This window comes from Lycium ferocissimum, chromosome 1 (genome assembly GCF_029784015.1).
Source record: "Lycium ferocissimum isolate CSIRO_LF1 chromosome 1, AGI_CSIRO_Lferr_CH_V1, whole genome shotgun sequence".
In the NCBI taxonomy this organism is placed as follows: Eukaryota; Viridiplantae; Streptophyta; class Magnoliopsida; order Solanales; family Solanaceae; genus Lycium; species Lycium ferocissimum.
The window spans coordinates 7,196,122-7,334,175 of record NC_081342.1 but is presented as its reverse complement, the minus strand read 5'-3'; the positions used below and the strand labels follow the sequence as shown (position 1 = coordinate 7,334,175).

General features: G+C 34.8%; 8 protein-coding genes, 1 long non-coding RNA gene and 1 pseudogene across 18 annotated transcripts; 2 read left to right on the top strand and 8 right to left on the bottom strand.

Annotated features, from left to right (window-relative positions):
• Positions 1-22,545: 22,545 nt before the first annotated feature.
• LOC132041538 (uncharacterized) lies at positions 22,546-25,839 on the bottom strand. The gene is made up of 3 exons (XM_059432264.1): positions 23,924-25,839; positions 23,377-23,420; positions 22,546-23,112 (listed from the first exon to the last, which is right to left on the bottom strand). Exon 1 carries the CDS (start codon positions 25,837-25,839, stop codon positions 24,928-24,930), a length of 912 nt encoding a protein of 303 aa, XP_059288247.1. The 3' UTR covers positions 22,546-23,112; positions 23,377-23,420; positions 23,924-24,927.
• LOC132041458 (uncharacterized) lies at positions 25,490-27,782 on the bottom strand. The gene is made up of 2 exons (XM_059432192.1): positions 26,417-27,782; positions 25,490-26,312 (listed from the first exon to the last, which is right to left on the bottom strand). The coding sequence occupies exon 1, from the start codon at positions 27,601-27,603 to the stop codon at positions 26,560-26,562; it is 1,044 nt and encodes a 347-aa protein (XP_059288175.1). The 5' UTR covers positions 27,604-27,782; the 3' UTR covers positions 25,490-26,312; positions 26,417-26,559.
• A 7,191-nt stretch (positions 27,783-34,973) lies between these two features.
• Positions 34,974-38,351, bottom strand: LOC132041385 (membrane protein PM19L-like). The gene is made up of 3 exons (XM_059432127.1): positions 38,090-38,351; positions 36,104-36,281; positions 34,974-35,353 (listed from the first exon to the last, which is right to left on the bottom strand). The coding sequence occupies exons 1-3, from the start codon at positions 38,217-38,219 to the stop codon at positions 35,116-35,118; spliced, it is 546 nt and encodes a 181-aa protein (XP_059288110.1). The 5' UTR covers positions 38,220-38,351; the 3' UTR covers positions 34,974-35,115.
• Positions 38,352-61,362: 23,011 nt separating this feature from the next.
• On the top strand, positions 61,363-67,078 carry LOC132041191 (histone-lysine N-methyltransferase family member SUVH9-like). 2 transcript variants are annotated; one of them, XM_059432074.1, is made up of 3 exons: positions 61,363-61,962; positions 62,055-63,734; positions 66,654-67,078. In XM_059432074.1, the coding sequence occupies exons 1-2, from the start codon at positions 61,516-61,518 to the stop codon at positions 63,663-63,665; spliced, it is 2,058 nt and encodes a 685-aa protein (XP_059288057.1). In that variant the 5' UTR covers positions 61,363-61,515; the 3' UTR covers positions 63,666-63,734; positions 66,654-67,078. The 2 variants fall into 2 exon arrangements, with proteins under 2 accessions (XP_059288057.1, XP_059288033.1); XM_059432050.1 differs by having other exon boundaries at positions 66,577-67,078.
• A 1,841-nt stretch (positions 67,079-68,919) lies between these two features.
• On the bottom strand, positions 68,920-98,130 carry LOC132061558 (uncharacterized; the record flags this gene model as incomplete). The annotated part of the gene is made up of 4 exons (XM_059454347.1): positions 68,920-69,331; positions 96,092-96,227; positions 96,339-96,406; positions 97,962-98,130. Coding segments are annotated over 4 exons (450 nt in total), but the record flags the coding sequence as incomplete, so codon positions are not given.
• LOC132040529 (histone-lysine N-methyltransferase family member SUVH9-like) lies at positions 74,233-82,057 on the bottom strand (annotated as a pseudogene).
• LOC132040625 (histone-lysine N-methyltransferase family member SUVH2-like) lies at positions 85,248-93,271 on the bottom strand. Its single transcript, XM_059431309.1, is given in 4 exon segments — positions 85,248-85,426; positions 85,549-85,690; positions 91,766-92,648; positions 92,651-93,271. Coding segments are annotated over 2 exon segments (1,314 nt in total). The 5' UTR covers positions 93,120-93,271; the 3' UTR covers positions 85,248-85,426; positions 85,549-85,690; positions 91,766-91,803.
• LOC132041140 (uncharacterized) lies at positions 93,337-93,775 on the top strand. Its single transcript, XR_009410920.1, has 2 exons — positions 93,337-93,473; positions 93,587-93,775. It is a non-coding gene; the product is annotated as an uncharacterized LOC132041140 (long non-coding RNA).
• A 5,127-nt stretch (positions 98,131-103,257) lies between the features above and the next one.
• On the bottom strand, positions 103,258-104,530 carry LOC132061547 (uncharacterized). The gene is made up of 3 exons (XM_059454342.1): positions 104,499-104,530; positions 103,711-103,848; positions 103,258-103,519 (listed from the first exon to the last, which is right to left on the bottom strand). Exons 1-3 carry the CDS (start codon positions 104,528-104,530, stop codon positions 103,258-103,260), a joined length of 432 nt encoding a protein of 143 aa, XP_059310325.1.
• Positions 104,531-123,657: 19,127 nt separating this feature from the next.
• Positions 123,658-131,424, bottom strand: LOC132040712 (uncharacterized). 9 transcript variants are annotated; one of them, XR_009410903.1, is made up of 5 exons: positions 129,361-131,424; positions 129,128-129,248; positions 126,327-126,601; positions 126,162-126,217; positions 124,712-125,233 (listed from the first exon to the last, which is right to left on the bottom strand). XR_009410903.1 is itself a non-coding variant. In XM_059431541.1 (5 exons), the coding sequence occupies exons 1-5, from the start codon at positions 129,415-129,417 to the stop codon at positions 125,189-125,191; spliced, it is 558 nt and encodes a 185-aa protein (XP_059287524.1). In that variant the 5' UTR covers positions 129,418-131,424; the 3' UTR covers positions 124,712-125,188. The 9 variants fall into 9 exon arrangements, 7 of the variants coding, with proteins under 7 accessions (XP_059287584.1, XP_059287524.1, XP_059287457.1 ...); XR_009410908.1 differs by having other exon boundaries at positions 124,712-124,980; XM_059431541.1 differs by having other exon boundaries at positions 126,162-126,221.
• Between the last annotated feature and the right edge of the window lie 6,630 nt (positions 131,425-138,054).

Below are 138,054 nucleotides of genomic sequence, written 5' to 3'. Positions count from 1 at the left end.
AATGCGGGAGGAAAAAGGAATTCCTTAAAAAAAATTAAGGATAAATTTGCCGATACCCTTCCCCGGTTTTACCAAATTGGGATAGGGAAAAAAATTTCCAGTATTATCCCCCTTTTCCCCCTTTTTTGGGAAAATTTTGTTGAAATTTTGGGAAGTAGACAAGATTAAGAAGAAAGCTATTTTTTTAATCACAAAAGAACAAAAGAAATTCGCTTAAACTCTACCGATTAACATTCAAATAGTATTGTCTCCATACGACCAATCAATCAAGTATCCCGGAGTCTCCCAACAAGGCAACAAGTAGAAAACCGAATTAGAAAAACCGAAACCGAACCGAACCGAACTTCAAAAAACCGAACCGAAACGAATTAATTCGGTGTGTTCGGTGTCCACTTTCAAAAACTCGAAAACCGAAAACCCGAACTAAGTTTGAAAACCGAACGGAAAGGCAATCAACGCCCACCCTAGTCGCCCCGCCCGCCTCGGCTTCTACGAAATAAGAAGTTTCTTGGGTCTGGCAGGCTATTATAAACGCTTCGTAGAAGGATTTTCTTCTATCTCTGCTCCTTTGACTAAGTTGACTCAAAAGAAGATTAAGTTCCAATGATCAGATGCTTGTGAGCGAAGCTTTGAAGAGTTGAAGAAGAGAGATTGACTTGCTCGCTCCGGTTTGATGCGCGGGGAGGAGGGGCGGTTCATGTTGGTGATGCTTTGGGAGCGGGCCTCGGATGTGTCTTAATACAGCATGGTAAGGTTGTCGCTTATCGTCTGCGTCGGCTGCTGTTCACGAAAAAGAATTATCCGACTCATGACACAGAATTGACAAAAATTTGAAGTTTTTTCACTTAAGATATGGCGTCATTATTTGTATGGAGCGCGTAAGGATATTTTCCATCATAAAAGTCGCAAGATATCTTCAAGCAAGAGAGAGAGCTGAATCTTAGGCGAGGGGAGATGGCTCGAACCGCTAAGGATTATGATGTGGATATTCTCTATCATCCGAGGAAAGCGAATGTTGTAGTTGATGATCTTAGTCGGCGTTCCATGGGGAGTTTAGCCCACATCGATGCAGATAAGAGAGTTATGACCAAGGAAGTTCACCGTTTGGCTAGTTTTGGAGTTCGATTTTTGGACTCCGAGAATGGCGGCGTGGTTGTCGTCATGAGAAACAGGTTTAGTGATCCTTGTTGTTGTCTGTCGAAGGAGGGGATTCTGACGTAAGACGTGACTTTTCAAGGCGGGAGATGATGGTACTCGAAAGTACCGAGTGAGATTATGTGTTCCGGATGTAGATGGGCTCGGCCGAATCATGTCGAAGCTCACAACTCCGGGTATTCCATTCACCCGGTGTTCTACTAAGATGTACCATGATCTTAAGGAGATTTATTGGTGGAATGATATGAAAGAGAATGTAGCGTATTTGTAGCTAAGTGTCCGAATTGTCGGCAAGTGGCGAACCTTTGAGACTCCTCAGGGCTTGGCTCGGAATATTGATATTCTGTCCGAAAATGGAAAATGATTAATATGGACTTTGTATCAGGTCTACCTCGTTCAACGAGGAGACATGACTCTATTTGGGTGATCGTTGATAGGCTTACTAAGTCGGCGCACTTTTTGCCAATCAAGACCATAGATTCAGCAAAAGATTACGCCAAGTTGTATGTTAATGAAATTGTCAGATTGCATGGGACCCCAATTTCTATTATTTCAAATCGTGGTGCTCAGTTTACAGCGAGCTTCTAGAAATCCTTTCAGAAAGGATTGGGTACCAAAGTGAACCTCAGCACGACTTTTCATCCGTAGACAGATGGCGAGGTAGAGCGTAATATTCAGACTCTTGAAGACATGTTGAGAGCATGTGTCCTAGATTTCAAAGGTAATTGGGATGATCACTTACCTCTTATTGAGTATTCTTATAATAACAGTTATCATGCTAGCATTGGGATGGCACCGTTTGAAGCTCTGTATGGGCGAAGGTGTAGGTCACCGATTGGTTGGTTTAAAGTCGGTGAAGCAGAATTGTTAGGGCCAGATTTGGTCTATCAGGCGATGGAGAAAGTCAAGTTGATTTAAGAGCATTTGAAAACGGCTCAGAGTCGCCAGAAGTCTTACACAGATGTAAGGCGAAGGGACTTAAAATTTTAAGTTAATGATTGGGTGTTCCTTAAAATTTCACCCATGAAGGGTGTTATGAGATTTGGGAAGAAAGGGAAGCTTAGTCCTAGATATATTGGACCTTACAGAATTTCACGAAAGGTCTGTCTAGTAGCTTATGAACTTGAGTTGCCCCAAGAGTTGGTTGCTGTACATCCAGTGTTTCATGTATCCAAGTTGAGGAAGTGTGTAAGAGACCCATCGTTGGTTGTTCCTGCTAATACTATAACGGTTAAGGACGGTTTGACTTATGAGGAGATTCCCGTAGCCATTCTTGACCGTCAGGTTCGCAAGTTGAGAACTAAGGAAGTAACCTCAGTGAAAGTCCTGTGGAGGAGTCAGAAAGTTGAAGAGGCTACATGGGAAGCAGAAGAGGATATGAAATCGAGATACCTTTATTTGTTCGAAGAGCAAGCAGAGGACGCTCAAGGTAAATTCCCATAGTCCATATTATGCCATGTCTCATATTTCACGCTCATGTCATGTATCCAGCACTCGTATTTCATGTCTCATGCTTCAGTATCCATGTTTTCATGTAATCACGTCATTTCATATCTCATGTTTCATGTCATGTTCCTTCATATTCATGTATTCAAGCCATGCCCAGCCATATCCTTAACCATGACCCATCATTCGAGGACGAATGATCCTAAGGGGGGGGGGGGGGGATATTGTAACACCTCCTACCTTTAACCTAAGCTTTGACCATGATCCTAGACTTAGAAAACCAGATAAAGAATGTGAGAATTGGAATTTCCTCTTCAATTGTAAGATGGTGGTTTATGCCCATGAACAGTGATCGTATTTCAGTATATGGACCGTATTTCAAGTCGTAAACTAGTACCAAAGATTTCTGAGCATTCTGGAATTTGACATTTGGAGGCTACATTGTTAAATACGGACCGTATTTTGAAATACGGCCCGTATTTAAACGTGTCTGGAATTTGGGAAAACTTCCTTGATTAAAGTTGTAGAGCTTTGAAATACCTTTTCAACGGTATATTGTGGGGGTCAAACGGACATCTGTGCAAAGAGTTATGGCCATTTTATTGAAGAGTCGCAGTGCAGTCCATGCAGAATACGGACCGTATTTCAAAATACGGTCCGTCTTTCAAAAATACGGCCGCATTTTTCTTTGGACGTGAAATTCAATTTCCGAACAGTATATATTCGTCCATATCAATCCAAATCATTATTTTTCATTCCTTCAAGGCCTAGAACGACCTCCTACCCTCTCCCATCATCAAAGACACCAAGGTAAGCCTACTCTAATTATTCCAAGTCAATTCTAATACATATCCTTGTAATCTAAACAAGAAATCATCATTCCTAACCTAGGGTTTTCAAGAAAACCCATCTTAAGGTTCAGGATTCAAGATTTTGGAAATCTTCTTCAAAGTTCAAGTCATTAATTCAAGTTTTGGAGCATTACCAGGTATGTAGGGTTTCTATCCACGTGTGGGAACATCTTTGTTCTTCCCCATGCCATGTTCTTTCATGATCATACAAGTTACACCAAAACTAGGGTTTTAGCTATGTTCATGATAACCCTAAGTACATGCACCATGATATACTATAATTGTGTGATTACTTCGTTATTGTATTCTTAATAGTCCCTTTTGGTTATTGAGAATCTGTCTGTAATCCATGAAGACCCATACTTTGCATTCCATGGGTTCCTATATGCAAGTTATTAAATGTAATGTTTATTTTCATGAATATCCTACCTGTCTACAAGTTTTGATGCAATTATATTGTATTATTATATCCATGCTATGATACAAGATACTCATGTTTAATATCAGTCATGTTTTATGAAATTCATGGACTTCTTAGCCAACTATATCATGTTCATGTTTTTGGGAGTTGCACAGATTACTGTGAAGGTTTAATACCTGAAACTACGTATGCCAATGTAGGATAAGGATCGCTCCGCCCGCCGGACGTTCCTTCATATTTTCCCCATTGTAGGATTTGGATCCATTCATGTGCCATGTTCATGTGTACACGCGGCGAGGTAAGATGGCTTAGCCGATCGGGCGCAGATCGACGCCCGTATTAACGTGGTGGTTACATGTCGGTTATATTAATGCTCTCCCAACTTAAAATACTTTTACTCATGTTATATATGCATTCATGTTCATGTCAGATACTCATGTTCATTACCAGGTTTCAGTTTCAGTTTTCGCTCTTAACATGTTACGTTCATGTGCCACGTTTATTTCATTCAGTTGCTTTACATACCAGTACATTCAATGTGTTGACGCCCCTTTTATTGCACGGGGGCCTGCATTTCACGATGCAAGTACGGCATTTACGGACGACGCCTCGCTCGGTCAGGATGCCGCACGTACCAGCTTATTGGTGAGCCCCATCTCATTCGGGGTTCAGATATTGTCTTTCTTTATTTAGTTTTGCATCTCAAGGTATGCTGGGGGCTTTGTCCCATCAAATATGTTACGTATTTCAGACTCATGTTAGAGGTTTCATAGACAAGACAAGTGTCATGTTAGACTTCCAGAGTTGGTTAGCCGGTTTGGCTCATTTATGATATTGTCCGCATTCATGACTTAACCAAGTACTTATGTTTAATATTATGACTTACTATGTTTTTTACAAAAAGCTCATCATGCATTTCACGTTATATTTCTGCTCATGTATGCCTCATGATGATTCAGCAAGCCATGTGGTTCGCTTGGTCACATGCAGTAAGGCACCGAGTGTCGTGTTACACCCAGGCCATGGTTCGGGGCGTGACACATTTCACCAATGAAAAGTGCTTTTCAAAGAACATAAAAGTTCAAATTTGACACCAATGGAAAAATGATTTTCAAAGACACACAAAATTTTAAAATTTCATATCAATGGCAGAGGGAATGAAAATGTGAGAAACACTTGTTTTGAGTGAAGACTATTCTTTGCTAAATGAAAGAACACACCAATAAATGTTTTAAAGACATTAGAAATCTTCAATTGCAGAGAAAGGAAAAATGTTTTTTCAAGAGAGATTTGGTAAGAGTGTATTCCTATAATTAAGGCTAAATTAATGGGGATGAAATGCTAATGACTTTAGTTAAAACTTTCTTTTTTTACTAGGCTTACTGAAGCGGCTATAAATTTTAAGGCTATTTATTGTGAATAAAATTTTAAGGTTAGGAGGTGTAATCACAAGTAACGGGTGGCTATTTATGTTTTTCCCCCATACATTTTTTGGGGTTTTGTGAGTGTCATGTCTCTCTCTTCTGTAACTAATTATTAATAATGAGTATAACTAATTATATCAATAATTTTGTGAGTATAATCATAATATGAGATGTATATTACTAATTCTATTAGTAGTTAGTTATTAATAATGAGTATAACTAAATATACCAATAATACTCGTTATTAATAATGAGTATAACTAAATATACCAATAGTATTAGTTATTAATAATGAGTATAATTGAATATACCAGTAATATTAAGAGTATAATAATTATAATAAGAGTTGTATATTACTAATTATACTAGTATATATATATTTGGTATAATTTATATATATTTTACAGAAAAAATATATATCATATGTATTGTCTATATAGTTAAAAGGTATATTGGCTATATACATTTAATATTTTAGTAAAATCATTATTTATTGAAAGTTTGCCATCATAATTGAAAGAGAGAGAAAGCAAGGTTATATTTATTAATGATTTACTATTATTTATGGCAAAGTCATACTTTGGAAGAGAGATAAACGGTGAGGAAAACTCATTTGTTGAGTGTCAAATTAACCTAACATTCCCTATTAGAGCAGGAATTCTCTTATAAAATGCAACTGTTACGAAATGTTAAACAAATAATACTGCTACAATTTTCTAAATATTGTCCATTTATGTTATTTCCCATTATTTTAATGAAAATGGTGGCGTAACATGGGTGCTAATTATTTACATGTCCCCGACAACTATTCCCTCCATCCAATTTTAGTTATCAACTATACTAAAAATAGTTGACCAATTTTACTTGTCCACTTTAAAAATCAAGAAATAATATACTATTTTTTTTCTATTTTACCCTTAATATTAATAAGTCAAACTTTCCAATTTCTTTTTCCAACACTTGAAATTATACTAGTCAAACGTGACATTTTTCAAAACTATTTTTTTATGGGGAATATGTGTATCGTTGAAAACCATTATTTAATTAGTTGGCTGCACTTTTTTTTTTTTTTTTGCTTTAATAAAGTTTATTATTAGTTAATTAACAATAATTAGCAGTAACATGATAAACATTCTATTGTATTTTTAGCTCGTACCAAATCAATATGTGACAAGTAAAACTGGAACAATGGTGCAAATTATTTACAACGATTTTACCGGTATAAAATTTACCGACACATTTTTGTACTTTAACATTCGATCCAAAAACAAAATGTTTCATCTCTAGAGCTCTTCTGCAAAATTCCCACATTATGATTAAAAGATTAACTTACCAATCCCGTATATCGGGTAAAAACTACCAGCAAATTGACTAAATTAAATCAATTATATGCCTGACATGTCATGCATGAAAAAGGACTCACAAAGTCTTAATTATGACATAATGTCTTTATGTAGGAAAATAACTTGACTCCAAATTAAAAAGCAAACCAACCACACAGACATTTAAAAGTCTTTATGTAGGAAAATAACTTGACTCCAAATTAAAAAGCAAACCTACCACACATCACAATGTTTACATTTAATAGCACAATATAACATCCAAATAAACGCTTTAACAAACATAGTTCAGTACTCAAAAGAGCCCAAATCTAAACACTATAATATCCAGCTTACAAACATGAACTTAAACTAGAACCAAACTACACCCTAGCTCCGGTGTAACCGGTACCCTTCTCTCCTACTCCGGCTCCGCCATGTGGTGCACTGACGCCGTACTCGTTATCCCTGTACACTACAAAAAATTGGGTAATTTGTAGAGGTTAAAAGTTGCAATTCGCAGGGGTTTTAGCCTCCTTCAGTGATTAGCGGAGGCTAAAAATCCCCCAAGTTGCAACTTTCAACCTCCGTAAATTACCCATTTATTTGTAGTGGTAGCCTGGACCGCAGGTGCTGTTGAACCATTCAGCATGAAGCATGAGAACATAGAGTATATCGCCTTTAACGATCCCAGCATTGTATATTCTGGGCGAACACTGTTTAAGTTTTGTTAAGACTTATAAACAACTACTTCAAACTAGAAGTTTCGCTGGTTAATATTTTATATTTTGCTATAATAAATAGGTAATTTTTTAAAGTATAATAAGTTAATACTTCTCAAGCTTCTTGTAATCACTCTTGATGATTATGATACGTGGCCGGAGTTCCAATGGAGTTGATTAGATTCATGATTGCTAGCTACACCTACAAGACGCTAATGTCAACAAATAATACTTTACTAAATATTAAAAATACAAGAACACCAAAATGCTTAACCAATTATAATTGGAATTAATCAGCAAGTCGATAACACGTCTCTTGACACTTCTTTTGTCTTTTGGTACGAACAAAAAAAAAATGATATAAGCAATAATGCCTCATTGAACCATCTTTTTCTGTTCGACAGAGACATACTCCAAGATAGTAACACATAAGGTCACTCAATTATGGGTAAGAATCTCCCAAAGTCATATTTCTTTTTTCGTAACAAGATAATTGAATTTTCCCTATATCACTTCAGAAATTACTCAATTAAAATTTGAATAACAAAATATGGCATGACATTTAATTTAGTCCACATGGACTTTGTTTTTTTTTTTTTTCAATACTCTTTACGGTCTCAAATTATTAGTCGTTTAGACCAACGGAATGGAGCAAAATATTTGATGTTTTAAAAGACAAAAACTCACTTACTTTCTTATTCAATTCGGGCAATTCGCAGGATTGCTCTTCGCTAGGGGTGGCCTTTAATTTTTGTCCCTCAAATTGGTGGTCTTTAATTTTTGCCGTTCGCCTAAAATTCATGGGTTCCGGGTTTGAATCCCCGCTCAGTCAAAAATTTAAAATAAATTCGCAAGACAGAGTTTGGTAGCAAAAGTATGCCTATTCGGGCAAAAGTCTGCCTTATAATTTAGAGGTTAGCCTTAATGCAAAATGCTGTAGCCAAGAGGCACGATCCAAGGCATAGGTTGCCTTAAGGCATAACTTTGTCTTGTAAGGCAACCTATGCCGGATCAGGCATAAGGCAACCTATTCCTCATAAGGGCAGACTTTTCCTAAAGCCTTGCCTTGCGAAATTATTTTGTTTTTTTGACTGAGTTGGGATTCGAACCCAGAACCTCGAGGTATTAATGCGAAGGGCAAAAATTAAAGACCACCCTAATAGAAGGTCAATCCGTGTAAAAGATTGATTCAAATCCATGTCTTTACTATGAAAGGTAATTTAGATAAAATATTCTTGTGATTAAAGTTGTTAGATATTCTTCTCAATGTACCCTTTTAAAAGACGGACAATATAAATTGAAGTATCAATTTGCAACTGCAAAGTGGAAAACATTATTCCTGCTTTGGGAATTATCGAATGATGTTCATATAATTCGTAAATTTTTACGGCTAATAAATGAAGTAACTGGTACTAATTTCTTATTTTATTAAAATTGAATTACTGACCATTTTACTTAATCATGCAATAGTTATTTAACACCTCAATTTGTTTGGACTTGCTCGTGTTTAAGAAGAAACATGCTAATAATCAAAAGTACTTCAATGGTCACTACGTTTAAGCAATTTGGAAGTTTGAGTACTGTGGTCCTGCTTTCATCAAGAGTTAAGAGTAGATCAGTGTTCAAAGAAAACAGATTTCAAACCAAAAACTTACCAAACCTTACTTTTTGGTTTGATTTTTAAAAGATAAGAAATTGAAAATAATCAAATCAAACGCACAAATATATGCTTAAAATCTATAACTCCTATAGGCTATAGTCTGAATCTTTACATCAAAATACTGCTCTTTAAGCTATGAAAGATCCCAACTGTGAATGTTTAAAGAGATTTAACACTTAGTCTGAAGGGAAAATAAAGAAAATTATAGCGAAATACAAGACACGGAAAGTGACAGCTAAAACCGATAAATTTGAATAAAATAGTCAAACCGATAAGAAATGACAGTTAAAACCAATAAATTTGTATTGTATTTGATTTGATTCAAACATTTTGAAAACCAGCAATCCTTGGCCACAGAATCTGTTACATTCTATATATTAGTATACGTACCCGTGCGATACGCAGTCATTATTAATTAAACTTTAATCATTTAAAGTTAAAGACAAAAAACCATATGAAAAACTTATGGTTTATATGAAAATGTACTTCATATATACGAATGAAATTATGTTTTTGAGTTGAGATGAGTCTTAAGTATTATTTACTGGAAAAATCTTTAATGTGTTAATTTTACCTTTGTCATTTTCAAACTTGTGAGTATTGAAGAAATAAATTTTAAAAAAAAAAATTCAAGCATAACAGATACATTACAAAGCAAGATTCGTACTAATATAGGGAAAGGAAAATTGTTAGGGAAAGTAAACTTTGTTGAGTACGGAACTATAATTTCGTAAAATTTGTTATTATTTTATTTTTGTTATAAAATAATAAAGCAAGCAAGAACAATATTGTAGAGAAAAAGAGAAGAGAGGAGATATCTTTATTTCTCTTGTTAGGATGTATTTACAATGAAGGAAAACCTCTATATTTATAGGGGAAAACTGACTTGATCCCAAAGTCACTAACCCTACTTTTTCTCCTAAAGCTAGACATTCACAATATATAGATAACTATTCATAACATTCCCCCTTGGATGTCTATTTGATAGATGATGTGTCTCGTTAAAACCTTACTAGAAAAACCCAGTGGGAAAAAAATCTAGTGAAGGAAAAAGAGTACACATTTATAATAATACGCTATTTGATTGCCTCATTAAAAACCTTACAAGGAAAAACCTAGTGGGAGAAAAACCTCGAAAGGGAAAAAGAGTACAATGCGTATTAACTCCCCCTGATGAGAACTTCAATCCAAAAACTTGAATCTTCACATCTTCACTCGAAAGTTGCAATTGGTATAGACTTGGTGAATATATCAGCCATATTGTACCAAAGATATCGTCGACGATATATCATTTGTATCGGTTCGCAATGTGACATAACTTATTGAGATCTCATCACTGTCATTATTTTAGGTACCTAAACCTCTCATGAGGTTTCATGAAGTGTTATGTCGTATGCTCTTCAAGAGCACATTGCCTCCTTATTATGACCATTTTGATCATTTGCTCCTCTCCCTTTTCGAGGGTTATTTCATTTGGAACCGATTGATCTCTCATGCTTCATGCATGTTGTATACTTTGTCCTTCAGGGACATTAATATTAATAGGAGCATTTTATAGCTGAAATATGAAATTAGTTTTGGGTCAGCAAATGCTTCTAGCATTTAACTTGAATTACTTTTTGAATGAGAATCATACTAATGATAATTCACAACATATTTTCCAGCTAATTATTCTCTCCCCCTTATGTTAGAAAAACTAACATATATCCCATCTTCTTTGGGGGAATCCATCTTTGTGCATCATGGTAGATTAATTAATCATATACCACACATAAAAAATTGTTAGATGGAAATATATGGTTCCTAACCCTGAACCAATTGTGAGGAGAGAATTTATCACAATTTATTGGTCTGAAGCATACAAGTGATGTTGTATACAACACATCATATCTTAGACCAAAGATATGAAGCTTTGTTCTCATAAGCAATGGTTTAGCTATTTATCGCAGGCATTCAACGCCAAACCAAACTTTGATATAAACCAACATTAACAAGATGAATTATCTTGATTGCATAATCTGAAAATTGTGCTCTCAACTCAATTATTTTGAGCAAGTAACTTTGCATATGTCAAACTGCGGGTTGACAATAAACACACATGTGACCGTCTTATCGATGCATCTATTTAAGACATCACATAACAGGTGAACGGGCCCATATTCACCTTTTATATTTTTTTTCAGAATTTAGGGAATTCAATCCCAACATTAGCCAGTATAATCAACTTATGATCATGAGAACAAGCAACAAAGATAAATTCTTCAAGAATCTTCTAGTTCTTCAATATATGTCAAATACTCAATCATATTTGAATCGGGATGGCCGAACAGCTCATGCCGACTAATAGAATTACTTATACTAGTAAACTCCAAGTTTACCATGCCATGTGCTATTTGTTTTAGTAAACTTCTGGTTTACTATGACATAAATTATTTTTTGTATCAATAAACTTCTGGTTTACCGTAACATATGATTTCATCATGGTTATATTAGTGTAGTACAATTTGGAGAATAAAGAGGGTAACCATTCACAAACATATTTCTTACCTACTATGATTTTGAATATATTTAATCCTCCAATCATTTATAGCTTCAATATGATAGCCATTTACTTTAGTAAACTCGGTTTACTACAACTTGCGTTTCGGTCATAACACCTTCATATATTTCAATTTAGAACGAATGACATGTAGGCTCTTCCGGAACCTTTAATTTATTCTCCATGATCACATTTTCTTTGAACACTACTAGTATCATGATCTTGTAGATGAGTAGTTAACTCTTCTGGAGCCTTTAATTGATTTTGCACTATATATATATATATATATATATATATATATATATATATATATATATATATATATATATATATATATATATATATTTCATAATAAGCATGAAGACATGAAATAAATTACCACTTTTGGTGGTTATAGACATAAATAAATTTAATCATATATAATGAAACTCACAAAATCACTACTGATGGCAATATATTTCTTGCAACTCGTTGGAGGTCCATTGGACCTAATTGAGATTATCATCATGAAGATAAACACCAAAAATAGCTACTGCATATTAATATATATATATATATATATATATATATATATATATATATATATATATATATATATATATTGCACGTAACCTAGCAAGTGATGGTTAAGATATCTAAACCAAGAGTATGCGAAAGATTCAAATCGCTTAATTACCTGTGATGATCACCTTAGTAGTTTGCCATTATTATTATAATATAACTTACTACATACACAAACCTCGTGAAGAGGTGTAAACATACTTGATTTATATACACCGCCGTGCACCGTTCTCCATTAGAGGATTTATCGTTGCAGCAACCATAAAATAATAATTATTTTGTCCCTTGTCACGTTCACGTTTATTCATACGGACACAATAATTATTTTGTCATCTTTCAGACTTATCATGTATTGCTACCACATTCACTTCAGGGAATGGAGCAAATTCAATGAGACGGATTTCATAATTTATTTTTTTCAAAAGCACTTTTATTTGCTTAGTCATCATTGTATCATCAATATAGTGCATCAGGATTTAAACCCAACCTCTTATTCATATAAAGGCGTTTTAGGCCGCAATGCAATGGGACTTGAACCCAATATCTTATATTATCATCATAGTGCACCGAGACTCCCCGGATGTCTTACCCTCTTGGTGCGGGGGACTTGAATCCACCAATTTATGTTCAACCAGTGGCATAATAGGCCAAAGGGCATAAGTGAATTAAATTTCAGCAAGATATATAAAATATAATCATTCCAGGAGACTTTTATTTATTCTTCATATATTTATAAAAACTCTATGAGAGTTCAAGTGAGCCAATCAATGTCCAACATCTTTAATGGTAATTATATCAAGCCTATGAAAATATTACTAATCTCTTATAATCATAGGTCAAAATCCATCCAAGTTATTACATCAAACTTTTGTGACATAAGATATATAATGGGAGGAGTAGTCCTTGAAATAGCTCAAACTAATGTCAGTTTTATATTTCAGCATGCTCGTACAATAACAAAATTGCAAGACACTGTATTATGACAGAAAAATTAGTAATTATCAAGTTAAGGTAATAATTACACTTCATAAAGTAAGATCAATATGTCATAAAATATGTCTAACTCCAAAATAGATTCTCTAGTGAAGTTTGTCATCTAAAAATACTCCCTTACAATCCATACTTAGTTTTAACAAATTGAGATACTTAACTTGAACCTCAAAATATCATTACTGTTGCTTATTTTTTTTCTTTCTATGTTATCAAACAATACTCCCAACAAATAAAATAAAGAACTATTCCATTTGTCCCATTTAATATTTTGCTTTGAAATCCAAACTTGCGATTCTCGCGATAGCAAATAAAAATATTTTTCCGCCTACACCATACCATCGGTTAAAATCATAATTTTACCCATAAATCTTAACACGCAAGGAAAACAATTAATCAACGTTCATAAACCAACAAGAGTCGTGATAACTTCACAATCAAACATGCGTCCGTCTTTTATCAAAAGGATGTTGCTACTTCGAGCATATCAAATTACGAGCAAATCAAGGTATCCACATAACGTAGAGTATTTTTCTCTAACATATCTTCAATTGTAATCACAATATGCTTATGATAATATTATCACTTCATGTGACATAGGCATAAATTAAAAATTATCATAAAAAACATGATTAATGTTATAAAATAATAAAGCAAGAACAAGAATATTTGTAGAAGAAGAGAGAAGAGAGGAATTCTTATTTCTCTTATGAGGGATTAAATACAATGAAGAGAACCTCTCTATTTATAGGAGAGAATTGACTTGGTGCCAAAGTCACAAACCCTAGCAAACCCTAAAATTCCTCCTAAAGATAGACATCACAATATTATAATAATATTTATAACACTCTCCCTTGATGTCTATTTCGATGGATAATATGCCTCATTAAAACCTTACTAGAAAAAACCAGGTGGGAAAAAATCTAGTGAAGAAAAAAGAGTACACATTTCTAATAATACGCTATTTGGTTGCCTCATTAAAAACCTTACAAGGAAAAACCCAGTGGGACAAAAACCTTGAAAGGGAAAAAGAGTACAACGCGTATTAACTCCCCCTGAATCTTCACATCTTCACTTGAGAGTTGCAGTTGCTATAGACTTGGTTGCAGTTGGTATAGACTTGGTGAATAAATCAGTCATATTAACGCTCGAACAAATCTCTTGCACGTTGATATCACCATTCTTCTAGAGCTCGTGTGTGAAGAACAACTTTGATGAAGCATGACTTGTGCTTTTATGAATCCTCTCTTTAGTTGGGCTATGTATCTTCGCATCTTCGTCTTTGGATAGAGTTGCAATGATATGTGATATTATTGAAATCACTTTGCAAGTGTATTCCGACTTGCTTTATAAACAAGATGCTATCTTTACATGACTAGACTCTCATGTAGAACAACATCGTATGACTATAATCCTCCATAGTCATAGCAAAATATATAAATGAATCAATTGCATAAAGATATGGCACTTCAGGACCAAAAATTCGCAAGTTTCTCATTTCAACTTCTTTCAAAAGATAATCTATTTCTTTGAAAACTCTTCAAGAGTTTCAATAATTCTCAAGTCATCAACTTGCACTAACCAATATGACAGTTTTTTACTTTCACAAAGACGTAAGGATAAATAGAGTCATTTGTGCCCTTAGTCAGTAAATATTCATTAAGATGATAAAATCGCGTTCACCTTGCTTAACTTAATTCATATAAGAATTATGAATAAATTTCTACAACTTGTATATGCTTCAGGCATTTAAAATTCTTCAGAATTTTCATATAATTTTGTCAAGTAATTCATATAGCCGTGACAACATCTATTTCTATTTAAATATGTGACATCTTCCGGTGACGAATAACAAAGTCCAATAAGCTTTACGCTTACCAAGATGCGTCATTTCACTTGATAATAATTTGCGTGAGCATGCTTTAATAGACGTAGAATTTAGATCCTCACAATCTTTTACAATATTGCGCTATATTGTACCAAATATATCATCGATGATATATCATTTGTATCGGTTCGCAATGTGACATAACTTATTGAGATCTCATCACTTCCATTATTTTTTAGGTACCTAAACCTCTCATGAGGTTTCATGAAGTGTTATGTCGTAGGCTCTTCAAGAGCACATTGCCTCCTTATAATGATCATTGATCATTTGCTCCTCTTTCTTTTCCATGATTATTGCGTTTGGAACCGATTAGTCTACCACACTTCATGTATGCTATAGACTCGTCCTTCGGGGACATAAATTTAATAGAGCATTTTGCGGTGAAGTTAGAAATTAATTTTGGGTCAGCAAATGCTTCTAGCATTTGAGTAGAATTATCTTTTGAATGAGGGTCATACTAATGATATATAATTTATCACATATTCCTCAGCTGCTTATTCTCTCTCCCTTATGTTAGAAAAACTAACATACACCCCATTCTTTGGGGAATCCATCTTTATGCATCATGGTAGATTAATTAATCGTATACCACATATAAAAAAGCGTTAGATGGAAATATCGGGTTCCTAACCGAACCAATTGTGAGGGGAAAATTTATCATAATTTAGCACATGAAGCATTGTTCTCATAAGCAATGGTTTAGCTTTTATCGGAGGCATTCAATGCCAAACCAACTTGGTACAAACTAGCATTAACAAGATGAATTATCTTGATTACATAATCTGAAAAATTACGTTCTCAACTCAATCGTTTTTGAGAAAGTAACTTTGCATATGTCAAACTGCGCAGTTGACAATAAACGCACATGTGACTCTCTTATCGATGCATCTATTTAAGACATCACATAATAGGTGAATGGGCCCATATTCACCTTTTATATTTTTTCAGAATTTAAGGAACTCAATCTCAACTTTAGCTTAAAAGATAATCAACTTATCATGAGAACAAGCAACAACAATAAATTTTTGAAGAATCTTCTAGTTCTTCAATACATATCGAATACTCAATTTGCACATCATATTTGAATCAGGATGATAAAATTGTTCATGTCAATTTTCAAAATTATCTCTACTAGTAAACTTCAATTTTACCATGACATGTGCTATTTGTTTTAGTAATATTTTGATTTACTATGACATGAATTTTATATCAATACAAACTTCGGTTTATTGTTCATGTGATTCATCATGCTTATATTTGTAGTACAAATCGGGCAAACTTTCATAAATATATTTCTTACCCGTAGTAACTTGAAGATATTCAATCTTCCAATCCTTTGTAGTATTGATCATTTTTATCAGTAAACTTCGGGTTTACTACAACTTGTATTTCGATCATAACAACTTTTTATATTGCGATACAAGAAGAATGACATAATAATAGATAAACTCTTCAGGAGCTTTCAATTTGCTTTCCATAATCATATATTGTTTGGACACTACTGGGTCATGATTCTTGCACAAATAATTAAGCTCTTACGGAGACCTTGGTCACTAATTTTGCACTACCAAATATTGCTTAGACACGCTTTGGTGTCACGAAAGAGAATTTGATGATCTTTCTGATGTCATGTAAGAATACAGTAAACAAATTTACTTTTAAAGATAATAAATTCATAAATAACTAACAATAAACATTATGCTCTAAACTTCAGTATTTCAAACATCTCCTTCAGGGAGATTCGCTATTAACATCTAAATATTTTGTATCTTAACGGTGACCACATAAAATTACATCCTTGATCAAGAAAAATATATGAATTTGTTATTTCCTTCAGGAAAATAAATAACAACTAACCAATGCTATATCAATGTGGTTATAATAGAAAATATTCTACAAAATCCCATGGAATGACACGTTATAAAGGTATCCAAGATAATTTGACATACGACAGGTACGTGCAGCAATGACCTTCATACCACAAAATAACATCTATATCCTTTGTTATTTTATCTCTTCAGGAGGTGTGTTGTGGTATTTCTTCATTCACTTCGGGGAATGAAACTTGGTCATTTAGATGAGCTTTATACATAATTTTTAGCGGCTCATTATTTTACTCAAGCACAATAAACATATGAAAATATTATGAGCATATAATTAACACCATCGTCTATAAGAAAATTCATAATAACAATTGTGGATAAGCAAATTATAATAAACTTCAAGCATATCCATAGTAATAAAATTGCACAAGCATATTTTGATCTCATCAATAAACTTATATATATGCTACTGTTTGTTGAAAATAAGAATTTCCGTATGTAATATCCGTTTTTTTTTTTTTCAATTCTTAAAAGTCTGTTATCCATAGTAGCTGTTATCCATAGTAGCTTTAACCTATACAGTTAGTGCCACAAAATAGTAGACTTAAGTTAATCATATGCCTCATATCAACTCAAAATTAACTAGAAATAGGCAGAAAATACGTCGCAAAAGATTTGCATCAAATTGAAACTGGTCTAACAACTTTAAATAGACTTTCCGTTAGTATATGAATGGTCATGTGAAGTGTTATACTTGCTATAGGAAAAAGCACATGTCATATTTATACAAGTCCAGAAACTAACAAAACGTTTTAACTAGGATTAAAATAATATGAAATTACAGAAGGGCTTCGGATGGTAAGCACGTATAGGCAAACAAGAAGTCAGTGGTTAATCATACCTTGCGGATAGAAGGGATTGAAACGTAACTTTGGCGGAGATAATATACTACTTCTGGAGTAAATTTCAGAGTTTTGCTACTTCGAGTAAATTTCAGATTTACTATGTCAAGCAAAGTTTAATGTTTTACTGCTTCAGGAGTAAAGTCCAAAATTAGCTACTTCCGGAGAAGATTTTAGAGTTTGCTACTTCGGGAGCAGATTTGTTTACTTCAGGAATAAAACATAGAATATTTAGAATATCTTTTCTAATTATTCCACCTCTTCTGGAGGTGGGGCGTAATATTTTCATAACCAAGAGCACGTCTGTATTTATAATCTTTACTAAACATCATCACATTCACTTCAGGGAATGGATCTGTATTTGTAATATTTATCAATAGTTCTATTCTCTAGGAATGGAACATAATCATCTGAACGTGTCTTAACCATATCAATTTGTGAAAGTTCAAAATCTCTTTTAAGATATTGCTACTTCAGGAGCAAATCGAGACACATATAATGTTAAGATTTTTTTTTTCTTTCTCTAACATATCTTCAGTTTTAATCATAAGCTTATATAAATATTATCACTTCCGGTGGTTAAAAAATTTAATTACAATGAAGCACGTGAATTATAATCACTTCAGATGTCATATCACACATAAAAATCTGATTTATAGACAGTTACAAACATATGAGAAAAATAACACATATAATAAGGACGATGTCGCAGTAAGCCCTTGAACAGTGTTATTGTATAAAACCTGACGCCCATGTAATAGTACAATTTTAATATTATTAATTATTAATAATAAATAATAAAAGTAGGTCAAGACCCACTGCTAAATTTGCAACTTTCATTAGCCACCGACGATGAATTGCATCAGTGGGTCTTTTTATCCAAAGTTTGATCTAATCAATGGCGTAATTTTCTATGCTCGGGTAAAATAAACTTAATAGCCAAACTACACCCATTTACCGTTTTTTCGTGGATAATTGATTAACATAAACAATTAAAAAAATCCATGAAGCCTTAAATTTGTTTTTGTTCTAGACTATAACGTCGAACAATTCAAAAGGTTTTATTTTGCGTAATTACATGTATGCATATTTTAGATTATCTATTTAGATGCAAGCATTGCTCATGATGTTAATTATTCAAAAATATGCACATCAAAATCATTTTACAAAAATTAGTGCTTACAAGAACAATGGACAATGCATATAAACGTTCTAGAATATAGTTCAAGAAATACCTGTCGAAACGTGAATATCCTCTAACAAATCGTTCTCTAGTTCTGTCTTCCATTAGTTAGAGACTCGTGCGATAACGTGTGTTATAAAATAATAAAGCAAGAACAAGAATATTTGTAGAAGAAGAGAGAAAGAGAGGAATTCTTATTTCTCTTGAGGGATTAAATACAATGAAGAGAACCTCTCTATTTATAGGAGAGAATTGACTTGGTGCAAAGTCACAAGCCTATGCAAACCCTAAAATTCCTCCTAAAGATAGACATCACAATATTATAATAATATTTATAACAATTAAGATAATTTAAATATTACATATCTGGATCATTACAAACTAAACTTCCGTGTTGTCCAGTAGTTAAAATTCCATGATTAACAAGAATAGATACAGATAGTAGCTATATTCAAAAAGCATTTGTGCAACTTATTGTAATAAGAAAATATTGAAGTCCTTGACATATATAATAACATAATCAATAAATCTACCAGACTTATTTGAGGTATATATAGCCATAAATTTACGTGACAGAAAAGTACTTACATCTCAATTACTTACCTTTGAGGTTGAGTAATAAAGCTACGAATTCAAAGTGCAAACCTTCCTCATCAAAGGTTTTCGTAGACAGAGTGTTCGCATCAGTAGCATACCCCAATCAAAAGAGCAACTCGTCAATCTATTGGAATCCAATTAATAGTGGTAGAGTCCCGTGCTGATAACGTGTTATAAAATAATAAAGCAAGCAAGAACAATATTGTAGAGAAAAAGAGAAGAGAGAAGATATCTTAATTTCTCTTGTTCGGATGTATTTACAATGAAGGAGGACCTCTGTATTTATAGGGGAAAACTGACTTGATCCCAAAATCACTAACCCTACTTTTTCTCCTAAAGATAAACATCCACAATATATAGATAACTATTCATAACAATTTTAAGAAATAGGGGATGGAATATTAGAATAAGATCCTTTAATTGGTGAAGGATCTTATTTATTACATTTGATCTTGTTCAAATATATTCATTCAAAGATGTAACAATCTATTTATAGTTTTCTGATTTCTTTATTACATTTGTTTTTCCGTTTGGGGTAATCTTATTATATTTTGCTAATCTGGTAAAGAAAGTGAATCTGTCGGGTATCAGTAACCATGCTACTATTCAAATATGAATATTGAAATAACCAAAAAGGATAAGTCTCATCATAGTTCCAATATTTCTTACATTTTGTAGAAAAAAAACAATATTACATGTTGATTTAATACAATTTCTGACTTTTCTCGTAAGCATCCAACTCTTTTTCCACATTTTCTTTCATTGAATCCTCTCCGATCTTTCTGTCTTATGAACATCTCTTTCTAATGGGCCTTTTGTTTTGTAAGATACCTAGTTAAAGTAAAAAAAAAATTGCACGGTTTGTCCTTCAAATGGGGGTTGGTCTTTAATTTTTGGCCTGTAAATGGAACTTATGCCTTTTGGGACATAAGTTGTTTAAGGAATCTGGTACAATTTGTGTTGTATCCTTAAAGAACTTATGCCTCTTTCCTTTTGAGGGACAAAAATTAAAGACCAGCACAAAATAGGGCCAAAAGTGCAAATGACCCAATTGGCCTTAACATACTGGTTCAATTTACTTCAATTTCTTCACCAGCCAAGTGTACTTCAATAACCTATAAAATTAGGACATGTATAGAGAATATATGAGCAAATATGTATCAATATTATGAAAAAAGAGCTAAAAAAAAATCTTATAAGTTTACCAAGTTAAAGTCGACCTTAACATACTATTTTACTTCAATTTCTTCACCAACCATATGTGGGCAATTCGCCAAATTGCTGCACTTCTTTTTGGGTGGTCTTTAAATTTCTTCATATATGAAATTTTTAAATTTTGCCCTTCGCTAAATCCCATGGGTTTGGTTCGAACCCCCACACAGTCAAAATTTTAAAAAAATTCGCAAAGGCGAGTTTAAATTTCGCTATGCCCCAGGCATACGAACGTGAAGGAATTAGCAAGTTATGCGGACCGGCATACTTATGCCTTATGGGCGGACTTGGCATAACATAACTTTGATAATTCCTTCACAAGTTTATGACGGATCGGCATAAAAGTTTGCCCTTTAAAAGTATGCCCCCATCGGCATAAACTTGTTAAGGATTTACCAAACTTATGCCCGATGGGGGCATACTTATGCCTTATGGGCAAACTTTGCCTTGAAGCATATATATGTATTTTTCAAGCATATAAACCAAAGTTACATGGAAAAGTATTATCTTTGCAACCAAATGTCCATCCCGGATACAAATTCACACTTTGCTGGCAATACAAAGTAGTTAGCAATTGTTGATAGACTTCGAAATTTGGCATTCAAGTGCCACCGATTGCATCTTCGTAGGCGGAGACCAAGAAACATTTTCCCATCTTTATTTTGAATGCTCCATCACAAAATTTTTGTGGTACAGTTGTTGGTAAGGGTACACTAGAAGAATAGGAGGTGGCAAAATGAAATCAAACGGATCTCGCACATTGCTAGACACAAATCGGCCTTTGCTCCATTACTTTCGCATTTTGGTATGCTAGTGGCATTGGTTTGGAAGAAAAGGAACCTACTCGGATTTCAAAATACTCGGTTTCTTCCACGATAGACTTTGCAGAGAGATTGCACAACATATTCACATCCAAGGCGGGAACAACTTCAAATGGCAGAGAGCTCTTTGCTGTATGAATTGCTATCCCTAGCTAAGTGTAGTTGATTGCACATTTTTTTTTTTAATGTAATAGTTGCTCCTAGTTTGACTTATACAAGTTAGTGAGTAGGAATTTTACCATGTACGGTTGAAGGTCGGCTTTAACTTTGTCTTTGTAAAAGTTTTTGGATGGAATAAAATAGACTTTCAACCAAAAAAAAAAGTTTGCCTTATAAGGCAAAGTTTAAATTTTATGCCCCACCAGGCGGACTTTTAGTTATGTTTAACTAAAAGTCTCTGAGGGGGCAGACTTTGTCTTGAGGGGAGACTTTTTAGTTATGCGGATCCGCATAACTTTAACTTTTTCTTAAAATTGTATCTTTGGATCCGCATACACTCCCCGATCTTGCCTTGCGAAATTATTTTTTATTTTTATTTTATGCACGAGCGGGGGTTCGACAGGAACTTCATGTATTCGCTCATCTTTCAAGCAAAAGGCAAAATTTAAAAAACCACAAATATGAAGGGCAAAATTTAAAGATACAAATTTGAGGGGCAAAATTTAAAGACCACCCCAAACGAAGGGCAATCCGTGCAAAAAAATGACCATATGTTGCACTTCAATAACCTATAACATTAGGACATGTGTAGAAAATGTATAAACAGATATGTATCAATATTTTGGATAAAGAGCTACTAAAGAATCTGAGAAGTATAGACTTCTTGTTAAATCCAATGAAATGGTTCACCAAGAGTGTAAGACCTATACCATAACCATTTAGCATTAGTGAGGAGGTCCTTAATATGTCACGAGGAATATTTGTCATGATCTCCCAACATATTCTAGGTCTGAATTACGTAATTCTGCTTTCCTAAAAGCAAGAACAATATTTCTGCCCAAACTTAACTGCAAGTAGACATATTTGCTTCATCAGGAGAAAATACTATCAAGATATTGATAAGATAAGTTATTAAATACGCATTTTCAGGATGTTTGTTGCCATCCCCCACAGTGAATGCTTACAATAGAAAATATTTAAGAAAAAACATTGCTCTATCAAAAATATTTATTATAATACCGAAAAAGATCTTGGCTCTTTCAATAATTTACTCTTCATCTACCAAAAATATGACTAAATAGTTGACTGGTTGGCCGTTGAGATCACTATTTGTATAAAACCAACTCGATCCAATTAAGGCACAAATAGATATAAAAGCAAAGACCAGGGTCTCATTTAAGCTGCATATCACGAGCAAACAATAGCATCAATGGCAATCATATAAGTCGAAAGATATAGCGGATTTTCAGCATTCTTTGAGTATTTTACACACTATTTATTGATTATTCTCTATCAATGATGTTATTTGTTTTGTAATATTGGTATTAGTTCAGCAAATTAGAGAATAAATGACAACTAATAGGAAGTTGCTTACTTTATAATCTGTAAAAGCTTTTGCAACACTCTTTTCCTCATAAATATCTTGTCGGTGCTTGTTCCTGCATCATTTGGAAATTGAAGATCTTTACTGGCCCCTTGTTCTTTAATGTTACACTTTCAAGCTAATGCAGTTGAATTACATACACACGATTTCTAAACGAAGAAAAAGAATTTAAATACGGTGATATCTACCTTTCCATAAAAGCTACAAATAGTAACTTAAACAGTCATAAAAATCTTACTCTTCATGTAAGGTAACCTAATTTCCGCGAGAATTTAATTTTTTAGGTCAAAAGCAAAATAGGATAGTTCGTACATCTTACATGTAATGTTTTTTCCTCTTTCTATTCACAACTTCGGCTAGTTCCTGTAACCAAACACAATAAATATAATTGATTCTAACTGCTACAGATATAGTACTACAATTCAGGATAGTATAATAATCTTATAATAACTTTTCATTAGAAATGGAGCTCTAGAAAGGAAGCAGACTTATAGGCTATTTACAAAATGAATTAGACTAAATCAGATTATAGCCAAATATCAGTAAAAAGATGGAGAGTGAATGCATATTAAACTCATTTTTCAAAACATAATGTCTAATCACAAAAACAAATATGAGTTTGGCGAAATAATTTCAGAGCAAGCCTTCACAAAACAAAAAAACTATTCAAGATTGAAGACGTACCATCTTCTTAAATAGTAGCCAAAAAAGGTAGTAAGTTTATCAATGAGAGAATTACTTTGAATTTAAGTTTATCAACAATAAGAGATTTACTTTTCAATTCAAATTGCAGATAAGTACAAAAATGATAAATAGTTTAAAAGACATTCATCTTCAATTTCTGGTGGTAAGAGTTGGAAAATTACTTTAGAATCAGATTTGCTGATACCAAGATGACTCACTGAGTTCCATTTCCACCATTCTAAACCTTGCAAAGTATGCTCTCCATACGTCAAGCTTCACAATCCGCGTGAACTTTTCCACACCCTCAGGGACAACCATATTCCGGAAACCTTCACCAATATGAAATACTTCAATGGTCTTTCTGACCAGATTGTCTCTATTCATGCAGTCCTCAAAGAAATCAAAAAGCACACTATAAAAGAAAAGTGTCTCAACAAAACGGTTCAATAAAGAAGGTGAAGTTTTTGTCCAACAACAGCTATCTTCGTAAGCTCAATTGGACGTCACGTTGTTCACCAAGGGCTTGCATCAAGCCCGTACACTGAATCCCTGTTCTGATATATAAATCAACTAAATGAATCTTGGTTGCACCTTCAACATTTTCAATTATTGCTTGAACTCCTGCAAATTGCATCATTGAGTGAGGGAATTACTTGGTGGCAGCTTAAGGCTTCTGGTGTGGTACCTAATGTCAGAGTGCTTAAAAACCTTAATTTTCTTTCAAAACTTGGGGACCTTTGTATTTCTCAATGTATCCTCTCTTGTAAAGCTTCACCAAAATAGAAACAAAGTCTCTGGACTGGAACACTTGTTCAAGATATAATTAAGTAAATAGAAGTGTACCCTTTCTAATATCATAAACTATTAGATAAAATGATCACACATAGTTCAACATTGACGGTAAAAGATGCCTTCCATAGGCAAGGTGCGATGGATTGGCTAGCCAGATGAAGTTGTTTTTTCGGATGAAGTGGTATTAATCAAAGATTAATCAAAGGCATCAAGAAGATGCAATAATTACAAGATATAGCATTTGAGCTTGCAAAAAAAGACTTGGCTGGCTGTACAACAAATATCTAAGCCAGAACTAATGAGCTAGTAAAATCCAAAAGTTGTTCTGCATTACCTACAGGGACCAATTTGGTCCAACTAAACAAATTGGCAATACACCTTGCTTTCAAAAGACCTAAAGGTGTTGACACCCCTGAAAACATCTCCTATTCCTTTTTAACCAGATACACCAAAATATACAAGCTGGTACCATGTTCCAGATCTTCTTGATGGCTTTGTCAACTTCCCATAGATTCCAGCTCTCATAAGCTTCCTTTATTGAGAGGGGGATGGTCCAATTAACACCAAAGAGGCAAAAAAACCAGATTGCAGATTTCTGAGGCCACTTTACAGTGGAGGAAAAGATGCCTGGTAGTTTCAACCTCCTTTCTGCCATATGACATCTGCTTGGAAGAGTGTTCCTTTTCATCAGGTTGTCTTGAGTAAGACAAGCCTCATATAGAGCTGTCCAAGTGAAACATATGACTTTAAGAGGTAGTTTTGTTCTCCAAATGAGCTTCCAGGGCCAATTGTCTATGAATGGGTTTCTAGAGCACATTTGATGGTACCCTTCCTTGACTGTAGATTCCCCACTGTGTTGCCCCCATTTGAGTTTGTCCGCTGCCTGGGGATTGATGTGACATTGTTGAAGTCTCGAAAAAAGGTCTAGCAACTCATTCACTTCCCAATCATACATGTTTCTTCTGAAAGACAGGTCCCAAATGTTCCCTTCTCTGTTAGCAGCAATTACAGAGTTGGGATCTTGAGCTATTCTGAACAAATTTGGAAAGTCATCCTGAAGACTGGTACTTCCAACCCATTTGTCCTTCCAGAATCTTAAGAGTGAGCCACCATTGCCCACTTCAAAATGAGTCTGTTGAACAAAGGTGTCCCACAATCTTCTAATACCCTTCCAGAGACCCACTCCATAAGGAAGATTAGAGGCCTTTGTGCACCAATGATCCAATATTCCATGTTTAGCTATCACAACATCTTTCCATAACCCTGCATCCTCCAGGTTGAATCTCCAAAGCCACTTCATCATCATGCTTTTGTTATCAGCTGCAAGGTCCTTGATTCCAAGACCTCCTTGAAATTTTGGTTGAGTCACCTTCTCCCACTAGATGAGATGGTATTTGTGGTCCTCACTGTTGCCTTCCCAGAGAAAATCTCTCCTTAACTTGTCAATCTGCTCCAGAACATCAGTTGGAATTTGAAATAGGGCCATATAGTAAGTAGGTAAGCTGTCAAGCACACTGTTGTTCAGTGTCAGCCTGCCATCAAATGAAAGATACTGCATTTGCCATGTTGCCAATTTCTTTTCAAACTTGTCAATAGTTCCTGTCCAGATTTCAGTAGATTTGTATTTAGCACCCAAAGGAAGACCCAAGTAAGTGGAAGGAAATGATCCAATCTTGCAAGTTGTTGTTGATCCACTTCTTCTGCAGTAGCTAGAAGGATGATGAGATGCTTACTTTTCTCCATTTTTTTTTTCTTTTTGACAACTTGCACCCTCGTTCACTGTTTTTTCTTTCCACATGAAATGTACTGCTGCATAAAATTCATATAAGAGAACCTAACAACAGTTAATTATAGAATTAGCTTAGTAACACAGCACATAATACACAGTACTTCCTCTAGCTTTTTTTTTTTTTTACGAGGACAACTACTAGCTTTAGAATACAACCCAGATTGAAAGCAGTAAATTTGCAGTTTAATATCATAAAAAGACATGATTCTGAAGCGGTATTCCTTCCAAAGGACATTTCTAAGCATTGTCTGCAAGCATCTCCTTCCGCTTCAACTCCAATGCCAGACTTTCATTCTCAAGTTTTATCCTCTCATTTTCCGTTCTCATAACTTCCAATTCGATGTCCTTTTTCCTACTAAATCTTTGCCAATTGAAACGCTCTTTCTCCAATTCCAACATTTGTGCCTGAATATGCAGCTTCTGTTCTTGTAGCTGAAGCGAGCGGTGATCCATCCACTGTTTCTGTAGAATATCAGCTTTGTTGCCATCAGTGTGAGGTTGAGAAATGAGTGTCCTATTAGAAGCGAGATTAACAGCTTCATGACCCTGGCATTGTTTTATTCTCTTTGAAAAGCCTCCTCCACTATGATTGTCTTCATACTCATCTTCGTGATCAGCTTCTTCATCATCTTCATCTTGGAGGTGCTTATTATTGTCATCATCTCTATTTTTAAGAGCAAAACGCAATGAACGCTGCAACTCAGGGTCTGGTGGGAGATGTAAGCGGTTGCCATTATGGTAGGAGCACATCTCTTCATAATGCAGATGTTTTGAACTTAGAATCTTCCTAACTTCCTCCTTTCCTTTGTGTGAAACGTGATCGAGGACATCCAAAAGAGCAGGATTTTCAACAACCTCACATGAAGTACCTCTACCAAGAATCTCATTGAGTCTCTTGTACCTCTTGTTAAGGTCATTGAATTTATCCTCGCACTGTTGAGGTGAAACAAAATGAGCCCTTTCAGCCATGACTTTTGAGACAGACTTCCATTTGCCTTTCTTAGAACATTTCCTTGCTCCGCCATATTCTTCTTCCTCCCCTATGTAAGAGACAGCAGTAATCAACAGCCTCACCATCTCATCTGTCCATTTCACACGCTGCCATTGCGGTATTCCCCCCTTTTTCCCTTCAGGTTCATCTTCATCACTTGCACATTTACCCAAACAAATATCCTTAGGGAAATGAGACTGATAATGTTGTAGATTAGCCCTCGTCGAACCTTGCAAATCAAAACCACTATTCCCTCCCATCATATTTCCTGATGATAAATTGCATTCCATTATAATTTATTCATACAAAAATACAAGAACCATTTCCAGTAATTCAAACCCTTTTCCCAAAAACCCTTCAGACAAGCAAATCAAACCATATCCTCCTGCTCCGACAACTGAATCCCAAAAAAGGGAATAAACCCAATATAAGGCCTGCTATGGAAAAATTTTAAAAAAAATTTAAAAAAAAAAAAAGTAAATTTAATACAGAGATACATGAACCAAAGGAAGATGAAATTTTTGGATTGTCGGGTTCAAACACATACTTAAATTATTAGAGTGTTTTACGTTTCGATTTTAGATAAGATACAAAGACAAAAACATAATAGTATTACTGTTGATCTAAAGAAAAATACCTCTTTTGTGGCTGAGAAGTAGAAAACACAACTACTAAACGTAGAATCTGAGCATAGCAAAAGGTCGACAAAAAAAAATGGTTAGAGTTGAAGAGAATCTTAGAGATCAGTTATGGATCTGTAAGGAAGCGATCAAGTTGGGGGTTAAAATCGATTTAGGTATTTGATTTTGCCAATTGGGGATTTTGGGTTATAAAGGACTCGGTGGAGCGGGACACGTGGCAGCATCAGGGAATAAGTGTGCCTTTTAATCCTACCGTGTAGATCTAATCGCCTGAATAAAGATCCAGCGGCTGAGATTACTTCTTATCCAACGGCTGAGATTACTTCTTCTGTTATTAAATAAGCCAATATAAAGGCATCATAATTTGCAGGTTCAAACAATTGCATTAGCAGCACTAGCAATCCTCGGTCACAGGTCAGCACACTCCTTCCCAATTGGACCGGTAATAGCAGAACCTGCAGCAGCCAAAAGCAGCTCATGAATACATGGAGAAATTTTTGAAAACTAAACCGTTTAAATTCTTGATATACGGCTAAACAAGGAATTAAACCATGCTTCATTTAGCAACGCAACTATGCAAATCCCTCTTTTACGGGAAGTGTATGTCATCCGTGATACAATAAAAACTGTGTCGAAGATTTTATTTTGAAGTTTCGATCAGGCATTCCAATGCATAAGGTTAGATAGATCTTCTTGACACCAGCATTATCTGCAAAAGCATACAAGACATATGTTATAATCACACTGCACTTCGGAGAAATTTGTGCTTGAGAAGTAGAAAACACAACTACTAAAACAAATTCGACCCCCCTTGCAAACTTCAAATATGTGAAATATATGCTTAACATGCTTATTTTTTAATCAAGTATTACTAGCAAATATATGCTCAACATGCTTATTTTTTTAATAAAGTATATATAATTAACAAGCAATTAAAACGCCTCGGGGCTTACATGTGGGGCCTTAGTTCCTATGAGGCTTACGTCCTAAGCACCCGACTGTACGCCCTAAACACGCCCAACGCTCTGGGCTCGCCTAACAGTTTTTATACAAATTATATGTTAGATTCTTTAATTAAAATAGTTGACCCTCATAATTCTTTAACAAATAAATGATACTTAATAGTTTTTCATCTATATAAATAAGAAGATTGGGTGTAACTCAAATAACAAGTCATAGTATTGCATATTTACTATTTGAAAATATCTTGAGGGTGAATATCACTCAATATTTCTTTTAAAAATACATAGCAGATTTGCACATTTTCATTTGTCATTGGTCTTTTGTCCTGTGTATCAAAATTATCATATTTTATTATTTCGCTATTTGAAAGTAATTTTAATTTTATTCATGAAGGAGTTACGTTTTAATTATAATATTGATAAAGTTTATTGATATAAAATGAACAGTATGATAGTAATAGTGTTTCAAGAAATTGTGACTTTTTTATTGTTTGAAAGTTCAGATGTTAGAGTTGATTTGTATTCCATAATAGCTTTTATTTCATTGTATTGTTTATACTTGTAAAATTATGTTATACATAATGACAAGTTGTAAGCAGGGCTGGCTAGAGGGTGAGGCTAGTAAAGCTTTTGCTTTAGGCCCCCAAACTTTAGAGGCCCAAAAAATTTTATCGATGAATTTTATTGGTTTAAATTTCTCTTAGATAATATTGAATATTATAAAAAGAAGTATAAAATATATATATAACGAACGAAAGAAAAAACACTATCTATGTTTTAAGAGCAATATTTTAAAACTTTAAACTAAACTACTCAAATCTTCATATCATTAAATAAAGTTTTTACAATAACATGCTAGTTAATGTCTTTAAAACACATGGTTAATATCTTATTGACTTGAATTGATCCTCACTAATATAAATACAAATATTACTATATGAAGTAAAAGACAACAAGTATGAAAAATAAAAAAGGCAACACTTTGAGATTGATAGCATCAAATGAAGAGATCTATTGAATTTTGAATTCTAACCTCAGCGAACGGAAGGTTGAGTTTGTTTATCCCACTCCCACTTGAAAGTATCTTTCAAGAGATCAATGAAAGCCTCTTTGGACTTCTCTTTGAAAAACGACTCTCAAAGTTCTTTTTTCTTTGGCTTGTTCAGAGACTCCCAAAGTTTCTTTTTCTTTGGCTTGTGCTTTAGGTTTAGGTCAGGTGTTTCTTTTATTAGAGATGAGTATTAACTAATTAAACAGAAATCTGAGGGTAATAGATTTGAAAACTTACCGTTCCAATCCAGAAGGGTTTCTCGGGTAGATGATACCGGATAGTATCGAATTCCACTTCGCACGATGCTTCGAACCTCCTCACAATTTTGCTTCCTCTCTTGCTCTGACAAACGCTTCACGATTTTCATAAGTTTTTTTTCATCCTCTGATATTTCCTTGGGATCCCCAAAACAGAATTTGAAACTGCCCTACTGTAAAGGTCGGCATTAAGTTTTTCCGATGCAGACTATACCATGGACAGCACGACTGTAGACATGAGAAAAGCAAGAACATATGCAAAAAATATTCGTTTCATCTTGCTCACCTCCTCCTTGTTCGGCTCCTCGCCTTGTCCATTGTTCTTTGCAACTTCTTTCACAATCAAATTATAAGGAGACCCAGAAGAAGGGGAAGCTAATCCGGAGACCTGAAGAAGAAGGAGGAAGACATCGCTCACGTTTTAACTTTTAAGCAAATGAAAGCAGCTACTGTAGATTGAAGCAAATGAAAAGAAGCTAGGGTTTTTATCTCCTCCGATATAAAATGGGCAAAGGGTCAAATTTTACCCTCCAGGTATGGTTTATAGTTTAAATTTGCCCTCCGTCAAAGTTTGGGATCAAATTTGCCCTCCCCGTTAGGATGCTTGTTATATTTGCCCTTTTATGGATAAAAATGTGACTTGGACTCCACAACACAAAAAAAAATAACCACGTACACTCTCAAACTCAATTATTTTAATCCATGGCCCGTGACCCGTTTACCCATCATATAAAATAATACAACCCTAGTTAACACATTTGGTTCATTTTTGTTAGATGTACATGTATACTTGTACCCATTTCGTTTGGTTCATTAATCACTACATTGCGACTTATCCCAAAAGAAAAACTCTTTGTTGGTTTGGTTTCATAGATATTGTTGGTTTGGTTTCAGCTTAAACTCATAATTGATATGCATTAGGCCAAGATCAACTGGGCACTAAAGAGGTACAGCAGTTCCAAAAGCAAATATTAGTGTAATTGAAGGTAAAAACCACAAAATTCTGAGTTAAATCAAGAACGAACCCCACAACAAAAATGGTAGTAAATAGCAGCACCAAGAAGCAAAAAGAGGTACAGTAAAGATAAGAACTAAAGAATTCCGAACTGAATCAAGAACCCCACAACAAAACTGGCCTAATGCATATCAATTAGGTAAGAACCATAGAATTTTGAACTAGATCAATAACCCCACAACAAAAGGGGTAAAAGAGAAACTCCACACAACCATAGAGTTGTATTATTTTATATGATGGGTAAACGAGTCACGGGCCATATGTTAAAATAATTGGGTTTGGGAGTTTATGTGGTTAATTTTTTTGTGTTGTGGAGTCCAAGTCACATTTCCATCCACAAAAGAGCAAATATAACAACTATCCTAACAGAGGGGGCAAATTTGATCCCAAACTTTGACGGAGGGCAAATTTAAACTATAAACCATACTTGGAGGGTTAATTTGACCCTTTTCCCGATATAAAATGGTATCTCAATATTTCATTTACTTTTAACAATATTCTCTTCGTTTACATAATAAATAAAATTTGAAATATAGCATTCCGTTAAATTGATTTTAATTTTTTTTCACGAGGATGTTAATTATTACTCCCTCTATTCCAATTGACATGATCCAGTTTGGATTTCGAGAGTCAAACTTCTTTGTTTTGATCATAAATTCGAACATACAATCTTTGAACGCCTCCATTTCAATTTATGTGATATAGTTTGACTGGGCACGAAGTTTAAGTAATAAAGAAATTTTTTGAATCTTGTGGTTTAAAAAAAGTCAAAGATATTTGTGTGGTTATAAATCATCTCGTTAACCGTAAAAAATAAAATTTAAAGTCAATTATTGTCAAATAAGGAAATATATCATTCTCTTTGGGACAGACTAAAAAGGAAAGTATATCACATAAATTGGGATAGGGGGAGTAAGTTTTTTGAAAAATAATTTATATATTTAGAAACTACATAAAAAGTAAGTCACAATAATTAACAATTTAAAATACTTAAAGAGCATACGAATAAATCACGGTCAACAAGGGTTTATGGCCCACTTTAGCCTACATTCAATTTCATTAACGTATTCATAGGCTCAACAAGGCAAATATTTAGAGCCTGTTTGGAAAGCCACCTGGTAATTGGAATTGGTGTAATTACTAACCTAGTAATTAAACAGCCTAGTGGTTACACAGTATTGTAATTACAACGACCTGTTTATTTGTCATAATGTAGTTTCAGTGTAATTACAAGAGTGTTGTTTGGTTGCACAAATGTAATTACCCAGTTAGTTTAATTTAAAAATAAAATGTAATTATAAAAAATTTAAAATTAATATTTAAAAAATATGTGCCTTTATAAATGATATTAAATTAGTTACTTACTAATACATTGTTTCTTGAAAATATGTTAATTAATAATCATATATTTGTAACCAATATTGTAAAAAATAATTGATACATAATTTCAAATTAATAATATTTTAATTTTAATTGATTATAAAAATTAAAAGCAAACCTTTTATGTGAGAACATCATGGGATTGGATGTTTGACAAAAAAAGAATATTTATAAATATAATGTCATAACACTATTCAAATGTTTGACAATAATTCTATCAACTGTAAGTGAAAAATAAACAATATGCAATGTGAAATAACAAGTCAATAGTACTAAAGTAAATATTTTTAAAATTGAAAATATAACCTAAATTCAAAATCTGAAAGAATATTTTTAACATAATACTCTTACATCAAATTCTAACATTACATAAGTAAGTTTCAACGTAACATAAGTAAATACTCCTATAATTCAAAAGAAAGGGAAAATACAAGTCAATAACCTCATTTACAACGAAATTCTACTTTAATAAATTCACTTTTATATGCCAAGTTTGCTAATGACTCATTCTTTCTAATATTAAGAGATGTAGTTTCAAAAATTAGAATATTAACACAGTTATGCTAAATGAATAAAATAAAAAACCAAAAAAAAAAAAATACCAGCAATTGCATGGAACCACAAGAAGTAAAGGTTGGGAATAAGAAGAAAAGAAATGAAATATAAATTCTATAACAAGAAAAATATATTTTAAAAAATACAAATAATTAAAAAGTAAAAATAAAAAAGAAATTAAATAATAGAAATAAAAATAAATTAAAAAATAAAAGAAATTATTTAAATTTAAAAAGAAATAAACTAAAAAGTAATTCTGTAATTACAGGGTGTAATTACACCCAATTCTCAGCCCCCTCTTAAGAATTAGAGAGTGTAATTACACCCTCTCAATTACACCAAATTCCCACCTAACTGTGTAATTACCTGATCAAACAAACAGGCCAAACTGTGTAATTACATCATTATAGTCAATTCCAATTACCTGGTTGGCTTTCCAAACAGGCCCTTACACTTTTTTTTTGGGTTTTGTGAGAATGTCATGTCTCTCTCTTCAGTAACTAACTATTAATAATGAGTATAACTAATTATACCAATAATTTTGTGAGTATAATCATAATATGAGATGTATATTACTAATTATATTAGTATTTAGTTAGAGTTATTTATTACTAATTATACTAGTATATATATTTGGTATAATTTATATATATTTTACAGAAAAAAATATATCATATGTATTGTCTATATATAGTTAAAAGGTATATTGTTTATATACATTTAATATTTTAGTAAAATCATTATTTATTGACAGTTTGCCACCATAATTGAAAAAGAGAGAAAGTAAGATTACATTTATTAATGATTTAATATTATTTATGGCAAAGTCATACTTTGGAAGAGAGACAAAAGGTAAGGAAAACTCATTTGTTGAGTTTGAGCGTGAAATTAGCGTAACATTCCCTAAAATTTTAGAACAGGAATTCTCTTATGAAATGCAACTGTTACGAAATGTTAAACAAATAATATTGCTACAATTTTGTAAATATTTTCTAAATATTGTTCATTTATGTTTTTTTTTCCCATTATTTTAATGAAAATGGTGGCGTAAAATGGGTGCTAATTATTTACATGTCCCCGACAACTATTCCCTCCATCCAGTTTTACTTGTCAACTATGCTAAAAATAGTTAACCAATTTTACTTGTTCACTTTAAAAATCAAGAAATAATTTATCATTTTTTTTTAATTTTATCGTTAATATTAATAAATCAAGCTTTTCAATTCCTTTTTTCAACACTTGAAATTATACCAGTCAAACGTGAAATTTTCCCAAAGTACTTTTTTATGGAGAATATGTGTATCGCTGGAATCCATTACTCATTTCTTTTTAGCTTTAATAAATTTTATTATTAGTTAATTAGCAATAATTAGCGGAACAAGTAAAACTGAAACAATCGTGCAAATTATTTACAACAATTTTGCCGGTATAAAATTTACCAATACATTTTTGTACTTTAACATTCGATCCAAAAACAAAATGTCTCATCTCTAGAGCTCTTCTGCAAAATTCCACATTATGATTAAGAGATTAACTTACCAATTCCGTATATCGGATAAAAACTACCAGCAAATTAACAAAATCTAATCAATTAAATGCCTGGCATGTCATGCATGAAAAAAGACTCACAAAGAGTGATATACTTTCATCAATTATATGCCTGACATGTCACGCATGAAAAAGGACTCGCAAAGAGTGATATACTTTTCAAAGTCAAATTATGACATAATGTCTTTAGGTAGGAAAATAACTCGACTTCAAATTAAAAAGCAAACCAACCACACATCACAATGTTTACATTTAAAAGCACAATAAAACATCCAAATAAATATTTTAACAAACATAGTTCAGTACCCAAAAGAGCCCAAATCTAAACACTATAATATCCAGCTTACACAAAATTCTCACGACGTACAAACATGAACTTAAACTAGAACCAAACTACACCCTAGCTCCGGTGTAACCGGTACCCTTCTCTCCTACTCCGGCTCCGCCATGTGGTGCACCGACGCCGTACTCATTATCCCTGTAGCCTGGACCGTAGGTACTGTTGAACCATCCAGCATGAAGCATGAGAACATAAAGTAGTTCAGTGATTCCAAGAACTATAGTAAAACCTTCAAGAACTCTTAGCCTCCATCCTCTCCATCCTCCTATGTTTATCTGCTTGCATGCCAATCTACCCAAAAAAAAAAAATACCAATATTACTCATATAATAAAAGTAACAATCGTTCAGAATTTAACTTCCATACCGGATTAGTTTGACTTGAGTAGCATGAACTGGGAAATGTCCTAAAATTACACTGTATAACAAATTCATTCTTTTTAAGTATAATCTCGCTAATTAATTTATGACTTTACTTCCTTATATTTTGGATCTTCTTTACCTAACTTGTCTTCCTTTAAATATATTTTAAAAAGGTGACATTTTTAATATTTAATAGGAGTAACTCTTCCATTGAAATAACCCGCAGGACCGGAAGATTCATAAGATATTTAGTACAAACCTTTTAAGTTATTATAAGACTCAAAAAGTCCCTTGCTTTGCTAAATTCCACAAAATAATTAAATAAGACGAGAAATAGAACGAAGAAAGTTCTATTTAAAATGTGTGAAACTAAAAATATTTTAGCATTTTTTAAAAGCATGACCAAACAACAGTTCAAAAATGTTATTTAACATTTTGATTAAACAAACATAAATTGTCTCCACTAACATACATCGCCTTTCACCAAAGTAATTTTTTTTTTTTTTTTTAAAAAAAAAGTTCGAAAATAAACTGATTTTGAAGAAGCTTATAAGTGGAGCTGATTATCTGGAGAGAACAAAAAGAGTCAACCAACACGTTAAATTACACTGATCTGTCAAATATTTTCTACACCGTCCAAGTTAGATCTGTTCATATGAAATAAAGGATAGTAAAGTTACCCGAATGCAAGTGCAGTTACAGCCCATGCTATTATAGCAGAGGAACCAGCTGCAGCAAGACTGTCATTTCTCCATGCCCTTAGATGATTTGCACCTAGCAGCTTCGATATTATTCCCAACACCGATGCTAATATCGCGAATATTAGGAAGAACATTGTCGCTCCGTTTCCTCCGAAACCTGATAATGTTTTTATATACTTAACATCAAATCAAATTCACCTTAATGAACACAAAAATCAAACTTATAATAATAAAAAGTTATCCAAGTTGTGAGAGGAAAATATACTAATCGGGTTGTCCATCCACTTAAGAGTCCGAAATAAACTTCCGGCTTTGTTTAAAAAAGTTCAAAATAAAGTTTCTCATCACATTATTGCAACAACAATGTAAAATCAATTTTTTTTCAAATTTAAAATTGTACTTTGTTTTTACCCTTTTCAACCGAAGTTCAAATGTAACTCAAATATCAACCAATTTGTTGCCAAATTAAATCCCTCTACAATTTTTAGTTTCTGAGCAGGTAGAACTCCATTAACTTTAATTCACACACATTTACGGAATAGGAGATCTAAGAAAAGAGCTTTTGATACATGTTAATTTTATGTACCAAGATATTTCATGACTGAACACACAGTCTAAATAAAAATGACCCCTAGAATATGTGATTTGCAAGGTACCATGATATTTTTGGCCTATAAAATCTTGTCACAATAAATGTAAAATTTAAGTAAATTGCTGCCGAACATAAAAATAAGTTTTATACTTTAACATATTAGAAGAAAAAGAGCCGTATATATCTATATAGAATAGGAGAGGCAAAAGCATGATATAATGACAAGTGCCATCACGACAAAAAATTGAAATTAAAAATCAGAATCCAAAAACTGCCAATATGTAATTACAACAAAAAACGAAATTAGAGAAAAAACTAAAAACTGCCGCTTAAAAACTGTCAAGGTGTAACCAGCAGAAAAATGAAATTAAAAAAAAAAAAAAAACTGCCTATTTGAAAACTGATAAAGTGTAATCACCATAATAAAAAGCCACATGATTTTTTTCATTTTTAAAAGGAAAAATAAAAACGAAGATGATAAAAAAATTAAAAAAAAACTAACTAAACCCCTTGCCATTAGAACATATATTTGTTCTTTCTTTTTCCCCGATAGTATAACCTTATATAGAAACATTAGAAATTAAATACCCCAAACATACATTGAAAGGGGTAAAGGAAAACGAGGAAAAAAATAGAGATACGTTTACTATTAAATGAAAAAAAATATAATGGATAAAATACAACAACATACCCACTGGTGTTAACATCACCCATAGAAAGATGTTATTTTTTGAGTATTGATTAAAAGAAAAAGAATGTCACAGAAATTGGGACGGAAAAAGTATGAGAGAAAGCTAAAATAAAAACAAATTGAATAATGAAAGAATTCTACACAACAAGTTAAGATGTAAAATTTAACTCTTATGTAGGTATATTCAATAATGAAAATTATAAATCAAAATTTTACATTAATACTAAAGAGAATGAAAATATTTAACAATGATAAATTTCGAAGCAACATATTAAAATATAATAAAATTTCGCATGTATGAAATCAAATGATAATAATTCAAGTTTAATTGAAAATTGTATAAATTATTGTGAATTGAAATATTTTATAATATTATGATGGGACAAGTACATAAGTCATTTAACTAATTTAATTTTATAAAAGCAAGATACAGAGTTGCTATAATTGATTTTTTTTATTCAGCGCACATCGCGCGGGTTCTAATACTAGTAAATTAGAATAGAATACCTGAAAACGGGAGTAACCCACTGTTGTAATACTGCTGTATGTTACGGAGTACTTAATTTATTTGAATGGTGTATGCAAATGAGACCTCTTGTGTACCCCTTTAAACGCGGAAAAAAAATAACATATACAATTATTCAAAAGAATGAGAAAAAGAAACGAGAAACGAAAAACTTACTAGGATGATTGGTTTGGCCATTGATAAATTTGTTGAGACACCAACTAGCAAAACCCAAAGTGATAAGATACATTAGTAAGTTTAAAAACAACAATGGTCCTGCTAAGCTTCTTGCCACTGTCCTTGCCATTTTTCCTTCTTACTTTTTTCTTCTCAATGCCTTACACAATTCTTCTATTCTTTCTTCCAACTGATAATAAAATATATACAGAAACTTTGAGCTATTCTTTTCTCTTCTTTTGATCCGTATTTATCTCTAGGCTTTGGGAGGAATTCTTTTAATTTATAAGAAAGAAAGACTATGAAGTACGTGTCAAGATTGTTGCTTAGTTGCTTAAACAGCGAACAGGTGGAGGGACACGAGTCACTTGCTCTTTAATTTTCCTTACTCCTTTGGGATTTGCACTTTTCAAGTAAGCAATATGCCTATCCATAACAATAAAGATAAATATTCTTCTCAAGTTGAAGACCGTTTTATTTGACGTTTTGTGTATCTTTGTTGGTGTCAGGGCTACATTGGAGTTACTGCACGAAACATCCAGATACTTCTTTTCTTCTTTTAACATATAATATAATATCATATAATATCATATATCGTATTCGAATGTTAATGGATTCGAAATTTAACGATCTGATTATAAGTTAAATATAAGATTCGTCACTTTTTATCAGAAACTTTTTCATTCGAAATCTCTAATTAAGAATTGAAAAAATCATCACACAAAGACCTAGTAATTATTATGTAAGTTTAAAAGTAGGATCAATATTTGCATACATTCTACCTTTTTCAAATGTCACTTGTGAAATTACACTAGATGTTATTGTGGTTAGTTCTTTATCTATATTAAAAAAAAATTAAATATGCATAGTGACAGTCATTCAACAATTACCACAACGCCCAAAAAATTGGTAGATGATGGCAAAGTAAACGACAAGAAGCTATAGGATTTGAAGTTTTTGAATTTGAGATTCTAATTTTTTTGAAGTTATTGGGTTATAAATTAATAATTTACACACACAAAATTTAGATTAAGGGCCCGTTTGGCTTAGCTTAAAGAAAGCAGCTTATAAGCTGAAAACAGCTTATAAGCCAAAAAAAAAATAAGTTGAGCTACGCTAACTTATTTTTTTGGGCTTATTTTAATCATAAAATGGCTTATAAGCTGACTAGTCAAACACTCAAAAAAGCTGAAAACTAGCTTATAAGCTATTTTCAGCAACTTATAAGCAGGGGCGGATCCACCTTTAGGGTGCGGGGTGGCATGGCAGCCCCTAGATTGATTATTTTTTTTATATACTTATGTTGCAATTTGCTTAAACTAGGTGAAATATTTGATCGTGCCACCCCCAGTCGCAAATCAGACAAAGGTGTCATGGCTGGTAGACACAGGTTTGAATTTATCTTGAACATTTCTGACTCCCGTTTTTCTTTGTGCTTTTTAGTTCCTTTGTACCAGTAATTCCCTTTTCGGCTCTCCCAATTTTCTATTTATCTTTTTATTTTGTCTTTCCTCTATTCTATTATGTTATCTGTGATCTCTAGCGAGAACACACAATAGAAACTTCAAAATCCCTTAAATTAAGCATTTTTCTTAATCTCTAATCTGTGAGTATTTAAATCGAAAAACTTGGGTCTCAATGGGAATTTTGGATTGAGATCAAAATTCAATTTATTTTATTTTTTATAATTTCTTTTGTTTATTACTCTCTCCGTTCATGTTTACTTATTTATATTTGACTTGGGACACTCTTAATAAGCAACATAAAATGAGAAATGAATTGAAGTACTTAATAATAAGGGTAAAATAGGTATAAAATGGTAAATTATGTCTTGATTTTTCAAACTATACAACTTACAAGTAAAAGTGGACATATATTTTTAGTACAGTGGACAAATAAAAAAGGACAGAGGGAGTGTATTATAAAAAAATTTGCTATTCTACAATTTTTAAATTCAATTTAAATTACTTTACTACTTAAATTGTGCTGGAAATTTCACAAGCATTGCTTAGAAAAAACATGAAATTTATTATTTATTTTTTAGAACTTGTAGTTTATCTAATTCTACATTTACTTGTGGGATGTAATTACCTATTGAGGAGTTTTTCTATTATTTTTCTTATTTTAATTAATGTAATTCCCTTATTGAAGATATTATTTTACTTGTGCAAGTTCATTTTTTGATATACATAAAAGATGCAAGTTCCTTGGTGAAAATGTTGATTTTACCTTGTTGTTAATGAGTGTGATTCCTTGATTAAGATGTTAATTATGTTCGTTTCTTGATTTTTGAGATGTAATTTTCATATTTGCAAATAAAAAAATGCCTATTAAGTTGACCCGAATAAACTAAAAAGAGATGGATCTGACCCAACACGTTCTTAACAAGATGTATATTGAAAAAAATTATGGCACCCGACACCTTCAAATCCTAGATCCGCCTCTACTTATAAGCCAATCCAAATGGGCTCTGAATTGAATTCGACTGAATCTATAAGTCATACAGTAAAATTTAGATTAAAATTGAATTCGATCGAATCTGTAAGCCATACAATAGCTTCTCCTCCGAGCACAATGGTTACAAGTTACAATCAATTGATGATGAGATCACTTGTATTTTAGGCGACAGCTATTGCCTATTGCTAGTGTAAGATATGAGTTTGAACTTATGAAGAATTTGTATCCAAAATTTGTTGCCATTATCCAATGGATCATTCTAGTGAAAATTACGTAGATAGTTTCACGCTTAGCATAATGGGATATGTCAGATCAGTTTGCTTCTATATCATAAAACCTTCTTCTTCATACTAAAATCAAACATTTATTGATTATATGACATTGCATTCCCTTATTTAAATTAAGTTAAGTTTCTAATAGCACATCATCCTCTTCATCATTACGCTATCTGTTTCATTTTATAGGACATTATTTTATTAGATTTATACATTTCACCTTGTTTTAGGTATATAAAACTTTAACTTATACTTGACAACAAAAATTTGGACTTGGACTTGAATAGGAAAGAATATAGCCCTCATCAAATATGCTTAAACTCTTTGATTTGAAGCTTTGGATAAGAAATTTTCACCAATTCTCCTTTTTTGGATAGTTATTTTGTAAATGGACCTTTTTTTATATTTTTATAACTAATGAACCTTTTAGACGACGGATTAAAGATCTCATTTTGAGCAACATATTCAAACGTTAGACTATGACGGTCTAATATTTTGCCCGTAAAATTGAGAAACATATGAACAAGACATTTTACCTGACTCTAACATCATCTGAAATAACTTTTTAAGAGTTATATCTGCACAACTTTTTTAAATAGGGATAAAATCTAGGGAAAAGGACACTGTGTGTCCACTCAACGAAACTAATCCCACATTTAATCACTGTTTGGGCTTAATTCCACTAGGTGTCCATTCGGCCCAAAATAATGCCAAAAAATGGCCGGTCGGCCCAAAATAATGCCAAGGCTGCCGCCCAACAAATTTGTGCGCTTAAAAAAAAAAAAAGAATTTTTGTGAGCTAATTAAGTCGCCACTAAAAAGCTAATCGACATATATACATATGTTGGAATTATATATATACTTTATATACAAGAATTATACATTTTATATACATATGCTTTGAATTAATCATACATTTATTTTACATAAATTATACGTTAATTATATATTTATTATACACATATTATGCAATAATGATATGATATTTTTTTTACATATACAATAGTGATATATATTATATACCACAATGATACGGTTTCTATTATACATTTTTATACATATGGTACACTTTCTATACAAGATTGATACAGTTTATATACACATGTTGGAATTATATATACACTTTATATACAAACAATGATACATATTATATACAAAAATGATACGGTTTTCTATTTTATACACAGCATGTCTTGATACACATTATATACACAAATGATACATATTATATACAAAAATGATACATACCTTAGTGATTCATATTTTATACAGTTTCTATACATTACATATAGGTACTGATACATATTTTATACACAAATGACACATATTATATATAAAAATCGTCTCAAACATTTTTGTGTTTGAGTTTTTATTTGAAAATTGTCTTATTTAAGTTTTGGCTAATAGATGGGATTAGTTTAGTGGGTATAATTTGGGTTTAGAAGAATTGTGGCCAGCGGGTGAAATTAGTTTCACCCCACCGGCCAATTATGTCCTTTTCCCTAAAATCTAAAAGACACATTTGTGTAAATCGGCCTTTGAATAATGGCTCTGACTTAGCCAAGCCCAAATGCATCGGGCCCGTCGAAATATCCAATGTGGGTTAATCATCCAAGTTTAAGGGGAAACAACACAAAATATCCACAAAACCTAAAACTAATTACCCGTTGATGCCCCCTCTAGAACTTATTACACCAATACCTTTTAGGTACAAACTAATTACCCGATCTGCACATGACACGGGCTGAATTGGGGAAGCGACATTCCGTACCCATTACGATAAAATGTGTCCCTTGCTGCTTTGACCTTTTTCATCTCCCTTTTAATTTGTTCTGTTTTCTTTCTTTTTTTCTTTTTCTTTTTTTTTTCTCTTAATTTCTTTGGGTTGCTTTGTCTTTTTTTAATTTATTTTTTGTCCTTTTCTCTTGTTGTTTTTTCTTTTTATAAAATTTTACTAGTTAATTACTTTTAGAATAATAAAAATATAAAAAAAATTAAATAATCTAATTATAGCAAGAAGTAATTAAAATAAATACTAAAGTCACTGGCTTATTTATTGAAACTTAAGTTAGTATAAACATATTCTACAAAAAAAAAATGCATATGTAATCAAAATTTATATCTAAAATATGACTATTTTTTCTAATTTTTTCACAAGTAAAACTTCCTAAAAATGATATAAAAATAAAAATATCAAAATGAATCAGTCCGCTATGATACCCTATCAGTATATGATATATATCAGGTTGGTATCATAGAGGTTAAGCTCTTTTTTGAAGGAATGAACAAGTTCTCTATGATACTCTGCCAGTATATGTATATACCATGTGAGTATCATAGAAGACTGAGAAATGTTTTTTTTTTCCTTACTTTTAAGAAATGAGTTGTATTTTTCTCGAAGGAATGAACCATTCCTCTATGATACTCTGTCAGTACATGAAATATGTCATGTGATGTGAGTGATATAAAGTACTAAGAAGTGTTTTCTTTTAAAGGAATGAACGAGTCATTTGTGATACTTGAACAGTATATAATATATACTATATGAGTATCATAAAGGATTGAGGAGGTTTTTTAGAGGAATGACCAGTTAATAATATGTCAGTAGATATATATACCATGTGGGTATTAGAGGACTGAGAAGTTTTTTTTTTAAAAAAAAAAAAAAAAAATTGAAGAAATGAGTGTGTTTTTCTTGAAGAAATGAACCAGCCCTCTATGATACTCTGTCAATATATGAATATACCATGTGAGTATCGTACAGGACTGATGAATGTTTTCTTTTGAAGGAATGAACAAGTCATTTATGATAACCTGTCAGTATATGATCTACTATGTGAGCATCGTAAAGGAGCGAGGAGCTTTTTTTGAAGAAATGAACCAGTCCTTTATGATACCTTATCAGTATATTATATATATCATGTGGGTATTATAGAGGAGCGAGAAGTATCTTTCTTTCTTTTTTAATGTTTAGAAAACGAGTAGTGTTTTTCTTGAAGGAATGAATCAATTCTTTATGATACTCTGTCAGTATATAAAATATACCATGTTAGTATCACAGAGGACCGAGAAGTGTTTTCTTTTGAAGGAATGATCAAACCATTTATGATACCTCGTCAGTATATATACCACCTTGGTATCATAGAGGACTCAGTATTTTTCTTGAAAGAATGAACTGCCAGTTTTCTATGATACCCTATGAGTATACGATAGATACCAGGTTGGTATCATAGAGGACTTATCAGTGTTTTTCTTGAAGGAATAAACTGCTAGTCCTCTATGATATGCTTTCAGTATATCATATACCATGTGGGTATCATAGCCCAAGGAATGAGTAAACATCACCGAATACCCCTAAAATATAAAATATTTACCCGCACATGCCCCCTCCCAGACTATTTTCGCTTCTATCGCCACCGGCTGAAAATGTTTACCCGACATACCCTTCAGCCAAATCCCTTCCTCTGTGATACTAGCGCATTATATTTATATACGATGGTATCATGTAGGACTAAGAGAAGGAGTGAAACAGTCCTCCATGATACCATCTCAGTATATTATATACCATGATAGTACCATAGTCCTGAGGAGTGTCTCATTGAAGGATTAAAGCAATCCTTCATGATACCATCACGGTATATGTATATAAGATGATGATATCATGGAGGGTTTTTTTCAAAAAAAGTGTGTGTTTTTGAATAGATGAACATGATCATCCATAATACCATCTCAGTATATTTACATACCATAATGGTATCATGAAGGACCAAGCGAAAGGACTGAATCATCTTCCATTATACCATCTTAGTATATTTATATACCACGATGGTATCAAGGAGGACTAAGAGAATGACTGAAGCATCTCCCATGATACCATCTCAGTATATTTATATACCATGTCGGTATCATAACTGGGCGGCATCTCAGGTATATATTTTTAATTTTTTCTGGGGGTATGGGCGGGTAATTATTTTGGTTTGAGGGGACATGCGTGATATTTTTGTGACCAATCTTCTATGATACCCTGTTAGTATATGATATATATTGTGTAAGTATCATAGTATATTACAAAAGTATACTTCAACTGCTACTGAGTTGGTATACTTTATGCTAGAATAAGTTTTATTTTTATTTTTATAATTGATATGGAAAAATTAAAAAAATGTACTATATCAGTTATCTTTTTATTGATATGGAAAGAAAAAAAATATTTTAGATATAAATTTATTTTATTTGCAAAAGAATAATAAAATTATAAAAATATTTCTTCGTTAATTTAGGTTTTTAATAAATAAGGTAGTGATCTTAGCATTTTTCTAAATTACTTCTTTTTGTAGTTTTTTTTTTTTTTTTTTTTTTTGTGTGTCTTATTAATCTAAAAATAGTTACGTATTATATTTATTTTGATATCTTAGATTTTGAATGTTTCAAGCCACAACCAAATCAATACTAATGCTAACAAAAGAAATTCAATCGTAACACTAGGAATGACAACAGTGTTGCATATCTAATGTTTACTTTTGCATTGTTAATTTAGACGATGAAAATACATAACATTATTTTATTTTATTTTATTTTATTTGTCATGTAATTAATACTTATTAGCCGTACTTATTTTACCATGACTTAGTATTTTAGACGATGATCATTTTCATTAGCGATATTTAGTTTATGCTATTTCGTTATCTTTTTATTGAATATTTTGTTACAATTTAATCACTCATTTCACATTTTTGTTATTGTCTTAAAAAACACATTAATTATATAGTTGTATCTAACTAGGACTAAACAAATATTTGAAGTAAAAGCTATATTTTGTATGAAGATTTCTCGAGAAAAATCTGAGAAAATTGAAAAACCCGAATTTTATCGGTTTGGTTTGGTTTATTATCCAACACAATTGATTTAGTTTGGTATTTGAAAAATTCGAACCCACCCGATCCATGCACACCCCTAGTTCAAGTAACATGTTTTTGTAATTTATCAAAGATGGTTTTGTCACTTATTATGATTAAATCGCTTATTCAAGTTAGCTCGCAGTAGACCCGCCACCATATTTAAACCAATCATCATAACGGCCCCTGGACACCGTTGCTGGAAAGGCTACTTGGTTGGTGGTTGCCCTTATTAGAGGAAAATTGAGCAGTAACTGTTAAGTCCCACATTGATGGTGATGGGGGGGTTTGGTCATCTTATACGGCCTTAATAGTTATCTTACGAGATAGTTTTTGGGTTAAGTTAGATTTAAAATATTTTGACATTGTTTCTCTCAATTTAATTTGCCCAAAAGTCTAATGATTTTGATTATTTTCTCTTCCCTTTTAAGGTGTTCACATGGGAAAAACACGAATATATAAGTTAGTAGTAAACTAATAAAAAGTGAGAAAATCATTATCGTTCGAAGTCTTGATAATACGTTTCGAATTATGTTCTCAATGTTGGTCGTGTACTTTAATGAGAGTAAATATCACTCTTGTTGTATACTTGTATTGAATGCTTCTTTTTCATTACTAAATACGAGTCCTTGGGAAAGTTTTGCCTATTGAATAAATCAATTTTACGAAAATTTATACCAGCATTCTTTTTTTTAACACATTAAGCAGGAGAAAGTGATTAATTTAGATAGAAAGAAACTTACAACTAGAATAGTAAAAAGTGCCAGAAAATAAAGAATTTTTCTGAGTTTTGCGCCAAATCAGTAAATGAAATCCAATTGGAGGGCAACTGAAAATATTCCATGTTTAGCGGAAGATTTCGAACTTTGTGCCAAAAAGCACAAATTTTTAAGTACCCAGCTTTCCAAATATTAAAGCAGGCACTGTTATTAACTTATTACACGTACCTCAAAACTTGAAAAGTCGAAAATGCCACTTTGATAAATTAGAATGTGAAAAACTGATGTAAGATACTATTGTAGCAAAATTACGTTTATTCGAGACTAATAATATTTTAAAATGTAAACTAACACAAAATGCAAACTGGGAAATCAATTTCGTAACCTATTACAAATGTTATTTTATACTATAACATTTTCACAAGAGATCGGAGAAAATGATATAAAATTATTTTTTTATTAAAATTGCAATCGGTTATAGAAGATCATTTCCTCATTCAACACGTCATATTGATATGTGTAGCTATCTTTATGACTTTATTCAGAGATTTCTTGGTACTTGTGCATAGTGGGAGACAGCAAATTGAGTTGTGGGACCCATGTGATTGGACCATTTACCTAATTAACAACAATTTTGTATCTTTTTCATCTGTTTCATTTTATATGATACTAATATTATTTAAGAAATAATATATTATTAATTTTATTTGGTACCTAAATTTCTAAATATATGTAATTATTTATTTTACAATCTATGATATTCGGCTTAATCATTAAAAGAATTGCGTAACGTGAAGTGTTGTTATTTCACATCCATTCAATCTTTTGCGCTTGAGAATGACAAGCATCATGACTTGGTACTTTTTGGTTATATTTATTTCATCCAATTAAAAATGTTCACGCTATATTGAATTAGGTTTGCTGGATTTTGAAATTGCCAGCCTTTTAAAATTGTATATACATCGAAATTTAATTTTCTTCGTAATATTCTTTTGAGAGCCGCGTAAATAGACCATGCTTTTATATTTACAATTTATAAACAAATTGTATTTTATCTTAAGACTACTGATTTTTTTAAAATTTATTCTGTATTGTTATAATTTAAACTTTACTTAAATTCTTTTATATCCTTAAAAAAATTATTTGTTATTTTGAAAAGTGAATGTCAAATGTGTAAAAACACCCCTAGAAGAAGTTATACATAATAATTTATTTTCGAGCAAAATGATAATTAAACTTTGACAATAACATTTGAGTTGTGACCCCTTTATCTCATGAAAATCACATAGTGCGGTGACATATTTAATGAGAGTGGATCCTACCAAAGGGTACTTGTCAATTGTGAAAGAGTTCTCACTTGTCATTTTATTAAATAGTAAAATAAAAATTCAATAACTTTTGAACAATTATGTTCTCTATTGGGTGACGTGTGAATAACTTATCGATAATTAAAAGTATGTGAACTTTTTCAATGGTATGAGATGTGAATAACTTATAAATTTGAGCATGTTTACAACAAGTACGATCATCATGCCTTAATTTTAAGAAAGTTGATGTCGACTATGTGAATTCTTACCGAACATGTGCTCCATTTAAGCTCATCTCTAACTAAATTGTTAAAAGTATCGTACCTAGCTAGAATTTACAACATATGACGTCTTGAAGCAAGTATGAGTCACTTTTACCGTATTTACCCCTATCTACAACAACAACAACAACAATATACCCAGTGTATTCCCATATGGTGGGGTCTGGGGAGGGAATATTTACCCCTATCTATGGAACAAAAATATAAAATCGCCTTTATCTGATGAAGCTCATTTGTATGAATATAAAGTTCTGTCTGTTCTTTATCGTTTCACATTACAAAAAGAGTAGTTTGCCAAAAGCAGAGCTACGGTATTGGATATAAATTCAAAGGATTTCAGTATTTTTTGCTTGGATCATATATTTGTATTACCGAATTCATTAAATATGTATGAATATTTAATTGCGACCCAATAATTAAAATGAAATATGAATTCAGTGATAAATTTAAGATTTATAGACTTCAAATCTGGCCATGATCACTGCCAACCTCAACTGAAGTGAATATGTCCAGGAGAAGACTCTATCAAGCAAGTAATAGGGATAGAATATAATGTGGACCTAACATGAAAGATATGTTTTCAAAGCAAAACAAGTACAACAAATTGAGGAATGAAAAATGTGTTATATACAATTCTGTTTTACAAGAGTACGGCTGTTGCTATCATTAAAGATGTGGTAAGCATGAAAAATGATTGAAAACCATTTCTAGTTCTTTAACTATTTCTAACTAACTTCCCCACCCCCCAACCACCCTTTCAAAAGAATACTAATAGCAGCAGTGCATAAGTGTTACTTTTTTTTTTCTTTTTTTTTTTTTAATATAAACATATGATATCCGATAGTTACTGACTGGATCAATACATATTTGCATCGTGTACCCATTAGAAAGGGAAAGTATTCCTTATCGAAAGATTTTTCGTTCCAAAAAATTCGAATTTGAGACATATGGTGAAAAATGAAGATTCTTCATATCCTGTACACCTATTGGAGGTGGGTTTGTTTTACTGAATTTATATGGATGCCTAGACTCTTATTTTAGGAGTTACTGTATTATAAGTATGACCCTCGTCAACTTTGCTTGACACTATATTCTTACTAAGCAGTTCAAACAAAAAATAAAGATGCATTTTTATATATAATTCATTAATGAGAATACTTTTAGAGCAATACAAAAATTATGGTATATTTATGACTACACATTTTTTTAAAAAAAAATCTTCCTTTCTTTTTATTAGCTCACAACATGAGTCCAGTGGTCGCGTGTTCCCTTCAGATAAGATGCACCGTAGGCCATCCTCGTCCTTTTTTGTTTTTGAAGTCTATTCCTGGCTTCACTTGCACGATTTCACTTGAATTTGATCTATTCTTTAAATTTGTGTGCCGAATCAAATTATACGAAATAAATCTCAAACAGATGGAGGGCAAATGAAAATTTCCGGCTTTGGTAGAAAATTCAAAGGGGTCGTTTGGTGCATGGTATAAGTCAGATATCTCAAGACTAATTTTTTTTACTAATGTTTGGTAGAAGGTATAAACTTATCCGTGATAAATTTATACCTTGTACCAAACAAGGTATAAAATGCATCCCATCCCAAGAGATGGGATATCCCCTCTTATCCCTACTTATATGATTCGATTATTTTATACCATCTTTTAGATATATAAAATAATTCCAGTAGACAGATAAATTAGTCCCGGGATTATAATCCCAGGATAATTTTGACCACCCACCAAACGCAAAGTGTTTTGACCTTTTTGCTGCCAAAAGAAAAAACAATAGAAATTTGAAATTTTCAAACTTTTACTTAAGGTCAGCAGGCACGTCATTATGCTATGAAAAAGTCGAAACTACCATTTGTCATAAATCGTATTCCCATTAGAACAAACTCAAAAGCTACCACTAAGCAGATAACTTACATACCTTTGGTGTTTATATCAAATTACATAAATATATTGCTATGATTAATGATGAAGTGGATATATACATTATAAGTAATTATATTACGTAATAAATAGATAAATTAACTTTTTATGCATTTATTGATTTAATATAAACACTCAAAGGTACATTACATATTAGTGTCATGACTTTGTCGGATTCCTTTGGACACTTGCATTGTGAAGGGCAACAAGTTGAGATAGTGGGTTCCCATTAATTTATATATTTCATGCATTTATTGATTCGATGTAAACAATGAAAGATACGTTTGTGTACATATTACTTTTGACTTTGTCAAATTTATTGGGTCATGTGTATTGTGGATGACAACAAGTTGAGGTAGTGGGTCCCATATAATGGTTCCTTCTACCTAAGCCACAACCACTAGCATTTGATTCTCTTTTTAGATTACTCCACTCCATTTTATATGATATTGATATTGTTTTAAAAGTTACCCCTTACCAGTACAATTATTTTTCTTACTAAATTTTCAATTATTTGTAATTATAACGACTTATGAGACATAATATTTTGGGTAATTTTTATCCAAAAGCTATCACTAAGGAAATAATTCATATACATCCGTTGTTTTTATCAAACAACTTAAATATTTCATCATTAGAGGTGAAATAACGTGAAAATATATATTAATTATTATTTTAAATAATGAGTATATATAAACGAAACGTTTCATGTATTTATTGATTTAATGTTAACGCCGAAAGAAAGTATAACCTCTGACTTTCTTGACTTTGACAAATTCATTGGGATGTGTGCTTTGTGGGTCTCATATAATGATGTCTTTTACCTAAACAACAATCATTGGGATAGCATTCTCTTTAGCTTTCATCCGTTTCATTTTATATGATATCAATATTGATTTAAAATAAAAAATTAATAAATGAAAATAAGGAAATAATAAGTTGTCCGTAAAGTTAAAGTATGTAAATGACTTTTTTGGACAACTTTATGGTGCAACTTATATATTTTGCTTATTTATTTCAAAATTTTCGATTTATTTGTAATCATTACAAATTATTAGTATTTATTATAATACGCTGTGTAACTTTTAGATACATAAAATTTATTTCAAGAGAGAAAAGTAAGAAATTGATGATTGAATTCCCATAAGAAGTTAGAAGTGTTGTCCTCGTATTAGCGTTTGGCCATTCTTTTGAGATTGATGATTACATTTCCAAATTTCAAATTGCCTATTTTATTAAATTATAGTAGTATGTTGAGAGTTTAATTATTCTTATTCTTATTTTAAGGCTTACAGTGACTTTTGCTATATTTTCAACTTTACTTAAATTTTTCATGGAGACAAAGTAAAGAGTAATTTAAGAACATTACTTGTTATTACACAGAAGTTGATGTTAATTGTAATCGCAACTCAGAACAAGTGATTGACAGTTCTTCAGTTAAATAGACAATTATACTTTGAGAATGGTGTCTAGACGAGACTTTTTATTTTACATAATTAATTGAAGAAGAGGAAATTTAATAACAACAACAACAACAACAACAACAACAACAATAATAATAATAATAATAATAATAGTAATAATAATAATAATAATAATAATAATAATAATAATAATAATAATAATAATAATAATAAAACTTAAAATTGTGATTTAAATTGTCAGTTCGTGACTCTATTTTTTATTTCACACACTGTATTCGATACCCATATTAAAACCCGGACTAATTTAAATTGTCAGTTGATGATTATTTGTGCAAAGATACTGTGCAAATATTTGAAATGAGACTTCTTCACCTCGTGAAAAGCACCTTGTTTACTGATGAGTTCTTATTTGATCTTTATAATATTTGATTAAGCGTATTTAATCTTTAATTAATTAAAATGTGTGTTTTTGGTCCCTGTATAGGAAATAAGTGATTTTTTAACCTAACGCATTGCCAATTGAACGGTTTGGTCCTTTATAATTCATTAAAGTTGTGAAGATTACCATCAAAGGGATCAAAATTGCTTATATTAATTAATTGAAGGTTAAATGTGCTTACCAAAAACCACACGAATCAATATCAGAATTTATCAGTACTTGAAGGACAGACCGTGCTAAAAAGAAAATTCTAAGACTTTTCCACAATTATATTTTCCAGGTGTGTTTTCTTCAATTTTGTGAATGAGGGATTGAATTTCTTATTCATGTTCCAAGGTCATAGCATGGTTATTAAACGAAAAATCAGGCCCTCTTATTCAAAGGAAAAGTAGAAAAGTAGAAACAAATGTGCAAAGAGGAGGGGGGCGGGGGTTGTTGTGGACATGTTCTTTTAGGTTGTTCTAGAACAAGGGAGATAGAGGCGAATTTAATGTTCAGAGTTAATGATTTCAAAATAAAATTATTATTATATCTTTCTATTATTATTATTATTATCAAAATTTATTTGTACATGTGTAATTAAGTACGATTACACTGGGTATGTTGTTGTTATAAGTTGAAAGTACTGACTTCAGTTGAACCGTTAAATTCGTTCTAGATCCATCGGAGGAGGAGGAAGAAGAGAAAAGAAAGTTAAAATATTTGTTTATAAAGAAAGTTAAAATATTTGTTTATATTTTTCATTTATTTAGAGCTTTAACAACTATTACTACAATTCGTCCATAAATTGGAGTTTCCAATGAAAATTCATCTAAAATATTTTCTGACTAGCATACTTCTCACATATTCGTAAGAAATATCTACTAGTGGTAATTCTCCTCAAAGGGAGTTATCCACACAAATAAAAATAAATGAGAGTATTGTTTCTCGGCAAAACTCAGTAAGGATGAACTAAATTTACTCCAAAAGAAACCATTTTATGTAATTCAATAAATTATAGTCATTTATTTACTTTTTGAAGTGGTTCTCTTATATTTCGGAATTATTTGTATTTTACTTATTTGTAGAATCAGGCAAATACATTATAAAATTATTTTAAGATTTTCATGGTGTGCTTAATAAGTTATTCTACTATATATGATGGTGAAACTCTAAATCAAAACGCGAAAGCTTCTAAAACATTAACCCCGGGATGTTTAAACCAGAGGTTTGTAATTCTGACAAATTATAAATATTAAATCCAACCCAAAGTACGTCAAGATCTACTATAGGATAATCCATATATGCTTATTACATTCTAAAAACTCCAACCGGTTAAAAGTACAAATCTTTTCATGTGCTCCCCCTACTTCCATTACACAAGCATTACTTTAAAGGTCGTTTGGTAGAAGGCATGTTTTGGGATATAAACTAATTTTTGTACTATTTTTGGTAGAGGGTATAAATTTATCTTGGGATAAATTTATACTTTGTGCCAAACAAAGTATAAAGATTTTATCATAATCCACTAGCTTTTGTAGTATGTTTTTTTTATATTATTAATTAATAACAGATTGTATATCACAACAAGGTCAAACTATATATTTGACTGTTATTAATATTTCCTTGGTTTCCACGCGACGTATTTTGACTGGACACGAAATTTAATAAAAAAACACTCATATAAGTGTCTATTTAGTCTTTTCGTTTTTGTCAAAATAAATGTTCTTTTACATAATTAAGAAGATATTAATTATTTTTTAAATTTATCCCTATTTAGATAAGTGTATTTTTAGGAAATCAAGAAACTGTATTAAATAGGTACCATTTATTTAAGAGTAAGTTAGTCAAAAATATCTATTTTTTCTAGGAGTTAGTACTATTTTTACAGGAGTGCGCCAAAGTCTAAAAGAACACTAATAATTTACCGGAAGGACTAAGACTTTTGAAATATGTGATCTCAATGAGTCATAAATATTGATACGACGATAAATGATCTCATTAATGGTAAACTTAGAAGTTTAAATTAAATTATTTTTAATTTAAACCCATATACGACCAACTTGTTCCCGAGTCCTACATTGGAGCCACTAGGCATAGAAGCGGGTAACCCATATGGGTTTTTTATTTAGTTGAGTCGGGTTTAAATGGAGCGGGTTTAAAAATGAATTCGGTTATTTTGTGGATTTCCGTTAAGACATGGCATACTTGAAAACTATAATGACGGAGAGATATTTTTTACCCAAATTTATAATGGAGGATGTTTTTAACTCTTTTTCCAAAGTAGAGGGGTATTTTTGACCCTTTCCCCTATTTGTAATTATTTATTTTATAATCTATGATATTTGGTTTAATCATCATTAAAAGAATTGCTTAAGATGAAGTGTTGTCATTTCTCATCCATTCATTGTTTTGCCCCTGAGAATTACAAGCATCGTGACTTGATACTTTTTGTTTATTTTTATTTTCATCCAATTAGAAATGTTCACGCTATATTGATAATTGAATTAGGTTTGCTGGATTTTGAGATTGCCTACCTTTTAAAATTGTATGTAATCGAAATTTAACTTTCTTCGTAATATTCTTTTGATGAAAGCAGCGCAAAATATACCATGCTTTTATGTTTACAATTTAAAAACAAATTTGTATTTTATCTTAAGCCTAATGACTTTTAAAATATATTATTGTTATTAGTCAACTTTACTTAAATTCTTTTATCTCCTTAAAATATTTTATTTGTTATTATGAAAAGTGAATGTCAAATGTGTAAAAACATCCCTAGAAGAGGTTATACATAATAGGATCGGGAGTAATTTATTTTCGAGCAAAATGATAATTAAACTTTGACAGTAACATTTGAGTCGTGACCTCTGTACCTCATGAAAATCACATAGAGCGTAATATTTTTATGAGAGTCTTAAAGAAGAAGCATTGAAGAAAGAAGACTTTAGTGGAACTGCCATTGAAGGAAGAAGCTGAGAGCACGCCATTCTCGCCATTATTACCAAGTTGGAAGTGAGTGGTAACAATTAACACACACCGTTGCGGCTGGGCTATCTATCGCCCTGCTTTACAAATCTTTTGCAGGTTCGAACTCAGTGACGGAGGTACACGTAAAATTAGATAATTACCCCCAAATACTTGCACCAAAATTGAATTTGAGCCCCAATAATTATAAAGATGGAACAAAACACGTCCCTGCCCGTTGCATATTTAGTGGGTGTTTGGACGTGAAATTTGGAAAAGAAAGTATTACTCCCTTTGTCCCAATTTATGTTTCACATTTTTCTTTTTATTCCGTCCTAAAAAGAATGTAATCTTTATATACTAGATGATTAACAATCATACAAATATTTCAGAATTGTTTTGGATCATAAATTTCAAAGGTTTTGGATCCTACAAAAGGGTATTTGTCAACTATGAAAGAGTTCTCACTTGTCATTTTGTTTCAAATAGTAAAATTGAAAATTCAATAACTTTCGCACAATTATGTTCTCTATTTGGTACCGTGGCGGAGCCAGAAATTTGGCTAAGGGTGTGCAAATTTTCTTCTCACTTATGTTAAGGGTGTGTAAAATTAAATATATACGCATAATCGCTAACATTTAACTTATGTATACCACGTAATTTTCCGGCGAAGGGCGTACACCTGACCACCTTCTTCGAAGTTGGCTTCGCCCCTGATTGGGTGACATGTGAATAACTTATCGAAAATTCAGAGTATGTGAACTTTTTGAATAATATGAGATGTGAATAACTTATATATTTGAGCATGTTACAACAAATACGATTATCATGCCTCAATTTTATGAAAGTTGATGTTGACTATATAAATTCTTACAGAACATGTGTTTTATTTAAGCGGATCTCTATTAAAATGTTAAAAGCATAGTACCTAGAATTTGAACATATGACGTCTCAAAAGCAAGTATGAGTCACCTTTATCATATTTACCCCAATCTATGGAACAAAAATATATTATCATTTTTATCTTATGAAGCTCATTTGTATATGGGATTATGGGTTATAAAGTTTTGGCTATTCTTTATCTTATCGTTTCACATTGCAAAAAGAGTAGGATATATGTCGAGGAAAGAGCTACAATATTGGATATAAATTCGGAGGAATTTAGTATCTTTTGCTTGGAATATATTTGTATTGTCCCATTCATTAAATATATATAAGTATTTAATTGTGACTCAATAATTAGAATGAGATATGAATTCAGTGATAAACTTAAAACTTATAAACTTCAAATTTGGCCATGATGACTGCCAACTTCAACTGAAGTGAATATGTCCAGGAGAAGACTCTATCAAGCAAGTAATAGGGATAGAATATAATGTGGACCTATCATGAAAGATGAGTTTTCAAGCAAAACAAGTAGTAACAAACTGAAGAATGAAAAGTGAGTTAAATACAATTTTGTTTTATATACGTTGTTGCTATCAATAAAGATGTGGTAAGCATGAAAAATGATTGAAAATCATATCTATTCAACCATTTCTAACTAACACTCCCCCCCCCCCCCCAACTCCCGCCCCTCCACCCCTATTTTTCAAACGAATACTAATAACAGGCTAGCAGTAGTACATAAGTAGAGTGTTACTTTTTTTTTTTTTTAATATAAACAAATGATATCTGATACTTACTTACTCGATCAATACATATTGTATCATGTACAACCCATTAGAAAGGAGAAGGGTTCCTTATCAAAAGATTTTTCATTCCCAAAAATTCAAATTTGAGACATCTGAATCTGGTGAAGAATGAACGTATTTTATCTCCCGATACAGCCATTAGAGGTGGATTTGCATTACTGAATTTATATGGATGCCTAGACTCTTAGTTTAGGAGTTACTGCATTATAAGTATGACCCCCCGTCAACTTTTTTTGGTATTATTTTCTTACTAATCAGTTCAAACAAAAAATAAAGATGCTTTTATATATAATTCTTTAATGAGAATACTTTTAGAGCTATACAAATATTATGGTATATTCAACACTACACATTTTAAAAAACTCTTTCTTTCTTTCTTATTAGCTCACATTCAAAATTCTTCCAAGTCCCTTCACATAAGACTCACCATAGGCCATTCTCGTCCTTCATTTTTCAAGTCTTCCTGGCTTCACTTGCACAAATTGTGCTTGGGTTTGATTTATTCTTTAAATTTTTGTGCCTAATCAAATTATACGAAATAAATCTCAAACAGATGGAGGGCAAATGAAAATTTCGGGCTTTGGCGGAAAATTCAAAGTTTTTTGACCTTTTTGCCACAAAAAAAAAAAAAAAAATTGAAATTTCCGGCTTTTAGAACTCAAGGTCAGCAGGCACGTCATTATGTATGAATAGTCGAAACTACCATTTATCATAAATCGTATTTCCATAAGTGCCAGAACCTTTTTGTTGCAGAACATTTTTGTTTACATCTTATAAATTAGATTTTGTTAAGAAAACTAAAAAAAAAAGAAGTCCTGCAAAGTAAAAGGACTAAGACACAACTAACATATAAACTTAGAACAAACTCAAAAGCCAACACCAAGGAGATAATTTACATACCTTTGGTGTTTATATCAAATTTACTTAAATATATTATGATTAATGATGAATTGAAGTGGATATATATCATAAATAATTATATGTAATAAATATATAAATTAACTTTTCATGTATTTATTAATTTGATGTAAACGTTGAAAGGTACGTTACATATTACTGTTATGACTTCGTCGGATTCCTTGGGACACGTGCATTGTGGAGGGAAACAAGTTGAGGTAGTGGATCCCATTAGTTTATATGTTTCATGCATTTATTAATTCGATGTAAATAGCGAAAGATACGTGTAATGTATTTATTACCTTTTTTTTTTTTTTTTGATTTTGTCAGATTTCTTGAGTCATGTGTAGTGTGGATGACAACAAGTTGAGGTAGTGGGTCCCATTCATATATTGGTACCTTCTACCTAAACAACAACCACTAACATTTGATTCTCTTTTTAGATTATTCTATCTGTTTCATTTTATATGATATCGATATTGTTTTAAAGGTTACCAATACTATTATTTTTCTTATATTTTTTACTAATCAATTGTTTGTAATTATAACAACTTATGATATATAAAAAATATTTTGTGTAATCTTTATCCAAAAGCTATCACTAAGGAAATAATTCATATACATCCGTTGTTTTTATCAAATAACTTAAATATATCATCATTAGTGGTGAAGTAACGTGAAAATATATATTAATTGTTATTTTAAATAATAAGTGCATATAAACGAAACGTTTTATGCATTTATTGATTTGATGTTAACGCCAAAAGGAAGTATAACCTCTTACTTTCTTGACTTTGACAAATTCATTGGGATGTGTGCTTTGTGGGTCCCATATAATGATGTCTTTTACCTAAACAACAACCACTGGCATAGGGTTCTCATAAGCTTCCATCCGTTTCATTTTATATGATATCAATATCGGTTAAAATAAAAAATTAATAAATGAAAACAAGGAAATAATTGGCCGTCTGTAAAGTTAAAGTATGTAAATGACTTTTTTGGACAACTTTATGGTGCATCTCATATATTTTCCTTATTTATTTCAAAAATTTCAATTTATTTGTAATCATTACAGGTTATTATTTGCTATAATACTTTGTGTAACTTTTAAATACATAAAATTTATTTCAAGAGAGAAAAGTAAGAAATTGATGATTGAATTCCCATAAGAAATTAGAAGTGTTGTCCTCGTATTAGCATTTGGCCATTGTTTTTGTGATTGATGATTACATTTCCAAATTCCAAATTTCAATTGCCTATTTTATTAAATTATAGTATGTTGAAAGTTAATTATTCTTATTCTTATTTTAAGGCTTACGATGACTTTTGCTATATTTTTAACTTTTACTTTAAATTTTTCATGGAGACAAAGTAAAGAGTTATTTAAGAATATTACTTGTTATTACACAGAAGTTGATGTCAATTGTATAAAAACAACTCACAACAAGTGATTGGTAGTTTTTCATTTAAATAGATAATTATACTTTTGAGAATTGTCTCTAGACGAGACTTTTTATTTTACAGAATTAATAGAAGAAGAGGAAATTTAATAACAACAATAATAATAATTAAAATTGTGAAATTGTCAGTTCATGATTCTTTTTTTTTTTTTTTCAATTTCACAAACTGTATTCGATAACCATAGCAAAATCCGGACTAATTTAAATTGTCAGTTGATGATTATTTGTACAAAGATATCATGATAATAAATATTTGAAATGAGACTTGTTTGCCTCATGAGAAGCACTTAGAGGCGCATATTTTTATCAGTGGATCCTACAAATAGGCCAACTGTCAAGTGTAAAAGAGTTATCACTTTGTCTTTTATTTTTCAAATAAAAAAAGGGGATAATTGGACATTTGGTTCCTCGATTACTGATGAATTTTAATTTGATCGTTATAATATTTGAATAAGCGTATTTAATATTTAATTAATTAAAATGTGTGTTTTTTATTCCATATATATGAAATCAGTGATTTTTAACCTAACACATCGACAATTGAATGATTTTGACCCTTAATAGTTCATTAAAGTTGTGAAGATTCACGGTCAAAGGGATCAAAAGTGTACATATCAATTAATTGAAGTTTAAATGTACTTACCAAAAACCGCACGAATCATATAAGAATTTATCAATACTTGAAGGACAGAAAGTGCTAATTGCCCTAAAAAGAAAATTGTACGATTCCACAATTATATTTTCAAGTGTGTTTTCTTCAATTTTGTGAATGAGGGATCGAATTTCTTATTCATGTTCAAGGTCAGAGCATGGTTATTAAAGGAAAAATCAGGCCCTCTTATTCAAAGGATTGCATAAACAAATGTGAAAAAGAAAGGGTGGTGGGGGGGAGCGGGGTAGGATTGTGGACATGTGGCCTTTTGGGTTGTTCTAGAACAAGGGAGATAGATGCGAATTTAATGTTCAGAGTTGATTTCAAAATAAAGCTATTGATTATATTTTTTATTATTATTATCAAAATTTATTTGTGTATGTGTAAATAAGTGTAATTACACTGGGTATGTTGTTGTTATAAGTCGAAAGTACTGAATTCAGTTGAACCCGTTAAATTCGTTATAGATCCAGAGGAGGAGGAGGAAGAAGAGAAAAGAAAGTTAAAATATTTGTTTATAGTTTTCATTTATTTAGAGCTTTAACAACTAGTACTAAAAGTTGGCGGATTTTTCATGAATGGTCGTCTTATTGGAAAATCTTAGATAAATTGGAGTTTCCAATGAAAATTCATCAAAAACATTTTCTGACTAGCATATTTCTCACATATTTGAAAGAAATATCTACTAATGGTAATTTTCATCAAAGAGAGTTATCCACACAAATAAAAATAAATAAGAGAGTATTGTTTCTGATTAAAACTCGATAAGGATGAACTGAATTCACTTCAAAGAAAACCATTTTATGTAATTCAATCAATTATAGTCTTTAATGTACTTTTTGAAGTGGTTCTCTTATATTTCGGAATTATTTATATTTTACTTATTTGTAGAATCAAGCAAAGACATTATAAAATTATTTTAAGATTTTCACATATGGTGTGCTTAATAAGTTGTTTTACTATATATGATGGTAAAACTCTTATTCAAAACATAAAAGCTTCTAAAACATTAACCCCTTGGATGTTTAAACCAAAGACTTGTAATTCTGACAAATTAACAAAAAGTAAATCCAACCCAAAGTAAATTAAGATCTACTATAGAAAATCCCTATATGCTTATTATATTCTAAAAAATCTAAACAGTTAAAAGTACAAATCTCTTCATGCACTCCCCAAACTTCCATTGCAGAAGCTTTACTTTAAAGTTTAAACTCTACAAATCTTTTCATTCACTCCCCAAACTTCCATTACATAAGCATTACTTTAAAGGGTAAACTCTTAAATCCATTTTGAGAGCTTAAATATTTTATCTTAATCCACTGGCTTTTGTACTATATTTCTGTATTAAGTCGCAGATTGTATATCCCAACAAAGTGAAATTATACATTTGACTATTATTAATACTTTCTTAGTTTCGATGCGATGTAATTTGACTGGATATGAAGTTTAATTTAAAAAACACTCTTTTTGGACCATAATAAGTGTCCATTTAATTTTTTGTTTTAGTCAAAATAAGTGTTCTTTTACATAAGGTATTAATTATTTTTTAAATTTACCCCTATTTAAATAAGCGTATTCTCATGTGTCCATTACATAAATAAATTAATCATATAAAATATGTCACCTTCTTCGGTTAAACAAATCGGCCTCAATTGGAACATGCCAAAGTTTTACAGCTTGTTAAGGCTAATACGTATAATTAAATCGATTAACTTATCTATATAACAAACACTTGAAGCGTATAGTTCGAGTGTTTAAATAAAATTCACGAAATTTAAGGGACTATCGATATATTCCGCCGACAAAAAGGAGTTGAGGACATTTTTGTCCACAAATATAAATTTTTTATTATTTATTTACTATAGATTTTGATAATCTATTCTAATAAATTGTTCTTCTTCTTCAACAACTTTTGTTCTTGACACACTCAGACCCTTTTGCTGCATTTTCCATTAACAAAACCTCTGTCAAAACATCTCTACAAACCCCTAATTTCTCTCTCTCTTTCATGTTCTAAACAACCAAAAAAACCCATTTTCATCTACAAAACTTAAAATGGGATCTCTTGTTCCATTTCAAGACCTTAATCTTCAACCTGAATCCACAAATTTCACATCTTCTACAACCCCAAATCCAAGAATTATACCAAAAATTGAACCAAAACTTGAACCACTTGATGAACACACACAAGCTGATCTCCAAACAACACCATTTTTTTCCAACCCTAGTCCTAATTTTAACAACAACTCCAACAACTCTAGTTCTAGTTCACCTTTTACCCGTAATAACAACAACACACAACAACAATTACCTGAAATCCCACCTGGTTTGACTGAAGAAAACAATGTTTATTCCGAATATAATCGCATTTCTGAACTCTTTAAAGAAGCTTTTGCTAAAAGAATGCAACGTTTCGGAGATATTGAGGTTGTTGAAAATACCGAGGTTGTTGAAGACCCTGATTCACGTGCCATTGTTCCTGTTAATAACAATGATAATCAGGTGTGATTTTATTCTCGAATTTCGCGTATCTTTAAATTTCAGTGTTTTTCGTTTCTGCATTATTATCTTGTTAACCTGATTCTTGTTACCAGGTTTCAGAGATTGTGGTTCCTAGAAAGAAGTATCCACAAAGATCATCTGAGTTGGTTAGAGTGACAGATCTTAAACCTGAAGATCAACGTTATTTTCGAGATGCTGTTAGGAAAACAAGAATGCTGTATGATTCTTTGCGTATTCTATCGATGGCGGAGGATGATAATAGTCAGCATTTGGGTCCTCATAGGAGGACTAGAGGTGATTTGAAAGCTTGTCAGATATTGAGAGAACATGGGTTGTGGATGAATCGCGATAAGCGGATTGTTGGGGCGATTCCTGGTGTGCTTATTGGGGATGTGTTCTTTTTTAGAATGGAGCTTTGTGTTGTTGGATTACACGGGCAGGCTCAAGCTGGTATTGATTATGTACCTGCTAGTCAGAGTTCGAATAGGGAGCCGATTGCTACGAGTGTGATTGTTTCGGGTGGATATGAGGATGATCAAGATGGTGGAGATGTGATTATTTATACGGGGCACGGTGGACAGGATAAGTACTCGAGGCAATGTGTGCATCAGAAGCTCGAATGTGGGAATTTGGCGTTGGAGAGAAGTATGCATTACGGAATTGAGGTAAGGGTAATTCGTGGATTTAAATATGAAGGAAGTGGAAGTGCTAGTGGTAAAGTGTATGTGTATGATGGGTTGTATCGAATTGTTGAATGCTGGTTTGATATTGGAAGGTCTGGATTCGGAGTGTATAAATACAAGCTTGTTAGGATAGAGAATCAGGAAGAGATGGGAAGTGCCATTCTTCGTTTTGCACAGAATCTTAGGATTAGACCTTTGGTGGCAAGGCCTACTGGTTATGTTAGTCTCGATATATCAAGGAAAAAAGAAAACGTGCCAGTTTTTCTTTTCAACGATATCGATGATAATCACGATCCGATTTATTTTGATTATCTGGTGAAGACTGTTTATCCTCCATATGTCTATCAGAATGTGGGCAGTGGTAATGGCTGTGAGTGTGTTGATGGGTGTGGAGATAATTGTTTTTGTGCTTTGAGAAATGGTGGCCAATTTGCCTATGACTATAATGGGATATTGTTGAGAGGCAAACCGTTAGTTTTCGAATGTGGACCACATTGTCGATGTCCTCCGACTTGTCGGAATCGAGTGAGTCAGAAAGGTTTGAGGAACAGATTTGAAGTGTTTCGGTCTAGAGAGACTGGTTGGGGAGTTCGGTCACTGGACTTGATCCAAGCTGGGTCGTTTATCTGTGAATTTACTGGGGTTGTACTCACACGAGAGCAAGCCCAAATTTTTACAATGAATGGTGATAGTTTAGTCTATCCAAATCGCTTTCCTGAGAGATGGGCAGAATGGGGAGATTTGTCGCAAATATATCCTAACTATGTGCGGCCAGCATACCCCTCCATTCCTCCTCTGGATTTTGCGATGGATGTTTCTAGAATGAGGAATGTAGCATGTTATATGAGTCACAGTTCAAGCCCCAATGTTATGGTGCAACCAGTGCTTTATGATCACAACCATGTATCTTTCCCCCACTTGATGGTCTTTGCAATGGAGAATATCCCCCCTCTAAAGGAGATCAGTATTGATTATGGTGTAGCAGATGAATGGACAGGGAAGCTTGCCATCTGTGATTGACTAACTTATACTAGTTTATCTAATTTTGAAAATGATGCAGCAGCCATTTCTGGCACATCATTTGCTGAGGTAATTCAAACATTCAAGTCAATTATTCCTGTTGAACTCAAATTTGTAATGGCATTCAGCATCATTTTTTATAGAGGACTGAAATTGCTTTGTTGAGTTCTTTTCAACATACTATAGGCAGTTTTAATGCATACTAACTGACTCGTTGAATGGATTTGAACTTCTTTTAATGCTGGTTAAGAAGAATTCCCCTTTCCCTCCTTGGTTTTCTTTTTAATCGTTTAGAGCATGATGTTGTTACTAACTAGTTGTGCTCTGCGCCTGATAGATCCCCTCTGATTTCATGTCAAAGGAGTTCTTTGCACAGCTGCTGAGAAGTAATTCCTTGTCCCATAACAGTTGTACGACCTTTTTTGACACCTAAGAAGATGACCTGGCAGTCAATGAAGCAGGTAAAAACCGAAGGAGAGCGGGACGAAAACGATAGATGTTTTTCCTCATCTGCTTGTCTTGGCAGATAGAGTTACTCGTTACTTGTGCTAGTAGAAATAGCAGGTTTTTAGTGACATAGTCGAAGTTTGCAAGTTGACCCGGAGATCGCTGTCAAATACTATGACTAACTATTAGATCTAGAGTCCTTTTGGTTTTGTTGATTAAAAGTAGCTGACAAACATCAAATACTGAAGTTGATTTTAAGAATAAGCAGTTACGTGGTTGATTAGCAGGGCTGAAATTGATAATAAGCATTTTTTCTGTTAAAATCATTGAAATGCCCTTAAAGATTTTACAGAAAATATAAACTTAAATGTAATTTACATGGAATTGAGTGGGCGTTAGGGGTTTTATTTTAGAAATGGTTCTTTGTTGATTACCAAAATATCTAGATAAAGTAATAAAAAGTCTTGTCTAGATTAGGACTCTTATAAGCTGAAAAGTGCTAGTGCTTATAAAGTAAGCTTACTGAACACCCTAGAGTATAATAAATTATCTCGGGTTGTAAATGGGGGGTAAAAAGTGAGGTTTTGAAATGTGAAAAAGTATAATAATTAGTTGCGAAGATGTCAAGAAGCTTGATATAATATTTAATTTATAAAAATATCAACCTCGTTCGAGGGGAGGTTTTATTTTGGAAATGGACCTAAAACATGCTCTTATAAGAATTGACATTACATGTTGATAAGTACTCCCTCCGTCTAAAAATACTTGAAGTCCTTATTAAAAATATTCGTCTCAAAATACCTCTAAAAGTATCCCTCTCAAAATACTTCTAAAAATATTTGTCTCAAAATAATCATTCTCAAAAAAAAAAAAAAAAAAAAAAAAAAAAAATCCGTCTCAAAATACTTGTCATCTTAAAAAATCAGGATTAAATTAAGTAGTTTTTCCCATTTTACCTTTTGTGTTAATTACATCAATGGGCTGATGTTATGAGTTCACATACCAAAAAAGTTAGTTCTGCCTTGTGCCTCTAAACATTTAGTGGGGCAATTAATTGCTTTTAATCTTTAACTCCTTCTCCATCGTATTTTTAATAATGCCTGTCCAGGTTGCCTTTCGTATATAAGCCGTTTGAGATAAGCAGTATTTAAGAGAGGGAGTACATCATTGATGGAGTTGGTGCAAATATAGAATAAATATTTATTGGGGATAGATCACATGGTGAAATATTTTAAGAGGATAAAATAGTTAAAACGCTACCCTTATTAATGCTTTTTTAAGGGATGTGTAAATGAAAAACACGACAAACTATATTGAGACAGAGGTATTAGTACGTTAATCTTCCATTAGTTGAAAATTTCATTTGTAGGAAGCTTATGTAAGCGGTAGATTATGGATATATTGTAATGTATCTAGGAGTTGGATATATTTCTTATGTATTAGTAATAGACAATTACTCCTGGAGCTTTCACTCCGTGGTAAGGCTCATAAATGTGATGTGTGGATTAGGCGCATGTCACGAGATCTGACTCCGTTGCAGTCAAAAGCCTGATATTCATGTGAAGAAAAGTAGAGGGACATACCCATTATCCACGAGTCTTGAATCGTATGCCAGCTGGTCCTTTGGAGTTTCTCGGTTGTAAAAAGAAGTAATAGCGACTTCTGTCAAACGCAGAGTAATGCTTCTTGTCATAGTAATACACAGAAGCGATATGATCTTCCCTTTTCTCTTTTTGCTTCTTTTATCTTTTAATGGATCTCGAAATATCGTGTTTTGTCTTTTACTAATCCGACTCCTTGTAAGGAGTCTGCGGGTGAAACTCTGTTTTTGGTATTGCCACCTCCTCCTTAATTTCGATTTTCGGATCAACCGCCCCCAACCCACACACACACACACACACACACCCACTTTAAACAACACTATTTATGATTTGCACCTCCAGGGACTTTGAGTAAGATTCTTCCTTCTTGTGGGGAGAATTTTCTATAAAGGCTCCACGCGGTGTCTATATGTTTTAACTCAAATTATTTTTGTTAGCTTTATGATACTCAATTTGTACTGAATGTGCTTCCGTAACCAACTAGTGCTGTTTGTATTGTATTAGCTGATGCCTGCTGTCAAGTAAGATAAGAGATTGAATTTACCCATCTTTTCATTAAGTGCTGTTGAACTAAATTGTCGAGAAGGCACCTTTGTTGCTTTTTTCTATGTGTGCAATATTACCGAGAGATCACACTCCCTCTTCTTTCAAAAGTGTCAATTGTTCTCCTTTGCTCAGTGCTAGTTATCGTTTATCCTTTCAGAGTTTTTTCTAGTCATATACCCCTTCAGTGCTACTTCAAGGATTTTTTCACAGCCATTTGTTGTTTGCATAATTGAAATTGATAATATATTGTTTAACCTCTGCCACAATTACTGGTTCTGGAAATCGTTGTGCTTACTGCTGATACCTTTTTTTGTCAGGGAAGCAACCTACCAGGGGAAAGATTTTGATCATGAAGATATCAGCCTATTGCTAAAACTAGTTGCTCCTATTGCAGTTCTTTCATCAGCTGGTAGATCCTATGTTGTAAATAGCATGGTGTTCAATGACTAGCTAGAAGAATGAAGAAAACTATATTGCAATTTTTCACTACCCGCGCTCTGGAAGGTAACTTTTTAACTGATGCATCTCCTTGCTAGAGCTAACCCACTACTGATGTTCTTGATTGGAAGAGCTTTTGTAGGTTGTAGTAATAGCTTGTATATATGAAGATCAAACTGCTTATTCTGTACAGAAGATTGTACTTATATCGTGCTACTGGTTAGCCAACCAGAGGTAAGTTCAAATGCTTTTGCTAGATAAAGGGGGATCACTTTACTATGTGGTCCAAATTAGGGATGCTGGGATTTTGAGAGGATTTTCCAAATATGTTACTACCAGATTTTCCCTCTGAATATGGCAATGCAAGTTTATTTCAAATGATTGAATTCTCCCTGTTTCTTAAGCCTATTTTTTTTCTCATTTTGCTGTTTACCCTATTGAAATACCCTAAGTAATCTCTTTTTGCTTGATTTGGCCAAGTTATTTCAAAAACTTGAGCTGTGATGCTTCGACTGTCAGATTTTGTACTTAATAGGGGAAACTCAATCTGCTATTTGGATACATCTCTACTCTTTTATCTTTGTAAATGTTACTATTCATGCATATGTTTACATTATTGAATCGCCAACAAGTGAAGTTGATGACATTTGTCGAGAGTTAATTCATTATGTTGCTCGTACTCTCCAAATATGTTTAAACACACCCATGTCCGATCCTTCAAAAATGGATTTGACATACCCGATGATATTTTTGGAGAGTCCGAGTTATATGTTAATTTGAGTGTTTGATTGATGGAAATGTAGAGAAGCAACCACAAAAGTAGGATTTGCAACCAAACATTATTGGGATGTAGAAAGTCATGAAAATTCAGTCAGATCTCTCTATAACGACATCCGCATATATTAATACCTTTTTATAACTGCCAAGTTTTTTCGGAACCAATTTTTTTGTGTTATATTTTACTTCTCTATAATAGCATTTCACCTATAACAGCAACAACCAACTTTATAACAGTACGCTCTTTGTAAAATTACCTCACATATAACAGTTATCTTATTTTTTTGGTAATATAATAATTAATCATTTTAGAAAATTAAAATATCTATGATTACCAATAACAAGTGTAGAGATTTTAACCAAATATTTGATTCTTTAATACACTATTTATGACAAAAAATATCATATGAATATATATATTTTCATCATTAAAAGATTTTCCTTCGTTATACAAATGTGATTAAGCTTAAAATTTGACAATTAAAACTGAAAAAATAAATTTTATGCATAAATTTTGCCTATAAAAGTGAAATATTATTTAAATGTCAATTTTGTTACAGGTGTATAATAACAATTCTTTATAATTTTTTTTTTTTTTTTTAACCCAATGATGCTGTTAGAAAAAGTTTTGACTGTACACAAAGCACAATTGTATTAGTTCTCTTGACTTCAAATTTCAAGCGATAAATATAACTTGGAGTTTGTGAAAAAGAATTTATACAACTATTCGATAGCGTGGCACTGCTGATTGGATGATGACGAGGAAGCTAACTGAATAATGATGCTGACTTGACAGTTGCGTCGTGTCAACTTACTGGACAAATATAGACAGTTGATTTGAAAGATCATCAATTGACACAGACGGCTAACTTCATAATTAGCTGTGGAATGTTGGCTTCACAAACAATTATGTAGAGATTAATGAATTATAGCCTATTTAGCTAGTTTTAGGAAGCTAAAAATATCTTTTTACGTCAAAAAAAAAAAAAAAAAAAAAAAACTTTTTTGATGTGTTTGGCAAAACATATAAGCAGTTATTCTCAATTCTCATGTTGAAGAAAAACTACAAATATTTGTTTTTTCTAAAAAATAGAAGCAAACAATTTATTTTTAAAAGATAAACTTATGCTTATAAAAAAAAATTTATGTTTACCAAACTATCTCTCATTAATTTAATCCGTACATATGTCAAGTACAAATACGATCCTCTTCTCCTTTTCCCTTTTTGGTTTAACTATCTATATTTATTAAACCACCTTAATATACATTTTTATTTTATGTTCTTTAACTAAATAAAAACTTATTAAAGTCCTTTCATAAAAATATTTAAATGAATTTCTATATTCAAATAATACTAATTGTAAAATGAACTTTAACAGTATTATCTTTTTCGCAATTTGACACTCAAAAGCAGTTTTTGGAAAGATTTATCAAACACAATCCAATTATCAAGGGCAAATATAGCTAACTTGTATTCTGTAGGTAAAAGCAAAGGTATAACAAGAACTGAGAGCAATTGCAGGGTGCTATAGTACAAGTAAATTGTACGGACAGGCCAAGGTTAATGTCAAAGCACTAGCATCTACTACATAGAGAAACTTTACATGTTATCTGGCATAAAATATTCTCTTGCTGCAGAATCTGGATACATGATAATACATACAAAGCTGTTATAATAGCGCACACACGTATACAGCTGATGGACCTGATATTACAAGCCGTATCGATCAAAAGACCCCTTTGTTGAGTTGCTGTTAACCCCCTCAACGATTTAGGACTGTCAGATGGTGGTTCCATTCTTTTCAAGTTCACGCTGCCTGGCTCTTTCCATCTTTCGCTTACGCCATTCCTCCCGAACTGTAAAGTTGCAGTATAAAATGAAGAAAAAATTCATTATTGAAGGAACGTGTCTAACAAACAATCGTACAGAATCATGCTTTTAACAATGCATTGCATTTGACCTAAAAAGGGGAACCATGTTTTCCGTCATGGAGCTCAATGCATACAATTAAAGGAGCAGTACTTCACAGGCAAGGTCTATTATGACAGCAGAAAACGTTGGCAAGAAGTAGATGAGTATAACTATACTAGATGCATTGCTAGCTGAGAATTCTATTTCCCATTCTTTTTTTTTTTTTTTTTTTTTTTTTTGATTAAAATATTTGCCATTCAAAAACACTAGCTTTTCAAGATTTCATATGGGCCGTGCTTATTTCTCATAATTACTGGTCCTCATCCACACGATGGATGACACATGCATGCAAGGAGAATATACAGGGTGACTAGTTGATACCCATTAGTCATGAGTCTTAATAACAATTAACAGGAGCTAACACCAGAGACAGAATGCAGTCCTAGCACTTCAGACTTGTTACACTCAATTGCAGCGTATGAACTATTATACAGGTTTAAACACTGTTACATCAATGCTGCATCTCAGATTATGCAAGTACTAATGAACAGGGTAGTCAAACATAGTTTTCTAATTTCTGTATATACAGTTCATGCTGCACAATAAGATGGATGGCATATATTTTACACCTGCAGAAGGAAAGGGGGAAATGGCCAAGAGATGTCTTGCGTCAAAAAAAAAAAAAAAAAAAAAAAAAATAGATAACGTAAATGGACTGATGCTGTGATGCAATGAGGGCGGATTCACTAGGAACAGTTGTTTTCTGTTGAAGATTATACATGATTTGTATTGATTTAGAAGAAGTTTAATTTGATTGCTGTAATTTTACCTAGATTAGGAGATGTAAATTTGCCAAAAACATCCAAATTACCAAAGCAATAATCTATGTACTTAGTATAAATGCCCAGTCAATCTTGAGGGTATAATCAAACTCAATAAATGCCCAGTCAATCTTGAGGGTATAATCAAACTTAACAATTTTTTTGAGAAAAATCAAACTTTAACAATTATCATCATTCTTTCCTTATTCTTCCTAGTGTGTCTTTATAGGATACTGGATAAGACAAATTACTAATTCCTATATTTCCTATATCACAAGTCAGCCCTCCTCTTCAAGTCTACTCGTGCCACTCTCATATTCCTTCTGAAACCGACGATAATTATTCACATGATACAGTTTCGTTTAGTTAAAACCCCTAATCACAAGTCTAGTCTTATATTATCAATTGTACCATCAGGTCTCAATTTCTTCTCAAATATCCACTAGCTACTTATAGGTTTACAACACTTAGGCAAATCATACAAGTCCCAAGTGTGATTAGAAACTATAGAGTCTAATTCACTTTTAATGGCCTCTTTCCAAAATATCGCATCTATTGATCCCATTGCTTCATCATAAGTCTCAGCGTCTTCTTCCATTAAGTAGATAGACACTAATTCATCATTTAAAGCATCAATGTCAAAATTCTCAGTCAAGAAGGTTGTGATAAAATCAGGACTAAAGCTAGTCCCAAATTCTACGTCTTTTACTCCTTCTAAGTTCATTTTCATGCTCATTAGCAATAACATCAAAAGAAGGTACAATATGAGAATTAACAAACATAGATGTCTAAGCATTATTTGTAAAAACATCACTAGGCTAGATTCACAAATAGAATGATCATTCAAAGACATAAATCTATGTGCAACACAATTTTGAGCATAACCTTTAAAGATAGTGTCAAAATCTTAGAACCAATATTTACCCTTTTAAAATCAGGTTTTTGACTGCAGTAGAGTTTGAACTCATGGCATGTGCATCACATTTTGTGCTCTCATCACGAAGCAAAAGCTCCGGGAGTTAATGGCTATTACTAACACATAAGAAAATATATCCAATTCTCAGATACATTAAAATTTATCCATAATCTACCGCTTACATGAGCTTCCTACAATTGAAATTTTCAACTAATGGAAGATTAACTTACTACTCCCTCTGTCTCAAAATAATTGTCGTGTTTTTCATTTACACATCTATTAAGAAAACATTAATAAGGGTAGCATGACTATTTTACCCTCGTAAAGAAAACAGCGTTTTGACTAATAAAGAATTAATAAGGGTAGTGTTTTGACTATTTTACCCTCTTAAAATATTTCACCATGTGATCTCTTCTCAACAAATATTTATTGCATTTGCGCCAACTCCATCAATGATGTACTCCCTCTTAAATGATGCTAATCTCAAACGGTTAAATACAAAAGGCAACCTAGACAGGCTGTATTAAAAATGCAACGAAGGAGTTAAAGATTAGAAGCAATTAATTGCACTTGTTATTTGCATTTTTCAAGCGTCACTAAATGTTTAAGAGCACAAGACTTGACTAATTTTTTTTTTTTTTTTGGTATGTGAACTCATAAAATCAACCCATTGATGTAATTAATACAACAAGTAAAATGGGAAAAACTACTTAATTTTATCTTTATTTTTTAAGATGACAAGTATTTTGAGTAGGATATTTTTAGTAAGGACGACAAGTTTTTTTAGACGGAGGGAGTACTTATCAACATGTAATGTCAATTCCTATAAGAGCATGTCTTACGAAAAAATTGAATATCACGTACAAGTTTCCAAATATACAATGGGTGTCAATTGCATTGTACTTCTGGACCTTATCTTCCAAGGGGCACTTGATCTAGCCACTCACTAATGTTGTCAGGTTGAACTAGCGACTCATTAATGTTGTCAGGTTGAACAAGTCAATAAAAAAATTTAATAAGGTAATGGTAATTTCATTAATATCGCTACCAAGAAGGTACAAGATGGAGTACAAAAAAGGCAGAATTTACTATTTTAACTATTGTCTCGACGAGTCCAGAAAACCTAAAAACTATATCAAGTTATAAAAATTATAGATTTTGTAGGCATTTAAACTTAATGAAAGATTAATGTAACCAATTACATACTCTAGTAGTGGATAAACTTGCGAGATTCCTTCTGGTTACCTAAACTAATTTTTTTATTATTTTAGTGTTCTAGTATTCCTTATTCTTTTATTACTACAAAATTACAAATCTTTTCATGCCTTCATAATGCTTATCAAAAAATATATTTTAAAGATAAGTTTTGTTTTTTTTCACTAAAAAATCCATGCCCGTTCACTCTTCTTCCCAGTTTTGATGAAATATGCCCACCGCCGCCGTCCGGCGGCCAAAAAGCACCGGACCTGAACCCTGAGATGTGGAGCTGTATGTTATTGTTTGTTGTTGTTAAACTTAATGAAAGGTTATATTTCTTTCATCAAGTTTACAACAACAACACTGGGTTGTTGTTGTAAACATAATGAAAGAAAATGTAACCTTATTTTTGATTCAAGCTGTCCAGGTACCAAAACTATTTCACCATCCCATTCCACCACATTCGAGTAAACTATCTACTAATGTAAGGTTTCAGTTCCATCCCTAGAAGGAAGTGATATTTTTGCAAAGATTTGAAGGCTAAGTTTTGGTTATGAGTTTTTCTTCTCCTTTGCTGGACGAAGTTTTTTTTTGGGACGGGGGGGGGCCACACCCTTGTTCAGAGATGGCTACTAACAAAATATAACTTGAAAGTCATTTGGTCTTTTTTTTGAGAAAAATCTTTTTGAGATGGAATAAAAAATTTTTTTTTAAGAGGATAATATAAAACAAAACGTGAGAGAATGGTATTTAGCAATTATATAGGCAAGTGAACTTCACGCAACTTTTGTATTTGCCAAAGAATCATATATCTTTGTTTAAAAAGGACAAGGAATAATATATCCAAGTCTAAATGGAAATGGAAACAGGGAAGGGCTTTGTCGAACTCTTAAGTTTAAGTACCTGCATCATTGTTGGCCTTTTTGGATGCAAATGGTAGGTGTAATGGGGCAGCTTGGACACACTCAAACTTTTCAATCTTTAAAGTTTACCTTGGCATGTCATTTACTTTTTTACCAAGGCATCTAGTTATAAATGAGACTATTCGCTTAGTGATTTTTATTCATTTGTTCATAAACTAAGACATAATTGATGTTTCTTTGGTCTGATTTTTAAGTTAAAATCTTTTTGAAAGAGAGAAAAAAGTTATTGGATCATCTAAAACAAAACCAGAATTTGGAATTTACAATTAAACAACTATGTTCCTGTTTCAAAAAAAAAATACAATAAACATCTGAAAATAACGAAAAAATATCCGTCTACGGGGCAAAGATGGAAACAGGTAGAAGGGGTGTTAGGGCAGGGGGAAAGCATCTTAGATGTGACCCAATGAGGTGGATTATCATTCATTATCCTCCAAATTGGAGCAAAAATTTAATCTTTAAACTTGACTTTTGTTTTAAAGGTTTACTTCTGGTATGCCATTTATATTTTAGCTTCAGTTAGATTCGATTATTCTCTTAATGTCTTCTATTCATTTTTCATATACAATAATTGATGTTTCTTCCTTCAATTGTTAAGTTAAACATTTAAAGAGTAAAATCAGTTATTGTGAAATTAAAACTAAATTTGGAAAATACAATAAACAATTAAATGATGGCTTATAAGCTGTGAAAGTTGGGCCAGGTAGAGTGTTTGGCTGGGGCTTAAAGTCATTTTGTACATTAAAATCCTCCTCTAAAAATAAATTTACTCTTTAAACTTGACCTTGTTTGTAAAGGTGATATCTGCGGAACTGTTTTTTTCTTTTTTACTTCACAAAGATTGATATGAAAAAAAAAATAAGTTCTTTTCCCCAACTTATTTTTTTCTTCTCGTACGTGCCTAGTAACCACTTAAGGAAGCAAAGTCCTAAGTATTAAGCCACTATAACCCACCATGTAACTTGTCCAATATTTTCAAGGTACTTCAAGTTAAGAAGCATCCTTTGAGCATTTCTTTAAATGAGAAAATTAACAATCAGAGCATGCAAAATACTCAACAGCATAGCTCATGTTGCAACTGACACTTGGACACCAAGAAACTAATAAAATATAGCATTCGAGAGTATTCTTTCCTCCAGTTGATCCTGTTAGTATTTACCTTAATTATATTACTACCTTTGACTCAAAATATATTTGTATAGCTGCCTCCACTGGGTGCATATCTAACCCACTTCACTTTAAGGTGCATTTCCAAAATAAAACCTCCCCTTGAATGAGGTTGATATTTGTACAAATTAACAATTATATCAAGCTTCTTGACATCTTCTCAACAAAATATTATTTTTTTCACATTTCAAAACCTCAGTTTTAACCCTCTTTTACAACTCGAAATGATTTATTATACTCTAGGGTGTTTGGTAAGCTTATAAGTTGGTTTGACCACTTTATAAGCACTAGCACTTTTCAGCTTATACGCACTTCTAATTTAGACAAGACTTTTACTACTTTATCACGATGTTTTTGGTAATCACCAAAGTTACCACTCCTGAAAGAAAACCCCTAACTCTCATTCAATTCCATTTCTGTCATTTGCCCTTTTCCATGTAAAACATACTTTCAAATTTATATTTTTTGTAAATATCTTTAAGGGCATTTTCAGTCATTTTAATGGATAAAATGCTTATTATCAGTGTCAGCACTTTTAATCAACCATGTAACCGCTTATCTATAAAATCAACTTTAGTTTTTAATACTTGACAGCTACTTTTGATCGACAAAACCAAACGAAGTCTAAATCTAACGAACTCTAAATCTAATAGCTTGTCAAAGTAGTTTATGGCGCTGTCAACTGGCAAACTTCAACTATTTCACTGGATACCAGCACTGTTACCGGTTAACTCTGTACACCAACAAGTGGGTGGATAGAAACAAAATCATCTAAAGTTTTTGTCCCCACTCTCCTATGGTTTTTATCCGCTTTATTGAGCGGGCCACAACCTTGGGTGCCAAAAAAAGATGTACAATTATTATGGGACAAGGGAGTACTTCTCAGCAACTGTGCAAAGAGCTCTTTAGACGTGAAATCTAAAGAGGAGGGGATCTATCAGGGGAAGAGCACAACTAATTAGAAACAAAATCATGCTCTAAACCATTAAAAAGACAACCATGGAAGGAAAAGGGAATTCTTATCAAACAGCAAGAAAAGAAGTTCAAATCCATTCAACAAATCAGTTAAGATGCATTCAAACTGCATATAGTATATTGTAAAAAAAAAAAAAAAAAAACTCAGCGAAGCCATTGGAGTTCCAACCAGCTTGTTAGAATTCACAATAGAAAGAGAATGTCACATCCAAAAGTCGCCCGAGCTAGAAAAATTTAAGACTGCCACAATATTTTAATGAAATCAGTCCCAGGGAGACTCAGAATAAAAGCCAGAGGTGGCTAGAGAGAGAAGACAACCAATACCAGTAGCCTGATATTAGCAGAGTCAGCCCTCTAAAAAACATTTGTTGAATGCCATTACAATTTTGAGTTCAACGGGAATAATTGACTTGAATGTTTTAATTACCTCAGCAAATGATGTGCCGCATAATTTTCAAAATTGGATCAACTACTATATAAGTTAGTCAATCGCAGATGGCCAAGCTTCCCTGTCCATTCATCTGCTACACCATAATCAATACTGATCTCCTTTAGAGGGGGAATATTCTCCATCGCAAAGAGCATCAGGTGGGGGAAAGATACATGGTTGTGATCATAAAGCACAGGCTGTACCATAGCATTGGGGCTTGAACTGTGACTTATATAACATGCTAAATTCCTCATTCTAGAAACATCCATCGCAAAATCCAGAGGAGGAATGGAGGGGTATGCTGGTCGCACATAGTTGGGGTATATTTGTGACAAATCTCCCCATTCTGCCCATCTCTTAGGAAAGCGACTTGGATAGACTAAACTATCACCATTCATTGTAAAAATTTGGGCTTGCTCTCGTGTGAGTACAACCCCAGTAAATTCAAAGATAAAAGACCCAGCTTGGATCAGGTCCAGTGTCCTAACTCCCCAACCAGTCTCTCTAGACCGAAACACTTCGAATCTGTTCCTCAGACCTTTCTGGCTCACTCGATTCTGACAAGTTGGAGGACATTGACAGTGTGGTCCACATTCGAACACTAACGGTTTGCCTCTCAACAATATACCATTATAATCATAGGCAAATTGGCCACCATTTCTCATAGCACAAAAACAATTATCTCCACACCCATCAATGCACTCACATCCATTACCACTGCCCACATTCTGATATACAAATGGAGGATAAACAGTCTTCACCAGATAATCAAAATAAACCGGATCATGATTATCATCAATATCGTTGAAAAGAAACACTGGTACATTTTCTTTTTTCCTTGATATATCAAGACTAACATAACCAGTAGGCCTTGCCACTAAAGGTCTGATCCTAAGATTCTGTGCAAAACGAAGAATAGCACTTCCCATTTCTTCCTGATTCTCTATCCTAACAAGCTTGAATTTATAGACTCCAAATCCAGCCTTTCCAATATCAAAGCAGTATTCGACAATCCTATATAGTCCATCATACACATAAACATCACCACTAGCATTTCCACTTCCTTCATATTTAAAGCCGCGAATTACCCTTACCTCAACTCCATAGTGCATACTTCTTTCCAACGCCAAATTCCCGCATTCCAGTTTCTGATGCACACATTGCCTTGTATACTTATCCTGTCCACCTTGTCCTGCATGTATAATCACATCTCCTCCATCTTGATTATCCTCGTATCCACCTGAAACAATTACACTTGTAGCAATTGGCTCCCGATTCGAACTTTGACTCGCAGGTACATAATCAATACCAGCTTGAGACTGCCCATGTAATCCAACAACACAAAGCTCCATCCTAAAGAAGAACACATCACCAATAAGCACTCCGGGGATCGCCCCCACAATGCGCTTATCGCGATGCATCCACAACCCATGTTCTCTCAATATTTTACAAGCCTTCAGATCACCTCTTCTCCTTCTATGAGGACCCAAATGCTGGTTGTTTGAGAGAATACGCAGAGAATCAAACAGCATTCGGGTTCTCCGAACAGCGTCTCGGTGATAACGTTGATCTTCAGGCTTAAGATCTGTCACTCTAACTAATTCCGATGATCTTTGTGGATATCTTTTTCTAGCAATCACAATTTCTGAAGCTTGGGTATCGTTGTTAACAGAAACAATGGCATGAGAATCGGGGTCTTCCACAACCTCAACATGAGAATGCTGGTGTTCGACGACCTCAACATCTCCGAAATGCTGCATTCTTCCAGCAAAAGCTTCTTTATATTGGTCAGAAATTCGTTTAAATTCAGAATAAACATAGGTTTCTTCAAACCCAGGTGGAATCTCCGGTGGAATTGAATCAGAAGTGGGTAATTGTGGAGTAGGGGTGAAAGCTGAACTAGAACCGGAGTTGTTGAAATTGGGACTAGGGTTGGAAAAAAAGGGGTGGTTTGAAGATCAGCTTGTGTATACTCATCAAGGGGTTCAAGTTTTGGTTCAATCATGGGGATGATTCTTGGGGTTGGGTTTGGAGAAGATGTGAAATTGGTGGTTTCAAGCTGAAGATTGAGGTCTTGAAATGGGACAAGTGAACCCATTTTTTTTCGCAAAACTAGAGGAAGAATTTTGTAAAGGAAAAGGGGTTTATGGTTGTTGAGAGATTTTTTTTTTTTTTTTTTTTGAGATGGTAACAGTTGTTGAGAGGTTTAAATACAAAAAGAAGGGAGTGAGGTGTGAAGTATAAAGGTTGAAAAAAGAAGAAGGAAGGAGAATTCAGAATAGATTACAATAATCAGATTATGCACAAAATTCTTGGGAAGAAATTTATTAGGGACAAAATTTATTTGTGTTATAAATGAATAAATAAATTTATATTTGTGGACAAAAATGTCCTTAACTCCTTTTTCCCGACAGAACATATTGACAACCCCTTAAATTTGCGTAAATTTCATTTAAACGCTTGAACTATGCATTATTTGATTCAGCACATGAACGTGTGATAAAATGTTCTAATGAGTCACTTTCGGCTCAAATTTTGGAAATAATTTTACGCGTGTTCTCAAGAGCTCATTACGTAGATAAGTTAATCACTTAAAATATGTCATTTCCTTAAATTACTCGTCTTTTAACCCCCACTTGCTCAACATTAGCACATACCACTCCATCTATTGTCATACGCAAATGTGTTGTTCTTCTGTCTCGATTATGATTTGTATCAACTTTGTGTCTTTGTCTAATGTTACTGTAAAAAAGATTATTAGATAAATAACCCCAAAGATGCTCCCAGGCACTTATCCCGAGGCAATGCACTAAAGTTGCTTTGTGATTTAGGTCCCTAACTCCGATGGTCCTTCTGATCACCGGATTTCTCACTCTACTTCCTTTTCTTTCAACCTTCTAGGAGATGGATGATAGCATTTATTTCGCGGTAGGCTTTAAGTCTTATGATATTACTAGATCCTCAAACATAGCAGAACATTGGTTTGACTGGACCGAAAGAGGTAAAAATTTCATCAGAAGAGTTTCTTTGAACAAGAAGACTTTGGAATGGATAGTCTAGAACATGAGGGAGGCATCAAAGGTACGAGGCAATGTAGTGAGAAGATGGAAGAGAAGAGACAGTTTCTCTGAGACCTTTTGCTCCAGGAATTTTAATGGCTTTGGCAGATATATTAGCATTATCATTTTACGAGGGAGAAGGAAAGCTGTGATAATCATACCCGAAGTATGGTTTAATGCTGGCTGGACCTGTCTGGCTAACAAGATTGGCAGATTCATTAATACCTTTGTTGACAAATTTAATGTGAGGCCTAGGTTTGTGGACAAAGAGTTCCAATATGCAGAAGCAATTAAAAGCTGTAAATGATCGAACAATGAAGTGGTTGGAGGTTCGGCATTAAAGAGGGGAGAAGTTATTCAGATAAAGGAAGGTATGGCACGTCATCAGAATATGGTACTTGGCAGATGTTTGGTTGGTCACTTTGTAAATGAGGAAGTTCCAACATTGTCTGATCTGCGAAGATGGACTACTTCCACTTGGAAACAGATCCATGGGCTCAATATTTATGCAAAAGCATAGCTGAACAAGTCCTGAAAGGGGAGGCACTGGAAAAGAGCCCAAATCAATCTTCAATGGTGGTCTCCTTTATCAGGAGTCATAGAAAAAGGAAATATGCCAAATTCCGTCTGGATTAGGGTTGTGGGTGTGCCGTTCCAATTCTGGTCATCTGAAGTCTTCAAAATCATTGCTGATTATTCTGGAGGCTGGTTGGAAACAGAGGAAGAGAGTCAACTCCCGAATCATCTAAAGTGGGCTAGAATCAGAGTCAATGGAGATGGTAGAGAGGTTCCTAAAGAAGTGACCCTGCAGCAAGACAGACTTCTCTTTACCCTTCAGGTTTGGGTGGAATCTACGGCGAGTTGCCATCAGAGAAGAAGAGGAGAAAGAGGCGTTGCATTTCTTTACCCAGCAGATATCGAAGACCTTGGGCAAAAGTACAGATACAGTCGCTAAGCAGAAGGAAAAGTCAGATGATGCTGACTTTTGACTTTGCACGTGATTCTGCAGTGGCACGTGCAGTAGGTTCAAATTCAAATGAGGAGATGGGCCGGATTTATGGTGGATCTACGAAGGGATTAATTCTGGGCCCAAATAAATTTAATTGTTTGGCCCAATATGAGTCAGAAAAGGGACCAGTTTTAAGTGAATCACGTGATGGGTCACGAGCATCCTCAACACTTAAAACTCCCGATAGTTCCACTATAGCCAGCTATAAGAATCACTTCAACAACTTGAAAGAGATGGCATCCAAATTCCTCGAGTGCTTTGCCACTTGCGAAGCTTCTACCAGCATGCAAAAGGCAATTTCTATTCCCTCCTCTTCTATTACCACTTCACCCAGATTCTCCAGTTTCAGGGTCAAGAAAGTGGCGAATTTAAATACTGGGTCGGGGAGGAAAGATGCAGGAGATAAAGGAATGGATCAGTACCAAGAGTTTGAAGAAGAAAAAGATGAGCACATGGCCTTGCCAACTGAAAGTCAAGAGGATGAAGAGAAAATTGAAGAACATGGAAACACAAACCAGATAACTCTACTGGGAGAGCCTACTCCCATACAAACAGACTTTTCTGAATGTGAAAAGGAAGCAGCGATGAGATCGAACCTGTGGGTTCAGGGTAATATTGTGAGGATGAGCCAGGAATTCGGAGCAGCATTTGAAGGTTGCTCTAGGGAGGCCGAAGCTTTATTCACAAAGATTGACCAAAGGAGAGAAAAAGGGATAACTTCAGCTATCTCCATAGAACATAATGTTGATAAACAGATAGTTCCTAGGGAGCTAAGGAATTTGATATTTGATATGAATTTCAAAGATGGGAAACCAAGGAGTGAATCTAGAAGTAGGGGGAGAAAACTAATAACTCATTTATAACGAATATAAAAATAGTTTATTAGAACGTGAGGGGGTTGCATTGGCAGAGTAAAAGGAATACTATAAAGAGTAGAATACAATAATGGGAAGCTGATATTTATGTTCTGGTGGAAACAAAATTGAGTGGGGAAGTGGGAAATTATCTACAACTCCTCTGGGGAAACAGATAGGTGGAAGGTGTATGGCTTGAGTCATTAGGCAGTAGGGGGGGCATTATAGTGTTATGTGATAAGAGGTATTGGAGAGGGGAAATAGTGAAAAATGGCAATCAAAGTTTAAGTTGTAAACTGTGTGGGATTAATCATGATTTCATTTGGTTTATTACAGCAGTTTATGCTGATTGTGGGAGAATTGTAAAGAGGGAACATTGGGAGGAGATAGGTGCTATGAGGGCTTTACATGAGGGTCCTTGGGTGGTTTGTGGTGACTTAATGTCACAAGGTTCCCATCTGAGAGAATTGAATGTAGCAGGCTATCTGGTACTATGGAGGAATTTTCTGAGTGCATCAATGAGGTGTAGTTGGTGGATCCTCCTTTATTTGGGGGATCCTATACTTGGAGAGGGGGGACAAATCACAGAACTGCCTCTAGGATTGACAGATTTCTCTTTTCAACACTTTGGGATGAAATATTCCTACAGATCAAACAGGATGTAATGCCAAACCTGGGATCTGATCATAATCCAATCATGCTGACATGTGGAGATTGATCCTTTAAGAAGACTTATTTCAAGTTTGAAAATTGGTGGTTGAAGGTGGATGGTTTTAGAAGCAAAGTGCAGGAATGGTGGAGCTCCTTTGATGTTACAGGAAGACCAGACTACAAGTTAGTTGCAAAGTTGAACTCGTTAAAAGGGAAACTTAAAGAATGGAGCAAGGAGAATAAGGGAAATTGGAGGGAAAGAAAAGATAAAATACTGGAATAAGTTGGCAGCCGAGAAGTCATTCAAGAACAAAGACCCCTGATTGAGGATGAGCAGTTGCAGAATGCTCAGTTGGCGATGGAGTATGAAGAAGTGGCTAGAAATGAAGAGATGGCCTGGAGACAAAGATCTAGAGTGCAATGGATCAAGAATGGAGACAAAAACACAAAGCATTTCCACAGGATGGCTACAGCTCACAAAAGATTCAACACTATTGACACTTTAATGGTTGACCAAGATTACTCCTCTAAACCTATGGATATTTCTCTAGAATTCTATCAGAACCTTTATAGGGAGACAGAAGCATGGAGACCAAACTTGACCATTCAAGGTGTCCAAAGCATTACTGGAGAAGAGCAAGTATGGACGTCAAGGGAATTTGAAGAGCAAGTATGGTCTTACTATATGTGACCTCTCATCTGATCTCTACCTCCTAACTGGTGCATCCTCACTCCTCTTCACATGAGCTAACCATCTGCTCGCTTCTTCATCTTGTAAAACAGATACCTTGTTGATGTGTTACAACTGACAATTAAGTATGACCACACATCCATGAGCATCCGCAATTCATTCACCAAATTCAGCAGGAAGCACGTGAATCTCTAGGGAAATTCAAAGATGTCAGAGCTGATATAACGATAAGTGTGATTCTTAGAACATATACAATTGACTGAAGCTTGCTATGCCATTTAATTCAGCACAAAATTTTCTTTTACTGATTCCAATAGCTGCAGAAAATTTTGAAAATTTACCTTTCACCTAGCCTGAATCAGAATAGGACCGATAATTGTTCAGCCTAGATATGAGGTCTACTGCAGCAGTCTGCTTTGCATCCTACTGTTGGATGGGATCTGTTTCAACGTATGCTTCTTTCTGGACTTCCTTCATCTACCAAGACAGAAGGTTTTATATTCTACAAAATTCACACAAAACAGATAACAAAACATTAGTAATACTATGGAAGGAGAACAAGGAAAAAGCGATGTGCGTACTCTTTTTATTAGCTCCATAGGCAACATAGCATAGCACTGTGAATCTCTTCTGCTTCCTTCATATATACCTTTCAAATGCAGTTCAAACATCACGATTCCATATTAGCAATTCTATTACCAGAATTAGATCAGGTGATCTAGTGACAGTTATTTGACTGGAAAGAAAGTCTAATATCCTAGAACAACTTTTTAAGAACAAACCTGGCTATCTACACCACCAACTTTTTATTTTGGTACCCAGGATGGAAATGAGAAAGTCCTCCACTTTTTGATGGCTTTTGCCCTCAAGCCTATGTTGCTTGGACTATCCAAAAAGGTTGCCGGAGAAAATGAACTTTTTACCCCATTTTTTCCAAGCAACATAGCATCAAGCCACCCCACTTGGGAGCAACTGAATGTTTTACCAGATTGATTAGCTTTAGCACCCAAGTACACTACATCATGTTCATTCATAAGGCATCCTACTATTCATGTTGCAGGCAACAATTACTACTGCCTTAACAGATTCTGCAAAAAGTGGATATCTGTTGTTTTCATTGAATCGCAAGACGGTGCAAAGCTAATGCAACTTTTGACTGGGCTAACCAAGTATTCACCCAATTTTACCTCCAAAAGGACAGATAAAATTCGGATTATTTCCATGAGTAACTCCAAATGGAATTGCAGAAACTCAAAAGGGGTCATATGGAAACTTACAAGAAAGGGAAAGCTTATTTTGTTCAATTTAAACAAGAAATCTCACTAAATAGTTTATATTAGAAGGAATACAAAAGAAAGGCAGTAACTTTTTAACCTACTCTAAGTTATGTTTTGCCTTTCTGAACTTTTCCCCTTGTTTGGATGGTTGTTTCCCTGGTTCTTTATTTTATTGTTATCTATGAAACCATGTTTGTTGCCATTGTTTCTTAAAATTATGTTGTATGGTGTTGTAAACCCGTTGTAATTCCGTGGTTATATAACCATGAAAAAGCCCAATTTTTGATAACTACATATTTGGTGGTTTTTGCGTGGTTACATATTTTACTTCCCCAGTATACGCCCACCCCACCCACCCACCTCCCTCACACCCAAACCCACCCACCGCCACCCACCCCACCACCATCAGCCTGCCACCTACCACCCACCCCCATACTACCCACTAGCCCTCACCACCACCCCCTCCATCACACCCAAACTCACCCTCCCCACCTTACCAACCCCCAGCCTTTGCCACCCACCCCCACCACCCACCTACTTATTTTTTTTGAAGTTCCTATTTTATCCTTTACCTTTCCTATTTTATCCTTTACCTTAGTTTTATTAATATATATAAAACTAGTTTGAAATTAAGGGTTAAGAGTATTTTAGTAAACTTACATGTTATTATACAATATATAGTCAAACCAAACAATAAAAATGTAATTAAACCACAACAAACGATACAGTCTAGTTGTATTCATTAATACAATACAGTACAATACAATACAATACTATACATTATGAAACCATGGGTAATGACCATCCAAACAGAGTTCAACTTCCATGCTCAAATTTAGATCACCAAATGCAACAACTCAAAATCAAAGTAACCATTTTTACATTTCTTGATCAAATAGCAAAACATCTAATCCTAAAAGAACTTTCATAAATTTGAGCATTGTAAAAACCCAGAAAGAAGCACAATTATAAAAAACCCAAGACTGAAAATGAAGCAAATTTAAAGGAAAAAGCAAACCTGAAGATGGTAGAAAATCATATTGAACAAAGTGACAATAATTGTAGCATTCTTGAAAAAGGAAGGTTCTTCATTCAATAGTGCTGTTTTCTGAATCAAAGTTTCTATAAATAACTCATTTGGGATCTTAAACTTTGTCAAAGAAAATTAGTTTAGAGAAAATAATTCTTTACAAGGGAATTATCGTATTGTCTGTCCTATGTTTCCATTACCGTTAGCAAATGTTTTGTATTTAACTGATGGTCAAGTTGCTCAAAATCTCTTTAAAAAAAAAAGGTCCAAAATTATCTCTCAAATATTTTATAATTTCAATATTTTCACATTTGATTGGTCAATATTTTTTTTAAAACAAGCTTCTAAAAATTGAGGAAAGGTCATTTCTAGTGTAAGGACGAACAAGAAGTTTCATATGTGACAGTAGGGGTGTTCATGGTCCGGTTTGACTCGGTTTTTGGTTAAAACCAAATCAAATCAATTAAGTCGATTTTTTCTAATATTCAAACCAAACCAAATCATTATAGTATAAATTATATCGGTTTCGGTTTTGTCGATTTGGTTCGATTTTTGCGATTTTTTTCGGATTTTAAGAATGTATTAATACAAAAAACCTTTGATTCAAATGGTAACTAAATACAGCTTTGATCGTGATCCATTCAAATCTAAGAATCTTCTTAATTAATTCATTAACTTTATTTAGGTATAGGCCTATGGCTATGAGTATTCTCATGCCATTGTTTCTGTTAACAACGACACCCAGGTTTCAGAAATTGTGATTGCTAGAAAAAAATATCCACAAAGATCATCGGAATTGGTTAGAGTAACAGATCTTAAGCCTGAAGATCAACGTTATCTCCGAGACGCTGTTCGGAAAACCTGAATGCTGTGTGATTCTCTGAGTATTCTCGCAAACAACCAGCATTTGGGTCCTCATAGAAGGAGAAGAGGTGATCTGAAGGCTTGTCAGATATTGAGATGTTGAGGTTGTCGAACACCAGGAATCTCGTCTTGAGGTTGCTTTGACATTGTATTTTTGTATAGTCTTTCACTAGCATCTAATACATAGAGAAAATATAAATGTTATCTTGCTTAAAATTATCAATTTGCTGCAGAATCTGGATACATGATAATATACATATCTGTTATAATAGCGCACACACATATACAGCTGACAGACCTGTTATTACGAGCCGATCAAAAGACCCCTTGTTGAGTTGTTGTTAACCCCCTCAAAGATTTAGGACTGTCAGATGGTGGACACTTTTCAAGTTCACGCTGCCTGGCTCTTTCCATCTTTCCCTCACGCCATTCCTCCAGAACTGTAAAGTTGCAGTATAAAATGAAGGAAAATGTCATTATTGAAGGAACGTGTTTAACAAACAATCGTACAGAATCATGCTTTTAATTATGCATTGCATTTGACCTAAAAAGGGGAACTATGTTTTCCGTCATGGAGCTCAATGCATACAATTAACGGAGCAGTACTTCACAGGCAAAGTCTATTATGACAGCAGAAAACGTTGGCAAGAAGTAGATGAGTAAATCTATACTAGATGCATTGCTAGCTCAGAATTCTATTTGCCATTCAAAACACTTATTTTTTAAGTCGATTTCATGTGGGCCATGCTTGTTTCTCATAATTATTGGTTCTCATCCACACGATGGATGATTCATGCATGCAAGGAGAATATACGGGGTGACTAGTTGATACCCATTAGTCGTGAGTCTTAATGAAAATTAACAGGAGCTAACACCAGAGACAGAATGCAGTCCTAGGCTCCTAGCACTTCAGATTCTTTACACTCAATTGCAGCGTATGAACTATTATACAGGTTTAAACACTGTTACATCAATGATGCATCTCAGATTATGCAAGTACTAATGAACAGGGTAGCCAAAAGGGTAGCCAAACATAGTTTTCTAGTATCTGTATATATAATTCATGCTGCACAATAAGAGGGATTGCATATATTTTACACCTAAGAGAAGAAAGGGGGAAATGGCCAAGAGATGTCTTATCGTCTGAAAAAAAAAAAAAAGATTACGTAAATGGACTGATGCTGTGATGCAATGAGGGCAGTTTCACTAGGAACAGTCGTTTTCTGTTGAAGATTATAAATGATTTGTATTGATCTAGTATAAGTTTGATTTGATTGCTGTAATTTTACCTAGATTAGGAGATGTAAATTTGCCAAAAACATCCAAATTACCAAAGCAATAATCTATGTACTTAGTATAAATGCCCAGTCAACCTTGAGGGTATAATCAAACTTAACAATTTTTTTGAGAAAAATCAAACTTAACAATTCTCTCAATCATTCTTTCCTTATTCTTCCTAGTGTGTCTTGATAGGATACTGGATAAGACAAAGTACTAATTCCTATATTTCCTATATCACAAGGCAGTCCTCCTCTTCAGGTCTACTCGCGCCACTCTCATATTCCTTCTGACACCGACGATAATTATTCACATGATACACCTTTCTTTTAGTTAAAACCCCTAATCACAAGTCTAGCCTTATATTTATCAATTGTACCATCAGGTCTCAATTTCTTAAATATCCACTTGCTACTTATAGGTTTACAACCTTTAGGCAAATCATACAAGTCCCAAGTGTGATTAGAAACTATAGAGTCTAATTCACTTTTAATGGCCTCTTTCCAAAATATCGCATCTATTGATCTCATTGCTTCATCATAAGTCTTAGGGTCTTCTATCATTAAGTAGATAGACACCAATTCATCATTTAGAGCATCAATGTCAAAATTCTCAGTCAAGAAGGTAGTGATAAAATCAGGACTAAAGCTAGTCTCAAATTCTATGTCTTTTACTCCTTCTAAGTTCATTTTCATGCTCATTGGCAATAACATCAAAAGAAGGTACAATATGAGAATTAACAGACATAGATGTCGAAGCATTATTTGCACATCACTAGGCACATCATTCAAAGACATAAATCTATATGCAGCACTTTTTTTAGCATAACCAATAAACACAGTGTCAAAAGTCTTAGAACCAATATATACCCGTTTAAAATCAGGTTTTTGACTGTAGTAGAGTTCGAACTCGTGGCGTGCGCCTAATCTACACATCACATTTTGCGCTCTTACCACGAAGCAAAAGCTCCAGGAGTAATTGTCTATTACTAATACATAAGCAAATATATCCAATTCCCAGATACATTACAATTTATCCATAATCTACCGCTTACATGAGCTTCCTACAAATGGAATTTTCAACTAATGGAAGATTAACTTACTACTCCCTCCGTCTCAAAATAGTTGTCGTGTTTTTCATTTACGCATCCCTTAGGAAAGCATTAATAAGGATAGCGTTTTGACTATTTTACCCTCTTAAAGCATTATAAGGGTAGCGTTTTGACTATTTTATCCTCTTAAAATATTTCACCATGTGATCTCTCCTCAATAAATATTTATTCTATTTGTGCCAACTCCATCAATGATGTACTCCCTCTTAAATGATGCTAATCTCAAACAGTCATATACAAAAGGCAACCTAGACAAGTTGTATTAAGAAATGCAATGGAGAAGGAGTTAAAGATTAAAAGCAATTAATTACACTTGTTATTTGCATTTTTCAAGCATCACTAAATGTTTAAAAGCACATGGCAGAACTAATTGTTTTGGTATGTGAACTCATAAAATCAACCCATTGATGTAATTAATACAACTCCAAAAAACAAAAAAAATCCAAAGCGTAAAATGGAAAAAAACAACTTAATTTTATCTTTATTTTTAAGGTGACAAGTATTTTGAGACGGATATTTTTAGTAAGGATGACAAGTATTTTTAGATGGAAGGAGAACTTATCAACATGTAATGTCAATTCCTATAAGAGCATGTCTTACGGAAAAAATTGAATATCATGTACAAGTTTCCAAATATACAATGCGTGTCAATTGCATGGTACTTCTGGACCTTATCTTCCAAGGGACAGTTGAACTAGCGACTCATTAATGTTGTCAGGTTGACCTAGCGACTCATTAATGTTCTCAGGTTGAACATGCTAAAAAAAAGATTTAACAAGGTAATGGTAATTTTATTAACATCGCTACCAAGAAGGTACGAGATGGAGTACAAAAAAGGCATAATTTACTATTTTAACTATTGTCTCGACGACCCAAAAACTATAACAAGTTATCTAGGATATTTCCCCTGAAAAAAAAATTATAGATTTTGTAGACATTTAAACTTAATGAAAGATTAGGGTGTGGAGGTCGAGGATCAGGGTAGAAGGCTAGTAGTGAGTAGATTCTCTTTTTGCTTTTCCTTACAAGTAGGATTAGTATCAGTTTCGTCATTTTTATTATTTTAGTATTCTAGTATTCCTTATTCTTTTATTACTACTTGTTACAAATCTTTTCATGCCTTCATAATGCTTATCTATAGTATTTTGCCATGCCTTCTTTACTTTTCATTGATCCTACCTTTGTCGAACCTCTTTTTGTCATGCTGTTGTTGTTTGTTGTTGTTAAATTTAATGAAAGAAATGTAAACTTATTTTAAGATTGTGCGCCGAGGGTATTAGTGTGGGATTCGCTTACCTCTCTACCTCGCAAGGTAGTATCAGGTCATTTTCTTATTTTAGTATTCTGCGCACATTCAACCCTCCCAAGACTCCACTGGTGGGATTACACTGGGTATTTTTTTTTTTTTTTTTTGTTAAACTTAATGAAAGAAATGTAGCCTTGTTTTATGATGGTGGTGTCCGGGCGGTCAGCTTGAACGCACCAAGACTATTTCATCGAGTACCTGCTACCTTACACCAGTGAGTAATTCTATCTACTAAAGTAAGGGTTTAGGCAGATGGGAGAAGTCACCTAGTGATTTTTTCCTCGGCTGGAATTTGAACCTAAGACCTCATGTTTCTTCTCCCACTACAGTGACCACTAGGCCACACCCTTAGATGGCTACTAACGAAATATAACTTGAAAGCATTTGGTCTATTTTTTGAGTAAAATCTTTTTGAAATGGAATAAAAAGAAAGAGGATAATATAAAACAAAACGGAAAGAATGGTATTTAGCAATTATATACATGTGCATACTCATTACTCATCAAGCAAAGAATCATATATAATCTTTGTTCTAAAAAGGAAAACCTAAATAATATATCCACCTCTATGGATGGAAACAGGGAAGGGCTTGATCGAACTCTTAGATGAGACCCAACAAGGTGGAAGAGCAATTCATTATCACCAAATTGGAGCAAAGAGGTAGGTGTAATGGGGCACCACCTCAAACTTTTCAATTTTTAAGGTTTACTTCTAGTATGTCATTTATTTTTTAGCAAGGCATCTAGTTATATTCAATTATTCTTTCAGTGTCTGCTATTCATTTGTTCATATACAATAATTGATGTTTCTTCCTTTGATTGTCAAGTTAAACATCTAAAGAAAAAACACAGTTATTGGTACGTGAAATAAAAACCAAATTTGGAAAATACAATAAACAATTGAAAATGATGAAAAAAGCATATCATAGACGGGGCAAATTTGGGCCAGGTAGAGTGGGGTGTTAGCAGGGGAAAGCATCCCACCCGGCCCCCCGCCATTGCCATACCTATCCTCCTCTACAGTTGAGGAATAAATTTAATCTGTAAACTTGACCTTGTTTGTAAAGGTGATACCTGCGGAACTGTTTTTGTTTTCTTTTTTTTTATTTTTTTTTATTTCAAAGATTGATATGAGTCTCAAGACAAGTTCTTTCCCCCAACCACTTTCTCTTCTCGTACGTGACAACTAACCACTTCGGGAAGCAAAGTCCCAAGTAATTAAGCCACTAAAAACCCACCATGTAACTTGTCCAATCTGTTCAAGGTACTTCAAGTTAAGAAGGATCCTTTGAGCATTTCTTTAAATGAGAAAATTAACAATCAGAGCATGCAAAATACCCCTCAGCATAGCTCATGTTGCAACTGACACTTGGACACCAAGAAACTAATAAAATATAGCATTGCTAGAGTATTCTTTCCTCCTGTTGATCCTGTTAGTATTTACCTTAATTATATGACTACCTTTGTCTCAAAATACTAGACCTTTTTTTCCTAAAAACCAAAAGACAGTTATATTTGTATAGCTGCCTCCACTGCCTTCACTTTAAGCTCCATTTCCAAAATAAAACCTCCCCTTCAACGAGGTTGATATTTGTACAAATTGACAATTATATCAAGCTTCTTGACATCTTCTCAACAAAATATTATATTTTTCACATTTCAAAACCTCAGCTTAACCCTCTTTTACAACTCGAAATAATTTATTATACTCTAGGGTTTTTGGTTTGACCACTTTATAAGCACTAGCACCTTTCAGCTTATACGCACGTCTAATTTAGACAAGACTTCTACCATTTTATCACGATGTTTTTGGAAATCACTAAGGTTACCCATCCTGAAAGAAAACCCCTAACTCTCATTCAATTCCATTTATGTCATTCGCCCATTTCCATGTAAAACTGACTTTTAAATTTATATTTTTTGTAAATATCTTTAAGGGCATTTTCAGTCATTTTAACGGATAAAATCAGTGTCAGCACTTTTAATCAACCACGTAACCGCTTATCTATAAAATCTACTTTAGTGTTTAATACTTGTCAGCTACATTTGATCGACAAAACCAAACGAACTCTAAATCTAATAGCTTGTCAAAGTAGTTTCTGGCGCTGTCAACTAGCAAACTTCAACTATTTCACCGAATACCAGCACTGTTACCGGGTAACTCTGTACACCAACACTTAGGTGGATAGAAACAAAATCATCTAAAATTTTGTCCCCGCTCTCCTATGGTTTTTATCCGCTTTATTGAGCGGGCCACAACCTTGGGTGCCAAAAAAAGCTGTACAACTATTATGGGACAAGGGAGTACTTCTCATCAACTGTGCAAAGAGCTCTTTAGACGTGAAATCTAAAGAGGAGGGGATCTATCGGGGGAAGAGCACAACTAATTAGAAACAAAATCATGCTCTAAACCATTAAAAAGACAACCATGGAAGGAAAAGGGAATTGTTATCAACCAACAAGAAAAGAAGTTCAAATCCATTCAACAAATCAGTTAAGATGCATTCAAACTGCATATAGTATATTGAAAAGAAAAAAAAACTCAGCAAAGCAATTGGAGTTCCAACCAGCTTGTTAGAATTCACAATAGAAAGAGAATGGCACATCCAAAAGTCGCCAGAGCTAGATAAATTTAAGACTGCCACAATATTTTAATGAAATCAGTCCCAGGGAGATTCAGCATAAAAGCCAGTGGTGGCTAGAGAGAGAAGACAACCGGTAGCCTGTTATTAGCAGAGTCAGCCCTCAAAAAAACATGTTGTTAGAATGCCATTACAGTTTTGAGTTCAACAGGAATAATTGACTTGAATGTTTTAATTACCTCAGCAAATGATGTGCCACATAATTTTCAAAATCGGATCACCTACTACACAAGTTAGTCAATCGCAGATGGCCAAGCTTCCCTGTCCATTCATCTGCTACACCATAATCAATACTGATCTCCTTTAGAGGGGGAATATTCTCCATTGCAAAGAGCATCAGGTGGGGGAAAGATAAATGGTTGTGATCATAAAGCATAGGCTGTACCATAGCATTGGGGCTTGAACTGTGACTGATATAACATGCTACATTCCTCATTCTAGAAACATCCATCGCAAAATCCAGAGGAGGAATGGAGGGGTATGCTGGTCGCACATAGTTAGGGTATATTTGCGACAAATCTCCCCATTCTGCCCATCTCTCAGGAAAGCGACTTGGATAGACTAAACTATCACCATTCATTGTAAAAATTTGGGCTTGCTCTCGTGTGAGTACAACCCCAGTAAATTCACAGATAAAAGACCCAGCTTGGATCAGGTCCAGTGACCTAACTCCCCAACCAGTCTCTCTGGACCGAAACACTTCGAATCTGTTCCTCAAACCTTTCTGGCTCACTCGATTCTGACAAGTTGGAGGACATTGACAGTGTGGTCCACATTCGAACACTAACGGTTTGCCTCTCAATAATATACCATTATAATCATAGGCAAATTGGCCACCATTTCTCATAGCACAAAAACAATTATCCCCACACCCATCAATGCACTCACATCCATTACCACTGCCCACATTCTGATAGACATATGGAGGATAAACACTCTTCACCAGATAATCAAAATAAAACGGATCATGATTATCATCAATATCATTGAAAAGAAACACGGGTACGTTTTCTTTTTTCCTTGATATATCAAGACTAACATAACCAGTAGGCCTTGCACTAAGGGTCTGATCCTAAGGTTCTGTGCAAAACGAAGAATAGCACTTCCCATTTCTTCCTGATTCTCTATCCTAACAAGCTTGAATTTATAAACTCCAAATCCAGCCTTTCCAATATCAAAGCAGTATTCGACAATTCTATATAGTCCATCATACACATAAATGTCACCACTAGCATAACCACTTCCTTCATATTTAAAGCCACGAATTACCCTTACCTCAACTCCATAGTGAATAATTCTTTCCAACGCCAAATTCCCGCATTCCAGTTTCTGATGCACACATTGCCTTGAATGCTTATCCTGTCCACCTTGTCCTGCATATATAATCACATCTCCTCCATCTTGATTATCCTCGTATCCACCTGAAACAATTACACTCGTAGCAATTGGCTCCCCGATCGAACTTTGACTCGCAGGTACATAATCAACACCAGCTTGAGACTGCCCATGTAATCCAACAACAGAAAGCTCCATCCTAAAAAGAAGAACACATCACCAATAAGTACTCCCGGGATCGCCCCCACAATGCGCTTATCGTGATGCATCCACAACCCATGTTCTCTCAATATTTTACAAGCCTTCATGCGGACCCAAATGCTGGTTGTTTCAGAGAATACGCAGAGAATCAAACAGCATTCGGGTTCTCCGAACAGCTTCTCGGAGATAACGACGATCTTCAGGCTTAAGATCTGTCACTCTAACCAATTCCGATGATCTTTGTGGATATTTTTTTCTAGCAATCACAATTTCTGAAACCTCAATTTCGTTGTTAACAGAAACGATGGCATGAGAATCAGGGTCTTCCACAACCTCAACACGAGAATGCTGGTGTTCGACGACCTCAACATCTCCAAAATGCTGCATTCTTCCAGCAAAAGCTTCTTTATATAGGTCAGAAGTTCATTTAAATTCAGAATAAACATAGGCTTCTTCAAACCCAGGTGGAATCTCCGGTGGAATTGAATCAGAAGCGGGTAATTGTGGAGTAGGGGTGAAGGCTGAACTAGAACCGGAGTTGTTGAAATTGGGACTAGGGTTGGAAAAAAAGGGGTGGTTTGAAGATCAACTTGTGTATACTCATCAAGGGGTTCAAGTTTTGGTTCAATCTTGGGGATGATTCTTGGAGTTGGGGTTGGAGAAGATGTAAAATTGGTGGCTTCAAGCTGAAGATCGAGGTCCTGAAATGGGACAAGTGAACCCTTTTTTTTTTTTTTTTTTTTTTTGGCAAAACTAGAGAAGAAGAACTCTGTAAATGACAAGAGGTTTTCTGTGTTTAGAGAGGTTTAAAAGCAAAAAGATGACCGAGGGTGTGAAGTATAAAGGTTGAAAAAGAAAAAGGATGGAGAATCTAGTGTAGATTACAATAATCTGATTATGCACAAATTTCTTGGGAAGAAAATTATTAGGCACAAAATTTATTTGTGTTATAAATTTATATTTGTGGACAAAAATGTCCTCAACTCCTTTTTCCTGGCAGAATATATCGACAACCCCTTAAAGTTGCGTAAATGTCATTTAAACGCTCGAACTATGCATTATTCCGATTGAGCACATGAACGCATGATAAAATGTTCTTTGAGTCACTTTCGGCTCAAATTTTGGAAATTATTTTACGTGTGTTCTCAAGCGCTCATTACGTAGATAAGTTAACCACTTAAAATGTGTCATTTCCTTTAATTACTCGTCTTTTAACCCCCCAACCCCTTCCAACTTGCTGAACATTAGCAGAGACCACCACTCCATCTATTGTCATACGCAAATGTCTTGTTCTTCTCGTTAATTACATCACATTTATAACTTTCTAACTATCATTGTGTGTCTCGATTATGATTTGTATCAACTTTGTGTCTTTGTCTACTGTTACTGTAAAAAGGACTATTAGCTAAAACATTGGAACATCTAAGATAATGAGATGTCACCATAGAGAAAATGACTGCTCCCATACCAATATCACTTAGAAATTGATTTCATCGCCGAAGGCAAAAAACTGTTGCTAGGTAACACTTGTTATATTCTGTGAAAGTGGATCCAAATGGAAAATTTGATTGGTTGATGGCTCGCCTATTGCCAAAGGTACACTCAAATTTATGACCTTGATTAGAGTGAAACATTCCCTTCGGTTGCTAACAATTAACAACATGCATCATTGACGGCTTGGTCAGCTCGATATTAACAGAGTTTTTGTGTGTGGTGAACTAGCTGAGGAGGTATATATGGAGCGACAATTAAAGTTTGTTTCTCGGGGCCAGGCTTGGTATACCATCTAAAATGGTAATTACATGGTGAATAATGCTCGTTGGCATAGTTTCAAAGGTTCGGTCGTTTGGTCCAGTCCAACAGTTTGGGATGACTTGAAGTGAAGCTGATCGTTCAGTTTCTTTCATCATGGTTTTCATGATAAATGTATTAAACTCAACTCAAGCAGTATTTGTTTAACCACCTTGAGGACAAAGAATTGTGTGTGTGTGTTGGGGGGGGGGGGGGGGGGGGAATTGAGGTAGCATAGTCCAAGATAAACAATGTCATCTTACAATGAAAGTACACATTGGACATACTAGAGGAAACAAATCCAGGGGAACCCACAGGAAAACCCTGAATCCTGATAGATTTCAAAACTGGTTGCTGAACGGAATTATTTCACAATTACATGACCAGATAATTCATTCACAGTCAAGTGCAGACTCAGAGGCGAATCTAGGATTTCTGGAATATGGGTTCACCACTAAAAAAAAATGTAATAAGTGGGACTTGATCCCTAGTCCTCTAGGTAAATAACTCAACCTTCAACCAAGTGCACCATTTAGTCTTTTTGTAGCATGTGTTCCAGCAGATAGTATTATACTAATTTTAGAAAATATATACATAAAAATCCAGTTTTACGGAGAGACCGTGTGTTCACGTGCCCCAATTTTAGCACTTAAAATCGCCCCTGAGTGCAGTCAGTCAGTTTCTTCAAACTCCATATAGTGGTTACTGAGACACAGTAATCCACATTCTCAGATATACCGGAAGAGCTCAAGGGTAAGAATTATTGTATGAGGACCAAGATCGCTCACAAATTGTTGGATACCCTCTGGGTATGATCTACTTCTGGACACTGTTAGATCTAGTGTAGAAGTAGAATATTGAGCTATGGTCCTATAATATGTGACAGCATCTGATTAAAACTACTTCTCCAAGAGCTAACATGCATTGAATTAGAAACAGATAAAGTTGATGTGTTACAACTGACAATTAAGTTGTGCTTCATATTGCCGCAATTCATTAACCAAATTCAGAAGGAAGCACGTGAATCGCCAGGGCAATTCAAAGATGTCAGAGCTGATATAACGATAAGTGTGATTCTTAGAACATAGACAAAGGACTGAAGCTTGCTATGCCATTTGATTCATCACAAAATTTTCTGTTACTGATTCCAATAGCTGCAGAAAATTTTGAAAATTTACCTTTCACACTGCCTGAATCAGAATAGGACCGATAATTGTTCAGTCTAGATATGAGGTCTACTGCAGCAGTCTGCTTTGCATCCTTCTGTTGGACGGGATCTGTTTCGACATATGCTTCTTTCTGGATTTCCTTCACCTATCACGACAGAAGATTTTATATTCTCCAAAATTCACACAAACAGAAAACAAAACATTACTAATACTATTGAAGCAAAACAAGGCAAAAGCGTAGTGCAATGGTACACGCTCTTTTAATTAGCTCCACAGGGAACATAGCATGGCGAATCTCTTCTGCTTCCTTCGTATACCTTTCAACTTCAGCTCAAGCATCACGATTCCATATTAGCCATTCTATTACCAGAATTAGATTAGGTGATCTAGTGACAGTTATTTGACTAGAAAATCTAATATCCTAGAACAACTTTTTAAGAGCAAAACTGGCTATCTACACCTCCAACTTTTTATTTTGGTACATGGGATGGAAACGAGAAAGTCCTCCACTTTTTTGATGGCTTTTGCCATCAAGCCACCCCACTTGGGAGAAACTGAATGTTTTACCTCTACCACCCAAGTACACTACATCATGTTCATTCATAAGGCGTCCTACTATCATGTTGCAGGCAACAATTATTACTGCCTTGATTCTGCAAAAAGTGGATCTCTTTTGTTTTCATTGAATCGCAAGACGGTGCAAGCACAAAGCTAATGCAACTTTTGACTGGGCTAACCAATTATTCACCCAATCTTACCTCCAAAAGGACAGATAAAATTAGGATCATTTCCATGGGTACTTTCAAACGGAATTGCAGAAACTCAAAAAGGGTCATATGGATACTTACAAGAAAGCTTAATTTGTTCTATTTTAACACAAGAAATCTCACTAAATAGTTTACATTAGATGGAAATACAAAAGAAAGGCAATTAACTTTTTTAACCTAAGGATACTCTTAGCTATGCTTTCCCTTTCTGAACTTTTCCCCCTGTTTGGATGGTTGCTTCCCGTGGTTCATTATTGTATTGTTTTCTATGAAACCATGTATGTTTTCATTGTTTCTTAAAAGTATGTTGTATGGTGTTGTAAACCCCGTTGTAATTCTATGGTTATATAACCATGAAAAAGCCCAATTTTTATAACTACGGATTTGATGATTTTTGCATGGTTACGTATTTTATTTCCCCATTATACCCCCACCCCACCCACCCACCTCCATCACACCCCAACCCAACCCACCACCCACCCCCAACAAACCCACTAACCCCCACCCTCTGCCACCCACCCCCACTATACCACCCACTACCCCTCACCACCACCCCCACAACCACCCACCCCCTCCATCACACCCAAACTCAGCCATCCCACCTCACCAACCCCCAGCCTTTGCCACCCACCCCCACCCTACCACTCACCACCCCCCACCACCACCCACACCCACTACCCCTCACCGCCAACCACCCCTCCACCACCCCCACCCACTACCCCTCACCGCCACCCACCCCTCCACCACTCCCACCCACTACCTACTTAATTTTTATAGTTTCTATTTTATCCTTTACCTTAGTTTTATTAATATATATAAACTAGATTGTAATTAAAAGTTAAGGATATTTTAGTAAACTTACATGTTATTATACAATATCATATAATCAAACCAAACAATAAAAATGTAATTAAACCACAACAAAAGATACAGCCCCTCCAAATATTGTATTCATTAATACAGTACAATATAATACAATACAATACAAGACAAGACAATTTTATAAGTTATGTTTTCTGTTGCTACCCTCAACACAAACCCAGAATAAAATCAATTTTAAAAACCCCAAGAAGGACCTGAAAATGAAAAAAAAATTAAAGGAAAAATCAAACCTGAAGAAAAGAAGCTGTGAAGTAGAAAAAGGGCAGCAATCATATTGAACAAAGTGACAATAATTGTAACATTCTTGAAAAAGGAAAGTTCTTGATTCAGTAGTGGTGTTTTCTGAATCAAAGTTTCTATAAATAACTGATTTGGAATCTTAAACTTTGCGAAAGAAAATTAGTTCTAGAAAATTAATAATTCTTTAGAAGGGAATTACCGTATTGTCTATTGTATGGAAATTTTGTTCAATTTTGTTCTTTTACCATTAGCAAATGTTTTGTATTTGGCCTTGCCATTAAACATCTTTAGTGGAAAATTAATGGTTTAGTTGTCCAAAATCTCAAAATATGAAGGTCCAAATTTATGTCTCAATCTTTTATTACAGTGGAAAATTGATGGTCTAGTTGTCCAAAATCTTAAAAGAAAATGGTGTTTCAAATTTATCTCTCAATATTTTATTATATCAATATTTTTCACATTTGATTGGTCTATATTTTTAAAAAAAAACTGGTAAAAATAAAAAATGAGGATAAGTCATCTCTAGTGTAAGTACGAACAAGAAGTTGCATACTAACATTTTACATTATATGTAACATTCTACATTAATTTGTTCTTCATCACCCTCCAATACATTCCATTGTTATCCATGTCCTTCGCAAGAGAGTGAAACACGCACATTCTGTCACGTAAGGATTTAAGAAAATTCTAGTCAGATATAGAGCCCGTTTGGATATTTTTATAATTTCAATATTTTTTTTTTTTTGAGTGTTTGGTCTTAAATCATTTTGCGCTTAAAATAAGCTTGTCAAAAAAAAACAATTAGGCATTTAACTTAGGCTTATCTCTAGTTAAAGTTAAAACGACAAACAAAAAAAAAAAAATAAGTTAGACTACCCCAACTTATTTTTTTTAGCTTATAAGCTGCAAACAGCTTATAGGCATAAGCCCATCCAAACAGGCTCATAGTCTAGAAAGTAATACGATCCCACAAAAATAAAGTATGTTATTGCAAATAAACCATAATCTAGGGATATTTAGGCTGCATTTGCTTGCAATTAATGAAGATCTCAATTTTAATCATTCGAATTTTAATCATTACGCAGTTTATTTTGTTGGTCTGAATCTTAACTTATTGAGGTCTTGACCATTATTTGTGTGTGTGTGTGTGTGTTTTCAACCACTTAATAGGTCTGAATACATCTAAATGAGTAAAATCTGTAACAAAGTTTTAATACCATTAAAATGTTTATTCAAAGATTTCTACAAAGATGATAGTTACTCAATTTCATATATTCACCGTTACCGCCATCATCCACCATTATCAACTACAGCTGTGCCACCCCCCACTCACAATCACCATCCCCAACTATAAGCCTATAACCACCACTAGCCACCATTTACGATCATCACTACCAACCGCCATTACCGCAACAACCATCAATTGCTACCGACAATCATCACCATTAATCATTTTTGTATATCACCAATCACCGTCATAATTCACCACCGCCATTATATGTCACTATCATTCACTACAATATTAGCCGCTAGCACCAACTACTACCATTAACCACTATTGCTAGTTGTCGTCAGCATCAACTTCCACAACACCACCATTAGCTAACACCATTCTAATCGACACTCACAACCACCACCACTGACCACCCCCACTTACAACTAACATATAGTTTTTGACTTTTTTATGATCTAGTGGTAGATTAATTTAATATTTTATTAAATTTTACATTTATTAATTTTTAAATGAAGACAAATCTTATACATGCAATGTTCAAAATACAAACAATCTAAATTGTTTTGTATTTAGATTTTAATAAACATATCAATATTCAGATGTGTATTCAAATTCAGACATTTAATCTCAAGGTACATCTTAATCTTAAAGTCCCGTTTGGACATGATTTGAAATCATATTGATTTGAAGTTGAAGATTTTTCTGGACATGCAATTTAGATTTCGTAAGTTGTATAAAAAACCCACAAGTTGTGAAAACTATCAAAACTTCCCCAATTCTTATACAATCTTACTAAATGAGCAAAATCATAGTTCATAACAAAGTTAATACGCTACTAGAATGCATTTCTAAAAAAATATAACATCTATTAATAGAACTTTAGTTCAATAAAAAAAGAAAATTAAACAGGATTTGTAGTATACTATACTTTAATCTAATCCTCCCACATGGTACGGACAATCTCTTCATCCTAAACATGACATTTCGATCAGATGACCGAGAAGACGAACCAGCATAGTTACTTTGAGTCACATATTTTGAAAAAAGTATTGTTATGTTGGATAATTAGTTAAAAATATATACAAAAATAAAAATTAAAGGTTTCTATTACGTCATATGGTGTATAAATGTCGTGGACTTGTAAAAGAAAAGGGGAACTTTACTCAAATAGCTAATCGGTAATAGCTGTGGTCAAATCCTAAACTTTTACTGTCGCTAAGAACTTCTAAACACATTTTCAAGAACTTGCATATCTGCTGTGACTGCCACAATGTAACCAAATTAATTTCGGAAGCTTTTGATGTGGAAATTATTGTTAGAGATTGTATTAGGTTAGAGGCGGAGCCGTGGTGCCATAATAGGTGTTACGGGTTCAGAAGAGTTTAGTAACTTTGGCTTAAACTTTGTATTTGTAGTAAGAAATTTACTTAACATGTATAAATACTTTATCCACAATTCAAAAACAAAAAAGTGTAATTCAGAACTCATAAATTTAAAATCTTGAATTTCCATCTGTATTAGATTCCATCACTTTAGGAATAGGTCCTATACCTGCAAAGATTATTAGTGAAAATAATGTCAAAATAAATTTAGGGAAAAAGACATAGAGAGGCCACCACCAAAAACAAAAGGCCCCAAAAGGCCCCGTTTTAAGTAAATGACCTTGTCACGCCCCGAACCATGACCTTGGCATAACACGGCACTTGGTGCCTGGCTACATGTGACTGAGCGAACCACATGGCTTGCTGAATCAACATGGGGCATGAACTGAATGCGGAATATAACTTTAAAACATGGATAGTCTGAGTAACATGAGTTATCATAATACTAATGAAAATATTGTTTAAATATGATGCGAAAATAATCTTAAAATATAATAAATGTTGAGCCAATATCGGCTATATGACTCTGAACATCTGACATGACATAATTGACAAGTCTATGAAACCTCTGACATGAGTCTGACTGCTAAACTGTTTACAGGGACAAGGCCCCCGACATACCTTAATTGCAAAACTAACATGAAATATAAATATTGACTAAACGCCGAATGAGATAGAGCTCACCAAAAAGCTGATACGAGCAGAGTCCTAACGAGCTGATCTATCGTCCTATAAATATGTATCGTGAAATGTATGCCCCTAGGCAAATAAAAGGGGACATCTGTATATTCGAATTGTACTGGTATGTGAAGAAACTGAATGAAATAAGCATGGCACATGGAAATAATAGAACTGAAACTGTATATGTAAGCTGAACATGAACATAAGTATCATCTGACATGAGAGTGTGTGTGTGTATATATATATATATATATATATATATATATAACATGAGTAAAATCATTTTTAGCTGGGAGAGCATTAATATTACCAACAACATGAATCACCACGTGGGTACGTGGAGTTTGGTACCTAGCCCAACAAGCAAAGCAATCTCATACCTTGCCAGGGGTATGAGACATAAACATGACATGAAAGGATCCAATCAATAAAACATGAAGGAATCGTCCTAACTGCATGAAGGAATCTTCCTAACTGGGCGTAACGATGCTTATCCTACGGTGGCAAGCGTAGTTTCAGGCTATCTGAGCCTTCTCGGTAATCTATGCAACTCCCAAAAACACGAACATGAAAATAGGTGGCATCTGAGCCCATGGTTTTCTTAAATACGATTTGTAGACATGAATTGTAAGTATAATATAACCTGAATATATAATTACATAATATACTTATATGAAAACATGTAGATATGTCGGATTTTCATGAAAATTAGCATAATAGTTCATATCTTGCATGTAAGAACCCATGGAATGCAAAATATGAGTTTTCATGGATTACAGACAGATTTTGAATAACCAAAATGAAATATCAAGAATACAATAACGAATTATCAATAGAAACATGGTATATCATGGTACATGAGCTTAGGGTTATCATAAACATGTCTAGAACCCTAGTTTTGGTGAAATTTCGTATAACCATGGAAGAACATGGCGTGGGGAAGAACAATGATCTTCACACACATGGATAGAAACCCTACATACCTTAATCGCTCCAAATACTTGAGAAAAGTCTGAATCTTTGAAAAAGAATTCCAAACTCTTGAATCTTGAACCTTGAGATGGATTTTCTTGAAAATCCTAGGTTGTTAACATAGGATTTGGCTTAGAATTCATGTATAATCATTAAAATTCACTTGGGAATACATGGGAGAGACTTACCTTGATGTATGAGGATGAGGAGAAGAGAGAAAATTCACGCTAGGGTTTGAAGAAGTGAAGAATGGAATGAAAAATTAGGAAAACGCACTTAAAAAGGTTGTAGGGATCACACATCAAGTAGACGTTTTGCGTGCCCAACAGCATGCGCTGCCTGCGCATGCACAGGCACACGCACACAATGGACCTCGATTCGTTACCCATCTACGTGAGACATGGTCTTGGGACGTCAGTCTGCACGCGTTGCATGCCCGTTGACGAGCACCACTGATAGCTCTATAGTAAAACGTGCATAACTTTTTGTACATAGCTCTGATTGACCTAATCCTTATATGGATGGAAAGGTATTTCAAAACACTTCTTATACCTCTCATTGTGGTTCCGGCTTTAATTTGCCCAAGGACTCTTTTTATGGCTTGATTGGGTTTCAAACACCCTTTCTACATTACTCATATTGGGTTCATTATACTCCCGTCTTACGAGTCAAATCTTAGCCTGAATACACGTGATATTACAATATCCCCCCTTGGGATCATTCGTCCTCGAATGATGGGTCATGGGTAAGAATGCCACTAGACATGGCTTGAATACGTAAACATAAAGAAACACGACATGTAACATGGGAATTGGACTGACATGACATGGTTTCGTGAAAACATGAACGCTGAAACATGAGACATGAATAGAAAAAACATGAACATGAACTTGAAATGTGAGGCATGAATACATAAGGGACATGACTTGAATACTGAAGGTATTATTTACCTTGAACTTTATCTGTTTACTCTTCAAACAAGTAAGGATATCTGGATTTCATGTCTTCTTCGGATTCTCATGTAGCCTCTTCGACTTTATGACTTCTCCATAAGACCTTTACTAAGGCTACTTCCTTAGTTATCAACTTGTGAACTTGACGATCAAGAATTGCCATAGGGATCTCCTCATAAGTCAGGCCATCCGTAAACATTATAGTATCAGCAGGAACAACCAACGACGGGTCTCTCACACACTTCCTCAGCATGGATACATGGAACACTGGATGAACAACATCTAACTCTTGTGCCAGCTCAAGCTCATAAGCCACTTGACCAACCCTTCACAAGATTCTGTATGGTCCAATATATCTGGGATTGAGCTTTCCTTTCTTGCCAAATCTCATCACACCTTTCATAAGTGAAACATTTAAGAATACCCAGTCATCAACTTGGAACTCTAAGTCTATGCGCCGCACATCTGAAAGGACTTCTAACTACTTTGAGTCGTCCTCAATCGCTCCTAAATCAACTTAGCTTTCTCCATAGCTTGATAGAATAAATCTGGTCCCAACAACTCTGCTTCACTATCTTCAAACCAGCTAATAGGTGATCTACACCTTATCCCATACAAAGCTTCAAATGGTGCCATCTTGATGCTAGAATAAAAACTGTTATTATAAGCAAATTCAATGAGAGGTAAGTGGTTATCCCAATTACCTTTGAAATCTAGGACACATGCTCTCAACATATCCTCAAGAGTCTGAATAGTATGTTCTGTCTGGTCATCTATCTGCGGATGAAAAGATGTGCCGAGGTTTACCTTGGTACCGGATCCTTTCTGAAAGGATTTCCAAAAGTTTATTGTGAATTAAGCACCACGATCTGAAATAATGAACACTAGGGTCCTATGCAATCTGAAATCTCATGAATATACAACTTGGCATAATTTTCTGCTGAAGCTGTGCTCTTGACTGGCAAAAAGTGCCTAACTTAGTAAGTCGGTCCATAATCACCCAAATCGAGTCATGTCTACGGGATGAGTCCATATTTATCATCTCCCATTTCCAAATAGGAATATCAATACTCTTGAGCCAACCCACCAGGGCTCTGGTGCTCGCCTTGCACTTGCTGACAATTCGAACACTTAGCCACAAAATCCACTAAATTCTTTTTCATATCGTTCCACCAATAAATTTCTTTAAGGTCATGATACATCTTTATGGAACCGGGATGAATGGAATATTTGTAATTATGAGCTTCTACAATAATTCGCTCTCTAAGTTCATCAACATCTGGGACACATAATCTGCCTCGGTACCTCAAAGTACCATTATCTCCCCTTTGCTCCATCGTCTTATACTTATGAATCCCCTCTTTCAGTTGTAACAAGTAAGGATCACTAAACTGTTTCTCTTGAATTCAACCACTAAGAAGGAATGAGCTCTGTTCTGAACAACAAAGCGACCATCTTAAAAGTCCAAGAGTCGAACTCCTAGATAAGCTAAGCGGTGAACCTCCTTTATCATAACTCTCTTATCTATCCCTACGTGAGCTAAACTTCCCATGGAACGCCGACTAAGAGCATCAGCTACAATATTTGTCTTCCTCGGATAATAGAGAATATCTACATCATAATCCTTAAGCAATTCGAGCCATCTTCTCTGTCTAAGACTCAGCTCTCTTTGCTTGAATATATAATGCTGGATTTTATGATCGGTGAAGATATCAACATGCGCTCTATATAAATAATGATGCCATATCTTAAGTGAAAACACCACGACTGCCAACTCTAGATCATGAGTTGGGTAATTCTTTTCATAAGCCTCAAGCTGAAAAGATGCATAATCTATAACCTTACCATGCTGCATTAAGACACATCCAAGACCAATTTTCGAAGCATCGCAATAAACTACAAACCTTTCGGTTCCCTCTGGCAGCGTCAAAATTGGAGCAAAAGTCAACCTCTTTTTCAACTCTTCAAAGCTTTGCTCACATGCATCTGACTACTAAAACTTAATCTTTTTCTGTGTTAACTTAGTCAACGGAGCTGAAATAGAGGAGAACCCCTCCACAAAACGTCTCTAATAACCCTCCAGACCCGAGAAACTTCTTATATCGCATGCTGAGGTGGGTCCGGGCCAATTCTTTACAGCATCTATCTTCTGAGAATCAACCTTCACACCTTCACCAGAAATTACATGGCCTAGAAATGCCATTGACTTAAGCCAAAATTCACACTTTGAAAATTTAGCATAAAGCTTACGATCCTGAAATGTCTGAAACACTATTCTGAGATGTTCTACATGATCAGTCTCACTATGGGAATACACCAAAATATCATCAATAAATACAATGATAAATAAATCAAGATACAGCTTGAAGACCCTATTCATAAGGTCCATGAAAGCTACTGGTGCATTTGTCAACCCAAACGACATGATAAGAAATTCGAAATGACCACAACGGGTTCTAAAAGCGGCCTTAGAAATATCAACTTCCTTAACCTTTAACTGATGGTAACCTGATTTGAGGTCAATCTTGTAATAGCACTGGCATCCTGAAGTTGGTCAAATAAATCATCTATTTTGGAAAGTGGATACTTGTTCTTAATGGTGACTTTGTTCAATTGACGGTAGTCAATGCACATGCATAAGGAACCATCCTTCTTTCGGACAAACAATACTGGCGCGCCCCAAGGTGAGACACTTGGTATAATAAATCCCTTGTTAATAAGATCTTTCTACTGGGCTTTTAACTCTTTCAACTATGCTGGAGCCATTCTGTATGGCGGAATATATATCGGCTGAGTATCGGGAAGTAGATCAATTCCAAAGTCAATCTCCCTATGAAGGAACTCCGCGAAGATCTTCTGGGAAGACCTCTAGAAACTCATTAATGACTGGTACGGACTGGAAGGTTGGAGTCTAGGCATCTGTATCCCTGACTCGAACTAAGTGATAAATATACCCCTTGGAAGGAAATCATCTTTCTGGCTGTTAGATAGGAAATAAACCTACCTCTGGGTACTACTGAATTGCCCTTCCATTCTATAACTGGTTCGTTAGGAAACTCAAATCTCACTATTTTGGTTCTGCAACCTACTGTGGCATAACATGAAGATAACCAATCCATACCCAAGTCTACCATCTCCAACTCTGCTAAGTTGGCTTTGGTTCTGCGATTATAAACTAAAACTAGGCAACCTCTATAAATATGTCTAGCTATAACTGATTCCCCGACTGGGTAGACACCTCAAAGGGTTCATGCAACTTTTCTGGTTCAATCCCAAATTTCTTTGCAACAAATGGGGTTACATAAAATAAGGTGGATCCTGCGTCAATAAGGGCATAGACGTCAAAAGTGAAAACTATTAGTGTACCTGTGACAATATCAGCACGTGCTCTTGTATCTTGACCAGCCGCTAAAGCATACAAGTTGTTCTGACCTCCGCCTGCATTACCAGACTTAGCTGCACCATGCCCTGGCTGGGCTTGAGAATTATGAGGAGCTGCTGAATTTATAGACCGAGCCACATTACCTCTCGGTATCCCCGCCGCCGATGGACAATCTCTCTGAAAATGAACCTTCTGGCCATACCCATAGCAAATATCCATACCCATGCGACACTTCACTGGGTGTCTCTTACTATACTTGTCGTTGGCAGACCAGATTAATATAAGTCTGTTGACCCACACTAGCCTGAGAGTAGGAACCTGTTGGCCTGAAACTCTATCTCTTTTAATCATTCCTGAACTTTAGGGCTGGGGCACTAGCTGTAGATGGAGCGGGTCCTGATGACTTATTCTTAAAGAATTTTCTGCCTCCACCTCCCCCATGACTGAAGTTACCTGTAGACGTAGCTCTTTTGTTGAATTCTCTGTCTTTTTCTTTCCGAAGTGCTTCTTCTTCCTTCATTCGTTCCTCATTACCCTGAACAAAAGCAACCATCTTAGTGATGGTCATTTCTCTATTTTGAACAGCAATATTTGTATCACCATACAAGTCGGGTATAAGGCCTAACACAAACAGTCTAACTCTGGCCCTCCTATCGGGAACCATGTGAGGAGCATACCTGGCCAACGAAACAAACTTGAGATAATATTTGTTGACACTTATGTTGTTCTTTATAAGTCTCTCAAATTCCAAAGCCTATGCCTTCCTGACCTCAAGTGGCTGAAAGTGGTCAATGAAAGCATCTATAAACTCGTCCCAAGATGTTGGAAGCGCATCTTCCCCGCGGGACTGTTCCCACGTCTCATACCAAATATGAGCAACATCCTGCAATTGATACGCTCCCAACTCTGTTGCTTCTGTTTCGGTAGCATGCATAACCCGAAACACTTTCTGGAGTCCATCAATAAAGTTCTGCGAATCCTCCTCCTTGTTAGACCCCGCGAACGCTGGGGGCTTTAGATTAAAGAATTCTTTAGTCCTTGAACTGTCTGATCCACCATTAGCACTAACGCTAGGGGCCCTTTCCTAGCATTGGGCAATTAGCAACTATCTCAGTGAGCAACTGGATAGCTCCCCTAACATCCATGTCTGTAGCACTGGGCTGCAGAGTAACTGTAGGACGGACCTCCGCAGGCCTTTCTGTGGCTGGGGGTGCAGTCTGGGGCACTGAACCCGATGCAAGCCCCTGAGTCTCGGTGTGAACTTCCTGAGTCTGAGAGTCCTCAGCAGTAGCCCTTTGGCTAGTGGTCGATGTCCTCTTTGTGTACTTTCTTTTCGCAGGCATTGTCTGAAATACGTAATACGCACGAGTTAGAAGGATTCCTGAAAGCATAATTCTAACTGCACGATCTAGGGTATGAAAAAAGTGAGACAATCCTAGATGTCTTGGTGGTCAACTGTTTATATGTGTGGGCACCACACACATATAAAAGTGACCCCACTGGACATGGCTTCATAGAACCCCAAAGACACTTGAACCTCGGCTTTGATAGCAAGCTTTGTCACGCCCCGAACCATGGCCTGGCGTAACACGACACTCGGTGCCTGACTGCATGTGATCGAACTAATCACATGACTTGTTGAATCAGCATAGGGCATGAACTAAATGCGGAATATAACTTTAAAACACGGATAGTCTGAGTAACATGAGTTATCATAATACTAATGAAAATACTGCTTAAACATGATGCGAAAATAAACTGAAAATATCGTAAATGTCGAGCCAATACTAGTTATATGACTTTGAACATCTAACATGACATAACTGACAAGTCTATGAAACCTCTGACATGAGTCTGACTGCTAAAGTGTTTACTAGGACAAAGCCCCCAGCATACCTTAACAACAAAACTAACATGAAATATAACTATTGACTAAACCCCAAATGAGATGGGGGTCACCAAAAAGCTGATACGAGCAGTGTCCTAATAAGCTGATCCGACGTCCTGTAAATCTGTATCGAGAAATGTAGGTGTCACGATCCAAACCATGGCCTAGGATTAACACGACACTCGGTGCCTAACTGTATGTGACCGAGCGAACCCATAGGCTGGCTGAATCAATATGTGATATCAAAACATGTAATAATAAGAAAATAAGACTAACGCATGCTGATCAACTAAAAATTATGACTGAATTATATTAAATGCAGAAATACTGGTTTAAGTCTGAAACATCTAAATAAATAGCTAACAAGGCTAATACATAAAAGACTATTAATATCTGACTGACTGAACAATATCTATGAAGCCTCTAAAGAAATCGAAAAAAATACCGTCTAAAAGCGGAAAGATCGTAGGCGAGGATAATGCCCCGGAGGAACTAGGGCTCACCAAGCAGCTGATACGAGTAGTCCTAGCTAGCTGGATCGTCAATCTATATATCGTTGCCTGCATCTCCAAGCAACAAAAACGGACATCAGCACATTTGAGTTGTATTGGTATGTAAAGAAACTGAAAGAAGAAATACAAATGAAGCGAAATTTGGCGAATTAAACAGAAAGCAAGGATCGAAGTACTCCCTATTCTGAATGAAGAATCACCTGTATAACTGTAAATATAAACTGTGGCCCAGGGCCCAAATGAATGTGCACAAAAACTGTGGCCTCAAGCCTAAGCAATACATACGCATAAACTATGGCCTAGGGCACAAAAATATAGATACAGGTGTTCAACATTAAACAATTTAAAAGACTGAGACTGGCTATAACTGATAGCATGATAACTGTTTTTTATTATGGAACTTAAGCCGATAACTGATTATACACTAACTGAGACTCATGTGATGTTAATACATAAGTCTATAATGATTACGTACTGAGTTCATGGTATTCAAAGTGATCACCATGAACGAATTATGAAACTATAACCCTAGAAGACAGCAGTTCTATAACTATTCAAGAAACTAGGGCTAAACTGTATTCTGAGTCAAATTACTGATAAGCATGTTGAATGAGGCGTAGGGAGAATCACAAATGTTCCCTAAGGTAGATAGTTGGCCTCACATACCTGTATATGCTCCAAACTTTGCAAAAAAGGTCTGAACTTTGAAAAGAATCCCAAAAGCCTAAGTCTTGAACCCTTATATGGGTTTTCTTGAAAACCCTAGGTTAAGAATAATGAATTCTTGCTTAATGTTCATAAATACATGTTAGAATCCATTTGAAATAGGTTAGGATGGCTTACCTTAGTGTTCTTGTTGATGGAGGAGGAGAGCAGGTCGTTCTAGGGTTCAGGGATTTAAAAATAAGAAAATAAAGCTGAGTCTACATATTTATATTGTTCACTGAAGCAGACGAAGTATGGACGCCAAGTACGTCCCATACTTTGAAGTACGGGCCGCACCTTGTGGCCCGTTGTAACATCCCGTAAATTCGAATTAGGTATGAATGTATGAATCTAGTATAAAGGTGATATTTTAACTATACGAATCTATTTGGGATGAACTAGGGTAATAAACAGTCGTTTTGAAGTCAAACCAAAAAGTGAAGTTCTTAAGGCCTTCTAAATTCGTCTAAGTCTAGGACAGTCTGTACTTATGTCCTGTTTTCGGGCACTTCCGTTAGGAATTTGTGAACACTTTATTCTTGAAAGTTGTAGCCCTTTGAAATACCTTTCTAACGGTATATTATGGGGGTCAAGGGACATCTGTACAAAAAGTTATGGCCATTTCTTGAAGGATTACAGAGCAGTCCGTTCACTGTCATGTTATACGAACTTGTTATACGGCCCATATAATTTTATACGGATCGTATAATTCGTCCGTACTTCATGACGCTTCAAATCGACATTCTGTTCAGCCATGATAAAATATGGTCATATTATACGGATTGTATAACTTTATACGGACCGTATAATATGTCCCTATAACTTCCGCCTCACTTTTGTATAAATTCAAGCCTTAAGTTCTTTTATTTCATTATTCATAATTCAAGCCCTAGCAACAATCCAAAACATCAAGGTAAGTCAATCCAAACCCTTCCAACTCAATTCTAACATATACTCTAATAATCTAAGCAAGAAATCATTCTTCCTAATCTAGGGTTTTCAAGAAAATCCATCTCAAGGTTCAAGAATCAAGATTTAGGAAATCTTCTCCAAAATTCAAGTCTTTAATTCAAGATTTTAGAGCATTACCAGGTATGTAGAGTTACTATCTACGTGTGGGAACATCATTGTTCTTCCCCACGCCTCATAATCCATAAATTATGATTCTTTACGAAAATTAGGGTTTCTATACCATGCTCATGATAACCCTAGGTCCATGTCCATGATTATATTATGTATGAATTGTTATAATTCCATCATTGAGTTCTTAATATTTCTTTATGATTATTAAGAATCTGTCCGTAATCTATGAAAAATTTATATATCTCATTCCATGGGTTCATGCATGCTAGTTTATGATATATTATGCCATTTTCAAGAAAATACCATACATGTTTTACAAGTTCATGCAAGCAAGCTATAATTTATGATATCCATGTACAAACAAGTTATATTCATGAAAACCATGGGCAGCAAATGCCACTTATTTTACATGTTCATGATTTTGGGAGTTGCTTTAATTACCGAGGAAGGCTTTAGATAGCCTGAAACTACGTAGCCACCGTAGGATGAGGATCGCTCCACCCATGTCCCGACGATCTCTCATAATGACCGGATCCTTTCATATTTTATTAAATCTCATGTTCCCGGAAAGGATCGAGTGCTCTCTTTGGCCGCGGGACGCAAGCACCAGACCATGGATCGGTTACAAGTTATTGCTCTCCCTACTTATAATATTTTTACCCTATATATATATATATATGTATGTATTCATGTTCATGACCAGGTTTCAGTTCCTATCATTATTATTTCATGTCCCATGTTATTTCATTCAGTTGCTTTACATACCAGTACATTCAAAGTGCTGACGTCCCCTTTCTATTGCCCGGGGGGCTGCATATTTCACGATGCGAGTACCGATACACAGGATGACACGTACGCTCGGTGGGACAACATTCGTATCGACTTATTGGTGAGCCCCATCTCATTCGGGGTTTAGTCAACTTTTGTTTTATGATTAGTTATGCATCTAAGGTATCTTGGGGGCCTTGTCCCGCGGTAAGTATGTTTTCAAGTCGACTCATGATAGAGGTTTCATAACTAGACAAGTCGGTTATGTTATGTCGGACATTCGGAGTCGTATAGCCATTTGGCTTATTCATGTTATTTCCGCACTCATGTTTAAACAAGTATTTTTATTAAGTATTATGACTTACTACGTTTTATAAAGGCTCATCATGCATTCACGTTATATTTTGCTCATGTTATGCCTCATGATGATTCAAAGAAGCCAGCATGTGGTTCGCTCGGTCCATACGAAGTGCACCGAGCGGTGTTTCGCCCAGGCCATGGTTCGGGGCGTGACACCCATATCTGAAATGTCAAATTCCAGTGAGTAGTTAATTTCCCTGGTGAAGTACGGGCACCAGGTACGTCCCGTACATTGAAGTACGGGCCGCACCTTAGGGCTCGTACCTAGAATGTCAAATTTTAGTGAGTAGCTATTTTCTCTGTTGAAGAACGGGATAGGAGTACATCCCGTCCTTCCAAGTGCGTCCCACACTTGGATCCCGCACTTGGAGTATGACCCGTACTTGACCTGAAATCTTCAGTTTCCGCCCCTCCAACACTTCTGTCTGATTTTCTAAGTCTAGAATCATAGTCAAAGCTTAGTTGAAGGTCTGAGGTGTTACAATATCTCCTCCTTGGGATCATTCGTCCTCGAATGATGGGTTCTGGTAAGGAGTGACTGCTGAGACATATGTACACTAACTGACATGAACACATGAAAATTGAACCGAAAGGGATACTAAACTGGTTAGCTTGCTGAACCAGATAGCTACCGAACTGACTGAATACCGGGGGGGGGAAACCATGAAAGGAAATATGAATGGGAAAATAAATTACCTTCAATGCTTTCATTCGACTCTTTAAAGAGATGGGGATATCGGACTTCATGTCCTCTTCTCGCTTCCCTCGTAGCCTCCTCAACTTTATGATTCCTCCAAAGGACTTTCACTGAAGCAACTTCTTTCGTTCTCAACTTGCGAACTTGACGATCAAGGATCTCCACTGGAACTTCTTCATAGGTCAAACTCTCATTGACTATTATGCTATCAGTCGGGGCAAACAACGAGGGGTCTCCCACACACTTTCTCAACATGGACACATGAAATACTGGATACAAAGAAATTAGGTCTTATGGCAACTCAAGCTCATAAACCACTTGACTAACCCTTCGCAGGATTCTGTATGGTCTAGTATAGCGAGGACTAAGCTTCCCCTTCTTACCAAACCTCACAACACCCTTTATAGGTGAAACCTTAAGAAATACCCAGTCATTAACTTGAAACTCTAAATCCCTTCGTCTCACATCTGTGTAAGACTTATGGCGCCTCTGAGTCATTTTCAACCGCTCCTGAATTAACTTGACTTTCTTCATAGCCTGATAGACCAAGTCTGGTCCTAACAACTCTGCTTCACCAACCTCAAACCAACCAATTGGTAATCTACATTTGCGCCCATACAAAGCTTCATACGGTGCCATCCCAATACTAGCATGGTAAATGTTATTATAAGCAAACTCAATAAGAGGCAAGTGATCATCCCAATTACCTTTGAAATCAATGACATATGCCCTCAACATATCCTTAAGGGTCTAAATGGTGCGCTCTGCCTGGCTATCTGTATGAGGATGAAAAGTTATGCTAAGATTAATCTTAGTACCCAACCCTTTCTGAAAGGATTTCTAAAAATTTATTGTGAACTGGGCACCACGATCTGAAATAATGGACATCGGAGTACCATGAAGTCTGACAATTTCACGAATATACTACTTGGCATAGTCCTCCGCTGAATCCGTTGTCTTAACTGGCAAGAAGTGCGCTGACTTTGTAAGTCTGTCCACAATCACCCAAATCGAATCATGCCTCGTAGCTAAACGAGGTAGACCTGTGATGTAATCCATGGTTATCATCTCCCACTTCCTAACGGGAGTATCAATATTCTGAACCAAGCCACCAGGCCTCTGGTGTTCGGCTTTCACTTGCTGACAATTTGGACACTTAGCCACAAAATCTACTACATTCTTTTTCATATCGTTCCACCAATAAATATCCTTAAGATCATGATACATTTTCGTGGAACCTGGATGAATGGAATACCTGGAATGGTGAGCTTCTGACATAATCCACTCTTTGAGCCCATCTACATCTGGAACACATAATCTGCCTCGATATCTCAAGGTACCGTCATCTCCCCTTTGTTCAAAAGCCTTCGTCTTATGCTTGTGAATCCCCTCTTTCAGCTACAACAAATAGGGATCCTTACACTGCTTCTCTTTAACTTCAACGACTAAGGAGAAAAAGGCTCTATTCTGAACAACCACACCACCATCCTCGGAGTCTAAAAGTTGAACTCCAAAACTGGCCAAATGGTGAACTTCCTTGGTCATAACTCTCTTATCTGTATCAATGTGAGCTAAACTTCGCATGGAACGCCGACTAAGAGCATCAGCTATAACATTCGCCTTTCCTGGATGATAGAGAATATCCACATCATAGTCCTTAAGCAATTCGAGCCATCTTCTCTACCTAAGATTCAACTCTCTTTGCTTGAAAACATAATTCATGCTTTTATAATCTGTGAAAATATCCACATGCACTCCATACTAGTAGTGACGCCATATCTTAAGTGCAAAAACCACAGCTGCCAATTCTAGATCATGAGCCGGATAATTCCTTTCATAAGCCTTAAGCTGTCTAGATGCATAAGCCACAACTTTACCATGCTGCATTAGAACACATCCGAGACTAATTCCTAAAGCATCATAATATACTACAAACCCTTCGGTTCCTTCTGGTAGCGTCAAAACTGGAGCAAAAGTCAATCTCTCTTTCAACTCTTCAAAACTCTATTCACATGCATCTGACCATTGAAATTTGACCTTCTTCTGAGTCAACCTAGTCAACGGAGCTAATATAAAGGAAAATCCCTCCACGAACCTCCTATAATAACCTGCCAAACCCAAGAAACTTTTGATATCTGATGCTGAGGTGGATCTGAGCCAATTTTTAACAGCGTCAATCTTCTAAAAATCATTTTTCACACCTTCACCTGAAATCACATGGCTTAAGAATGCCACTGACTTGAGCCAAAACTCGCACTTTGAGAATTTTGCAAAAAGCTTGCGATCCATGAATGTCTGCAATACTATTTTGAGATGTTCTGCATGATCATCCTCATTACGGGAATACACTAATATGTCATCAATAAATACAATGACGAATAAATCAAGATACGGCTTGAAGACCCTGCTCATAAGGTCCATGAAAGCCACTGGTGCATTCGTCAACCCAAACGACATGACAAGAAATTCGAAATGACCGTAGCGAGTTCTAAAAGAGGACTTAGGAATATTAACTTCCTTAATCTTTATCTAATGGTAGCCTAATCTAAGGTCAATCTTGGAATAACACTGAGCACTATGAAGTTGATCAAATAAGTCGTCTATTCTGGGAAGAGGGTACTTGGTCTTAATGGTGACTTTGTTTAACTGGTGATAATCTATACACATACGTAAGGATCCCTCTTTCTTTCAGACAAACAAGACCGGTGCGCCCCAAGGTGAGACACTTGGCCTTATAAATCCCTTGTCAAGAAGATCTTGCAATTGAACTTTTAACTTTTTCAATTCTGCTGGGGCCATTCTATACGGCGGAATAGATATCGGCTTAGTGCCGAGAAGTAGACCAATCCTAAAGTTAATCTCTCTATCAGAAGGGACTCCTGGTAGATCCTTTGGAAACACTTTTGGGAACTCACTGACAACGGGTACTGACTGGAGGGTCAGAGGCTGGGCATCTGTATTCCTGACTCGAACTAAGTGGTAAATGTACCCCTTAAAAATCATCTTTCTGGATCTAAGATAAGAAATAAATCCACCCCTAGGTACTGCTGAATTACCCTTCCATTCTATGAGCCGTCGGGAAAATCAAAGGTTACTGTTTTGGTTCTACAGGCCACTGAGGCATAACAAGACTCTAACTAATCCATACCTATGATTACATCGAAGTCTACCATCTCTAATTCTATTAAATCTGGTATGGTTTTGCGATGATAGACTAATACTGGACAACCCCTATAAATATGTCTAACTAGATTCCCCAACAGGTGTGGCTATTTCAAAGGGTTCATGCAACTTTTTAGGTTCTATCCCAAATTTCTTAGCAATATAAGGGGTTACATAAGATAGAGTGGATTCTGGATCTATAAGAGCAAAAACATCGAAGGTGAATACTGTTAGCATACATGTGACAACATCGCCACGAGTTTCTGTATCCTGACGTCCTAACAGTGCATACAGATGGTTCTGACCTGTAACACCTCATAAAATCTGTACTAAACCATATTCATGACTTAGGAGGTTAGAAACCCAAGAAGGAAAGCATTGGAATCGAAAATATGTTTCAATTTAGAAAACCCAGCATTACGCTACAAGGGACGGACCGTAACATGTGTCACGGACTGTCGTTCAAATCGTAACGGGTGTGGTTTGTAAAATCACCTTCTCGTAACTTGGACCAAAGGATAGTTCATCATTACGGACCGTAACACGTGTTACAGCCCGTAACGGGTGTCCAAAACCTAACCTCAAAACTTAAAAGCTCACTGGAATTCTGACACGCGTTACGATCTAGTGTTACGGACCGAAACACGATCCGTAACAGTGCCGCTACTGAGATAATTAAAAGACGGGAAATTCAATTTTTATTTCATAAGTCTTATTCCTCTCAAGCCCTAACACGAAAGTTCTCTCCTATAAACTTCTCCAAGCATCAAGGTAAGCTCCTTAAGACCATCCTAAGTGAATTCCATCAATTTTCCATAAATTCTAAGTGCGAATTTCATGTTCTTAACATAGGGTTTTCAAGAAAACCCAATTAAAAGGGATTCAAGACTAGGCTTTGGAATTCTTATTCAAAGTTCAAATTTTCATTACGAGTTTGGAGCGTTACCAGGTATATAGAGTTTCTATCTACGTGTGGGAACATCATTGTTCTTCCCCACGCCATTCTTCCATAAATTATGAAGTTATACGAAAACTAGGGTTATGACCATGATCATGACAACCCTAGGCCCTTGTCCCATGATTATATTATGTATGAAATTGTTAGTAATTCTTCATTGAAGTTTTTGATAATTCCTTATGATTATTGAGAATCTGTCCGTAATCTATGAAAACCCCATGCTTTTCATCCTATGGGTTCCTACATGCAAGTTATGACTATTATGATATTTTCAAGAAATATAGTACATGTTTTACAAGTTTTCATGCAATTATATTATATAATTACTCTCATGCCATGATACAAGATACATACATGCTAATACAAGTCATGCTTTCATGAAACTATGTTTACAAGTTATGTCACGAAAATCAAGGGCTTCTTAGCCAACTATATCATGTTCATGTTTTTGGGAGTTGCACAAATTACCGAGAAGGCTCAGATAGCCTGAAACTACGTAGCCACCGTAGGATAAGGATAGCTCCGCCCAGTTAAGACAATTCCTTAATTTTCCACTGAATGGATCCATCAGGTACGTTACACCTTATACCCTGGAAAGGTATTGGCTCGCCGGTCCGACGACGCACTGCACTCCACGTATCCACGCGTGATATCACGTTGTCGATTTAAGCGAAACGCTCTCCTACTTACCATGTTTTACTCATAATATATATATATATATATATATATATATATATATATATATATATATATATATATATATATATATATATATATATATATGCGCTCATGACTAGGTTTCGCTCGCTTTCATTTCTTATCATGTTATTTCATGTCCCATGTTATTTCATTCGCTATGTTTTTACATACCAAGACATTCAACGTGCCGACGTCCCCTTTATTGTCCTGGGCCGCATTTCACGACGCAGTGTACTGATGTGGACGAAGATTCTTGCTAACAGACAACATTCGTATTAGCTTATCAGCCGAGCCCCCGTCTCATTGTGGATTTAGTCAACTCTTATTTTATGATTAGCTATGTATTTAAAGGCATGTCGGGGGCCTTGTCCCAAAGACATATGTTTTGGCCGACCATAGATAGAGGTTTCATAGACTAGACCAAATGCGATACGTTATGTCATACATTCGTAGTCGCTTAGCCATCTTTGGCTAGATTCATGGTATTTTCGCATTCATGTTTTAAACAAGTATTTTATAAGTATGACTTCATGTGTTTTCTTAAATCCCATCATGTTTCATGTTACATTCCACTCATGTATGTCTCATGATAATTCAGAAGCCTACGTAGTTCGCCGGGGTCACACGCAGCACCGATCGCCGTGTCAGAGCGCCCAAGCCACGGTTCAGGCGTGATACGACCACCGCTCATATTTCCGTACTTTGTCGACACCCCGCCGGGCTTCGGGGAACTCACGAGTTGTCGAATTAGGGGGTGGACCGAGCACCTCCGTATTCGTCTGCCGTCGACGACAATCCCGTAAAGTGACCTGGCTGACCATACCCAAAACAACCATCCATGCCCGAACGGCATACTCCCGAGTGCTTATTACTACAATGTGCCGGGCAGGCGTTGAAAACCACGGTCGGTCACGCCGGCCGTGATCGCGAGCTTGTTGCTCCAAAGTTTCGACCCTTCCGATTAAACGAAACTCGGGACCTCTCGAGACGGAGCACCAGCCGCAGGCGGAGCAATGTCCCCGACGAGATATTCTTAAAGAACTGATGGTTCCCATCTTCTTGAGATCCTCCCCGATTTAAATTACTAGTAGACTTAGCCCTCTTGTTGAATTCTCTATCTTTCTGCTTCTACAGGGCTTCTTCTTCCTTCAACCTAGTCTCGTTACCTTGCACAAATACCAGTATTTTGAAAATAGTCATCTTGTCGTTATGAGCAATTGTATTGGCATCCCTATGCAATTCGAGTTTAAGTCCAACTACAAAACTCCTAACCACGACCCTCATATCGTCAGAACCATGTGAGGAACATGTCTGGACACTGACACGAACTTGAGATAATAGTCCCATGTACCATGTCATTCTCGCCTTAGGTTCTCAAACTCGTAGCCTTTTGCTTCCCCGACTTCGATTGCATGAAATGCTTAACGAAAGCGTTCAAAATTCATCCCAAGGGTGGGGGTGCATCCTACCCTCGACTATTCCCATGTCTCATACCAAATGGGCCATATCTTACTCGAAAGCTCCAAATTTCGCCGCCTCTCGTACGCAGTACGCATCACACGAAATACTTTCCGGGAGCTATCAATGAAATTCTTGCCCTTCCTCATCCTTCTTGGACCGCGAACACCGGCGACTTCATCCGCAAACTCCCGAGTCCCAGAACCTGCGCCGCCCTTACTAGCACCCGAGCTGTGGGTTGCTTTTGTTGCCGGGCCCGGCTTGCCGTGGGATCCGAGCGAGCAAATGGTAACAGCCTCCCCAACATCCGCGTCCGGCGACGGGAGGCGGTTTCGGTAGCACACCGGGGCGGTCGCTCGAGTCCGAGTTGTTCTCTCCCCGTAGTCGCATTACCCGTAGCTCGGCAGTCGTATTTCTCTTGCTGTACTTTCTTTTCGAAGCCATTTCGAAATACGTAATACTCGTACTAGTTAGAAGAATTCCTAAAAAAAAGATCGCTCTAACCGCACATCTGTAGCATGCAGTTGTTGAAACAATCGAATGTCTCGCGGTCCGTTTATATGCGCTGGGCCCTCACACATATAAAGGTGACCCCACTAGACACGGCTGCATAGACTCCCGAAGACCCTTGAACCTAGTGCTCTGATACCAAGTTTTGTAACGCCCCGAACCATGGCCTGGAGGTAACACGACACCCAGTGCCTAACTGCATGTGACCGAGCGAACCCATAGGTTGGCTGAATCAACATGTGATATCAAAACATGCAATAATAAGGAAAGAAGACTGACACATGCTGATCTACTAAAAAAAAGTTTCGATCGAATTATATTAAATGCGTAAAATACCGAAGTTTAAGTCTGAAACATCTGAATAAATAGTCAACAAGGCTAATACATAAAAGACTACTAATATCACACTGACTGAATAATGTCTATGAAGCCTCTAAAAAATACTGAAATATACTGTCTAAAACTGGAAAGACTGAAAGCAGGATAACGCCCCGGAGGAACTAGGGCTCACCAAGCAGCTGATACGAGTAGTCCTAGCTAGCTAGATCGTCAACCTGTATATCATTGCCTGCACTAAGCAATAAAAACAGACATCAACACATTTGAATTGTACTAGTATGTAAAGCAATTGAAAGAAGAAATACAAGTACTGAAATTGAAACTGAACTAAACAGTAAGGCAAGGATCTGAAGCACTCCTTATTCTGAATGAAGAATCACATGTATAACTGTAAATATAAACTGTGCCGAGGGCCGCAATGAATGTGCACAAAATCGTAGCTCGTGCCCAAGCAATACGACAAGATAAACTCTGCCTGTGTGGCCCAAAAATACATATATAGGTGTTCAACATTAAACAATTTACAAGAATGAGACTGGCTATAGCTGATAGCATGATAACTCATTTCTAATTATGGAACTTAAGCCGATAACTGATTATACACTGAATGAGACTCATGTGATGTCAATACACAAGTCTATAATGATTACGTACTGAGTTCATACTATTCAAAATGATTACCATGAACGAATTATGAAACTATAACCCTAAGAGATAAGGCCGACAACTATTCAAACTAGGGCTAAACTATATTCCGAGTCAAATTACCGATAAGTATGTGACGAGGCGAGGGAGAATCTGTTTAACATTCCCTAACGTAGATAGTTGGCCTCACATACCTGTATATGCTTCAAACTTTGCAGGAAAGGTCTGAACTTTGAAAAGAATCCCAAAAGCCTAAGTCTTGAACCCTTATATGAGTTTTCTTAAAAACCCTAGGTTAAGAATAATGAATTCTTGCTTAATAATACATGTTAGAATCCATTTGAAATTGGTTAGGATTGCTTACCTTAGTGTTCTTGGTGATGAAGGAGGAGAGTAGGTCGTTCTAGGGTTCAGGGATTTGAAAATAAGAAAATAAAGCTGAGTCTGCGTATTTATACTGTTCACTGAAGCGGACAAAGTACAGACGCCAAGCACGTCCCGTACTTTGAAGTACGGGCCGCACCTTGTGGCCCATACCTGGAATGTCGAATTCCAAAGAGTAGTTAATTTCCCCGATGAACTACGGGCAGCAGGTACGTCCCGTACTTTGTAGTACGGGCCGCACCTTGTGGCCCGTACCTGGAATGTCAAATTTCAGTGAGTAACTATTTTTCTCGTCGAAGAACGGGATGAGAGTACGACCCGTACTTGACCTAAAATTTCCAGTTTCTAGCTCCAACACTTCTGTCTGATTTTCTCAGTCTAGAATCATGCTCAAAGCTTAGTTAAAGGTTTGAGGTGTTACGTGTGTTTCCCCCAGGCAAATAAAAGGCGACGTCCGTACACTCGAATTGTACTGGTATGTAAAGCAACTTAATGAAATAAGCATGACACATGGAAATAATAGAATTGAAACTGTATCTATAAGCTGAACTTGAACATGAGTATCATCTGACATGTATATATATATATATATATATATATACATATATTTATGTATAGATACATATATATATATATATACATATATATATATATATATATATATGTATATATATATATATATATGTATATATATATATATATATATATATATGTGTGTATATATATATATATGTATATATATATATATATATATATATATATATATATATATATATATATATATATATACATATATATATATATATATATATATATATATATATATATATATATATATATATATATATATATATATATATACATGAGTAAAAGCATTTTTAGTTAGGAGAGCATTAATATAACCGAAAACATAAATCACCACGTGGGTACGTGGAGTCTGCTACCAGGCCCGACCAGCAGAGCAATCTTACACCTTGCCAGGGGTATGAGACATAAACATGACATGAAAGGATCCAATCAATAAAACATGAAGGAATCGTCTTAATTGGGCGGAGCAATCCTTATCCTACGATGGCAAGCGTAGTTTCAGGCTATCTGAGCCTTCTCGGTAATCTATGCAACTCTCAAAAATACGAACGTGAAAATAGGTGGCATCTGAGCCTATGATTTTCTTAAACACGATTTGTAGACATGAATTGTGAGTATAATATTACGTAAATATATAATTACATAATATATTTGTTTGAAAACATGGAGACATGTAGGATTTTCATGAAAATTAGCATAATAGTTCATATCTGGCATGTAAGAACCCATGGAATGCAAACTATGGGTTTTCATGGATTGCGGACAGATTCTCAATAACCAAAATGGAATATCAAGAATACAATAATGAATTATCAATAGAAACATGGTATATCATGGTACATGAGCTTAGGGTTATCATAAACATGTCTAGAACCTTAATTTTGGTGAAATTTCGTATAATCATGGAAGAACATGGCGTGGGGAAGAACAATGATGTTCACACACATGGATAGAAACCCTACATACCTTAATCGCTCCAAATACTTGAGAAAAATCTGATTCTTTGAAGACGAATTCCAAAATCTTGAATCTTGAACCTTGAGATGGGTTTTCTTGAAAACCCTAGGTTGTTAACATAGGATTTGGCTTAGAATCAATGTATAATCATTAAAATTCACTTAGGAATATATGGGAGGGACTTACCTTAATATATGAGGATGAGGGGAAGAGAGAAAATTCGTGCTAGGGTTTGAAGAAGTGAAGAATGGAATGAAAAATCAAGAAAAGCGCACTTAAAAAGGTTGCAGGGATCGCACGTCAAGGAGGACGTTTTGCGTGCCTGTACATGCATGGGCACGCGCACGCAATAGACCTCACTTTGCTGCCTGTCTGCGCGAGACATGGCCTTGGGACGTCAGTCTGCATGCGTTGCATGCCCGTGGATGAGCACCACTGATAGCTCTTTAGTAAAACGTGTATAACTTTTTGTACATAGCTCTAATTGACCTGATCCTTATATGGATGGAAATGTATTTCAAAACACTTCCTACACCTCCCATCTTGGTTCCGACTTTACTTTGCCCAAGAACTCTTCTTATGACTTGATTGGGTTTCAAACACCCTTTCTACACTACTTATATTGGGTTCATTATACCCCGTCTTACGAGTCAAATCTTAGCTCGAATGCACGAGGTGTTACAGACCCGAAATATCCCCTAAGCCCAAAATAATGACAAGTCCTAGTCAACTTTCTCCTTCGTTTCATTCACCTCTCACTTTCTCCTATATGTTTCTTTGGCCGATGATAGGACTGCGACGGAACGCAACCTCCTTCGCAAGTTTCGAGGTGGCGGAAACTCCACTGTGGTAGCCGGAGCATCTTTGTTATTCGCTAATGCCATCAACGAATAAGGCGACGTCGTATCTATTCAAACCACACAGATATGACCATGTTTATATTTTTTTCGGTGTTGCTCCAGCCTTTTTGCTGTGGAAGCAATGCCATGGTCTATTCTCCCTCCGGCTGGTTCATGTCGATCTTTGGTCGTTAGATACAGATCTGGCCAAAAAAAAATTCCGGCGGTCTTCAGTTTTTCTCCACTAATTCTTGCCAGTGTAAATCTGCATAAATAGTGTATAATATGTGTATCATTAGTGCGTACATTATTACACTAATAATACGTTAATTATACATTTATTATACAACAATGATATTTTCTATACATATACGGTAGAGATATATATGTTCTATACGATGATGATACAGTTTCTATACATATACAATAATGATGCTCATTCTATACAATAGTGATACAATTTTTATACGTATGATGCATTTCTATGCATATACAATAGCGATACATATACAACAATGATATTAGTTGAAAAATGGCTAGAATATCTTGAAAATGCTAAAAAAAAAAAAGAATTTTAAGATTCTTGGACCACCGGGTGTCAATAGTTTCACTCGGATGGCGATTTATCTCCTTTTCCCCTTAAATTTATCGATCCCATTGTCAATTCTGGCACTTCTCTCTGCGCCTGCAGCATTACACTCTGTTGTAAGATTAAGATTTATCTACGATTTTATAGATAGTTTATGTTTGTAAGACCTTTTATTATTAAATAAAAGATTAGTTGTAAATTATTGCTTTTGTGAGCTGGGTAGTCGAACTATCCATCCTAGAATTGGCTATTGCCTTCGTCATAAAACAGCTAGTATTACGTAATGATTTAAAAAAAAAAAGAGAAATCATTTATCAATTGGGAAGCAAACAATATAATGCGTCAAATCCAAACAGAACAACGCTAGTTATCTCAATTGAGTATGACGTAAATATAGTGATAGTGCATTGAAAAAAATCACACGGTCTGCTAACTCTTAAAAATAATTGCATAACCATCTAAATTGAAAGTTAGGCATGTTACTTGTTATTTACAAGTTAAAAATATAATAACTTGTTATTCCCACATTGCGGGGTTTGGAAAGTTTAAAATATTATAATAATATAATTATTCTCTACAATATCTTAAGCCGAGAGTCTATCGAAAACAACCTTCACACCTCCCAAGGTAGGGGTAAGATCTGCGTACATTCTACCCTCCCAAGACCCCATCATGTGGGAATATACTGGGTATGTTGTTGTTGTCGTCGTCGTCTAAAATATCTTTGTATATAAATTAAGCCAATCTCAATTATGTTATGCCCCTACTTGGAGCCTAAAGTATGTACCAGACTCCCGGCCAATGTTAGGTACAATGTAAAGGATGTACCGGACTCCCAGCCAATGTTAGGTACAATGTTTTTTCTAGCCTTTTTTCTCCAATAACAAAAAGTACTACTTCCAGCTATTCTTTTTAATAGAGATTAAGTGGTGCACCTCATTCTCAATGGTGCTAATATTAATTTTCAAAGAACAGAAACAGTTCAAGGAATCTCCTCCTGAATAATGAACAAGGAATCCTTCATTTTTCATTAATCCGTGGAATAGTATGATATTAACATCCAGAGTAGATATTCTAGTAAATACATCTCTGTTTACTTTCTCAGCACTCAAAGCCTTATATAAACAATGGAAATACGTTTAGACGACATCCACCTTCCTCACTTCCTGATACAAAAATCCAGCTACATCCATCTACTGCATCATTTAAGTGCTCCCCACATTTGGCCTACAATGGCATTCTTGGATTTGCAAATATGTTGCCTCTGATACACCATAACAAGAAGTTAACATGTTAGCGAGAACATCAATGTAGAATAAAATCAGCTGACTATACAGGAACAGAATAGACTGATGGGGACAAAGACGAATTCAAAAGTTTTCCTACAGGCCCTATAAAAGATTGAACTAAAGAATGAACAAAAATGCCTAAGATTAGCTTCGTGATGCGGTAGATGGATGTAGCTGGATTTTTCAATCTCCCAACTTAGGCGGCGAATTAACCAAAGAATCACTTGACTGCCAAAAGGAGAGAAAAAACAGATAATTGAGTACCATAACATAATAATCATTAAATTCACATCCCAAATTAACAAATTCACCAAACATTTTTATTTATGGACTTAGCAAACGATAAAATAAGCTGACTTGAACATCAACATATTAAAAGAAAATAATACTAATAATCATAAGCCAAAAGGTTAAAAAAATACTCATGTACAAGGCTATTCATATAACAGATCATCTCGCATTTGTCCATAACCATAAGGGGTTCCAAACTAAAGCATAAAGAAGCCTAATTTCAAACCATTGTCAGAACTAGAGGGATATATTTAAACTTTTTTCCGAATTATCTTGGCATGTGAACTCCATCCGGTCCATGCTGGAGCTCTCTTAGGGTCGTTTGGTTCCAAACAGAATTATCCAGGGACTAAAAATCCTAGGAATCTAATACCTAATGGCGATTTTGGTTCAAAATTTATACCAGTATCAGCTAATACCCATAACCAAACATGGTAAATGTAATCCCAAATTTTATCCTGGATTACAATCCAAACATCCCCTTATTGGCAGTTTGGTTTAAGACCAGGATTCCCCACGATTATAATCCTGGGATTAAAACCAGAACTATAACTTTGGTAACTTATCACACCTTCTATATGCGATAAATTATTCAGATTATAGTCTTTAAATTGAATACCGATTTTAGCTAATACCTCAAACCAAACATGGGATAAATTTAATTCCAAATTTAGAACCGGAATAACTCACCTAATCCCTCCAAGAAAACGACCCCCTAAAGTAAAAAACAACAAGAAGACAATTTGCTAATGGCAAAATGATTCCAAAATATAACAAAGGGTAAAATTAAGATACTTCCTAAGTTGCAAATTTGAAATTTGTGCGAAATAAATAAATCATTGAACTTACAACAACAACAACATACCCAGTGTAATCCGACAAGTGGGGTCCGGGAGAATAGAGTGTACGCAGACCTTACACCTACCTCAGCAGATAGAAAGGTTGTTTCCGATAAACCCTCGGCTCAAGTTAAGCAGAAAAAAAAAATCATTGAACTTAAAGATCAAACATCCAAAAATAGAAGAAATACCTCTTGTCTAGAAAAGTTGAAGGATTTTGAGGAACCAGTAGTAGTAGGAGAACTAGATTCTGAAGCAAACGAATCCGAATGATTTACCACCGTAGGCGCCGGCGTCGGCACCGGAGAATGTGACAATATTTCAACAACATGAATATCCCAAAGTATCCAATCTTGAGTACTAGTCCTATGAGGAATATCACGTGTCACCGAATTTCTCCACGGTGGCAACCCCCCATTACCTCTCAAAAACTGCCCATATCGAGTCCTTAACTGCACTTGTTTCCCTGGAAAATAATTCAAAGTTGTAGAAAATCAAAATTGGTTAGAATTTGGTTACTTTAATTAGTAGGAATAAGTTTTGCTGTTTTGATAACTTTTCCTGTTTTGAGTTAAAAAGGTTTCGTACTACTCCCAATGTCCCAATTTAATGTGGCATGCTTTCCTTTATAGTTTGTCACGAAAAGAATGTCACATTTCTATATTTAGAAACAATTTTAACTTTATGAGATGATTTACAGCCTCACAAATATCTAAGGCTTGTTTTTTACCAGAAATTTCAAAAATATTCTTCTTCTTTTTTTCCGTAAATTTCATGTCATGTCAAATAGTGTCACATAAATTGGGACTGAGGGAGTATTATAATTTATAAATAGGGATGTTGCTAGCTATTTTCATATAATGGAAATTGTAGAGCAAAGTCACAGATTTACATCCTCTGTTTCAATTTATTTGTCACACGACGTTAACAAAAAGTAAGAAGACTTTTCAATCTTGTGTTTTAGACTAAAGATATGTGGGATGTACAAAAATATACTTTAATCTTGTGATCTTAAAGATAAACATGGAAAGTTAATACTAAACAGCTGCCAAAAAAGGAAAAAGGAATGAGATATTGTTTTTGAAAGAAATTAAAAAGGAAAGTAATACAAACAAATTTAACAGAGGGAGTATTAGAGTTAATGAATAAAATATAGTCATTTACCTTCTCTAATGGGGTTCCCATTCGATTGAAGAATCAAGTCTTTTAGGCAAAGTTTCCGACCAGTCATACCAAGAAGAAAAGGCTGATTTGAAGCAGTAAGATACTTCCCATAACAACTTTTTATTTTTTCCACAAATTCGACAACCCATTTCGCGTTTTTTGACGCCCCGTTACGATCTAGTGTTACTGATTCTTCATCTTCATCAGCTGTTAATTATTTATCATGGTGACTTTGTAAACATACGACTTTTGCTTTGTGAAATAGCTCCATTGCTGGTCTGTTTGTAAACGTGTTCGCAAGCGCGCATTACGTAGATAAGTTAACCACTTAAAATATGTCATTTCCTTTAATTACTCGTCTTTTAACCACCACCACCACCCCCCCCCCCCCAACCCCCCCACCACCCCTCTTGCTCAACATTAGCAGATACCACCACTCCCATCTATTGTCATATGCAAATGTCTTGTTCTTCTCATTAATTACATCACATTTATAACTTTCTGACTATCATTGTGTGTCTCGATTATGATTTGTATCAACTTTGTGTCTTTGTCTAATGTTACTGTAAAAAAACACTATTAGCGAAAACATTGGAACATCTAAGCTAATGAGATGTCACCATAGACAAAATGACTGAACTGTTGCTAGGGTAACACTTGTTATATTCTGTGAAAGTGGATCCAGATGGAAAATTTGATTGGTTGATGGCTCGCCTATTGCCAAAGGTACACTCAAATTTATGATCTTGATTAGAGTGAAATATTCTCTTCAGTTGCTAACAATTAACAACATGCATCATTGACCGCTTGGTCAGCTCGATATTAACAGAGTTTTTGTGTATGGTGAACTAGCTGAGGAGGTAAATATGGAGCAACATTAGAGTTTGTTTCTCAGGGCCAGGCTTGGTACGCCATCTAAAATGGTTATTATATGGTAAATAATCCTTCTTGGCATAGTTTCGAAGGTTCAGTTGTTTGGTCCAGTCCAACAGTTTGGGATGACTTGAAGTGAAGCTGATCATTCGGTTTCTTTCATCATGGTTTTCATGACAAATGTATTAAACTCAACTCAAACAGTACTTGTTTAACCACCTTGAGGCCAAAGATTGGGGGAAAAAACAAAGTACCTTATGGGAATTGAGGTAGCATAGTCCAAGAAAAACAATGTCAGCTTACAATGCAACTACACATTGGACATATTAGAAGAAAAAAAATCCAGGGGAACCCACAGGAAAACCTGAATCCTGATAGATTTCAAAAACTGGTTGCAGAACGGAATTATTTCACGATTACATGACCAGATAATTCATTCACGGTAAATGCAATCAGTCAGTTTCTTCAAACTCCATTTAGTGGTTACTGAGACACAGTAATCCACATTCTCAGATATATCGGAAGAGCTCCAGGATAAGAATTATTGTATGAGGACCAAGATCACTCACAAATTGTTGGATATTCTCTGGGTATGATCTACTTCTGGACACTGTGTTAGATCTAGTGTAGAAGTAGAATATTGAGCTATGGTCCTACGATATGTGACGGGATTAAAACTACTTCTCCAAGAGCTAACATGCATTGAATTAAAACAGATAAAGTTGATGTGTTACAACTGACAATTAAGTTGTGCTTCATATTACCGCAATTCATTAACCAAATTCAGAAGGAAGCAAGTGAATCGCTTGGGCAATTCAAAGACGTCAGAGCAGATATAACGGTAAGTGTGATTCTTAGAACATATACAATTGACTGAAGCTTGCTATGCCATTTAATTCAGCACAAAATTTTCTTTTACAGATTCCAATAGCTGCAGAAAATTTTGAAAATTTACCTTTCACGCTGCCTGAATCAGAATAGGACCGAGAATTGTTCAGCCTAGATATGACGTCTACTGCAGCAGTCTGCTTTGCATCCTTCTGTTCGACATATGCTTCTTTCTGGATTTCCTTCATCTACCACGACAGAAGGTTTTATATTCTACAAAATTCACACAAAACAGAAAACAAAACATTAGTAATACTATTGAAGCAGAACAAGGAAAAAGCGTTGTGCGATGGTATGCACTCTTTTAATTAGCTCCACAGGCAACATAGCACGGCGAATCTCTTCTGCTTCCTTCATATACCTTTCAACTGCAGTTCAAACATCACGATTCCATATCAGTCATTCTATTACCAAAATTAGATTAGGTGATCTAGTGACAGTTATTTGACTAGCTATGCTAGAACAACTTTTTAAGAGCAAAACTGGCTATGTACACCTCCAATTTTTTATTTTGGTACACGGGATGGAAATGAGAAAGTCCTCCACTTTTTGATGGCTTTTGCCATCAAGACACCCCACTTGGGAGCAACTAAATGGTAGAAACCAGCCAAGTACACTACATCGTGTTCATTCATAAGGCGTCCTACTATTCATGTTGCAGGCAACAATTACTACTGCCTTAACAGATTCTGCAAAAAGTGGATATCTTTTGTTTCCATTGAATCGCAAGACGGTGCAAGCACAAGCTAATGCAACTTTTGACCGGGCTAATTCACCCAATTTTACCTCCAAAAGAACTGATAAAATTAGGATCATTTCCATGGGTACTTCCGAAGGGAATTGCAGAAACTCAAAAAGGGTCATATCAAAACTTACAAGAAAGCTTATTTTGTTCTATTTAAACAAGAAATCTCACTAAATAGTTTTACATTAGAGGGAATATAAAAGAAAGGCAGTAACTTTTTAACCTAAGTATACTCTTAGTTATGCTTTCCCTTTCTGAACTTTCAACTTCCATGCTCAACTTGATACAAAAATGGTCCTAAAGTGAAAATTTAGCTCACCAAATGCAACAACTCAAAATCAAAGTAACCATTTTTACATTTCTCGATCAAATAGCAAAACATCTAATCCTAAAAGAACTTTCATAATTTATTTTTTCTTTTGCTACCCTCAACACAAACCCAGAAAGAAGCACAATTTTAAAAACCGCAAGAACTGTTTGACCTGAAAATGAAGCAAATTAAAGGAAAAAGCAAACCTGAAGATGGTAGAAAAAGGGCGCCAATCATATTGAACAAAGTGACAATAATTGTAGCATTTCAAGAACAGCTGAAAAAGGAAGGTTCTTGATTCAATAGTGGCGTTTTCTGATTGAAAGTTTCTACCAAATTGGAAATACTAACTGATTTGGGATCTTAAACTTTGTGAAAGAAAATTAGTCAGAGAAAATAAACCTCTCGGAGTTCTCTAAAAGGGAGTTATCCTATTGTCTGTCTTATGGAAGTTTTGTTCAATTTTGTTCTTTTACCGTTAGCAAATGTTTTGTATTTGGCCTTGCCATTAAACATCTTTAGTGGAAAATTGATGGTCTAGTTGTCCAAAATCTTAAAAAATGAAGGTCCAAATTTATCTCTCAAATCTTTGATTATTTCAATATTTTCATGTTTGGTTGGTCAATATTTTTTTAAAACAAGCTTGTAAAAATGACCTTTTCTAGTAAGTACGAACAACAAGTTGCATATGTAACATTTTACATTATATTTAACATTCTACATTAATTAGTTCTTCATCACCCTCCAACATATTCCACTCTTATTCATGTCCTCCACAAGAGAGTGCAACAAGCACACTCTGCCACGTAAGCATTTAAGAAAATTCTACTCAGATATAGTCAAGACAGTAATAGGATCCAACAAAAATAAAGTGTGTAGTTGAAAATCAACCATAATCTAGGATATTTAGGCTTCATTGGCTTGCGCTTCATGAAGATATTAATTTTAATCATTATGTCAGTTGTTTTGTAGGTCTGAATCTTAACTTATTGAGATCTTGACATTTTTTCTATTTTCAGAAAGGTTGTTAGGTTAGTTTCTAGATATTAGCATTAGATCACATTTACACCTTGGGGTGGGCGGACAATCGCATTTCTTAAAGTATTTACAAAAATTAATCATTGTGTCCAGACAAGTTTTCTCGTCCCAACACTCAAAAAATCAAAAGCATCATCACAATCCACAACTAAAATAATTTCACACAAGAAATCAGAGCTTTTTATTCCCAAATTGGGGAGTCAACTTGCAAGCTGGCTTCTGAGTTATTATCATTCAAAGTTGCGAGTTTTTTTTTTGTCGTTTTAGAAGTTTGAATTAATTAATTTCCCATTTTAACCTTAGTTGAAATTTGTCATTAATGGAAATGATAAATAGAGTAAACATTTAATGGAGAGAGATAATTTTATGATTACCTTTTAATTAATATTTCTTAGGTAAAACAATAAAAGACAAAATAAAAAAGAACTTTAAGAGAAAGGGAATTTTATGATTCCAGAAAAAAAAAAAAGAACTTTAAGAGAAAGGGAAGTATATTTCTAGTAAACATCCAGAAAAGTGCTCTGATAAAATTGTTGGTTTTGGAAATCACTTAAAAAGGTAAATCTACAATATAATTTTGTAAAATATAAACCATCATCTTATTTATGCAGAGATGGACAAAATCCACTCACTCAAGGAAAGGAACAAGGAAGTGGAAAGGGATCTGTTGATATTCTCCACCTAAAAGAACTGAATAGGGTTAGCTCAATTTTGTCCCATGAGTAAAAATTGAAGTAAAAATGAGACCACAATTTTACCTGCTACCAACTTGAGCAATAGGTCTCATGTGGCACCAATAAAAATATTTCCGGTAAATTCCTAACTCAATCCAGTTCGAGTAGAGGAACAACGACGTAAAGAAACTTGTTCAAATTATTTGGGAACAATGTTTACAATCTTTAGCCAATTTTCATGTATCTGGGAACTTCAATGAAGTATGAACGATGCCCTGGTCCAAGTAATTAAAAAAACCATATAATGGTTGATTGATGTGAATCGATTATATATAAATTTCTCCAAATAAAGATGCTACTTACTGATAGGATAACAAACACCAACAGCAGCTAGAACAACTCTCATGCCTCAGCCCTCCAGCCAAAAATAGCCGTCAATTTGAAGAGTCTTTATTGGATCCTAGCAATTATGGTAAACATAAAAAATTCAAGAATTTTAGTAAACTAACCAATTTATCGTCAGTCCTGCATCATGACAAACAAGAGGACCAAATGATTGTTTCTTGACCCTTTTGAGTCCAACACTAAGCTAAGATGAAATCCATAAAGAACATCAATACTGTAAAATTGCAATTTCAGTTTGTTCTCCAAATCTAAATGTCAGGAGTTGAATTCAAAAATCACAACTCTCTCCTTCTCAATTTATTTGTTGTGCTCAAAGAGGAGAAAGAAGGGAAATATTATGCAGGAAGAAGAAGAAGATCTCATACTTGACTTAAAAGATGACCAAAAAACACTTTCATAAATCAGTATATATTTTCTAATGGTTATCTTGTGCTAAATCAGTAAATATTCTGATTTAACCACACTTTATAAATATAAAAGGTTAAAACGCTCCAAAAGTAAATCATGTATTAAGATCAACCACTTGCTTCAAGTAAGATCAAAAAGGCAAAAACAAAAAATACTGTTTTGTTCGTATTAAAAGCAATGTGTTTTCCAGCCAATAAGTTTATTACATACAACATTTGATATGCTGATTCAGAACCAAACAACATCTTATCTTTGCTTCCGTGATAATAGTTAATCAAATAGGTAACTTATATACAAAGACATGACTCATTAATTCTTAATAGCGCTTTTTGCATCAAGGAACTCTTTTATGCATCATATGTGCTGATGTGGGGGTTTGAACTCTACCTTAATACCTTTTGGGGTGTGAGACAGGTTTGCACCCTCTGCCCTGCAGCAAATTGAGCCCATAAAAGACAGATAAGCTGATACTGATTATTTTCCTGAAGAAAAAAACAGATAAGAACTTGACCACTACGAAAACACATTTGAATTTCAGTAGGTAAATATATGCAAAATCCAAGAATAGCAATAAAAAATTTAAAATACATCTCCAATGTCTCAATGAGAGATAATTACCTTTGGCCTTAGAATATCCTAAGCGGATTTTTGATGATGAAAATAGCACCACAAACATCTGGAGACACAAGCCTAAGGTCAGAGTGATCAAGGCTTGAGCCAATAACACAACTTCTTTAGCCTAGCAGTTATTAAAAGGGACTCTGCATGACATGTCTTGTTTTTACTGAGGTATATTGTTTTTACTGTGATCCAAAATTTCTCATTAAACTCAGGATCCAGGCAAACAGGCCATAAATCAGAACATGCATGTGTAAATTTGGGTAACGATAGGCAGCAGACAACTCACAGCAAACAAAATTTTGTCGTGTACTTTTCATTACCTTTTTTTATCTTTGGTCGAGCGTTAGATGGTCTGTTTTACACTTAGCTGCAAGTGAAAACTTTGAAATTTTCAGAAGGGAACCTTTTACTAGGAAGGACATCAACGATTAATGCACCATATCAGAAATAACAGGGTTTTGAATGCCAGGAAACTAATCTATGACTTTGTAAAGCTTGCCCAAATTTGTTTACTCAAACATTGTATGTATGCCCAACAATGTCTGTGAACTCATCTCCATTTGTATTTATGGAGGTGCTAGAACCATGTATGTCTTCAAAGGGAGTGACCAAAATTAACAATCAAATTTCTCTTAAGCAAATAGTTGCTTGAGTGCAAAGGAGAAGTTTTCCTAATCCGTACCTTAAGACATATAAACCATCTTGTAGCTTTCTACCATAATCTAATAGCATAAGTTTGGGGTGTTTCCTTCAGTATATTCTTTACTCGCTAAATCATTTTATCTCTAATTCTTTTTCCGATTAGGTATTTCATTAAACATTTTATCACAGAAGCGATGTATTTTCAATAGCAAAGAAGGAAAAGGATAATTAAGTTTAACTTAACCAATCAAAATAGATTTGTAGCCAACAATTAAAATTCATGCACCACTAATGAGCAAATCAAAAAAACTTGTGACATGCAGGTACAAAATAAACAGGATCTACTCAAAAGAACAGGAAAAAACTAACGAACCCTACCCAAAGAATATCACACTATGATATGCTAATATAGACCTAGCAAATTGTGATAACTAAAAATAAAGTGCAGTAAATGCAGAAGGCTTGCCATAAAAGTCAATACAAAAAACTCGTACTTTGAAAGAGATAAAACCATTGGGAAAAAAAAAAATTAGAAAAAACTTAATTGTACATGTGAGAAAATATGGGAGAAAATATTGTTATTGAATTAGGTATCTACATTATTACATTGAGCCTTATTTATAGACACTACATCCTAATCCTTTTCCATGTAGGATACTATATACAAATCCTATTACTATTCCTATTCCTATTCCTATTCTAACACTCCCCTCAAACTGGTGCATACAAGTCATATGTACTGAGATTGTTACAGATGTATCTAATACGAGGACGACTGAGTGACTTGGTGAAAATATCAGCAAGCTGATCACTCGACTTCACAAATTTAGTAACAATATCTCTGGAAAGTATCTTTTCCCTGACAAAGTGACAGTTAATCTCAATGTGCTTAGTCCTCTCATGAAATACTGGACTTGATGCGATATGAAGGGCGCTTTGTTATCACACACAAGTTTCATTTGACTGATTTCTCCAAATTTTAGTTCTCTGAGCAACTGCTTAATCCAAACTAGCTCACAAGTTGCTACAGCCATTGCTCGATATTCTGATTCAGCACTAGATCGAGCAACGACACTCTGTTTCTTACTCTTCCAGGACACCAAATTACCTCCTATTAACACACAATATTCGGATGTAGAACGTCTATCAGAGGGTGATCCTGCCTAATCAGCATCTATATATCCAATGATCTGCTCATGGCCTCGGTCTTCGAAAAGCAATCGTTTACCTGGAGCTGATTTAATATATCGCAGAATGCAGATAACTGCATCCCAGTAACTATCACAAGGAGAATCCATAAACTGACTTACAACACTCATAGGAAACGAAATGTCAAGTCAAGTCACTGTGAGATAATTCAACTTACCTAACCAGCCGCCTATATCTTCCGGGATCACAGAGTGGCTCCCTCTGTCCTGGCAGGAGTTTAGCAATTGGATCCATAGGAGTGTCAATGGGTCTACATCCCATCATTCCTGTCTCCTCAAGAATGTCTAAGACATACTTGCGTTGCGAAATAACAATACCTGACGTAGATTGGGCAACCTCAGTACCTAGAAAATACTTCAATCTGCCAAGATCTTTAGTCTGGAAGAGATGTTGCTTTAAATTAGTGATGCCATCTTGATCATTGCCAGTTATAACGATATCGTAAACATATACCACCAAATAAATACTCAAATCTGGAGCAGAATGTTGATAAAACATAGAATGATCTCCTTCACAGCAAGTCATGCCAAACTCCTGAATTACTATGCTGAATTTACAAAACCAGGCTCGAGGAGACTGTTTCACACCATAAAGTGACCGACGCAATCTACACACCAGATTTAGACTCCCCCTGAGCAACAAAACCGGCTACTTGCTCCATGTAAACTTCCTCCTCAAGATCACCCAGTAGAAAAGCATTCTTCATGTCCAACTGATAAAGAGGCCAATGGCGGACAGCAACCATGGATAGAAAAAGACGGCCAGATGTTATTTTAGTGACGGGAGGGAAAGTATCACTGTAATCAAGCCCAAATATCTGTGCATACCCCTTCGCAACAAAGCGAGCCTTAAGCCGATCAACTTGGCCGTCCATACCATTGACTGCATAAACCCAACGACAACCAACAGGGAGGAAGAGGAACAAGCTCCCAAATACCACTCGTGTGTAAAGCAGATATCTCGTCAATCATAGCCTATCGCCATCTGGGATGAGAAAGGGCTTCACCTGTAGACTCAGGAATGGGGACAGAGGACAATAATGATACATAGGCATAATGGGATGATGATAGACCGTGATAACTTAAAAGGGTATAATGTGGGTTAGTATTACGAGTGAACTGTTTACCTTTCTGAAGTGCAATTGGCTGATCAGGAGGAGACAAGTCCGCAGTAAGTGACGGGTCCGACGCATGACATGAATCATTTGGACCTGATGTTGGGTCTGATGCTGGACACCGTTGATGATGATAAGTCAGAAGTGGTGGCACTGTGACTGGAGATGTAGAAGTAACTGTAGATTCCTCAAAGATCGGTGTAGGTAAAACCTGAGGTATAGGTAAGACCTCAGAGATATCAGGATGATCAGAAGGAGACCTAAAAAAAGGTTGAGACTTAAAAAATGTGACATCGGCAGACATAAGATATCGACGGAGATCAGGTGAGAAGCAACAATATCCCTTTTGAACCCGAGAATAACCAAGAAAGACACATTTAAGAGAGCGAGGAGCTAATTTATCTGTACCCGGAGCTAGGGACTCATTATATTCAACTTCAGATAAAAGCCTCGAATTTCCTATAGTGTCAGTCTGAGCAACATGAGCATTGTTGGGTGGTTGACCATGCAGAGCACGACATACGTCACGAGTGTGTCCAAACTTATGACAATAACTACACTGAACATCATTGGGTAGTGGACCATGTAGAGCACGGCATACGTCGCGAGTGTGTCCAAACTTATGACAATGACTACACTTTGTTCAAGATTTTCCAAAACGACCTCCTCCTCGTCGATTATCCATAGAGTGAGATGTTTGATTCTCTATGGTTTGAGATACGAGAATAGAGGAGTCAACAATTGGTGATGAAACCACTGTGTGATTAGGAGGCGCAGCAAGACAAAGCAAACGAGAAAATAGTTCATCAATTGTAGGAACCGTAGGAGTAGCCAAAATCTGATCACGCACCGAATCAAGGTCAGTAGGAAGTCCAGTAAGTGTAATAACTAGAAACAACATCTGTCTTAGCTCCTGTTGTTTTTCATGTTCGTAGTGACTGGCAGCAACTGCTCAAATTTCTCCATGACTGCCTGTACCTGTCCCAAGACATATCTGATTCCTGTTTCTTTAAGTTGGTCATCTGAGATATCACATCATAAAATCGAGATATGTCATTAGTGTATAAAGCGCAAGCCTTTTCCCAAACTGAATAACATGTCTGGAAGCAATGGAACAAGGGCATCAAGTTGGGATCAATAGATGGCCACAGAAGACTACATAATTGAGCGACAACGTTCTCCCACTGTGCTTTGGCCTTTCCATCTGTCTCACTAGCCTTTTCCTTTTCGTCAACCACAATAGCCTTTTGCGTTAAGTGTCTTGAACACCTTGACCCTTGCACCACAACTCAACCAAGGAAGCCCAAGTTAAATAGTTTGAACTTACCATTAACGGTTTGAAAGTAATCATAGGGCTTGAAGTTCCGATTCCCATGTTTTTGGAGCCAAAAATATCATATCCAAGAGACATGGCTCAAAACTTCAAGAAAGACATACAAAACAGGGACAAAACTTAGCTGATGGTGCTAAGAAAACAGATATCCAGAAGCTGCCAGAAACCAGCTGTCGGAAAATTTCGCCGGAAAACTAAAAGTGAATGGAAGTCAGAAATAACTGCTGGGGTAGGTGCGGAATTGCAGACACACCAGGCTGGCAAAACAAATTGTCAAAAAAGTGGCCGAAAAAATGCAAATCTGCCAGAAACAGTGCAGCAGTCGCCGGAACCCTAATTCCGGCGATCGGAATCTTCTGCAAACTGATATAAAGTGCTCGGAAGACCTGAGCGACCTCAACTGAAGAGAAACAGATTGGAAAACAGTGCTAGTGTTTCACACTTACAGTTCACGTCCGAAAAATTGTTCCGGTGATAATATTCTATTATGGCCGA

Bases quoted from the DNA above. Each gene is read 5' to 3' on its own strand.
- LOC132041538 (XM_059432264.1), bottom strand. From the start codon at position 25,839: ATGATGATGAAGTGGCTTTGGAGATTCAACCTGGAGGATGCAGGGTTA.
- LOC132041458 (XM_059432192.1), bottom strand. From the start codon at position 27,603: ATGGAATGCAATTTATCATCAGGAAATATGATGGGAGGGAATAGTGGT.
- LOC132041385 (XM_059432127.1), bottom strand. From the start codon at position 38,219: ATGGCAAGGACAGTGGCAAGAAGCTTAGCAGGACCATTGTTGTTTTTA. The intron at 36,282-38,089 runs GTAAGTTTTTCG...AAACATTATCAG, and splicing joins TGGCCAAACCAATCATCCTA to GTTTCGGAGGAAACGGAGCG. The intron at 35,354-36,103 runs GTAACTTTACTA...TTTTTTGGGTAG, and splicing joins GTAACTGCACTTGCATTCGG to ATTGGCATGCAAGCAGATAA.
- LOC132041191 (XM_059432074.1), top strand. From the start codon at position 61,516: ATGGGATCTCTTGTTCCATTTCAAGACCTTAATCTTCAACCTGAATCC. The intron at 61,963-62,054 runs GTGTGATTTTAT...TCTTGTTACCAG, and splicing joins TTAATAACAATGATAATCAG to GTTTCAGAGATTGTGGTTCC.
- LOC132061547 (XM_059454342.1), bottom strand. From the start codon at position 104,530: ATGGAGCAAAGGGGAGATAATGGTACTTTGAG. The intron at 103,849-104,498 runs GTACCGAGGCAG...TTATAATAACAG, and splicing joins GGAGATAATGGTACTTTGAG to TTTTTATTCTAGCATCAAGA. The intron at 103,520-103,710 runs GTTGATTTAGGA...AATCTTGTGAAG, and splicing joins CAAGCTATGGAGAAAGCTAA to GGTTGGTCAAGTGGCTTATG.
- LOC132040712 (XM_059431412.1), bottom strand. From the start codon at position 129,417: ATGAAGGAAGCAGAAGAGATTCGCCGTGCTATGTTGCCTGTGGAGCTA. The intron at 129,249-129,360 runs GTGCATACCATC...CTGTCGTGGTAG, and splicing joins CTGTGGAGCTAATTAAAAGA to ATGAAGGAAATCCAGAAAGA. The intron at 126,222-126,326 runs GTATTTCTTCTA...CTATCTGCTGAG, and splicing joins TCAACTTTTCTAGACAAGAG to GTAGGTGTAAGGTCTGCGTA.